The sequence below is a fragment of the Mytilus trossulus genome, chromosome 3 (genome assembly GCF_036588685.1).
Source record: "Mytilus trossulus isolate FHL-02 chromosome 3, PNRI_Mtr1.1.1.hap1, whole genome shotgun sequence".
Taxonomy (NCBI): domain Eukaryota; kingdom Metazoa; phylum Mollusca; class Bivalvia; order Mytilida; family Mytilidae; genus Mytilus; species Mytilus trossulus.
Window position 1 is genome coordinate 72,812,686 of NC_086375.1, and position 144,179 is coordinate 72,956,864.

At 31.4% G+C, this 144,179-nt stretch overlaps 9 protein-coding genes and 1 long non-coding RNA gene across 12 annotated transcripts; 4 read left to right on the forward strand and 6 right to left on the reverse strand.

Moving 5' to 3' along the window:
* Positions 1-6,004: 6,004 nt before the first annotated feature.
* LOC134712342 (EF-hand calcium-binding domain-containing protein 11-like) lies at positions 6,005-20,441 on the reverse strand. Its single transcript, XM_063573798.1, has 6 exons — positions 20,257-20,441; positions 17,491-17,586; positions 12,570-12,624; positions 10,910-11,011; positions 8,103-8,193; positions 6,005-6,404 (listed from the first exon to the last, which is right to left on the reverse strand). Exons 1-6 carry the CDS (start codon positions 20,347-20,349, stop codon positions 6,320-6,322), a joined length of 522 nt encoding a protein of 173 aa, XP_063429868.1. The 5' UTR covers positions 20,350-20,441; the 3' UTR covers positions 6,005-6,319.
* A 4-nt stretch (positions 20,442-20,445) lies between these two features.
* Positions 20,446-45,636, forward strand: LOC134712341 (F-box only protein 11-like). 2 transcript variants are annotated; one of them, XM_063573795.1, is made up of 19 exons: positions 20,446-20,672; positions 22,743-22,934; positions 24,344-24,491; positions 24,776-24,908; positions 32,266-32,346; positions 32,681-32,816; positions 33,530-33,636; positions 34,019-34,130; positions 34,604-34,710; positions 35,319-35,456; positions 35,962-36,179; positions 36,629-36,714; positions 37,219-37,313; positions 38,400-38,522; positions 39,048-39,133; positions 39,992-40,212; positions 40,778-40,996; positions 41,496-41,604; positions 42,049-45,636. In XM_063573795.1, the coding sequence occupies exons 1-19, from the start codon at positions 20,576-20,578 to the stop codon at positions 42,275-42,277; spliced, it is 2,637 nt and encodes an 878-aa protein (XP_063429865.1). In that variant the 5' UTR covers positions 20,446-20,575; the 3' UTR covers positions 42,278-45,636. The 2 variants fall into 2 exon arrangements, with proteins under 2 accessions (XP_063429865.1, XP_063429866.1); XM_063573796.1 differs by having other exon boundaries at positions 20,459-20,672; positions 22,746-22,934.
* On the reverse strand, positions 29,050-30,553 carry LOC134712343 (uncharacterized). Its single transcript, XR_010106276.1, has 3 exons — positions 30,482-30,553; positions 29,590-29,744; positions 29,050-29,243 (listed from the first exon to the last, which is right to left on the reverse strand). It is a non-coding gene; the product is annotated as an uncharacterized LOC134712343 (long non-coding RNA).
* A 7,051-nt stretch (positions 45,637-52,687) lies between the features above and the next one.
* LOC134712344 (endoribonuclease Dicer-like) lies at positions 52,688-79,441 on the reverse strand. Its single transcript, XM_063573799.1, has 17 exons — positions 79,330-79,441; positions 71,658-71,753; positions 70,606-70,768; positions 68,269-69,686; positions 67,720-67,821; positions 67,043-67,200; positions 66,085-66,226; positions 65,591-65,666; positions 64,281-64,423; positions 63,268-63,444; positions 62,323-62,536; positions 58,794-60,784; positions 58,310-58,521; positions 57,587-57,845; positions 56,918-57,074; positions 56,272-56,347; positions 52,688-55,991 (listed from the first exon to the last, which is right to left on the reverse strand). The coding sequence occupies exons 2-17, from the start codon at positions 71,751-71,753 to the stop codon at positions 55,826-55,828; spliced, it is 5,550 nt and encodes a 1,849-aa protein (XP_063429869.1). The 5' UTR covers positions 79,330-79,441; the 3' UTR covers positions 52,688-55,825.
* Positions 79,442-79,525: 84 nt separating this feature from the next.
* LOC134712345 (alpha-ketoglutarate-dependent dioxygenase alkB homolog 6-like) lies at positions 79,526-87,854 on the forward strand. The gene is made up of 6 exons (XM_063573800.1): positions 79,526-79,570; positions 82,734-82,863; positions 83,278-83,324; positions 83,644-83,748; positions 86,432-86,533; positions 86,872-87,854. Exons 1-6 carry the CDS (start codon positions 79,544-79,546, stop codon positions 87,136-87,138), a joined length of 678 nt encoding a protein of 225 aa, XP_063429870.1. The 5' UTR covers positions 79,526-79,543; the 3' UTR covers positions 87,139-87,854.
* Positions 87,855-93,647: 5,793 nt separating this feature from the next.
* LOC134712346 (angiopoietin-2-like) lies at positions 93,648-98,982 on the reverse strand. Its single transcript, XM_063573801.1, has 3 exons — positions 96,775-98,982; positions 95,561-95,749; positions 93,648-94,611 (listed from the first exon to the last, which is right to left on the reverse strand). The coding sequence occupies exons 1-3, from the start codon at positions 98,888-98,890 to the stop codon at positions 94,142-94,144; spliced, it is 2,775 nt and encodes a 924-aa protein (XP_063429871.1). The 5' UTR covers positions 98,891-98,982; the 3' UTR covers positions 93,648-94,141.
* LOC134711018 (putative mediator of RNA polymerase II transcription subunit 26) lies at positions 98,936-102,277 on the reverse strand (the record flags this gene model as incomplete). The annotated part of the gene is made up of 2 exons (XM_063571445.1): positions 102,107-102,277; positions 98,936-100,931 (listed from the first exon to the last, which is right to left on the reverse strand). Coding segments are annotated over exons 1-2 (2,049 nt in total), but the record flags the coding sequence as incomplete, so codon positions are not given.
* Positions 102,278-109,541: 7,264 nt separating this feature from the next.
* LOC134712347 (breast cancer metastasis-suppressor 1-like protein-A) lies at positions 109,542-118,036 on the forward strand. Its single transcript, XM_063573802.1, has 9 exons — positions 109,542-109,778; positions 110,811-110,901; positions 111,768-111,895; positions 112,867-112,946; positions 113,198-113,294; positions 113,856-113,948; positions 114,532-114,596; positions 115,437-115,488; positions 116,716-118,036. The coding sequence occupies exons 1-8, from the start codon at positions 109,652-109,654 to the stop codon at positions 115,479-115,481; spliced, it is 726 nt and encodes a 241-aa protein (XP_063429872.1). The 5' UTR covers positions 109,542-109,651; the 3' UTR covers positions 115,482-115,488; positions 116,716-118,036.
* A 5,652-nt stretch (positions 118,037-123,688) lies between these two features.
* Positions 123,689-127,700, reverse strand: LOC134712350 (cytochrome c oxidase assembly factor 6 homolog). Of its 2 annotated transcripts, none has more exons than XM_063573804.1 (3): positions 127,599-127,700; positions 125,265-125,465; positions 123,689-123,902 (listed from the first exon to the last, which is right to left on the reverse strand). In XM_063573804.1, exons 2-3 carry the CDS (start codon positions 125,439-125,441, stop codon positions 123,780-123,782), a joined length of 300 nt encoding a protein of 99 aa, XP_063429874.1. In that variant the 5' UTR covers positions 125,442-125,465; positions 127,599-127,700; the 3' UTR covers positions 123,689-123,779. The 2 variants fall into 2 exon arrangements, with proteins under 2 accessions (XP_063429874.1, XP_063429875.1); XM_063573805.1 differs by having other exon boundaries at positions 125,265-125,462; positions 127,599-127,663.
* A 140-nt stretch (positions 127,701-127,840) lies between these two features.
* LOC134712348 (N-alpha-acetyltransferase 30-like) lies at positions 127,841-136,765 on the forward strand. Its single transcript, XM_063573803.1, has 4 exons — positions 127,841-128,525; positions 129,839-129,962; positions 132,644-132,699; positions 133,674-136,765. The coding sequence occupies exons 1-4, from the start codon at positions 128,004-128,006 to the stop codon at positions 133,809-133,811; spliced, it is 840 nt and encodes a 279-aa protein (XP_063429873.1). The 5' UTR covers positions 127,841-128,003; the 3' UTR covers positions 133,812-136,765.
* The last annotated feature ends 7,414 nt before the right edge of the window (positions 136,766-144,179 follow it).

The window sequence follows — 144,179 nt, forward strand, 5'->3', positions numbered from 1 at the left end:
ATGGTTATTTTCTTATACGCAATGAAATGTTTTGTGAAACTTTTTCTATAGAACTGGACAGGATAAAACTTAACTCATGCCAATTATTTCTTTATTTGAAACAGATAAAGACTGCACAATTTTTTGAAAAGTGCAAATTTAACAAAGACTAATAGGGGAAAATCAATGGTGGTATTACACCTTAACGAGATAACGGTTTGTCAGGCTATCTCCTCCTACAGTGTTTGGAGGAACAGCTATTTTATATAATGTTCATGCGTTTGTCAGGCTATCTACTCCTACAGTGTTTGGAGGAACAGCTATTTTATATAATGTTCATGCACGTAATAAAAATGACAGGTAGTTGGATTTTATCATTATTTTGGTCATGTTGGTACTAGCTGCATAACGCGATCATGTTTTGTTCGGCTGCTTCCTCCTACAGTTACACATCTAACACAGTGTTAAATTTATAAATTGAATTTTCTATGGTCGGGCGGGGAATCATTTTTGTCGAGCCTTCGACTTTAGTCGAAAAAGCGAGACTAAGCGATCCTACATTCCGTCGTCGTCGGTGTCGTCAGCGGCGTCAACAAATATTCACTCTGTGATTAAAGTTTTTGAAATTTTAATAACTTTCTTAAACTATACTGGATTTCTACCAAACTTGGACAGAAGCTTGTTTATGATCATAATTAAGATAGTATCCAGCAGTAAATTTTGTAAAAATAAAATTCCGTTTTTTTCCGTATTTTACTTTTAATATGACTTAGTTTTTTCTGAGGGGAAACATTACATTCACTCTGTGGTTTTAGAATTTTAATAACTTTCTTAAACTATCCGTGGTTTGTACCAAACTTGGACAGATGCTTGTTTATGATCATAAGATAGTATCCAGAGGCAAAATTTATAAAATAATAAATCCATTTATTCCATATTTTACCTTTAAATGGACTTAGTTTTTCTGCAGGGAAACATTACATTCACTCTGTGGTAAAAGTTTTTAAAATTTGAATAACTTTCTTAAACTATCCTGGGTTTGTACCAAACGTGGACAAAAGCTTATTTATGATCATGATAGTATCCAGAAGTAAATTTTGTAATTAGATAACTCCATTTTTTCTGTATTTTATTTTTAAATGGACTTAGATTTTCTTTAAGTTAACATTACATACAGTTTGCAGTTAAACTTTTCAAAACATTCATTAGATTTTTTAACTATCCTAGATTTTTACCAAACTTAGACAGAAGCTTCTTACAAGCATAAGATGGTATCAAGAGGAAAATTTTTATTGATTTTTTTCCTCATTTTTGTTGAGTCTGCGATTTACAGCAAAAGTAGGCGAGACACTGGGTTCCGCGGAACCTTTACACATTTTTAACTTTTATCAAACTTTGTTGAATTGTTTAATTCTATTGACGTATTTCAATTTTTATAAATTTCAGATTTTACATTTTTCAGTTATGAATTTTTATACTGAAAATAGAGGGATACTTTGATGAATTGTTTATACAATGTATCTGTTGACTTTTAAAGCTACCTTTCAATTTTTATAAATTGATGAATTTTGTATACTTAAAAAGTTTGTTTCCAGTTTTTGGACAAACACTCCAAACACGTTGTGCATTTTTTTTTTGGGGGGGGGGGTATTTGACAGGGCTCGCAGTATTTCAAGTTGATCATATAATATGAAAAAAAGGAGATGTGGTGTGATTGCCAATGAGACAACTCTTCACAACAGACAAAAAGACACAGAAATTAACAGATAGGTCACCGTATTGCCGTCAACAATGAGCAAAGCCCTTACAGCACAGTGAGACTCTGAAAATTCAAATGAGAAAACGAACAGCCTAATTAATGTACAAAAAAAACCTCATTTAAAGCATAAAGACAATATAAAAGGGCAACGGGCGTATATTGTCTAGATACATGCAGTGCCGTTACAGTTTCAAATTGTAACATCACTGTTTGCCAAATCTAAAGCAGAAAAGGTGGGGGCATTGTCCATATCTAGTTTCTATATGAATTGTACTATTTTTTTAATAAAACTTCACCGCTATAACTTCGTGTGAGCTTTAACATGTATGTTTTGATAAACCGTTAAGGGGTCACGTTTAAAAATTGCTTCTGGTCATCAAACAACTTTTTTTTAAAGGAAATTAAAGAAATTCAATTTTCTACATTTTTGAAGTGATTGCGGGTTGAATTGACCGTGTTGGCGGAAGATTAATGTCTATTGTTTCAAAAAACATGTGGTTTAATTGCCTCTTGCAAAACTAATATTTTCTTAGTTTGAATATAACCTTAATGTGTTATATAATTAGGTAAATAGGATTTTTTTCTGAGACAAGTGCCTGTGATTCGACTGTGAAGCATTCAACTTATTACTAGGGAACTACCACACTTGTCACTTGGCTTCAAAGACTTCAAACGGCTAACCAAGGACCAAATTTCATTTTTCTTTTCAGTTTGGTGTATATAGTAATCACCATGTCCGTCTGTCTGTATGCACATTCGCCATCTTCGTGTCAAGTGCATAACTATGTACCACACAGCTAAGCCAAACTTGGTTCAGAGTTGCATCATGGATTCGAGGTGTTACATACCTAATTTAGATAACTATGACCTTGACTTTCACTCTTACATGTATGATTATAAAACCTTGTCCAATATATGTGCGGCTCTTATATTTTGTAACGTAAAACTTAGTTTAAACAAACTTGGTATGCAATTGTATCATGGCCTAAGATGTGTCGTATACCAAATTAAAGTAACTCTCTTTGACTGACCTATGGCCCGTGTCAAGGACTAGTTAGTATAGACAGTCCCTGTCCGTATGTTAATAAACCTTGTCTAATTTGTGTTCTGCACACATCCTTTGTACCATAGAACTTAGATAGACCAAGCTTTGTATGTAGATACATAATGGGATGGGGATGTGTCGCAGTCACTATGACCTTGAATTTGACCCCTGTGATAGTAAATCAGACCATATTCGCTGTGTGTGGTGTATACTTAACATTTTTAATATATTACTAAGAATGACAAAAACTTGCATACAGAAACATCATAGATCATCATACTGACATTGACCATGACCTTTTGAATTTTTAGTATACAAACCTCAGACGTTGTTGCTGGTCAGTTTAATTCTTTCCAAGTGACCTATCAGTATTGTGTGTCAATCACATATACAGTTAATGATTATATAAAATAAATTGCTGAATGTCAAAAATCGCCAAAAGTCATTGTCTCAATACTGAATGTCACAGCAGCAATTAAATGCATGCATGGGACGATGAGCGATATTAATATTCCTGCTGTGTGAACAGCTCTAGGTATGCCCTCTATAAAACTGAAGATGTGGATCTATCATACATCCCCAAGGGTTTTATAGTGCTTTGTTAACTTTTTTCATTATTGTCTTGCATTTTCCTTATGTGCTTTGTCTAAATAATGTCTATATACCAATTTGTTTTTTCAGTCTTGGCATAGTTGTTTGTTCTTATAGGGATTAAGATTATAACACATGGTGACTGCTTTACCCCAGATGTAGATGTATGGTATGCAATATACCTGGTAGTTCATGAAATTACTATGAATAATATATTTTTTCCAAACCACATGCAACTAACAGATGCTTAAGGTGGCTCGGGTGTCTTCCTCCATCTTGGATTTTGAAGAAGCAGATAACTTCGGTCTATAGATATTTAATGAAATGTGCAAATTTTGATAGTTGTATGTGATTTATGCAAAAGACTTTTGATATAAATAGAGAAAATTGTGTTTTATCATAAATACGACTGTAATTTCTGAAAAAAAAACACCATTGGTAGCCTTTGGTTGTTGTCTGCTCTATGGTCGGGTTGTTGTTGCTTTGACACATTCCCCATTTCTTTTCTCAATTTTACTTTGTTTGGGTTTGATTCGATTTTTTTAAAACTTTGCCAAATAAGGGGAGATAACTCAGATAAAGTAATTTTTATAATAGAAAGTGTTACACATTTACCTATTTTGATATGTAGCAACTGGAAAGACAACAAGTTCGGTGAGTGACGGTGACCCCATTTTTTTCTTTTTCTTTTTCTGATCTGAAAGCATGTTATAAGAGCAATCTTCTCACATTTAATTCAAAAGTTCTGATAGAACATTTTCTTTTTATCACACAAAAGGCAGGGGCGGATGCAGGAATTTTCGAAAGGGGGGGTGCTAACCCAGGGCAAAGGGGGGGTGCAAAACATATGTCCCGATACAAATGCATTGATCGGCTAAAATAAAGGGGGGGTGCGCACCCCCGGAACCCCCCCTCTGGATCCGCCACTGAAAGGAGTAGGTCGAGTAATGGCCAATTTTGGCCTCAAATTTCAGGTTCATTGGACGAAAGATTTTGGACACTTTTTAAAAATGTAAGTGTCTATTTAAATTGATTCAATTAGTTTATGTAAAACATTTAAACTGATTAAGTCATTAAAAACGCTTCGATTCAAGCTTAAATATGAAAAATGTATCGAATATGCCAAAAAACATCATTTTTCAGATGGTTTTTGTCAAAATTAAAAGTGGCCGCATCCGTGTTCATTCTCAACCTTTATAAATGTTATGTATTATCATCAAATATTTCATTATTATGAATAAATTCGTATGCGGCCACTTTCATTTTAAACGGAAACAGTCTTAAATTTAACTAAAATGCTCAAATTGTGAAGATTTCAGTATTTTAGCATGACTTAATGATGCTAGTTCCCGATATATGTGCATTATATTGTAGAAAACAGCCCATATTTATGTAGCAGAAGCATTCTACTTTCCAGTAGATAGCTAAAAGATTACATTTTCATACTTTTGTAAACTGCTATATTTTGGAGCCAAAAAGGGATCTTACTGAACCTACTCCTTTGATTTTCCATGCATTATGTATACAAAATCTGACAATTTTGCACAACCTGCAGCATAGTGACCCATACTTTATAATATTTTTGAAAAAAGCATGATAAAACTTCATTTTGACAAGTTATCAAAAAATTCTATCAATTTTAATAAAGACGACCGAGCCACCTGAAAGGTGACTGCAGGGTCTTCATTTCTATTAACAATGACTGCAAAATATCATAGAACGACTGAGCAATAACTTCTAGTTTTTTTTCATTAATATTTACAATTTCATTGCTCATGCTTCATTGATTCCCCGTTTTTTCTTTTCCATGCATCGTTTTTGCGATCATTATTTCACATGTTTCTGTATTCATAACCCCCATTTACCACCTTCTTATAATCATTTCATATATATCCAAGTTAGTTGACCTATTGTATATACATGTATATTATACGAGAAACAAACTAAACCATGCAAACTTAATATTGATTAATGAACTATAAAAATGAGATTAGTTTGAGATGAACCCTGCAAGAAAGGCATGTTTTCCTTACAACCATTTCATACACAAATTATAGTTAACCAATTGCTTATTGTGTAATAATAACACCAAAATCAAAAAAGATCACCTTCCATGAATAAACCATGAAAATGTGGCCAAGGTCGCAAGACAGACATGTACATATTACAATTATTCCATACACTTAATATAGATGACCTATTGGTTCTTGTATTAAAATAAATACCAAAATTAAGTGTCACATTGACCAATGAACCTTGAAAATGAGGTCAAGGACAATTGGATACCTACAATACAAGACATGTATCCCTTTCAATCATTCCAGGCACCAAATATAGATCAAGTAACTTTGACCTTGTCAAGGTCAGCTAAACCTGTCTGGTTAGACTTTGCAAAGAACCCATATACCAATTACATTTTATCCAATTACTCATGATGAGATATTTGCATGACAAACAAACTATTTTTTTTCAAGTAGTCGCTGAACCATGACGAGTGCATACACTGAAATAACACCTGTTTTACAAACCATGATTCATTTTTATCTTGATAGTCCTCAAGACTAGTATCACATTAACTCAACATTATCAACAATCCATGAAAAAAGAGGTCAAGGTCAGATAAACCAAACTAGACTGATATATAGTTTATTCTTATAAAAAATATCACAGACAACATGAGATAATAGTCAATGTTAACAATATATTATTTAACAATATGAATATCATCAATACTGTAGTATCTTTAAAAGATGTGAAATATGTGTTGAGAATGTGTGGAGCATCCTTCCCACATTGAGTCTATGTTTACTCCTGGTTGGAACACTGCACAAGCCTCACAAGGAAACATTGGACATTCCCATTTTACTGTGACTTAGTCTAAACATCACAAGCATGTTCATCAATGCTGTTAAAATGCTGAGTTTGTTTGCATTTTAAAATCTAAGTTAAATATGTTCTGCTAGGTTGTACTTCATCATGAACTCAAAGTCTTTATAACTGACACGGCCATCACCGTCTCTATCTAACTCCCTGTATAGAAGAAAACAAAACAGAACACTATAGAAAAAGCAAATAAAAACTGTTTAAGAAATTAATTGGTCGCATATTCTATTCAAAATACAAATTATATCTTTTGTATCCATGGATCGGATTGTATCACAATGTATCAAATTCTTCATTGACTTGTTTGTAACTAAGAAATAGGAACCATTTTGATTTCTGTGTTTTTTATGGTATGTCATTTCTCCAATGAAAATTGTAGCCTCAGATATTTTGTATTGAGATGTCAAAATTGTATGCAACAAATAGCAATAATGTGTATAACCCTGGAAGCATTCTCCATTATTTCAAACACTTGTAGAACAAAAGACAAGAAAATAATAGCTTAAATAGAATGTTTTGTTCATTTTTGAGATACTGGTATCTGTATTGTATTTGCTAAGCTTTAAATACAACATATTTTTCTCTTAACTCTTTGTATACATATATACATATAAGTGTCTTGACATTTGATTTTAGTTAATGGTATACTGTAAGTGACTGTTGTGGTAATAAAGTTCACATACCTGTATATGTTATAAGATGATATATATGTTCCGGACCATATGAGTATTTGGACCATACGCGTATGGTCATGACCGTATGCGTATACTCATATGGTCCAACCGTACGCGTATGGTCGGACCATATGAGTATAATACTCTTTTGGTTATTAACGGGCCGGACCATATGAGTATTTGGACCATATAGGTATATGTATTTTTTCAAATTACATTATAAACGTTTCAATAATACAAAAACTTTATCTAAAAAAACAGTGATGGTTTAAAACATGACAATTTTTTTTAATTTTATAATCCAAAAAACTACGTAAAAAAAGTATTGATGCCATAGTTAGTTTTCATCGCTAGTTACATTCGTGCATATAGGTTTGGATGACATTCACTTCCACACGGTATCATAGCTTTTTTGCATTTGCAAGAAATTTGTGCACGATCTTTTTCATTTACACATTTTGTTTGCGAGTGAAAAACAAGCCTTTTTCGCAGCTGCGTTCAGTGATACCAAGGTCTTTGGCAATTCTGATGTCTACGGTGTTTTTAGAAGCTCTAGATCTCAAATATCGTAAAATGACTGCAATACACCATCTTCACAACACAACTTAAATAAACTAATAGTATGCTACTTTCCAGTGACTTCTTATGTAACAGTTCATTAAGAATTTTTTGGAATTTAATTTTTTAGTCGACATATTGCCAATTACTCGTAATAACTAATCGGTAATGACCATCGGTATAAAATGTGTTTACTTTAAATTTGACAATTAAGTAAAATTAACTATGTGAAACTTCTTATTTTTATTTAGCTTATCTTTTTATTATAATATAATGATAGAATTACCTATATGATAGCGTATTTTGAATGAACGGTCATACCATATGAAGAGTTTAGAAGTATTAAAAGTAAACTGTAACAGAGTGTTAATTACCCCGACCATACGCGTATGGTCGGACCATATGAGTATATACCCATATGGTCATGACCATACGCGTATGGTCTAAATACTCGTATGGTCCGGAACATATACAGGGTCTATTAAGACCTTTTAAATAATTAGCAAAAAATTCTAGCAAAAAGTGTTTTCACAATATACAAAATCAAATGATGAAATTATGAAATTTGAATTTATAATAATATTTTTTTTAATTTTTAGAATGTAATGTTTACCTGAATGACATGTCAACAGCATGCATAGGTAGATGAGGTGCTACATGCCCTACTGCTTTCTTAAAGTCATCTACTGTCAAAAATCCTCTACCTAAACATAAATATACATATTCAATAATTTACTTCTTCTCCAATGCTCTTACTGTAGGCAACTTTATAATTTACTGCCTATGATGCAAGACAATTTAACTGGGTTATCTCCCATGAAAGAAACTCTGTAACCTAAGCAACACATTTTTATTTGTGATTCATTTAAAAAAGAAGTGTTTACCCCTTGTACATTTCAGTAGAAACTTTGATGTTTATGGACCTTAGGCCCGAGAACACAGTTATTTCGTAGTGCATTTCTTTTAGACAATAAATTCAAATTAAAAAAATCGCACCTGCTCTTTCTCAAAAAGATTTTTACAGTGTAGTGTACTACCAGTGAGACAAATAATATCAAAATTATAGAAACTTCTACCAGCTCTAACTCAAAATATTGACAATTCTGTGTTAAGGGTGTGTAAAATTCAGTTTGACAGCTTCAGACGTGCTAAAATTTGACCTTTTATAACTGGACCAATTTACTTCTTAACATAAAGATTCAGCACCCAAATTTTTTTTTACATGTTATTACATCCCCCTACTTGATATTTCATGCATTTAATATCAAGAAATAAATTGGGAAAGTGTATCAAATAAGACATGCAAGTTATACACTGTTTACACTAGGGACTATATTCGTAGACAACGAAAACCAAAGGACGATAACTGTGTCCTTGGACCTAATAGGACAGAAAGACTTGACCAATCTTTATAAAACTTTGCATAACCTAAGCTTAGGCAATTGTGAGATAGGTTGCCAAGTCTCATGGCCATACGACATATATTAGAGACACTAGGGTCATTTTAATATAGACATTTGAATGTTTATTTTTGACGTGTAAATCAAATATCTTCAACTGTCAAGATTTTGGCCTTAAAATTAAAAATTTTGCAAAAATTTGCTTTGTAAATGCTCTTAAATATCAAATATTAAGTATTAAAAGCATCTGAACACTCATTTTATTTATCAGATGTATTGTAATTATTCCAAAGTTAAATTTATATAAGCCTATGCCTGAAAATAGAGATTTTCCAATTTAGGGACGCCTTATATAAATATGCATTTTTCTCAGCCAATTTGAAGATTTTGAAGTTTTTTATGCCTAATTTATTCTTTCATATATATAAAATGTACTTTAAATGTATAGAAAAGTGTCAAAAAGCATACCACATGAGTATAAAATGGTCTTGGGCCATGTAGTACTGAGAATTATTTAGAGTCGATTTAGGCGGTAGCCCATATTGACATATAAAAATGCACACAGAAGCTATTAGAAATGAAAATGTGTAACTTTTTGCTCATTTCTATGCTAAGGCGTTATGATACAAGAAGTCTAATTGCAAAAGGACTCTTGCATTTAAATTTTTTAGAAACAATATGGTCTGATGGCCAGTTTTTTCACTTTTCAATGGAAAACTTGCATTTAGTTTTAGCCTTAATAGGCATAAAGTTGGACCACTTACTATCATACAGAGAAAAAAAATGGTAGCCTATGAAAGGAGTAAGGTGTACTGAGTATAATAAAGTGCTTTTTTTACAGATTTAGTGAAATATTTGTGATGGACTACAGATTAGATGTACAAAGCTCTTCACATTTTACATACATCTATTAGGCCGTTTAACCATGACCGTGAATACAAATATCTGCACTTTTTTTCTGTGATAATCTACTTTTCTCTATATCCAGAGTTCACAAATGGTTAATTAAATTTGATTTAATCATAGAAACACAAATATCAGGAACAAAAAAGCTGTCAGATAGAAAGTCAGCATGCCTCTTAGCCATAAAATGTAAACTGCTTTAAAATGCTTATTATAGCCGTAGAATGCCAAAATGGCACATTTTAACAGAATTGTTGTAAACCAAAGATGTAAATCCTTTACTTTGATTGAGTTTGACAAACTGAAACCAGCAAATCATTCAGGAAAGTTGCCAAAGTACAGAATCTAGATTTCAGGAATCCATCTCTTAGGCCCGAGAACACAGTTATTTCATAGTGCATTTCTTTTAGACAATAAATTCAAATTAAAAAAATCGCACCTGCTCTTTCTCAAAAAGATTTTTACAGTGTAGTGTACTACCAGTGAGACAAATAATATCAAAATTATAGAAACTTCTACCAGCTCTAACTCAAAATATTGACAATTCTGTGTTAAGGGGGTGTAAAATTCAGTTTGACAGCTTCAGACGTGCTAAAATTTGACCTTTTAGAACTGGACCAATTTACTTCTTAACATAAAGATTCAGCACCCAATTTTTTTTTACATGTTATTACATCCCCCTACTTGATATTTCATGCATTTAATATCAAGAAATAAATTGGGAAAGTGTATCAAATAAGACATGCAAGTTATACACTGTTTACACTAGGGACTATATTCGTAGACAACGAAAACCAAAGGACGATAACTGTGTCCTTGGACCAGAAGTAAAATATGTCTTCTTATCAAAATTTTATTGAAAATTCAATGAGATATCTTTTCAGTATTTTTTAAAGCTTGCATTAGTAAGAAAGTAGTGTTCTTTTACGCTATAAAAAGTATTGATACATGTATATGGCTAATTGCTTTAGCAATCATATCACATAGCATTCTAATTACAAGTTTGTTTTCATTGTCTGCATAACTCAGAATTCTAATTTTCTTAAAAAATTTAATTTGCATTCAGTAAAATGTAAGTTTACAATAAAATATATTTGATTCATTCTTATTATCTTACACTGTGAGTCAAATGCCATAAAAGTATGTCTAATATCTTGGTCTTCATCTGATTTCATCAACTTTTCTGACATGGCTTCCATAAATTTGGCCAATTTTATGCCTAAAAGGGAACAAAAACATCAAATTTAATTATTTTTTTCAGTTCAAAAAAGATCAAATTGATATTTTGTAGTCTTTTTTTATGTGCTACAAACAGGTGAAAAACATGATAATCAGATTGTTAGGACCACAATACCTCTTAAGTTTAGAAAACATCAGAGATTCATAGTCATAAAATTACTTTTTGACACACACATGATAAAAAATACACAATTGCTATACCAGAGTGAAATGTGTCTCACAGCCCATAGGTACTTGTCTCTGAATGTATCATTTTCAAAATATACATTAATATAACTTGTTATATTAAAGTTAAGTTACAAAAAAAAAAAATTCAGAGACAAGTGCCTGTGTTTCATCCCTTAAACTTATTGCCAAACAATATCACTTACTAAGCATGCAAGTTTCAAGACATGTAGTTGCTTACTTTTATCTCCCCTGATCTCAAGTGGATTGTTTTCTCATTACAATAATACCACATTATCTTATTGTCTCGCTTACTTAGACAAAGTTGTGGATGCCTGACTAAGGTGTGTTGTTACGTAGTCATTGCTGGTAAAAATGTTATTAAAAGGACACTTTGAGGGGAATCATTAATGGATTGGAAGGTCTATAATATTTGGTATACAGCTGTATTTAGCATTGGCACATTTCATTTTCATGGAGATTATTTGACACTGCCCCTTAAGCCATGTTCTATTGATTTTGAAAATTTGCAACATTTACATGATTAGGTCCATTTAAGATGAACCACTAATGGTGAGTCAATGATATATGGTATGTAAGAGTTTAAGCATTTGCAGCTCTCATATTGCACCTGAATTCAATTAAAACAAGAAAATTGTTTATAGGTTTACTAGTAACATGAAGATATAGAACATGCATTGAAGATGAATATCTTGAAAATATATGTTATTTATACACATAGTACATCTGACTTGAAGTTGAATACCAAGTTTGTTTAACACTGCACACTATATTTCCTATAGGTCTAAGTCTGGTTGAAAATCAGGAGGTTTTGTCAAATGTTAACCTCTAAAGTTTGTCTTTTTAGAGTATAAATGTCAATGTTTCATTTGCAAAGTTTACAAGATTGTTGACTTATGGTACGACATAGGAGTGATGACAGATGGAAGGAGTGAAAGACAGATTGATTACCTTAAAGCACCATTGACTACTTGGAGGGGCCTTAATTACAAACTTGGCCAACTTCTTGGAGGGGCCCTAATTACAAACTTAGCTGACTACTTGGAGGGGCCCTAATTACAAACTTAGCCGACTACTTGGAGGGGCCCTAATTACAAACTTAGCTGACTACTTGGAGGGGCCCTAATTACAAACTTAGCCGACTACTTGGAGGGGCCCTAATTACAAACTTAGCTGACTACTTGGAGGGGCTCTAAATACATATAGCCTGTGTTCAGTTCAGGAATTATCACAAAAGTTTAAATTGAAAATTTATTTAGTGTTAGTGGCTGTATTAGAAGGGGATGATTCTTTCAGGTAAAACTTGAACTCTATCAATCTTTACACTTGGTATGTGGTATCCAAACACTTACATCTTGAGCCATAGATATCTTCTCCAAACTTTAGAATAAGCTGATCTGTTTCTAACTGAAATTTAATGAAATTAAGTTTAAATGTATAACATTGTTTTCAACAACAAGTATTAAAAACACTTTACAAATCAATTTTTATGTATAGACAATCATCTTTCTAAGGTAAGAACAATAATAAGATCTGTTATAAATGTAAAGCTGATGACTAAACATCAAGTCATTCTAATTAGGCCATGGAAAAATAATTGATGGTTTCCCCTAACCTGACCGGGTCATTTGTTTACCGCTGGGTTATTTAATTTTTTTTGTAAAAAAAACATATTTTTATTATTATTTTTTTTGAGACAATTAATAGTGTTGGAAATATTTAAGATTCTAGTTCCGCTATAAAAACAACACATATAGATAAAAAATTATGCATGGTTGCAAAAAAAATAATTTCCCATGTTAGGGGAAACCAACAATTAATTTTCCATGGCCTTAGAGCTACCTGAGGATGTGATAGAGATGTCATTTGGATTCATAGAAAGACAAGATGAATGTAGCCTCATCTAGAGTGAGGTATAAATTGGTAATCTATACACAGGCAAAGTTTATGTGAAATTCATCCCATGAATCTCACATGAACTATACAAAACAGAATGATTTTAATTGTAACTTTGAAAATTTAGATGTGATTTCAATAACTTTAGTTAGAAATTCACCTGAATTTGAATTGAAAAAAATGCAAATGAATTTAACGTGAGGTTCACATGAATTTTAAATATTAGTCCGGCGGCTACAAGCATATTTCAGACGAATTGTGCACATCCTGTTACAAGCATGAAATTTGGCATATACCTTCCTCAACTATTACTCTTTTATTTCAGATAGGGAGGCATTTGAAAAAAAAATCCCACTTCCGGTAAAATCCAAAATGGCGGACGTCATACTTAAATCAGCCCAATATCGAAGGCTAACGTGTAAAAATGTGTTATTATCATGCTACTATCATAATATTTGGTACAGACCTTTGTTTTTTACTACTTTTGGATAAATTAAATATATTAGATGTCTTTAGAAACCCCACTTCCGGTTAAAATCCAATATGGCTGACATTGTACTTAAATAAGCTTATTTTTTAGGGAGGGTAATTGAAATGTGTTTGAACGTATTGCTACTATCATTACATTGTGTATGCACCTTTCTTTGGTGTTTCTGATGGATATAATGCATAAGACATATGTCTTAAAATCCCTTTCTTCCGGTAATATCCAAAATGGCGGACATAGAAATATAAATTTTTTATTCAAATTTTCATTTTTTTCAAAATGTAAAGAAATGATTTTATTTTGTGCTGGTCATTAAACTTTTGGCTTAAAGTTATCCTCAAAACCACCTATTCTAGCATGTTGTAAATATGTAGATATAAAGTTGACACTTCCAGTTAAAAATATGATGTAAATTTCAAAGATGAGTCCTCAATCTATTTCTTCGATTTAGAGTTTTGGATAGATTGATTAAAACAAAATAAAATCACTATAGTACTAAAAATTATTTAAAATTTTTACTATTTGGCCAAGAATACATGTTTATTCACAGTCACCATGACTTGCACACATCTCAGTGCACGGGATACCGATTTTCCACATTAAAAATGACCACGGAATCCTTTCTTACATCCACAATGTATAAGCTTTTGACAAAATGATGAGGCCTCAAAAAGAGTTTTTCAAAAGTTATCCTCTTTGTCCCCGCCTGGAGCGGGTAGCATAAGAGCCAATCCCAAGCTCGTCTCCCTAAACACCTGCCTAAGTATATTGCATTATTTACATGCTGGAAAAGATAAGACCAAATGCAATCAATGTCTCCCACATAGTCTTTTCCCCCCTTTCAACCATATCACAACAGGTAAAGACATGGATAACAATAAGTGTTTCAGATCACTCAGATCACTCATTGCCTAGTGCATTTGAAAGGCCATTGATAGATATTAATCCAAAGTCTTTTGCCCTCCCAAACACAACGTCTACCCCTATGTCACGGAATAGCGAAACAGTAGTGACAACATCATCATTAACAACTGTTCGAATCATGACTCGTTTAAGTGCGTGTTTCACTGCATCAGACACATGCACCATGATTTTAGTGTCTGCCTCTAAATGTGAACTTGGTGCTGAACTTGAAATACATTACGTGGTGGATAAGATAGAATATCCTGACCATTTGTTGCTATAACTACCATACGCATCCAAGACTTCATCCACTCGTATTTCAGTTTCAAGGTATTTTATTTAGGTAAGGACATAATACCCAATCAGCATACTCAGTAGGCCGCAATTCACAATCGGAGAGCTGATTTCCAACATTTACGAAGACTGTGGTATTGTTTCTCACATCTTAATAAATTCTGCAAAAACACATATTTTCTTGCCTTGTTAACCTAATCTGTTTCATTTTTTTTTTATCTTCCAACAAAACCACTTATTGTTTTCAATGACATTAAACATCAAATTCATATGGTGATGTTGGCTGGTCAATCATCATTCTAAATGATATAGTCACATCTTCAAACTCCATTAATGTCACCAACGCAGTTCCTTTTCCAGCGAACGTGTTATCTTGTAATGCCTAGTGCATTTGAAAGGTCATTGATTGATATATATCTTATACTTTTCCCCTTCCAAATGCAAACCAAAGTTTGTCTGCCCTATGTCACGGAATAGCGAAACAGCAATGACATCAGTATCGACTGTTGTCATGACTCAGTTAAGTCTATGTTTAACTGCATCAGACACATCTATCTTGATTCTAGTGTCAGTCTCTTCGTGTAAACATGGTGCTAAACTTGAAACATCATCAAGTGGTGGATAACACTAAACATCCTGAGCATTTGTTGCTTCAACTACCTTGTACTCAAAATTGTATTGAGCGAGCTCCTGTGAATGAAAACTTAAAAGTTCTTTCTTACTGTCGTCATCTTTCAGAAAACTTTCCCATCTTTGATGATGTTTTTAATCCTGGGTTCGTCTTTGTATTCTCTTTCCCCTAAATGTTGCCCTTGCTTCTTTTAGCAGCTTTCAAACTACCAGTATTTAGCTATACCGTGACAAAGGGGCAGACGAACTTTTGATTGTATTTGGGGAGGCAAAAATCTTTGGATTAATATCTATCAATGGCCTTTCAAATGCACTAGGCAATGAGTGATCACACACTTTTATTTCTGACCCATACCTTATGACGGGTTGTGATACTGTTCTCTCTTTGCTTGAAAAGGAAAAAAATAGACTGCGTGGGAGACATTAATGGAATTTGAAGATGTGACTTTAACATAAAGAATGATGATTAATCAACCTAAATCACCAGGGTCGTGCTGTAAGATCGCACAAACTTATCTGATCTAACATGATAAACGAACCAAGAAAGTCAATTTTTGCACAAAAGGGAAATCTCATTTTAAGTGAGGCTATTCCCACGACTTGTTTTAGTCTTTTCAAGCATGTAAAACGTGTAATATACTAATGCAGGTGTTTAGTGAGACGAGCTTTGAATTGACTCTTATGCTACCTAGTCTTGTCACTAATGGATTGGGAAGGGACAAAGAGGGTTCCTTTTAAAAAAAACTCTTTCTGAGACCTCATCATTTTTTCAGAAGCTTGTACATTATGGATGTAATAAAGGATGCCGCGGTTATTTTTAATGTGTAAAATCGGGTATCCCGTGCACTGCCTTGTGTGCATGTGGTGGTAACTTTGAATAAGCATGTATTCTTGGCCAAATAGAAGTAGTTTTAAATATTATTTAGTACTTTAGTGATTTTATTTTGTTTAAATCAATTTATCCAAAACTCTACATCGAAGAAATAGATTGAGGACTCATCTTTGAAATTTACGTCATATTTTTACCGGAAGTGTCAACTTTGTATCTTAGCATTTACAACACGCTAGAATAAGTTGTTTTGGGGATAACTTAAAGCCAAAAGTTTAATGACCCGCACAAAATAAAATCATTTTCTTTACATTTTGAAAAAAGTTAAAATTTGAATACAAAATTGATATATCTCTGTCCGCCATTTTGGATATTACCGGAAAAAAGGGTTGTTAAGACATATGTCTTATACATTGTATTCATCAGAAGCACCAAAGAAAGGTTCATACACAATGTAATTATAGTAGCAATACGTTAAAACACATTTCAACTACCCTCCCTAAAAAATAAGCTTATTTAAGTACAATGTCAGCCATATTGGATTTTAACCGGAAGTAGGGTTTCTGAAGACATCTAATCTGTTTAATTTATCCAAAAGTAGTAAAAAACAAAGGTCTGTACCAAATATTATGATAGTAGCATGATAATAGGACATTTTTACACAATAGCCATCGATATTTGGCTGATTTAAGTATGACGTCCGCCATTTTGGATTTTACCGGAAGTGAGACATTTTTTTCAAATGCCTCCCTATCTGAAATAAAAGAGTAATAGTTGAGGAAGGTCTATGCCAAATTTCATGCTTGTAACAGGATGTGCACAATTTTTCACAAAGCCGCCGGACTATATAAGCTTGTTTGAATTTCATGGGAGTAAATTTTCCAAATGAACATGCATCTAGCATTTAACTTCATGTATGCCTTTTAATCAGTATACACTTTGGATAGCCTTCTGATCATTAGTCTGATTAAGCTTAAAAAGGTTGAGCCAAATTTTATTTCACAGATTACATATTTTTTTTAAACATTTGTACACAAGGTACATATAACGAAGCAATTAATGACTGGTCTGTTAAACAAAAATTTAAGGAACCATAAAAAAAACCTTTAGAAATCAAGCACTTTATCCTTTCATTTCTATCCATCCAAAAGTAACTTTTAAATCTTTAATCACAAGGCCATAGAAGCAAGATAAAAGAAAATAGATTATATGTATGAGTAGGTTGACATTTAACCTTTGATGGTTTATATCCAAATATTTCAGCAACTGCCATTTTGACATCCTCTCGAGTAAGAAATCCCTTGTTTCCATCATCAGCTTCATGAAAAACCTACAAAGAACATCAACAATTCAATAACAATGCTCATTTAATTTAAAATGAAAAGAAAAAGTTGCTTTCCTCCAAAGGAAGCTGCAAAAAAATACTAAAAGAAACAATGTGACCAATAATTCTTGAAGGCTTTATCATATATTGTGGAACTTTAAAAGTATGTATTGCCAAACTTTTTAAAATAATCTGCCTAGTCTTTCCTATTTTATTTCAGAATATTTAATCATAAAAAAGTTCAGCCATTCTAATAGGGGGTGGGTAGTTCATGTATTTAGTCATAAAACTATGCCAATTCAAATACACATGTATCAAAAGAAGTGAAAGAGGGGGTCATGTCCTCTTGTTTAATCTGTTGGATAATACAGAATAGGGGTGTTGTCCAATTAAATAAGACAGTATATGTAATTCCCTTGTGAAAATTCGAAAGACTAGGCAGACAACTAAAAGAGTGATATATATTTTTCAACTTCCAATTTGGAAACAAACGAAATGATCAGTTAAATCCAGTATTCCTCAACTTTGTATTGAGAAAACATGAACTTATTTAATGAATACTTTCCTGCACATACATGACATGCCTGGTTGCACATTGTTTAGTTTGTTAAACATGTTAAAAAATTATTATCTCTGATTTTTTTAATTAGTATCAGATTTTAAAAGAAAGATACAAGATGTATTTTTACATGAATGTGTTACTATATATATATGTCTGTATATTTGTGCAGAAGAGAGAGAGAGTTAGCAACTGTCTTAGATAGAAATAGATGTTTTCTGTACAGGTTTATGAGTAGACAAAGTGTTGTAGCTTTACTTTTTGGTGGACAGTTGTCTCATTGGCAATCATACCGTATCTTATTTTTTACATTTAAATTAAAAAAAACTTATGCTTTGTAGTCACTAAAATCAAGTGTACCCTAGAATTGAGTTTTAACTATCCACAGTGGTTATCTATATCTTTGATGGAAAAAAGGGGGAGGACCAAAAATAATTGTCCTGGCCCCAAGTACCTATTAAAAGCAATTGTAGTCGTAGGGAACCATGAGACCTTCAAAATATGAATATAGAACAGAAAGTCACAAGACAAAAAGTCATGGACAAAAAGTCACAGGAAAAAAAGTCACAATTATTTTTTGTGAATATTTACTTTGAATAAGAAAACACTTATTTTTTCCGAAAACATTTTTGTATTTTTCTTGAACTATTGTATATAAACCAACTTTGTAAACAAAAGTGGCTTGGCACTTAAATGGCTTCATGAATTGATGCCAAGAAATGTATCCTTTGCAGGATTAAAATTAAATACATCTTTGTTTTTCCAGTATAATGACACATTTCCTAAACTTTAATATGAATATATGTGTAGGACTCTAAAGTGCGATGGTACATTATTTACTCTAAAGTGTGATGGTCACGCTAAAGTATGATGGATGATTGTTTGCTAAAGTAGGATGGTATAGCACCACGCTAAAGTGCGATGAAGCAATGGGGTTAGCTTCGAGGGGTTGCAAAATTTAATACATGGATATTAAAAAAACCAAGTCTTTTTGCAAAAATTAGTATGCTAAGGTATACCATAGCATGTGATAGGCTTTATCTTGTGGAGAGTTGTCTCATTGGCAACCATACCACATCTTCTTTTTTTATATTTATGATTTACTGGTAGGCTTATGTGATTGTTTCTAAATTTAGAAGACTGACCACATAATAATTGCTAAAAATGTAATTTAGATGTCACAAAATAATATATTTCCTGTAAATGAAATTTTAACAATTCGGAGGTATTGGATATTAATGTACATGTAGATTGCCTATCACACAGTTTAAAAAAAAATATAAATGTAAACACCTCCCAGTACAGTCCTCAGTTGAAAATACAAAATTAGATCATTATTGGAATAAGTAAAATGTATTAGTAGAAAGCTTTAATCAATGTGAGAGAAAGTCAGAGTTCATTGAGCTTTCTTTTTTTTTTTTCGTAGCGAGTACAAAAACATGGTATATTTTCAAAGTATGTACAAATTGATGTTTTAGTCGACAATTTATAATTTACACTTTAAACTTTATTTAACTGACTTTTTAAACTTTTCAATAAAAATAGACATTACTTTCAATGGGACGACCACAAAGTAAACTGCAAACTGTCAACATTCTCAATTTTATCTTCCGGCATGTTTATACACATATTGTACATATTTGGTTTGTGTAAACGACTGTTAACGTCATAATCAAACTACTTTTTTTACGTCTATACTATCACGGACCATCAGACTTGCACATATAGAGGCATTGCACTTAAGCGCAGACCATCGCACTTTAATAGAGGGGGGTCAGGACCTTTTTCAGGACGTCATGATCAATGATTTTAAGCTCGGGATTTCGGAATTGATCCTTTCAAATCCAGGATTTCTTTTTTCAAATTTCGACATGTCAGGATTTATTTTTTTTAATTTGGGACCTCAGGTTTTCATGTTTTCAAGCCCCAGATTTGGTGATCCGGACCCCTCCGACCCCCTAGCTCTTTATAAAGTTAAGATAGCTTGTAGACAATGGTTAGTTTTGTAGCATTTGTATTTTGCTCTGTGTTATGCCTGTATTTCAATTAATTATCTAGATTGCAACTTTTTAAGTCTTTTATTTATGTGGTGTTTGTTTTAGCAAATTTACACATACTGAAGACAAAAGTTGTTTATCTTGCTTCGTCACCGATCTTGGGAAATTATGATATCCATATTCCTTCAGATTAAAATCAAGACTACAGGACATTTTTGGGTAAATATTGTAGTAGTGCTGTCATGTTCAGTCGTGCCAAGCAAAAGTGCACCTGGGGTTGTTTACCCGGAAGTAGAACAATTATTGGCGAGGAATTGTCACGTGATGCGACAAAATTAACAGCCACTCAAATGGGAATAATTTTCAAGATGGCTACCTAATGTAACCCGGAGTGTTTATTCATGAAAAAATCAGGGAAAGGTGTGTTATTTCTGTAAATATGTCTAGTCAAAACACACGAACGACTAGATATAGTACTAGGAATACAAAAAATCGTTCCAACGTGAAACAGTCATCAACAAGAAGGAATAACGAAGGTGAGTTTGCGAGGGGTCATTGTCTGTTTTATAAAAATGTATTTTTAGTCGTTCTTTGCAGTCAGCAAGTCTGCATAATAAATTAACTTTATTTCAAATTATATTATTGTTCAAATAAAATGAGAGATCTTGTTCTGTGCTTGCATAAAAAAGCTACACGCATAAAGCTATCCACAACTATCAATTATATGTTTATTTGTCATGTTTATAGTTGTGATTATGTTGATTATCTATTTCGTAAAACTTTTATTCCTTATATAGATATAAAAGATGTGGTGTGAGTGCAAATGAGACGGCTCTCCATCCAAAAAACAATTTATAAAAGTAAACCATTATAGGTCAATGTACGGCCTTCAACACAGAGCCTTGGCTCACACCGAACAAAAAGCTTTAAAGGGCCCCAAAATTACTAGTGTAAAACCATTCAAACGGGATAATTATAGTTTGATGATTTTTTATGTTCATGTTTGATATTGCCAAATGGTACTTGTCAAATTTGGAACCCAATTATTAAATTTATGGACATTTGAAGCTGAAATCGTATCGTTTACATATACATGATATATGATTAAGGGTGATGTGATTTTAATGCAGGGCATGTACATCAATTTGACAGCAAGCCAAGAACCAAAATAGTAAAGAAGATGTCTGGAAATAGTATATTGCATATGGAATTCAAAAATTGATAGGCGTCCATACACCATTTCTTTTAGTAAATAAAGAGCATGATTTTACTTTATATGAATACAAAAGTTAGAACTCTACTATCAAGGGTTATAACTTGCAGGGACACATGGCACAGTAAGAAATGCTGTACCAACCTAGCAGGCTTCTTAAAATATGCTCAACTAGATGAATAGTCTGACAAAGATATTGTAGGGCAAGCCTATATTGAATCCTCAATACACTCACTGTGAGCCGAGTGTGAGTTAAACCTAAATGTTTGTCCCAATTTTTTTGCAAAATCTATTAAAACCATGTTATCTTATTGTTTTTCTCATTACAATCGTTGTGATCAATCCTTTCTCAGTACCAAGAGAACATCATAACAGTTCTATTATGCCTGTAGCAGAGTGTTTTGAAACTTCAACACATGTTCTGATTGTTCAGCTTTCTTGTAGTTAGTCTTAGACTTAATTATGGTGATGGTGAAAGATTTATAACTTTTACAGGTTACATATGTAACTGATTACGTTTTTAGTACTTTGTCAGTTTGAAGGAGCACTGTTTCAATCATATTGAGAAAGAAAATAAGTCAGGACATTTTTTAGATGGGGGGAAAAGGAGATGGCATAGCCCTAAAGCAAATATGTAAAAAGTTATGCATAAATGTACATTTAGCTTTGATTTGTATAACAATTGTCTCCGGCACTAATTCTGAGGTGCAGCTAAAAAGCCTTGGCCGTGTAGGTTCTGACACTTTCACATCAAAACAATACCTACATCCTGATGTGGCCATGCTTACATGAATATATGGCAATGAAAAAGCATTCATATGCTTATAGATTTTTCAGACTTTACTAAATTATGGAAGAGCTGTATCATAATCATGCTGTTGAATAGTCAGGAGTAACTGAGTTAATTTAATATCAAAACTTACCCTTTTTTTAAACTATTTTCTTGTTATTTCAACATTTATCAGATGTACATGATGTAGTTGTTATTTTTATAGAATTAATTTATTGAGACCTGTCAGTCGTATGGAATCTTGATAATCATTAAATCTACTTGTCTGTTATCCATTAGATAAAAATACCTCCCCAATCTATGCATCATTCAATTTTTAACCAAAATTGATAGTATTGACCGGGGCAGTAAAATTTATGTGATCATACATATATGTTTTTTTAACCATTTAACATTATATATGATATAGTATTAGTATAAAATGACATATTCATTAGATTACTTAATTACAGTCTGATAAAACCAGACCCCAATATCCACTTACAAACGCAAGTGGATAGAGGGGGTTGGTTAATCAGACTGACTTACTTATAGATGGAATTTCGTTTCTTTTGAAAAATATTTAGGGTATTTATCATTGTTTATGATTAATTTTTTTTCCAGAAGGAGGCAGAGACAGATCGAACAGTAATAGCAGTGGCGAGGAAAATGACATTAAACCTGGAAGAATCAGATATAACCTCAGAAAAAGAAGTTTGGACTCATCAGAAAATGGTGAAGCTGGAGACCAGAAAGACGCACAGATGTCTAAACGAAGAAAATCATCTTCTCGTTCTGTAGCTCCATATTTGAAAGGTAGTTATACAAAAGAATTTATATGCATTTATTCTGTGTATTATGAATATAAACTTGGAAGTTTAAAATGCACTTACAGAAGTTTTTTTTGTTAAAACATAAAATTTTGTAGTCACTATTTCCAGCTTCATATCACACCATACTGATCACCAACATTTGATAGGCTTTTACAGATTATTGAAATTTTAGGATTTAAATATTGAATTTTCAGGTACACATTTTCTGAAAGTTTCTTTGTGATTAGTGATAAGTTTTAGTTAATAACCCAGTAAACATTCCTCCATGTTCATTTTATATCTGAGAAGTTAATTTTGTTAAGATGAATATATAAGGTCTTATAAGAAAAGGAATATTAAGGATGTATTCTTCTGACTTTTCAGTCTCATTCAGTCTCGTTGAAATCTCATTCTTGAATTATTTCCAAAACATGCGATACAAGTGGAAAATATCAATGAATTTTAAAAATATTATAATCAAACATAAATCTGTGAAAAAATTGTGTATTTACAATGAACGGTTTTTGAGTAATCCAGTTTTCAAATTTTACGACCAAATAAGTCAGTACATTTAGCAAAATTTTTAAGAAAATGGGTGTGGGATACAAAAAATGATTTTACAAGAATCATGTACGTCCCATATCATTTTGGTCTTTTCAAAGTTCTTAGATATGTATTTTTTCAATCATTTATAACAAAAAAGTTGAAATAACATGAATTTTGTTCTTAAAACTGAGAAAAATCACAAAAATACAAATTTGACAGCATGGTAAATTTTACACCAAAAAACGTCAAAATATGATAAAACTTTCTTATATTAACACCTACCTATGATTTTTTTAAGTAAAATTTATTCAGATTGGTCCCCTTCATCTTTCTAGAAAGTATGAAAAAAAGTTTAATTGTGGAACTAATATTTTTTTCACAATAATAGCCCAAAAATAGGTGAAAATCGATGAAAAATGGGAAAATCATCAAAATTGGGCATTTTCAAAGGGCCGTAGCAAAAAAAGAAGTGCACCACCATATGATTTTTTCTTCACCAATTATTTCGTTACAGTCTTTTAAACCAAAAAACCAGGTTAAGAACAAAAGTTTAATTCTAGAAATTTTTGGCACCTCAGAGGTGTACATCCTTAAGCTGAGCAACTGTTTTTGTTTCTATGATATGTGTCTTAGTTTTATTCATTTTATAACGTTAAATTTGCGCAATTGCCAAAAAAGTCAAAAGATTTCATTACAAAATACAAATGTATGCCGGGTATTATTTTTGGCATATTAATTTGAGTTATATCTATATTTAAACAAATTACCAATCTTATGAATACTTTGTTAATTTATAGATGTTAGGCAAGTAAAAGATTAGATTTATCAAAAGATTAGCCTCTTATTTATTAATCTTTGTATGTTCAGGAAATGCAGTTGGAGCTCGATACATTCAAGAGGAATTACCCGATGAAGTTCTTTTGAAGATTTTGAGTTATCTGTTGGAGTTTGACCTTTGTCGAGTAGCTTGTGTTTGTAAGAGATTTAGAACTATTGCTAATGATACAGAATTATGGTAAGAAATTATGATGACATTCATTAAAACATTAACATTATAAAAGTCATAAGTCAAACTTGTCATTAATGAAATAGGGGTTTAAGTTGCTGAATTCCTCTGAAACTCGCTAACTATCACCAAGTCTCAATTTAAGTTTCATTCATGGTACATTTTCTTATACATTTTACATGTTATGTTGCATATATTATCAATCAATTTTTTTTGTTTGAATGCTCTGTACCCCATATCTGTTATCCTTTTATTCTCATTGAGGTATCTACATGCATCCCATCTTGTTGCAGGAAAAAATTGTATCAAGAGGTATTTGAGTATGACTTCCCACTGCTTCACCCAGAACCAAGGGTATTTAAGTTTCTACATCCACAAGTTTACTGTGACTATGATAATCCATGGAAAGAAAGCTTCAGACAGTTGGTAAGTCCACGATATGACAATGAGCTTGTGTAGAACTTTGCTCAGTGTTCCCGCCTGCCCTAAATAGAAGGGCGCCCCGCCCTTGGTGCCCTTACCCCCGCCCTTCTGCCCTCCAAAGCCAAAGAATGTCCCCTTCTGCCTTTTCAAAAGATACATTTTACAAATTTCATGCCTTCTGGCGTTTCCGGTGAAATTGTTACCTGATTGTGTAACACTAATTAACTGACAATAGGATTAAGTTAAATACCTAATGCCTTTGGCAGTTTTATCCCCTCTGCTAATGATTGTTCACTGCTAATTAGTGGATTTAAGATAATTGAACAAATACTAGATATTTAATACAGAATGAAAACAGGGGAAATCATAGAGAGGGGAGCCTAACTCGCTTCAGATCATAATCAGACAATGGCGGCTTTATTTCGGAAATATCTAGATTTTACATAACAAATAAGAATACAGTCCGAACATACCGATAAATTATCCTGCTAGTTCGATTGGCTTAAAGTTTTTTTGTGTTTTTATTTTGATAAGTGTATGAACCCTTGACCAGTTATTTGGGGTCTTCTTCTACACTCCCAAAATATGATAACAAACACGTCTTAGCACACGAATGTACTCAATCAAAGTGTTTTCTACGTGTATTATAAAAACTATAGAAAAGGGGGGGGGGGGAAATACTTTAAAAAATAAATTAAATTTGTTTTATTCGTTTAAATTAGTCTACTGATATACAAATTTCATTAATCGAGTAAAAGTATTAAAAATGAATTTATATTTCAGCAAGAAATTTACATAAAATGTTTTTTTTAAACCAGCTTAATTCTGTAACAAATCCAGTACGCATTTTTCACCGGCGGAAAAACTATCGACGGTGCTTTCACTTGCATAATTTAGATTTTGGATATCATGTATAACACTTGCGGTATCCTCGTGTAAGCATTGATTTGCTTAAACTGAGTTACAATTTTTAAAGATTTGTAAATAACAAAAATATCAATGACTTGCTTTAACTATTATAGATATCAAATTGATTATAATACTGCGTTGGAAAGCCTCAGTTGAACTTGAAAAGGATCCCCCGCATCCACAAATAAAACTTGAACTGGCCAAAGATCGAAATCAATGTGATTTGGTGTAAGTCATCCAAATATGTTGGATACTAAAAAGAGACTCCGTGAAGTGGTATTATAATATATAATTATATATAAGGCTCCTCTGCATGACAGTGTAATCAAATTATAGCCTCAGATAACAGGGCGGATCCACGATTTCAGATTAGGGGGGGGGGGGGGGGGGGGGCGCAATGTTTATATTCGCCGATCAGAGCGAGGCAAACATTTTTGAGGTTATTTGTTTTTTTAAATATTCTTCTAAAGGGGTGCAATGTAGGTATTTCGAACTATTGTGAGGTACAGTCAGCAAGAAATTAAAGTTTCAAGTAGAAACCATCTAAATCCAACCTGACAACAATCTACAATCACTCAGTAGTATCATGGACGGACAGATGTAAAACAATATAATTATGTTCCTGTTCCGCGAAAAAACTCTCAGTTATGATGACAAGGTCTCTTACAAACTTGACAACCCATACTTTGCAAATTTTAGGGGGGGCGCACGCCCGCCACGCCCCCGCCTAAATCCGCCCCTGGATAATAGCCAGCTATATCTGCAATATTATTAAATCGAAACTTCTATTTTATTCTTACATTATTCACCTCTTTCTGTTCTTTTCAAATCAATATTATGTTAATAAAATAAAATCTAAATATAAATAATGCGAGTATACAGAAGTTGGATATAATAGAAATCAGTGGCAGATCCAGAAATATATATATAGTTTTTATGCAAGTTGGCTTCTTTATCTGAAGTATTGTTCACTGAATCAGGATAGGCGGATCTAACCCAATTTATAGTGACAAATTTTGTTGATATATATTGTCTCCTTAATTCTATAATTTGCATATTTATAAATCTGGATAGCAGATCTTTGATGATTTTTTTTAACTATGACGATTTGAAGCTGTGACAAAAGAAACAGCTAGGTATGAACCGTAAGCTGTAGTCAGCAATGTATCCATAAATCGTATGTCCACAATATTTGGAATGCTGTTGTCAGAAGCTGGATAAAACTTGGTAGTTAGGGTGCTCGCACCCCTCTCATTAAGCTTCATTTAGGGTCAGTCAAGATTTTTGCAGGTTTCACACATAAATTCGTCTAGCTTTGGGACCCCTCCACAAACCACTTTTACAAATTCTAGATATGCATCGGGTTGTATTAACTGAAGCACATCTTATACTAAAAGTCATGGAGTTTTTTTTTTAGACCAGCCCATGTTCAGGGTTTATTGACCAGAGACCTTTTACATGCAGGGCAGGGTTTCCCCTGGGTCAATTATTTTTTTCGCCACCTCTTTAGCCAAAACAATATATTTTTCGCCACTTTATTATTTTTTTCGCCAAATATATTTTTCTAATAAAATTTTATTTCCCCCCCCCTTTTCTGCTAAACAAGAAGTGATTTTTAAAAACAAAACGAAGAATCTTATTACTTGGAATTGATCCCTCGTGTAAGGTGTAGTCATTACATTGAAGGGTTACTCTTATGACAACAACTTGAATATATTTTTTCATAATGACAGTTTTCTTTTCTAGACCATCGTAAATAAGTAAAACTATATGCTTGAAACACATGTGTTACTGAAACAACTTTGAAGTACCCACTCAATGATCTATATGAAAGTTAAATGATACAGTTTTAAATCAGCGACCTTTCTAGCTTTTGAACATTTTTCGTCATAACAACAATTTTCTTTTCAAAAGAAGGAGAGGAAGCGTAAACTTTGCTTCAAACATGTGCGTCGCAAAGCGGTAAATAAATCCCTTTTATGACATGCGAAAGAAGCCATTTAACCATATCATTTTGTCATATCATACAATCAACACCTTTATTAATTAGTCCTTTGATGTCGATAGCTATAAATGCAATCAGCTGATTATTGATTTTCTGTCAAAATCTTAACGAGTTCAAGGTGAATTCCGAGTATTGTCTGACCGGTAAACATGGTAAAGTCAGAGAAACCCGAAAAAAGTAAATAAACAAGATGGCTTAAAATAAATCGTCAAATATATTTCTTTCGCCAAATTCTTTCGCCAATGACGAATTTTAATCGCCACAATTATTATTTTTTTCGCAAATTGCGAAAATGGCGACCGCCAGCGGAAACCCTGATGCAGGGACACAATTTATGAGTCATTTTTCGGTAGATGCATTTGGTCTCTGGTTGAGAGTTGTCTTTTTCAATCATTAGCAATCTTACCACATATTTTCATTTTTATAAGGGTGACATTTCTGTGTGTCAACTGTTTGTTCTTCAATGTTAAGCTGTTACACCGTCACAAGTTACAGGAGAATTTGCATGTACAGTATGTGTAAGCCAACCACATTCTCATTCTGTATGACTTTGTTCTAAGTAAGTAGTTTGAAACTCTGTTTGCTTTTGGTCATATTGAGTTTTATTTGTTTGACACTTGCATTTTTATGGCCCACCTACGATAGTAGAGGGGCATTATGTTTTCTGGTATGTGCGTCCGTTCGTCTGTCCCGCTTCAGGTTAAAGTTTTTGGTCAAGGTAGTATTTGATGAAGTTGAAGTCCAATCAACTTCAAAATTAATACACATGTTTCCTATGATATGATCTTTCTAATTTTAATGCCAAATTAGAGTTTTTATCCCAATGTCATGGTCCACTGAACATAGAAAATGATAGAACGAGTGGGGCATTCGTGTACTGAGGACACATTCAAAATTAGATGTGATGGGATCCGGATTATACACCAACAAACAACACTACCTTTAAAGACACCATAATGATCAATGTGACAGGGATATCTACATACATACGGTATCATCCTATAGCAAAGAGTCTAGGACCATGTATCTTAAAAGTCAAACAAAAAAAACAACAAGAACTGTCAGAACTAGATACATAGACCAATATCTCAGGACCACATAATTGAATAAGATTACCAAAGATTTCAAATAATTTGGAAACAGGGTTAAATAAATATAGGTCTAATTGGAGCTTGGTAATATAGCTGTATATAGCTACTAAAAAAATTGAATAGAAAAAGAAAAGTAAGTGTCTAGTACTCTTTATTTACATTTTTATCTCTCATTCAAACAATGAATATTTTTGTTGTTGTGGTATTAGTGGAACATCTTTCTAAAACACACTTTTTTTTTTTATTTCACTCTTAAGAACAAATTCTGCTTCAAATTAATCAATATGTAGATCACAATTATAACCTTCATCTTCACCAGTTCTGCATTCTAACCTGAAATTATAATGTTATACATGAAGCAAAAAGCAAATCTATTTTAAAGAAAAAAATAACAATATGCAATTTAAAAGAACAATTTAAATGTGAACTATATATAAATGTCTAAAGACAATAACACTTCTCATTTTATTGCAGATATAAAAAAAAAAGTTTAAAACAAAACCCTTACATTTTTCTAAGCTTTATCAAATTATCATAAATACATAAATTTTACAAAATCGTTTCAATCTAAAAAATTAAATTGAAATAATCGATGATGTTCTTAAAAAGTGGCAGGGTGTCCTGTCGCCTTTGACCCAAAAAAATGAAGAACTATTTGAGTATAACTTTAATATCTTACCTTCTGTCTTTCATTTTGTACATGTAGTTTATGAAAAGTAATTTGTTACATCACAACAACATGTACAAGTTATCAAAGAACTACAGCAGTGTTTTCATAGTCTGTAGGACAAATTGGAAAACCAGCTAGGATGTTGTGTCTAGTATTTCCACTGACTGAAATTATACGAAGACAAAATATGAATATGGACATGACTATAAAGTACTGGATCAATCAAAGAATAAATAAATATCATAGTGTAGGGTAGCTAAAGGACACATACTTGAGTGAAATAACTTCACCAATCTGACATGGATATATATTGTTTTGCAACATGATGAATACAGATATAGGTGAAAATGTAACCTTTTCCTATATTGTTTGGGTTTCCTGTCAATATTAATGCTCTGCAATAAAAAAGTGGAATACCAATGTGTAAAAAGAGATTGAAAAAACAGCTTGTAACACCAAGAAGGATGAGAGACGAAGAAATTATTGTAACTTTAATGATGTAATCATATATTTCTGATAGTTTTCCAGACCTATCCACATATATTTTTCAAGCTTGAAAAGATGACCTTCATGTATTCCAGCAGCATATTTCACCTTCTGTATAGGTAGTGCCCCCCCCCCCCCCCCCCACTTTTTGAGAGTAATTGTTCTAAATTGTGTCCTCCCTAGTCCAATGAAATGAAACTGAACAAAACTGATAATTGTTTGAATTCAAATTATTATACATATAATATAAATGTGTGTGTATTAAAAATATATACAGATAAATAAGAAGAAAAGGATGGCACATATGATTGATTGTCATTGAGACAACTCTCTGTCAAAGTACATGTAACAATTAATTAATGTATTGAATTGAGCAATTAAAGTTTAAATTACAGATATATTGAAATATTCATACCATACAATGCCTACACGTTTTCAATGATACATCATGTGTGTTAAAGTACACAAACAACCAGTTATAGTCGCTCATTTGCATAACAATGAAGCGGCATAACATGTGCATCAAAATGCATAATTTGCATCCGATTTGCAATGTTGTTGCCATAAAAACATTCAAAAACATATTAAACTTTTATCGGACCTTTAATTTAAAGAAATTTCTTATCCAAAAACGGACAATTGTCAAAAATTCATAAAACCAAGACTTGGTTTTATCAGACATGTGTTTTCGCAACATTCTTGGCAATCCTGAACTTTTTCTCAATAACCATAATAATTTTGTTTATAAAAATATGATAACTTCAAAATTTTTAACTCACAGTACAATACACACTAATCCAATGCAAAATTGGTTTGCTCGATTTTCTTAATTCAACATTTCAAATTGACGACCTACCACTCTGAGTATGTCCAGTTTTTTCCAATATGGCGCCTATCCGGAAGTTAGGAAGGCCTGATGAAAATGACCATGTCAGCCATTTGTAATGTTTACGTATTATAGCATATGTACACATAAAAAAATATATTTTAAAATAAAATTTAAAACAATTTAATAGGCATACTAAGTTTTGACTAAATTATTAGATTGGTAAAATGTTTTGTTTTATAACCACGAGTATAAAATTAAAAGAAGAACCAAAGAAATTTGTATTTGAACATAACAAGATTGCACCACTTCCTGTTTTATTTCTTGTATTATAATCCTCCTTACATAGGAGCACTTAACAAATGCTTTTATTTTTTAACCATAATGGAGTTTATACCTACTGTAATATATGCAATGTATTATTGAATCATTATAATATAATCATCTCTTGTATCACCTGTTATATTTATAAAACTCCCTACTTAGGAGCACTTTGGTGTGCACTTCTTTATACTTTTTTGTAACAATTTAAAAGATTACAAGTTAGGTAACTTTCAATAACCATGATAACACAAATACTATACATGTATGTCTAAACAAGTAATTTTAATTGGATAATTTAATTACATAACAAATTCAATTTTGTTTAGCTCCATCTTTCAGAACTACTTGTTTATTTTTATAGACTTGTATAATTAAGTTATATAAATTATAAAATTTAAAAAAAAAAGATTTTTCTAAGGATTTTTTTCCTGATCAAAATGCACAGTTTGCATAAATTAACATCAATTAAAATGATATGCTTTGTGTCATGGTATGATAATTTGATAATAAAAAAATCTTACTGGAACCAACACTTGGAACACATTAATTTCTGTATAAGGTTAAAATACAAGTAATGTTCTGCAGCTGAGCCTAGCAATATATATACATGTATTCAAGGTTATCAATACACTGCCAAACAGTGCCCTTACAATTTGGGTTATTGCGCTAAAGTGCCCTTTCAGACAAGTAGCACCCTTCTGCCCTGAGATTCAAGCTGGAACACTGTTGCTATTTGTAAACCTTGTTTTAAATATGGGTATACAGGTTCACTCCTTTCTCCATTTATGTGTCTCTATAAAAGATTTCTGTCACATTTTTCTCAGCAACTACAAGGCACAGTTTGTTATTATATGGCGCAACGCTTTGTCTAGTAACTAATGTATTGTATTTTCACTTCTTTCAATGTTTTATTTGTTAGTCTCAAACATATCATAAATTTAGAAAAGTCATCTTAATTTTTTTCTCTTTATTTAAAGGTAGAGATTTGTGTTTGATGTAAATGATACATAAAATTGCAATATCAACTAACATGGGATTTTTTTCTTTAGTGTAAAGGTATACATGTGAGACCTGGGTTCAGAGATCTGTATCACAGAAAATACAGAAAGTTAAAAGGCAGAGATATGAAGGTAAGTGTCAAAAACTAGTTCGGATTGTATTATCTAAAACATTATTGTCAATGTGATAAGTATAGAAAGGAATAATTGAAGCTCATATCAGACTTCCAACAATCATTATTGTAAATGCACAGAAATATCATTTAATGTCTGTTGTTATTTAATATACTTTTTCAAGTTATCCTCCGGCCTATCCACATAGTTTTACATACTGCTCTGATGTTAAACACTGTAAATTGTTTTCAACTCCCAGTCATTACACATATGTAGCATTTGTTAAAAGTAAAACACTAATACTGAGCTTTAAAGGAAACTCATTCTATTATATATGATTTTTCAATTTTAGTGCTTTGAAACGATTGAGTTTGCATATGACTGGGTTGTAACAGAAGAGTTGGAAAACCAGATAATCTTTGTCCATTCAGGAATATATCATAGAGAATATCTCTTTATTGACACCAATGTGGCTATAATAGGTGCTGGTAAGTATACTTAACCTTGGTCATTATAGTCTTGTAAGGCAAAACTTAGGTGTGCTGTTTCCAGTGGTTGCATAAATAATTTGTTAAAAGTTGTGATAAGTTATAGCATAACTATTCAGAGATATTAAATAGAGAAAAGTTTTCAACTCATGATCTAACAACACATTATTTTACAAATGCCAGTGGGTTAAATATCAGTGTTTGGTCACGAGTTGACTGTTTTTGATATTTGAATTGTTTGAATATTTAATTTTTTTATTGTATTGACTATAGTCTTTTTAATGGTATTAAAGTAAGAAACTATATCTTTTCATACGCATTCAAAATTAGCTTTGATGCAACATCATTGACAACTTCTTGACAACAGCTATTGTAAGATGTCAGAGGAGTGAAATATGTAAAATTATCAGATTTTATTTTTCTGGGAAATTATGATAATTCATTACAACCAATGTAGTAAGTGGGTTTAATTGGAACCACCAACAGATTGTCAATCGTTCAATTATTCAACAGTTTATTTATTATTTACATTGTAAATAGTCTTTTTCTAGCATTTTCACAGTTTTTTTTAATTTTTAATTTATTTTAAAAAACAACAAATTCATTCAATGTTATTGAAATGTCCAGCTTAGCCAAATAACCAGATTGTTGTGACAAACTTAGTGATAACTTATTAATTTAAAGTATGTTACAATGTTCTGTTTTGTTTTTAGCTTCTGGTAATGTGATTGACCATGTGATCATTGAAAGAGAAAGTGAATCTACAGTAATGTTTGTAGAAGGTGCTAAAGATGCTTACTTAGGCTATGTAACATTAAGAGTAAGTATTTAATAGATTGTAAATTCTGAAATTTGAGTGTGTAATTATTATTATGATTTTTTAAGAATAAGAAAAATGCAAGATTAATCATTTTTACAATGATAAAACAACAATTTCAGAATTGACTGAGTGAGATCATTATTACACTATTACCCCAGACAATTTATAGAATATAAAGGAACACTTAAAGTACGTGATAAATATTAGTAGATGCATATTCATGGAAGTTTAATATACACGTTATCTACCATCAGTCACTATGTTTCAGTGGTAATCAGATAAAATTACATTTCAAAAGACGATGATCATGATTTGATGTTCAAAGCAGATGAAAAATAAGACAACTTATACAAAAACTAACATTATGTATTATTAATTTCAGTTTTCCCCTGATATTACATCGTCTGTACCACATCACAAACATTATGCTTTAGAAGTAACAGACCATTGTTCTCCAGTTATAGACAGCTGTAGGATTAAAAGTACTTCTGTTGGTAAGTTCTTATATAAGAAATAATTAAGATCATTTGTAACAATATTCTCTGATTATGTGAAAAACTGAAACCTTCTTCAGGAGGTTGTATTCTATTTGTCAGAAACCTCATTGTTGTGTGCTTGCCATGATGTAATGGGTTAAATCCCTCAGACAGATCAAAACAAATGCTTAAATTTAATGAGCTGCCTTTTTGCTAACTGGCACAAAACATGTAGAATGTTTTGTTTTCCACAAAGTCAGAACAGTGTTTGTGATTAGGATGGCAAGCTAGCATATGGAAGGTCAATGTTGTATAAATACATGCATGTAACATCTATCAGTTAATCTCAAGTTGGTAAAAAAAAGGTAAAGAAGAAAATTCTATAAGAAGTTTTGTGCAATAACTTCCTTTTAATCTTGAAACTGTTTCAGGAATAATTTTAAATGTTTTAAGGTTAATGAAGATTGCTTATTATATTTTCCTCATTTTAGTGGGTGCTGCTGTATGTGTATCTGGAACAGGTGCTGACCCCTTTATAAAACATTGCAAGATAAAAGACTGTGAAAATGTGGGACTTTATGTGACAGATTATGCACAGGCAAGTTATTATAGATGTTATAAATATAAAATGTTGTTTATAAGGCTATGAAATAATCATCAGATGGGAAGCTATTTTGATTCATGTAGGATATTTCAATGAGACAGCAACCTCAAGGGGTATTAGCATATTCTTATAGACACTTCATAACCTTGATTACTTGAAATCTGAATGAACTACTTTGAGCTAAAAACATATGTATTATGGGATTCTTTACTGTCCATTTTTTTCAGTTCCAACCTTGATGCTTAACATTTCTTCAAACATTTTTTAACCTCGAAAGCATCAGTAATTTTACCAACGAACATCTTTTATCTTAAAATTGGGAGATTAACAATAAAAAATGTTCAACATTGTCAGTTATGATCATTGTGAAATTGTAAAAGGCAGAAGTTATGTTAAAGAAGTGGATATGAAATCACAACAGTGCTTGATGAAAACATGATAATTTCTAGATTGAGACTTTAAATACAAACGAAAAAAAAAAAATTTCAAAGGAGGCTTTCATAAGAAATTAAACTTTACACATGTATTCATGGAAACATACAGCAAGTTAAACTTTTCATACAAGTGACATTTTCTGTCTAATGATGACTGGTCTGTTATAGGGTACATACGAGGACAATGAAATCAGTGGGAATGCCTTGGCCGGTATATGGGTAAAGAACCATGCTAACCCTATTATGAGACGCAATCACATCCATCATGGTAGAGATGTAGGAATATTTACCTTTGACAATGGCTTGGTGAGTAATCAGGTCACAAGTTTTTTTTTTAAAACATCACTTGAATTTCATTTAAAATCTGGATTCATTAAGAAATAACGCAACTTGACCTACATCCATATTTTATACACCGTTTGACTAGAATTTACATGTAAATGGAGATCATATCAAATTATTTTAGTAGAAGACATCTTGATTCTAGAATATTATTTTATGTAAATTTTAAAAAGATTAAAGCTAGACATCAAATTATTCAGCTGACTGATTTGATCCTTTGTAAAAGTAGGAGAAGACCACAGTGTGTTATTTTATAAAGAAAATTTAAAATCTTATTTACATACAATTGATTTTAATTTGCAATTTGTAATCTTAATTTCTCCTGTTTCGTAAATGTATACCTACTTATGATATATTTCTCAATTTTGGTTTTAAACTGTACTTTGATAACTCTTTTTCATTAGTTTGTTAATTTTATATATCAAGGTATTAAGTATTAGAGTATGATTATTTTCTGTTTAATTTTCAGGGATATTTTGAATCTAATGATATCCACAATAACAGAATAGCAGGATTTGAAGTAAAAGCTGGTGCTAATCCTACTGTTGTTAGGTGTGAGATACACCACGGTCAGACAGGGGGTGTTTATGTCCATGAAAATGGACGTGGGCAGTTTATAGAAAACAAAATCCACTCTAATAACTTTGCTGGTGTGTGGATAACATCAAACAGTGATCCCACTATCAGGTAGGTGCAGTAGCTAATTAAGTAATGAGAGGAATTTTATATTCTGTGATTTTTTTCCAACAATGAGCATTATAGTTAAACATATCATATACCTGGGTTGCAATTCGAACTTTTTGAAATAGGAAAAATCTGTAGCTCTATGGTATGCAAAAAGTCAAAAAATAACAAAAGGACCTATGAGCTATCCACAGCTGATAAATAATATGCTGCCATAACCGGTTGTGATATATATGATTTGCAATTAACTATAATTCAAATCTCACAAAATTTCGATTCAACTAATTGTTGTAAGCCTTGTGTATAAATGGCGCCTAAACAGATACCAAAATTTCAGGTACAGTTGTTCTAGCTTTATAATAATGTAGCCACGAAAAGATTACCAGGTTCAGAGTGTTGATTCCTTAGAAACAGTGTTATTATTTGAAATGAATTTTTTAATTGTTTTGTAGGAAAAATGATATTTATAATGGCCATCAAGGAGGAGTGTATATATTTGGAGAAGGAAGAGGGCTGATAGAACACAATAACATTTATGGTAAGGAATTGGGGAAACAATCTATATAATGAGGGGTAGAGATGGGGAATAAATATATATATATATGACAGATATAGAATAAGAGTGGACATTATGTTAGGTGGACTGTTGAGCACTCACAAACATGTTTTACCCCTCCACATTCTCCTTGTGTCTTTGTTAAGTCAGATAACTAATCAATATATGTCTGTAGGACTAGACTACTCTAAAAGGAGGATAATAAACCTAACCTCACAATGACTTCATTGTTGAGCTAACACACAAGCTAACCTAAGATTCTACCTTTACTGACACACTCCATGCCTTCCGCTGTAGTTTTCAGGTCAAGTTTGCTTTAGAAGTACTTAGAAAATGATAATCTCTTTTGAATGAATCATTTTATCAAATTGCAGTGTTAATTTTGCTACAAAGCTGGCAAGATATGCCTTATTGTGAATAGTTTTATTAGCTTCTTGCCTTAAGCTCTTCTTTTTATCTAAACAAACCTATTTGTTTTGCTTACAGGTAATGCATTAGCAGGGATCCAGATCAGAACAAACAGTCATCCTATCGTCAGACATAATAAAATTCATCATGGTCAACATGGCGGTATATATGTTGTAAGTATAATGATTCATAATGGTCAAGCACATTGAAATATTGAGCACACAGAAAGAAACTACGTCCTTACATTTGATTAGGAGGTCGATTGATGTTTGATAACATACCAGCTAAAATCCTGATTAAAGAACAAAATGTTTAAACATGTATGTTATATACTATAATAATGTAGGGTTTAGAAATTTGACTCCAAGAAATAGAATTGTGATACATTAAAAATCAATTACATTTTTCTCAGGATTGTTGGAGGAAATTTTCACCATACCATTGTTAAAACCCTTTCTACCTCTACACCATGTTCCCTTATAATGATTAGTTACATTTATCTTATCAATGTCTAGATCTCATAGATAAAGGCAACAGTAGTATACCGCTGTTCAAAACTCGTAAATCCATGGACAAAAAACAAAATCAGGGTATCAAACTAAAACCGAGGGAAACGCATTAAATATAAGAGGAGAACAACGACAACACCGAAACGTAACACACACAGAAACGGACCAAGCATCAGACAAAACACCACGAGAATAACAAATATAACATGAAAACCAAATACATGAATTTGGGATAGACAAGTACCGTGCCACGTCTTATCTCAATATCTCAAAAATAAGAGAAAACACAAACGACTCAACGTTAAAATGCAACACACACATAAACGAACAATAATATAACAATGGCCATCTTCCTGACTTGGTACAGGACACTTTTAAAGGGGAATAAAAGTGGTGGGTTGAACCTGGTTTTGTGGCATGCCAAACCTCGCACTTTAATGGCAAAGTTAAATATAACATTGAGATGACAACATACCAAGATCATACCAAGATGAGTGGTGATCCGACACCCATATTATATGTTAAAGATTTAAATGAAACTATAAACAAATGATTTATGATAAACAAAAGTCTTTAAAAGTGTCCAAACAAAATGATTTTATTTTCAGTTCTGATATACACTAGAATTTAAGCAGAGGACAAAGTATTAAGAAAAAGTTACAGATTAAAATAAGATCAGTTTAATGATTCAATTTCTATGTGACTACGGGTTGGTTTTGATAAAAAGTAATGATTTTATATTTTTAATAGCATGAAAAGGGACAAGGTCTAATTGAAGAGAATGAAGTATATGCCAATACTTTAGCAGGAGTATGGATTACGACGGGCAGTACTCCGGTACTACGCAGAAATAGGATACATAGTGGAAAACAGGTAATTAGGAATTAAATATAGCAGCTTATTCACTAAAAATTATATTTATTTTGTTATTGGGTAATCATTTTCCACTTTTAAGTCTTTTTAAGCAAATCATGGCTCTCAAATCAATAGAAAAGAAATATAGAATCTGATTTAATTTTGGAAAAGAAAATAAGGTGTTTTAAAATATTCTACCATGACTAAGATAAAAATCCAAAATTCTGAGCATCTGACAAAAATTTCTAAACTTGACATTAGTTCATTCTTAAAGTTCCATTTGAAAGAAATGGTAGGGCCAATTTAGACCCTTCACAGATCTACTCCTTTGTAAATGTTAAACCTTTACTTATTCAACTGGTAATAGAAATTCAAAAAATTGTTCCTCAAAGAAAAGCTTCCAATTATTTTTGAATCATTGATTAGCAATATAACTTATCCATTTCTTAGTTTTTAGAGAGGACACAGATTTATTTAAAGCAATTTATCTTAGATATTTAACTTTTAATTGCAAATTGCTGATTATATAACTTTTTTTTCCAGGTTGGGGTGTATTTTTATGACAATGGACATGGAGTGCTTGAGAACAATGATATCTTCAATCATTTATATTCAGGTGTTCAGATAAGGTAAGCTGACTGTGCTAGACCCTCCTCAAAAATCAAGGTAATTTTAACACCCCATAGTTGATTAAGGTAAAGTAATTTTCATAGGGCAATAAGGGCATTGCACTAGATAGTGTAGTCCTGCACCATTTTTGTCATTGGTGTATGAAATGAACTCTGAAGCTGATTACAACATTGTATAAAGAAGTGATTTTAATTCACCTTTTTCATTTGGCTCTAATTGATATTTTATTGGAGGAGGGTTGAGTTGGAATAAAACCAATTAAATCCTGTCACCTGTTTATAAATCAGGAATCTTGTCAATGGTTGTATTATTGTTACATATGATAAAGTTTTGTCCTTTAGGGAATTAGAAGGTGATTGTAGTTCTGTTTAATTTATTTACAAATTTTCTAAACTAAGGCTGATTGTGAATATGAACTTGAATTAATTTGTAGAATCTTGTCCATTATTGAAACCATTTGGTTGAACTCAATGTTTTGATTGCCAGAGATGAAGTGAAAGATTCCTATCCAAACTCAAAAGTTTAAAACAAAAACTGATAATGCCATGGCAACAAAAATTGACCAAAAACAGTACACAAAACACAATATAGGAAACTAAAGACTGAACAACACAAACCCCACCAAAGACATGGATGCTCCACATGCCACACCAATTTCTTATGAATTCCTTAACCTACATGTAAATAAATGGTAGGTAGAGTTTACTGAAGGAATCGACATTGACATGCACACTGAAATTTTAATTATACTTAAACACTTAAAACAACACACAGAAAACTTTTGATGAGCTTGTATTTATGTTTGTAATTCTTGAAAGATTTAACGCTGATCACGATAATGATTTATTTCTATTTAGAACAGGAAGTAACCCTATCATTAGGAAAAACAAGATCTGGGGAGGACAGAATGGTGGTATACTTGTCTACAATAGTGGACTAGGTCTGATAGAAAACAATGAAATCTTTGACAATGCAATGGCTGGAGTCTGGATCAAAACAGACAGCAATCCAATTTTACGTCAAAATAAGATATATGATGGCAGAGACGGTGGAATCTGTATTTTTAATGGAGGAAAAGGTATGTTCACATTATTTTGTAACGTTGATGAAATATATATAGCACAATGCAGTAACACCTGAAAAAGGGTTTATTTAACTTTAAAGCTATGGAAGATATTGTCTTTAAGAAAGAAAAATATGAACACTAAAAAGATGCATGGAAGTATTTTAGTAGACAACCATATTCAGCATATCAAAACTTTTAAAGTAATCTTATCTGTCAGTTGGGATCATATTGATTTGAATGTTAAATTGGTTATCAAGAAATCAGTTTTGATTGCCATTCAAGTATACATTCTGCCACTCGTTGTTGTATGACGATCCACAGGGCCCTACAGACCTCTGAAGGATATCAAGCTAATCGATAATAACTTTTACCTGACATGATTATATATTGACCTCATCATAGGTCATCATTTGGCATTCAGAGATTGGCAAGTAATCAAACCAAAGGCATAAAATGTTTATTATACCAGCAATTTTGTCATAGAAATATGACATTTACACACAATTTATGCATGATAGTTAAAAGTTAAATAAATTGAGGCCATTTAGTATTAAGTAAATCTTTTTTTTATTTATAGGGATTCTAGAAGAAAATGATATTTTTCGTAATGCACAAGCAGGAGTATTAATAAGTACAAATAGTCATCCATCATTACGAAGAAATCGAATATTTGATGGAAATGCTGCCGGTATAGAAATAACAAACAATGCTACAGCAACGTTAGAAGGAAATAAAATATTTAACAATAAATTTGGAGGACTCTGTCTAGCTAGTGGTGTCCATCCAAAACAAAAAGGTAACATAATTTGAAAAATAGATATTGGATTAATTCTATAGACATTAAAAAGAAGAATGGGTACTTCAATGAACTTAAGATCAAATTATGCCAAAGTAAGGAAGTTATAGTGACAGCATACAGCCTTCAACAATGACCAAAACCTATATTATGTAAAGCACACTATCATATAATAATGATGCAGCAAGTTGTGTCTGAAGATATGTGATGAAATAATCATATTGTTTATTGTAAGAAAGAATCTATTTGTGTCTAGAAACAGGTAGAAATATAAAGAACTTTTAGCAGTCTTAATTTTGATTCACAAAAACCAAAAAATAACACCAAGGAAAAAGTGTTGTTCATTGACAATAATCTGTTGAAAAGAAAAATTACAAACTTTAACTCTTTAGAAATTAACTGTTTGAAAAAAATAAAATAATAATATTACAAAGCAGGGATTGACTACATTGAATTGAATATGACATAATTATTGAAATATACATTGATCTATTTGTAGATAACATTATCACAGGCAATCACAACATGGTACACAGGGCTGTATCTACTGGACAGTGCTTATATAAAATATCCAGTTACACAAGTTTTCCAATGCATGACTTCTATAGGTAAATATTAGCTGTATAATTAATTTGCCACTTAATTTTCCAATGCACGACAAGTAAATTTGATTAGTACAGTACTGACATATGCCTGAGTGAAAAAGAACAGAGGAAGATAAGTTTAAATTAGTGTGAAAATAATACAAAGTAAAATAATGGATAAGAAGATATATTTGAAAAACTGAAATTTACAACCTTACAGTTTACTGGCATACATAACATACAGAAATTGAACAATCAATAAAAGTTATGTTTTTTGCAAGTGCACTAAATGTTTATTACATATATATATAAAAAGGCATTAGTTGGAATAAAATGATGTTCATTTTTTCCCCTGAGAAATACTGAACTGCTGTTATTTGAAATTTAGATTCTCCATTATTGTGCATAACATTTTTTGACATCATAACAGGTTATAACAGGTTATAAATCTGTTTACACTATTTTCAGATGTCGGACTTGCAATACAACAGAGAGGAACGCAATATGTGTGAACTGTATAAAAACTTGTCATGCCAGTCATGATGTAGAGTTTATTCGACATGATCGATTTTTTTGTGACTGTGGAGCAGGGACTCTTAACAATCAATGTCAGTTACAAGGTGAACCAACGCAAGATACAGACACATTATATGACTCTGCTGCACCTATGGAAACCCACACGTTACGAGTTAATTGATGTGTTTTCATTTCCTGTAATAACTCGCCTACATTTTGTTTTATTTAGCAACAAATATGGAAAGAGAACATCATCACTTGAAAAGATTTTATTTATGAAACATTATTTTTTTTTATTCAAAGTGACATGAGCAAGGATAAATGTTGCTCAGGCAGGATATCCACAAGATGCTAAATATAATATATCTGGTGCCAAATTTGGAAATGCAATATTTAGTTTTCATCGAAATGGGAAAAAACCATGTGCATGCTTTATATAATTGCAAAAAGATATTTTAACATTTTATCTTTTACACAGAAATGCAAAGTAATTTTATTTTCTATGGAAATTTATGGAAATATGGGCTAATGTCCTAAATATAAAGTGTACTGTGATGAAAGTAATGTCAATAAAAAAGTGATAAACTTCATTTGACAGTTTAAATGTATGTGTAATGCATTAGCACTGGTGTGCCTAACTGAAAGTAAAGGAGTCTGTATTACAGAGTTGTGGATAATGGCTATTTCCATAAAAAAAAAAACCACTGCTGAATTACCAAAAAAGTGCTTTTTGTGATGATTCTATTTTTGTGATTTTTGTATAACTATTCCACACTTTGTAGATTTTGATATAAAAAGTATATTCTTTTTGTGGTTCACAATAGTAGCTGATATACATAGTAGTTAAATTTCTCAGCAATTTCTTTTTAGGGGGAAAGTTTATTAACATTTTAAATAAAGATTTCTGCTATATTTGATAGGCTAACTCATAGTTTTTGGTTTTGGTTAATTGATGGGTATACCAGCCATTTATAACCAGGTTTAAACTTATGTCTTAATAGTAAACAATAATCAATAAAAAACAGGTGTTGTTTTAAATTTTAGCTTTTAAAGCATAATAAAGTATCCACGGTACTAGAAACTAGCATTTTAATGATTTAGAAACAGAAATGGCTATTTTATAGAAGTATATTTTACTTTGTATTTAAAACATTGACAACAGCATTGAAAAGAAATATTAATTTTACTTCTAAGTTTATAAATGTATATGTAAGATGCAAAAGGTATAAATGTCTGGGTGATGATGTTGTATTTAGGTCAGTATGGTTAAGCACCAAAGTTTTTATATGCACTGCTGTTATGATAGATCTGTACTATTACTGTGTTCATTGTTGGGTATACTGTAATGGAGTTTAATTGTTTGTTGTGTATATGTTCATTATTGCCATCATTAGTTTGTATGTTATTTTTCACATGTTTACTAAGATACTATATGATTTCCACATTTATGCATGTTCCCGTACATTTCCGATATCACAATGTATATGTTATTACGTCATAGTAAGAGTCAATTGTTCAATGATGTCATTACGCCTATTGACATCAGTTCAACTGATGTGACTCATTCCTGAAAAGGAAATCAAAACTGGTCTTTTGTTCATCAGCAATATTTGTTGCTAAATTCACTTTTGTTGTCTATAAATAGAAAAATTGATAAAAGAAGGTCGAGAACAGGTTTCTCTGATATTAGCTATATTTTCATTAAAATGAATTTTCCTAATCTAATGGTCCATGGCTAAAATTGAAAATAGGAAATTTCTGAATAATTAACACTGAATTTCTATGTACTGTTAGGCCATGCGGTGTTTTTTTTCTGAACATTTTCAAGTTTCTGATGTTAACATTTGCAAGTGTGTTCCCAATAAGGCATTTTTTAATAATTTGTTTTTCTGACAGGAAAAACTTGTGCAAAACTTTGCACATTTGTATATTTTATTTTTATGTGTTTCAACTGAAATACTGAATTCTAGGCAAAATATCTGTATTAATTTTATACAGTATAAACAGCTAGACACATTATAATATAAAATATAGTAAAATGATCTAAACTTTTGATTTGTTGTTTCCTCACTATTTTAAACTTTGAATTCAACTGTTGCATGAATAATGACAGTTAAAGACCAAATATTGTGAAATAGTATGACTTTGTGTGTAAGAAAGACCCTATATAGACATTTGTTGATCATTATTCTTATCACTGCCATTTTATAATAACATTGACATTTACAGTTCAAATTTTATTTTATGTGTCAGTTGAAAACATTATGTTACTATGGTTACAGAGAGATTGTTGGTTGTTTTATCTTGTTGAGTGTGTTACTTGTCCTATATTTTAAGTGTATATTACACGTTGTGTATAATCGTTCATAATTTTCTGTTTCTTTATTGTGGCTTTATGGTAAATTGGTGCTTTGAAACTTTTCAGGAATTAAAATTGTATTTTTACTAAACATTATAAATGTTTCAGGACTGTTTCAGAAAACCAATTGATTCGATTTTTTAATTAAAAAAACAAAATAGATAATATTCCTGCTTAAATTCTATATTATCCTGTATGGTAACATCTATGTGAACATTCTTGTTTTCTATTGCCATAAAGCATCTAATATTGAAGCAGAAAATGTCTTTATTGTTTTGTTATGTATTTTGTTTAGATTCTATTCTTAACTTTCCTGTGATTTTTGTGTTAAATCCTGGTGATGTCATTCTGAAAATACAAAAATTCAACTCAGGAATTTCTCATTTTTTTCTTCATTATTTTATAGACTTGTTTCAGATACAGCATATGAAATATCATAGGAAAGTTTTATTTTTGTTGTAAATTATTGGCTGATTTGTACAGAACTCATTATTTAATATAAGATAAATTAATTTGTACAATATAAATCCTAGATCTAAATAAATAAGAATAGTTCAAACCATTATAAACAACACTTTTCAAGGTTCTGGTAAACTTTGCATGAGAGATGATAACTTATTTTTCTAGCATGAATGTTTAATGTAAATATTATCTCTGTAGTAGCCAATGACATTGTGAAACAAAGATCTATATAAAAAAGAAGGTCCAATTATATTTCGAGTGTACTGATAATGTATCAAGCAACAGATACCAATGATTCTGTTGTAAGTGTCAAATTAAATGATTCCGTCCAAAAATAATCATTTAAATCTTTCTTGAATACATTCAGGAAAAGTCAGGTGAAATGCTACTTGATCAAGAGTTTACTAGTAAATAATGAAGAAAGCCAATACACATAAATCTCCTGAAACAACCATATCCAGTTTTATGTTACTGTAACCAAACAACTCCACAAGGCATTAACTATGTAGACTTTGGGATTCTGTGTTTACATTCTTGTTGTTTTTTCTTGATAAATGGGACTTATTTTGTATGTTTTGTTTATTTTTGGATTTGATAGAGTTCATATACATAATTAGAGTATTTATTAGAGTATGACTGTGTTTAAGAGAGTGATATATCATAATAAAAACACCAATATATGATCAGATCATCAGAAAAAAATAAATATGTTCAAAATACTCAGACTTTGTCAATTTTTGCCTAACCTGTTTGTCTCTAAATGTTGTTAAATTTGTGTCCTTCACAAATAAACATGCATATAATTTTATATACAGAAGCTTTTTGTTGAGCCTGCAACTTTTGTCACAGAAAGCTCAACAAAAGGATAGTGTTCTGGAGGTCATGGCATTAGCTAACAGCTTAAAGCTTTATATTTTTGAAGGTGGAAGACCTGGATGCTTCATTCTTTGTATATAGATGCCTTATCTTATGAAGTTTCTGTCTGTCATATTTCCATTGTCCATGACCTAATTTTCATGGTTCAGTGACTTCTTGAAAAAACATTTTTTTGTCGTGTTGATTTCTCTTATTATGAGTAATTGGATAACTATATTTAGTTTGTGCGTACCTTGCAAGGTCCTCATGCTCGTCAGACAGTTTTCATCTGACCACAAAATTAAATACCCATGAAATCTGGGAGATAAAAACATGAAATGTTAACCCCACACAAAATTTAATGTTTCTATAGTATATGTAATAGGTCACTAAATTTGGTGTCTGGTATGATTGTTAGATGTATATGACTGACATGTATCATCTGACCTTGACCTCATTTGTATGATTCATTGGTCATTGTTGAGATGTCATGGTTATGTTTGTTCCATATGTACCAAAGTAATAGGTTAACTATATTTAATGCATAGATTGATTGTGAGGTGTATGTGTCTGTTTGGGATGGTTCATTTGATTTTGATATCATTTTGCCTGGTTCTTTGGTAGTCCAAATAATTATGACGTCTTGAAAGGCTATTATAATTTTTTTCTTTGACGCCTTACTTCGACTGTAAGGCGTCAAAGAAAAAAATTATAATAGCCTTTCAAGACGTCATAATTATTTGGACTAGTTCTTTGGTTAACTTTAAGTTTTCCTGGTTAATGATGTTTCTTGTTAACTATAGCAATAGGTGAACATTTGGTGTATGGAATAATTGTAAGGTGTACATACTTTTCTGGTTTGGTTTATCAGACCTTGACCTCATTTTCGTGGATCATTTAAGGTTTATGTGATACTTGTAGTAAAAATTATATTTAGGAACAGCAACAAACTAGTTTTACAGATGAGAAAAGCTCAATTGGATCATATGTCGGATGAGCTTGATAAAACAAGCAAAAATCAAAGGAAATCATGAAATTCAAAGTGAGTCCAATAAAATTATGACAAAAAGACGAACAATAATCCACAAAAAATCTTTTAAAGCTTAAGACTGCACAATAAAACCCTGCCAAAATCTTTGGGGTTATCTAAGGTGCTCTACACAGGTAAGAAGATTCTTCTACAAAATGTAAAACAACTACTGATAACAAAAAACATGTTCTCCTAGACTTATGTTTGTATGAAATGTCGAGAATAATTTCACCAACAACCTAATGCAGAATTGTGAAACATAGCACTTATGCAGTTTATACCATGAGGTATGGAATATGGATATATGCAAAATGTTAGAATTCTGGGAAAAAACAAATTTTTTGATAACAGTAATTCATTGAAATCTATCAAACTAAGAATGAAAGAAAGTTTAAGTTTATTATCTAGGCCAACTTATGCAATGGTATAAGGAATTGCTTGCAACCTCTGACAAGTAGTCTTGGGTATAAATAATATAAAAATATTGTCCTGTAACTCATCTTACTGCATTTTAGATAGGATCTTGAAAATCTGGTGTCTTATCAACAGAATAGTTGTTTGTGCAGAAAGAGTCATAATTTTGATATCTGCCTCAAGGCCAGAATATTGACAAATATGGATTTGTGTTATCAAAATGAGACCTCTAGGATCATGATCAACCCATAAACTGTCACTTGAACTACTCTTGGATAATGATAATGGATATTGAAAATTGACATCTATCCCCATGAGCTTTGTTACTCTTTCTCTCTCAATATTTTTTTATCTATTCAAGATAAATTCTCAAACACAGGGACCTACAATTATATAAATTGAGGGAAGTATGAAGACCTCCAATAAACAAGATTGTACATGCTGAAATGTGTTGCCTGCTTTACTGAACATGATTGATTTTTGAAGGATTATTCTTTTCTATAAATATTACATAACCTTATCGTTATCAATGATATCAAGGTCATATGAACCCTACCAGACAAACATGTACACTATACAATCATTCTATACACCCAATATAGCTGACTTTACCTTACATTAGCAAGATACGGCCCAAACCAGGATAACTAAACATTGACCAATGAACAATGAGGTCAAGGTAAAATGATACATGCCCGACATATATATATATATATATATACACGAGTCTAAATTGAAAACTACGTTCAAACCTATGATTGCGTTGGATAAAAACCGCAATTTTTATACGTGTGCATGTCAAACAAATTTAGTTGTAGAAGGGTCTAAAATCAGCACAAACAACATTTTCCAAAAGACCAAAAAAGTGAAAAAGTATATTTAAACAAAACGCATTTGACTAACAGGTCGAACAACTGATGTTCTTTAACCCTGCTGACTGCCATTGGCGATTGCCAAATAAAATGGATCACAAGATGTAACAAAATGGATCTTAATATAAATTTAATACTAAACAGAACAAGAGTGCACACGCTAAAATGTCTCGCCTTCTTTACTAATCATAGATATTATGTTGATAGACCAAATATAAAGCTTTATTACAACTGTCACATAAACTCAACATTAACCAAGAAAACAAAACATTGATCAATGAACCATAAAAATGAGGTCAAGGTCAGATGAACCATGCCAGGCTGACATGTACAGCTAACAACTCTTCAATACAACAAATATAGTTGACTTATTGCTTATAAATTCAGAAAAACAGACCAAAACACAAGAACTTAACACTGAGCAATAAGCCGTGAAAATGAGGTCAACATCAAATAAAACCTGCGTAACAGACATATAGATCATAAAATATTTCCATACACCAAATATAGTTGACCTAATGCATAAAGTATTAGAAAAATAGACCAAAATTCAAAAACTTAACTATAACCACTGAACCATGAAAATGAGGTCAAGGTCAGATGACACCTGTCAGCTAGATATGTACACCTTACAATCATTCCATACACCAAATATAGAAGACCTATTGCATATAGTATAAGAAAAACAGACCAAAACACAAAAACTTAACTATAACCACTGAACCATGAAAATGAGGTCAAGGTCAGATGACACCTGTCTGCTAAACATGTACACCTTACAATCAGTCCATACACTAAATAGAGTAGACCTATTGCATATAGTATAAGAAAAACAGACCAAAACACAAAAACTTAACTATAACCACTGAACCATGAAAATGAGGTCAAGGTCAGATGACACCTGCCAAATGGACATGTACACCTTACAGTCCTTCCATTCACCGAATATACTAGACCTATTGCTTATAGTATCTGAGGTATGGACTTGACCACCAAAACTTAACCTTGTTCACTGATCCATGAATTGAGGTCAAGGTCAAGTGAAAACTGTCTGACGGGCATGAGGACCTTGCAAGGTATCATACCAAATATAGTTATCCAATTACTTTAATATAATAAGAGAGAATTTAACATTACAAAAAAATCTTAACTTTTTTTCTCAAGTAGTCACTGAACCATGAAAATGAGGTCAAGGACATTGGACATGCGACTGACCGAAAGTTCGTAACATGAGGCATCTATATACAAAGTATGAAGCATCCAGGTCTTCTACCTTCTAAAATACAAAGCTTTAACTAACGCCGCTGCTGCTGTAGCCGCCGGATCACTATCCCTATGTTGAGCTTCTGCAACAAAAGTTGCAGGCTCGACAAAAAAGTTTTGTTAACCTGTGGCCACGATGTTATGCCACAAACATACGGTGTCAATATTTCTTTAGTACACCAGATCCGAATTTCGACAATAAATGTCTCTTCAGTGATGTTAGGGATCAAAACAGTATTCGGAAGGCCATATAAAAAGTACCCTCATTTTTAGATTAACTCTTGAATTTTAAGAGTCAATATAGGATGAACGGATCATATAAACCTGAGGGAAAATATGATACATGCCCAAACAAAAAATATAAACGAGTCTAAATTGAAAACTACGTTCAAACCTATGATTGCGTTGGATAAAAACCACAATTTTTATACGTGTGCATGTCAAACAAATTTCGTTGTAGAAGGGTCTAAAAACAGCACAAACAACATTTTCCAAAAGACCAAAAAAGTGAAAAAGTAGATTTGGGCCCTTTATAGCTGGTTGTTCGGTGTGAGCCAAGGCTCCGTGTTGAAGGCCGTACTTTAACCTATAATGGTTTAATTTTTGAATTGTTGTTTGGATGGAGAGTTGTCTCATTGGCACTCACACCACATCTTCCTATATCTATTAAACAAAACGCATTTGACTAACAGGTCGAACAACTGATGTTCTTTAACCCTGCTGACTGCCATTGGCGATTGCCAAATAAAATTGATCACAAGATGTAACAAAATGGATCTAAATATGAATTTAATACTAATCAGAAAAAAGTTTTGTATATATGTATATATACAAATTCCATAAACCTCACATAGTTGAATCTATTGCTGATAGTATCTGAGAAATAGAACTTATATAGCTTAATACAGAAAGTGTTTTCCAATACAGCTGCTGCCTTTATGCCTGAGAAACTGCTGTTGATAGTACCAGTAATCCCTATGTCTCACATTTTGCAGTCCAGATGGGGGTAAGATTGCAATTGGTCACATGGTTAAGTGAACAAAAAGCTGAACGATTCTTCCTCTTGATGGGAAAAATTTAATGTAGGTTTAGTAAACACAAACAAATAAAACTGACCAGCAAATACAGTTTATTTTGACTAAATATCACATTCAATAATCTGGAATGAAAATAAACAGATCATTGTTACAAATAATCATATAATTGCCACTGATAATGTTGTATTAGATGCCAATCTGCATAAGAATCGATGACAAACAAAAAACCCACTTAAGTTTACATTGATATAAGTTCAAAATATATAATGGTACATAATATACCATTAGTTTGTACATAATATACCATTAGTTGCCCTTTCCTGCTTTTGTATTTCAAGATATTATTTGGTTGAAATGTACTAGAAATTACCAAATAAGGGGGAGTTAACTCCGTAACTTGCAGACATTCTAACCAAAAGTTATTTGGAGAATTATTTAATTACCAGACAAAAAGAAACAAAAGATCTACCATTTCTAACTCAGGACGAGGATAACTTAGAAATAGAATGGTTAGGTCGGCAGGTTTTTCAAGTCATGTTTTTAAATTCTTCTAAATTGTGTGATTCTTACAAAGACTGGCACTTAACTGATAACTGACAAAGTTTCCTTTTTGTCATAATGACTGTAAAAATATAATGGTATCTACACTCTGAACAGCAAAAATTTAACTGTGTAATCTGAGTCACAGACTGCAATAATGACCAGACATAATGTTTATTATACATTTACATGCATATTACTATATTAGCCTTTAAAAAATATTATCTCACTCCAATTACACACAATAACATACAATATTCAAAACTAAAATTCATTATATATTTTTGTTCTTCAGATTAATTTGAAATTAATTTGATTTGTAGCTACCATTAGATGTCTTTTTAGTTGTTTGTATAATATTCATTTATTAACTAGCAAATAGTGCCTCCAAAAGTTTTTTCATTTTCATGAGAAAATTTTAAAGAATTCAGCAAAAAATCTTACTGTTGAAGTTGATTTAAGTCAGTCATGAACAATTGAATATGCTTACTTTAGTATTAAGAATTTTAGTGAAATTGTTCACAGGACCATTACAAAACAAGTGATATTAACATTTTTAGTTTTTGAAAATTTAATCATAATTTATCAAATCTGTATTCTTGCCAGATTTATATTCATGATTAGGACAATTAATAAAACCCTATCTGAATGTCTATCTTCATCTAAGAAATTTACAAGATGAATATAGTTTTTGATTTATTTCTAAACGATGCATGCTTCAAATGGAACATGTGAGTCATTTAATATTATATGGTAATGATACTTATCCAGGTGTAATGATAAGTCGTTATACTAAGGCTATTTTTTTCTTTTTTTTTCTGTAGACTTAGCTTTAATTTTTTATAACCATGCATTGGCAAGCTTGAAAACTCGTAATTGTTTGTCAGTAACTAAATGTACAATGATGTCCCATACAGAACCTTCTGACCTTGTTTGTTTACATTAAAATTTCAATGGCGTCAAAATCACGTGATGTCAGTTCGTTATATCCAATCAAATTGCTCTACTGTCAATTAGGGGATTTTTCAGTCTACAGCAATTACGTTATTTCTTTCTGGGATATTGCTTCAAAATAGTTTGCAATAGTTCTGGGTTTTATTCAACAGGAAAACTCTTTTTTTGCCATCCCTTTTGACATCAAGGGAATTTTGTATGAATATTTACATACAGTCATGATGGTCAGAATATCGATCTTTTTATAATGAATAAAAAGAAAATTCTATGAAAAATAAATGTAAATGGTTTCTTATTAACCAACTCTATATGCCTGTTCAAAATTATGGCATGGGCATCGTTTTTTCATATAGTTTTCCTTTCATTTTGGTTGAGCTTTTTTCGCGGGAAAATCGAGAAAGAGGTAAGGAGCATGTCATTTTTAAATTCCTAAAAATACGTTTTGCTTGACCTATATTGCCTGCCACAAGATTGATGACGCTGAATGGAATGTACACAAAGCAATGGAGGCCAGAAATGGGATTTTGTGAAGTTCTAAAATGTTTTTAAATATACGGAAGTTGGGATTGAAACGGGCATTAGAAAATTGGCATTTTTTGGCAATAACTGAGAACAACAATGAAAACTTACCTTTAGAAATGTTTTTTTTATTCAAAAGTGCAGAAAAAACGTATTTTGCACTGTTTTTCTACGCCAGAAGTACCGTAGTGACATCAATGCGGAGTTTCCCCGTGTGTTAAGTTCAAACACAAATACCTAACGAACTGACAAGATGAACGATCTTAGACTACGGTAGGATACAAAGAATCACCACTTTTTATGTTCATGATAAATTAAAACAAAGAATCAGCAATTCTTATGGTTATACATTTCATTTTGTTATACCTTAAAACAAAGAATCAGCACTTTATATGGTTTCAATACCATAAATCAAAGAATTAGCACTTTTTATGGTCATATTTTAAAATGAAGATTCAGCACTTTTGATGGTCATATTACGTTAAAACAAAGGTATAAGCACTCTTATAAAATACAGATGAAAAGATGTATGAAACCTTATGGTTAAGTAACAGTGAGAACATAAAACATTTATACTGTAGTTTCTTCTTTCTTTTCATTACATTTTAAGTAGCACCAATACAATAAACAATTAGAATATTTAATTATACATTTTGTTCTAGTAAGTATGTACTCTCAGATACTATAAAAATAAACTTTCTTCAATTTTATTTGTTATCTATAATTTATTTCATTGTCCATTCCTTTTAACTTCATATAACCACAATTTACTTTAAAGAAATCATCAAATCTGATAGAGTTTAAATAAGCTAGCATTTCTCAAAATTAGGTTATCCAATCCTCAAAATTATGTCACAAAAAAAACGTATTTCCATTAAAATTTTAAATTTTCAGTACAAAATACCGAAAATAGATTCCTCTGTAATACATACATGCTGTCCAAGATAACATGAAACAAAAGCTTATGTATTTACATCAATTTAAGATCAATCATACCGGTACTAAAAAAATATATGGATTTCAAAACAGTACAATTTTTTTTTAAATTGTTCGAAAAAAACTTTTTTGGCATAATCAATGGTTATACTAGAAAAATAGTAGACATAATGAATCCATACCTGCCAACTTTTCAAAATGCCCATGGGGGTTTTGCGTGCAAGATGGCTGTCATAGTCCTAAAAAAAACTTCAAAAGGACCTTCAAATACATTTATTTTTTGGCCTCCTCATACTTTTATAAGCCTCATGTCATTGTGAAATTATTGTTTTGTTTAAAATTGTAGACAAAATTGCTCTTTCAAAATTTCAATTTGGGAGCCTCCATGGTGGAAATCCCTCTACCTCAATTTATTGTTAAGACTGGGAAACATTTTGTCAAGTCTTTGATATTTGGGCTTATTGGTGAGAAAGAATTATTTAAAGGAAAGTCTATTGGCATATATTTCAATTATCTTCTTAAAACAGAACAAGAATACCGACTGCATTTAGACCAAAGACAATTGAAACTCTAGCGTTCAAATCTACATTTGGCTACTGTAAATTCAGAAATTATTGCGAGGTTTTTATTAATGTGAATAATGTGTCTGGGTGAGTATTGCAATAATAAGACATCGCATTTTGATAACAGAAACATACATCTTTATGCAATTTTTTTTGTAATCACAATAGTAATCACTCGTAATGTTGTCTATTTGTGAAAAATCACAATAATAAATGCACGCAATAATTTCTAAATTTACAGTAATAAAACTGCATGAAATTATTTCACTTACAAATCTTCAGTTAAAATCTGAGTCGAAATAATATAAAGTTGTTTCACAAGTTGTTCACATGACAAATAAAGAGGTAGAATAGTTTAAAGTTTTTACTTAAAGTTCTATACCAGGTGATATTCTGTGAGGAACCAATTAATAGAGAGAAAATAATATATCAAAGACTCTACTGGTCTGGTTGCACTTTTTGCTTTTTAAACAATAAAATATAATGAATTTAAATATAAAGGAAATATAAAACATAAGCAATTACAAAATCATGAAATAACTACATAATGGAAGGTTAACAATTTCTATAGGTCTGCAAAATTTCTGTGAAGTTCAAAGATATGAAAAAAAAATTTGGTACGTATTTGTTAAAATTTTGATCTTATCTATGGAAAAATGAAAAAAAAATCCTGCAACAATTCAATAATAACAGGTGCATTACTTTTATATGTGTGATGATTCTGTCATCCAACAGTATAACATGCTCACATGAAGCTAGATATTATACAGGAAGCTCTGATTCATAGAACCTGAGATAACTGTGACAAAAATTTCATCAATGTCAATTAACAATTAAAACATGTATTAAGTATTTAGTAATAAAACAGGAAGTTGACAAGCTATGAATGTAAAAATGCATCACACAGTATAGAATACTCTCAGAAAGCTTGATACCAAATTTCTGCAATCTGTGACTTATAATTTAATTTTCAAAACTAAGAGTCATATGGTTTGCTACTGACCCCTATAAGTCCATAGAAGGTTAGCAAAATCCATGTGGATGAGGTCAAAGGCTCTAGGAAGTCACCATGTGATGTTGTTAACAAATTATTGTCACCAATTATCTGAGGTGTGATAATTTCAGATAATACAAATACGATTGATTTATTTATACTGTGAAAATAAATTTGGTGACCCTCTATTAATTTTTTTCAATAAATTTCAAATTTTAGTGGCAAATCTTTTTTTTGTATGTGTTTGATGTCAAAATCTTCCACCACAGAAGTAATTGTAAGAATTCAAATCGTTTAAATTTGATCAACTTATATCTTTTTGTAATGTGTTAGAAAACTAGAAAATCTATAACTAAGGAACATACTTATAGAAAACCAACAGAAATTATCTCTTTTCATGATGTTTTACTTGAATATTGCACTAATCTATATTTCATCATAAATAGGCCACAACAAACTGATATATCTAGAAAAGTATTAAAGTCATGATGATATATTTTACATAATAAAAAAGTACATATCAAAATTGACTTATCTCAAAATTTCTGAAAAAAAATTTGATGGTTGATATTAACTGTATCATATCCTCATATTAAGGGACTTGGTTAACATTTTCACAAAAAAAAACCACCAGAATAACAGCAAAAAGTGAAAATTACTGAAATATGAACAAAGAGAAGACTCCTTAAATCAAAGACATTAGGAAATATATTGACTGTTAAGATCTACACAACTTTAAAGTTTTAACACAACCTAAACATGATTAAGTTATAACTCTGTTTTATCTTCACTCATGAACTAAGTATTAGCTTTACCTTTGATATTTTGATTCAGGACTTAAATTTCTATCCAATGTATTAGAAAATGTGAAAAATTTAAAAATGAATCTATAGTAAGTTATGGCACATTTTTTGTTTTTTTTCAATGACATCTATTGCACCAGTCCCTGAGCTTGCATAGTTTTTATTCCTCGTAAGGCTTTTTTGGCAGCAGCACTTTTAGCAATCCTATAATTTCTTCCAACACCAGTAAATACCCCTTTACTAACAACATTCACTGATACACGGATTTTTCCCTCCAACGTTCTTTCTGGTTTCCTGAAAAATGAAGCAAATTTCAATTACTATTTAAGTATTAATTTATCATATGTTCTTAGTATCTACATAATGTGCCAAAAATTGATAGTACAATCTATCTATCTATTGATGTGTAATACATTGTGTTAGTTTGACACTGAAGGTTAGATATTCACCTCTGGCACTAAATTTTCTCATGTTAAACTTTTAATACTGATATTCTGTCTGATTAATGTTTTTATCATAGATGTTGGATATAAGTAATCAGAAGAATAACCAATTGTTTTAAATATAAACTTACTCAAATTTAGCTGTCTCTGGCTCCATCTCTAGAAGTTCTCGGACAGGTGACTTAGGAATACTCTTCAGATATTTTTCTGTTGATTAAACAATCAAAAACTAAAGTGAATTGTATACTTCAACTGGTATTTCAAATCATAATTGCGAAGATAACTACATATGCAAACAGGTAAACCCACAAAAGAATATTGAGTCCTATAAATGTGAAATAAATTTGTAATTTTTTGTTGTTTCTATATTCAAATGTACAGAAATAGTTGTGATTTGTTGTGAAATATACTTGTAAACATTATTATTTGTTTATCATTGAGTAAAGACAATTAAAAAAAATCAACACTGTGTTTTATTTCTTAAACTTTCTGTTTTTCTTATTTCCCCGTTTTGAATTGTTTCACATTTTGTAATCCTGGAGCATTTTACATCATTAATGACTGAATGTAAAATGGTAGATTCGTAAGGTGACCCTAAAGTCTCCCTCTAATGTCATACTTTCCCTGTTTTGCTGTCAAAATGATATCACATATCCTTGTCATTTTAAAGAATGGAGATAATTTTAATATGATGTTGTTTGTTTTTGCATCATCCCCTTAGTATCTTGTGACTTTTTCCACATACTGTTAACTTATCATTACCATGTAAATTCTTACCTATTTGTGGTTTCATAATTCTATAGTAAACCCTCCAAACTGTGTCTAAAGACATTCCACTATCCAGGTATATAGCACCCGCTAATGATTCAAATATATCCCCTAAGGCTTTGGGAACTTCTAGTTCTACTTTCACTTCATCATCTCCTTCTTCCTGCTTTTTAAGGAGATAAGGAATATCCGTCAATAAAACAGGAGTTCAAATATACAAATAAAAACATCTTATGATTAACATAGTTTCTTAAGCAATACACCTTATCGCTATTTGTCTGCAATTACTGTATATCACACAGGTTCCCGTAAAATAATACAAAATATCTGATGCCACAATGGAAAAGTGATTGTTGGATGCGTCAAAAGTTTAAGTGGCTGGGTCAGCCAGGATTAGCGATTAGGTGTATAGACAAATTTCTTTACAAAATGTCAAGCCCTAAAATGCCAAGAGTCTATTTCTAGTGTATCATGTTTGTTTTTGAGATCCAAAGAAATTAATTATTTAAAAGGTGTACATACAATACACCATATTGGACCTTATTCATAGGCCAGATTCAATTCAATTCATGTGCCAAAGTTACCCTTTCTCAATTCATTTAAGTGCTTTTTTCAAAAATTCCACTTGCTGTTCTATAAAATCTGACTAGAAAATCTTTATGGTAAATCCAATCTTACCTCCTCATCTTCTAGATCAATCTCGTCCTCTCTCTCCTTCTGCCTAGTAACAAACTTCTCTATAACATTGAAGAGTGGAGGAGATATTGCCTTGAAGAACTTATGGAAGTCCCATTTAACAGCAAGTGCAGCAAATATATTATTATTGACTAGAGCTGACCGTAAGTCAGTAAGTACACCGGGTGAATATTTACACGAGTCTTCATATAGATGTCGTGTTATCACATAATCTAATATTGCATCACCTAAAAATTCTAACCTGAAAAAGAAGAATATCTTAGGATATGGTTACAATTTTAAAAGCAGTCATTGAAAGAGGATAAAGAATGATATACAGAAAACATAAAAACCTATTCATAAACCATAGAATTAAAAATACTGTAAACCTACTTATATACCTAATTTGCAATTGGCCCTTTCAAGGCGACATCATTGCCATTTTTTAGGGCAATTTTCTTATTTACTTCAGGTATTTTTATATTGGAAAACAAAATTTTTACATATTCCAATCATTTTTCTACTGCTACCGAAACACTTGTCTACAAAAAGCATAAGTAGAAGCTTTGCAGAAATATTAAGCAATATAATTATGATACAAAAATTTGTTTGGATATAGCCAAAATTTGTACAACATTACAGGGGTGGCAAATAAAAGTTCATTTCTTATAATGATATCATAAATAGTTTTCCATATAAAATCTGATTATTTATAAACAAACCAACCTTTGATAACAGTCTGTTACTGTGTTATAATGATATGAAGCATGAGTAAAGGCCTGTAGTAGATATGCTCGGTCTTTGAAATGGTAGTGGATTTTTTCCTCCAGTTTGTCAAAACCAATCAATAGATGTTGAAGCTGATTGACAGAATCTGGTTCCCCATCAAACAGTGGAGAGTTTGGACATGATAATACATGTGTGTCTACACAACCAGTCTGAAATGTAAAAGATGCTTACATACATGTACAATGTACTGCGTGTGTTCTGTCACTTATTTCACAATTGTTTACAGGATTCACATTGTTTAAAATAACATCAATGAATGAAACAACAGATTCTGATATGTAATTGAGTATTTCTCTAATTGAATATAAATGTATTATTGGTTCAAACAAAGTGAACAAATCATAAATAGGGTGATTTCCAAGTCTATCCATCTAACATTGATTGTGACTGTAAGTTGTAACAGTATACTACAAATAAATACCTGCTGTAAAGATTTTTTCTGAGGTAGAACTCGGAGACCCAACCATGACATGAACCTTAATGCCACTTTCTTTCCACAACTAGTGAGGTAACAACCTATCAATGACTCAACACAATCAGCTATACTCTTGTCAGGCAAGCTATGAAGAGTCTGTAAGCAGTAGGGAATCAAACAATCAGATGAATCAGATCTATCTTCCTCTTCAACATTGGCTTGAATTTCCTTCAATTCTTTATTAAATTCATTTTCCTCTTTTGAGCAGGGGACATATTTGTCCCATCCATTTGTTAAATGATGTGGATGACTTTCAATTTTAATGTCACAAAAATTCACAGCAGAACTGCTGCCAGGTATTTTATCTACTTTTGTTGCCAATAAGACTTTTGGCACAGGTCCTTTCCTTTTTTCCTCATTAATTAGATACCCAGGTGGCAACCAATTTTCATAGGGTTCAAATTTTGTTGAGATCATACATTCAGCTAAACCTTTCTTTTTACCAAGTCTGTACAAGTTGCAATTACTAACTTGTTTGCTACGTAAATAACTTAACTTTCCTTCATGAACTCCAGGATATGTACAGAAAAGATATACAGTGATAGCATACTTAAGGAATGAATCACCAATGGTCTCCAATCTTTCAAGGCTAAAAAAGTCATTAGCATTAGACATGGTCAGGGCCTGTAAAATCATACATGGTGAAGGACCTATAAAATCTCCAGTCACCACATCAGTGTCAAATGACATCAGCTTATCAAGCTCTTCTTCAGTTACTTCAACATCTTCAACCTTTTTCCTCACTGGCTTTCCTCCAAAGTGTTCCACCTGATTGAACACATCCTGTTCTACAACCCGTTCTGGAGAACTGTTTCCATTTTGTTCAGTAGAATCATTATGCGATTGATTCATTTGTATTTCCATTTCTTTGTTCATATTGTTTTCATTCTCAGATTTAGACAGCACCAACTTGTCAAATTCACAACAAACTTCAGCAGTTTGTACAGGGTTTGATGATAATTGAGATACAGTATCTGACGACTGATTATCTGGAATCTCTGGAATGTCAGTATCATTTGGCCAGCCATTTGTGGATACAACAGTATCAGTATTTTCATTGGTTTCTAACGATTTATCAACATCTTGGAATGTTTCTGCACGCTTTGAGTTTTTTTCATCAACTATATTAATAACATTTGTATGATTAAAATCATCTTTCACCTGACTGTTAATATCACAACCATTACTACTGAAAGACTTTTCTACACCTTTTCCTGTTTGATCAGCTTCATCATCATCCGACTGCTCAGATGAGGGATTCATGTCCAGAGGGATATCATCAGTTTCTTCATCTTTGAGAAAAGAGAAACTCAATGCATCATAGATAAATCCCTCAGGAATTAAGGCTTGTCCTATATTAGCACCTTCTGTAATTATAATTCTAAGTTCCTCAGCCACTAATAAGCAGTTCATTCTGTAAAGAATTGTTGGTAAACAAACAGCCTTTCTCCAAAAAGAGGCTGGGAATACATGGATTTCACACAATTCTGGAATAAGAATTTGCTTCTGTTGTAAATTTTCACGTCTTGCTTTCTTTGTCTCTGCACTACTTGTTGGCAAAGCCACACCTTTTTGATTCAAATATCGTGGAGTTAACAAATTGAGCCGAGCAGATGTATGATCAACATCCAATAAAGGTTGCTCATAATTTGTAATTGATAAACCATACTTGGTTATATAATATTCAGCAAAAGTTTTATAGAGTTCTGGGGAGGGAAATGGAGATGCTGGGTTGAGATCCATTCTGATTTCGGCTACATAAAAATGTTGAGGCTGATCAATATTCCTGTATCCTGGCATTACAACACCATCTTCATAATCTGTTTTGGTAAATTCAAAGAGTTCTCTTTCTGTATCATATATATTTCTTCTCTCGTGGAGCTTATACTTTTCTACTTTTTCAATAAACTCCCAATCAACAGCAATTTCTTCAGTACCTGAAAAAAAGTTTAAAAAAAAATGTTTTCAACACATTTATAATATTTTATCGTCAGTAATTACAACATTTTGAAAATTTTCATTATAACACAATTCACAAACCTAAAGCTATAAATATATAGAAATTACTACAAAACATATAACACTGACTGATTATTTATCACATGATACATAAGTGGAATTTTCTGAAAATATATTAGCTGTATCTCTTCTTAAGGGGGCTCCTGGGTATAAATGATTTTTTTTTTCTAATATAGGATTTCGCTATATTTTTTCATAAATGAACTTTAACATATACTTAAAAGAAAAATGAAATAAAAAAATGGGGTCACCGTTCATTTAAGCTAAAATCTGCCTCTGGAAGAAGCATCCATTGCTGTTAATGTCCTTTTTTTTATTGTTGAACTAATAGGAGAAAAAGAGGAAATATCGAAATAAAAAAATAACCTAATATAAGAAATCGCTTAAATTTTACAATTATTTAGTTTATGTACAGCTTATTTGAAAACAATAATAAAAAATATAGGTCACCGATGAGTTAAAAAGATATTTCAAATTTAAGGCCAAAAAATGGCATTTTGGCACCAAAGGCAGATAATTTGGAGCTTTTTCAATTTTTAAAGTCATCTGGGGCCAAACCAAATCATTTTTTTGGGGTTGTTTTTTGTACCATATCATAAAGTAACAACTAATAGTGTAATAAATAAAATTTGTAATGAAAAAATAAAGGTTTAATTTTTTGCTAAAATTTTTGTACCCACGAGCCACCTTAAGAAGTAAAGCAAACTTGTGTTTTTCAGGTTAAATCTAATGATAGTTCCATTTTTATGACAAAATTCATGTGATTAAAAAAAAATAGTTCTTTTTATATATTCTTTATTGTGAATCATCATTCCTGTCGCCTCTCGCAGCAAACCTATTATATTGTTATATATATATATTGTTTTTCTGCTTCTGACAGAAATCTCATTATGTAGAGAATATCATGACTTTTTCAATATAAGATCTCTATCAACCAGTGACACCAATATAATCTCAAGAGCTCTGCTCAAGTTATATTGGTTGAAGGTTGATATGCTGTGTGATATTGAAAAAATGATATCATATAAACTTTAATAAATACATCATGTAGATGACTTTTATGTGGTACGACGTCATACAGATTAGGTGTTTGATAAAGCTGTTGCAACAGTGACTGACGTTGATGATGTGACATCATGCAGATTAAAGTAGTGCAACTGTGCAACAGACTTTGCAACCGTGACTGATAACAATATAACTGATACAGAACAATTGTCATGGACGGAATTACACAAACAATTTTTCTGTATTTACTAATAGGTATGTAATAAATTGTATTACATCATTCCTACCTCTAGTAGAAATCTCAATAAATGATAATATGTCTCCTCTTTAAGGGGAAGTCTTATTACAGTTTATTAATATTGAAAAAAATAGTTAACTCAACTTAGTAGAGTTACTTCCCCTTATTTGTCACCATTCAAAATTATTCCTAATATTCACAAAACATACTTACCTTTTCCTAAAGGAATAATTAAGTAGCCAAGCTCAGCTTGGTTGGGAGAGAAAATCATAGGATCTTTCTCTAGTCGTAAGACATTGCTGAACACAAATCGGTGGAATTTTGATAATCTTTCTAGCTCCTCTTGACTATAACACACATCAGATTTAAGTAGTTCTATACTTGTAGTTACTTCCCCTGATCTTGTATATACTGGAAATTCTGGGACCTATGAAATGTAAAACAAAATCAGATAAAATTCAAATGAGGCAACCAAATATGATTAAACCATATACAATATCAAAAGTAAAAAAAGAAATAAGGGAAAACAACTAACATTACAAAGGAGACTTTAAATTGCTCAACATTTAATTGACATACTACTCAAAGGAACACCAAAACAAAACCCAAACGTGACTGTAAAGATGCAAGAAGTTTTGAAAACATTCTGTAGTGGTCCTAAATCTTGACCTCGTTCAGAGTATGCATAAATGATTAATCAAACAAGTCCTGATAGCTTATGAAAGAATTAAGAAACACAACCAAAGATCAGAAAACAATAATAAAATCAGTGAGCTGTTATGTGATGTTGAACAAGTAAAGACACAATACATTCATTTATTATTTGGAAAAAATGTTTATGTACTGTGAGCTATTGAAATATGATATTCTATTAAATTTGAAAATGTTTCCTCTTATGATGTGAATGCATGCTTTCTAACTGTAGCAATTACTTGATAATAACTCAAGAATACTATGCATTCAAAATATGGCTACTTTTTACACAAACCTGACTGAAATGAAACTTAACTTTCATAACAGTAAAACATTTTATTGCTCATTTTGGTTTCATTTTGATCAAGTAACCCTAAGAATGCTTTTTTTTTTATAAAGTATCATGTTTCAACCTCTTGGATATAACATGGAATAAGAAGTTTGATTGTTTCCAGTTCTACAAACCTGTGGTATTGTAACAGAGGTTAACAGACCAAATGACCTTGAGGTCTCCTCTGGGTCATTGAGTTTTCTTCCTCTGGTATTCTGATCATCAGAGATTGGTTTTGTCAGCTTCATTTTTAGTAGGTACAAATTATTCTTTTGTTTCTCAGGATATCCTCTTAACAGTATATTGGCAGTCTGTAAAGTAAAAGTATTACCATGATTACAAAAATAATAAAAATAGCATTTTTTTTATATATTTGTTGGCCTAAATAAGTGTTACAAACATACTTTAGATTGTTTTCCCTACGTTAGTTATGGCAAAATGTTTTGTCCATCCCTAACTCTATCACCTTTCAATACTGTACTAAATATTATGATACATTTATGAATACTTCTGATACTTTAGTATTGAGAAAACATGATTTGTGTATTAGTTGTAATAGACTTTGAAGTAGCTTTTTAGTATCTATGTGTATGCTGAGATCATTACTTTCCATATTTTGTTGTTGAGTGCTCACAAAAATTTCAATCCCACAATATTCTTTATGTGTCTGTCCAAAGTCTGAACCCTCTCCCCCTCATACTCTTTTCAAGCCTAATCCCATCATATTCTCTATGTGCCTGTCCAAAGTCTAATGCCTGTAATTTAGTGGTTGCCATTGGTTCATGTCTGTCATATTTGTTTTTCATTAATTTTTTGTTGTTCATTAAACCGTTGATTTTTTCCATTTGAATTGCTTCACTTTTTTAAATATCAAGACCTTTTTAAGTTGTCTATAAAGTATGAGTTTTGCTCATTGCTAAATGCTGTAGTTTACCTATAACTGCTTACACCCATATCATTTGGACTCTGATGGATGGTTTTATCATTGGCAATAATACCACATTTCCTTTTTTAAAATACATTGTATAAAAAAGAAGATGTGGTATGAATGCCAATGAGACAACTCTCCACAAGAGACCAAATTACACAAAAATTAACAACCTCAGGTCCCAAGATAGCAGAAAATGTTTTGATGAAATAATTGAACCTTTTTGAGGTAATACTGTTTCCTCTTTGTAGTTCCTGGTCTAGCTTCTCCCATCAAGTCTTCGTCATCCCATTCATTGTTATCATCCTCCTCTAGAGAAAATAATTCCTTCCCAACAGGAGCAAGCTGATCATCTAATTCACCTGAAATCATATTGTGTACAATAGACATAACTATTTAAGCCCTTAACAGGCTAGTATCTAAACTTGGAATTATTATTTATTATGGAATTTTCATAATTTCTTGTGCTTGAAATTTCTTATAAATTTCATGTTTATTCTGTACTTTAATGGTCTGTGCTATGCACAACATTTTCTTTCAAAAAGAAGATAGTACATTTTCAATAGAAAGCACTGTGCCGCGCACAACACTATCTATACAAATACATTATATGGAAAGTGTTATGAACCGCTCAAAATGTTATTATACCAAATAAAGATAGAATTTATTATAAGTTTCAAGCAGAGAAAATTTTGCAAATTCCATAACTAAAAATAATTCCAAGTTTAAATAATAGCCTGTAATTAGTATTAATTGATTTCCTCTAAAAAGGAGTATGTTCGATAAGGTCCTAAAATGGCCCCCTTTTTTAGCGTAAATTTCAAACACGGATTTATCGACCAACATCACGAGAAATTATAGCTAATACATTGACTAGCTAGGATATAAACCATTTTGTTGAACATTTTACGTTTCTGCGTTTCATTATGACGTCACAAGGTGTTCTCATGTTGATTTTTAACGAAAAAACGAATGAAAATGGGAAAATTACCATAGATTATTGGACAGGAAACATAGAGCGCATACGTCGACAACAAAGATCTTTTAAAGTAATGTTTGTGAAGACGTTTCACATGTCTTATTTGAATTTTAAGCTTGTCGACGCCTGCGCTCTATGTTTCCTGGTCCTTTATTTGGTTGAAATCTAGCTGATTTTGTCAAATTTCACCGAAATCCCTTAAATTGACCTTTTATGGATGAAAAAATCAACGTGTTAGAAATTAAACTTTGACAAAAACTGTTCTGTTTAACTTTCTAACATGTCTTTAAGGCAACTTAAAGCATGTATTGTCATGCAACTATAAACTTTATAATTGGGGCCAAATATGGCCCTTACCGAACTTACTCCTTTCTGATATTTTGAAATCAGATTATGGTAACAGATGCCAAGTGATCACATAAGTTGATACGGTCCATTGGGCAAAATAAGTTAAGTTTTAGGAAACATAATTGATTGTACTGAAATGTTCATGACTTATGAATATCTTCAACTGTAAGATTTTTTGAAATAAGAACCATTGGTTAGTTACCTTCTTCATGGAGGTTTTGACACATCTTCAATGCAACTGCTCTCTTGGCCAAACTTTTAGTCGGCATTAAATCGCTCTAAAATCAAATAATATAAAACTGAATGTCAAATCAAAAGTAAACCTCTAAATATATTTTTCATTGCGTCCCATTGATCAAATGTCTTCATCGCAAATGAATCTATAATCTCTGATCTACAATATCTACATGAATAAGTCTTACTAAAACAAATGACAATTCCAACCAAATAAAACCATTTCTGAATGTTTCCCCAAAAAGAAAAAGATCCATAATACTTAGTTTAAAATATTTCTTTATTGATGAACATCACCATAACTACATGTTCAAATCAAGCAATCAGAAGAATATCATGAATTTATCAACATTTAAATTTTGTACTCATCATATTCTTGGACATTTCTGATAGTGCCCACATACCATACATGTATGTCTATGTTTTGCTTTAATACTGCTTCGGTTTCTAATTACTACTCACTGTTATTTGTATTTTAATAGGTGAATTGATTGGTAATCTAAGTTTAGCTTGGTACATTGAGGCTCCATTGACCTTGACACTGGTTAGATGACACTTGGGTGTCAGATGTGTAAAGGCATCACTTGGCAGTTTGGCACAATATCTGTAATTACATATAATATCAGTTAAATCAGAAAGTATATGTTATATTATCGGTCGTCCCACTGTCTATATCACTCTGTTCAGCTCTTAATATTATTCCGTATCATGTATTTGTGACGTCAAATACGTTGACCCGGCCTTAATAACTTTGACCCGGACATATCAGCGACGTCATAATGTTTGAACCGACGTTAATAACTTTGACCCGAACTTATCAAGTCATCTTTTGTGTGCTGGTGAAACAAAGAAAACACTTCTGAAACACGCAAATTTAGCCCGATAAATCGATTATCAGATTATCTGCATATTGATAATGTAAAATATCAACTGCTTGACAAAATATGAAGGCTTTTTGATCTCGTTCGCTACGCTCACTCGACAAAAAGCTTCATATTATGTCTCGCAGCTGATATTTTACGATATCAACATGCAGATAACCTGATAATCGGTACTTATTCAGATACAACTGTTAGTCGAAGCATGATACTCCTTTATCAATCAATTTCTTTTCAATATTAAATAAGATTGGTTCTGGGTTTTTTTAAGTAAGATACGGAAGTTCCATTCAGGGTGTTTTGTGCTTAACAGAAAAACTAGTTAGGTGGCTGAATTCTTTATTGAGCCTCCCTACATTGTACCACAACACATTTAGTTTGTTTTTCTTTCTCAATACAAGTATTTGAAGGTTTTATGGAGTAAAAAGGCTGTTTTCATCAGTTGTTGTACTTGATATGCAAATTCTATTCAATTTTCAATTACTATAAATTTATGTGATATTCAGTAAATAATTAATTCTAAATCATCTCAATACCATTACCTATTGATTAATGCTATAGCATTACATAAGTTGACTTGGATGGTTGGCATGTCAGAGTTGGGATAATAAGGGGGAAGTAACTCTATACAATCTAAGTCATCTTCTATTACTTCAAGGTCATTTTCACTTTCTTTATTCTGTCTCCATCCAATCAAAACCTTTTAAAATACACAAAATTTATTTCTCCTACATGTAAAAAACACACAAAAAATCAACTGACAAATCCAGTTTACACTAAGATTTAACTATGATCATTTTATTTATATTTCACTTTTTAGAAAGCATTTACAATCATTTTAAGTACACATGTATCCAGGAATCTAGATAGCTTTAAAGAACATTGCTGAAGATCTTTGACATCAACAGTGCATTTCAATGACTATTTATCTGTTTTGGTCATATATCGCCTGACATATCAATAAAATTACACAGCCTTGGAAATTAAGTTTTGGGGCTTGAGTATTCCCGATGAAGGTAAATCCAGATAATTGCTTCATACATAAACAATTAATATAGAGTTATTTTCATTTTTGAATCTTATAATATTTCTTTATTTTTTTTGAAACTTGGACTTACTGCATTTATTTTATTATGTTGCTGCATTAAAACTAGGTATATAACTAGCTTTTTAACCTATAGAAAGCCTGCCTTTCTTTTAAAGTGAAAAATGAGCTTACTTTTTCAACACCTTTAAACATCTGGAGGTCTTCTTTGAATGTTTCTGTCTTACTATCGTCAATTAGTATAAGATACTCTGCATCTTTAGCTCTTGCTAAACCCTGTAAAATACAAAAAAACATACTTTCATTCATGTGCAGAGCATTTATAGTCATGAGTCAGAGTAAAGTAAACATTTTTAATATCATAACATTGTATTTTTTATATAAAAGCATGAAGTTTTTTTAAATTTTAAGTCATAGTGGTAAATGGTTGTTTATAAATTAACAGAGTACTATAAATCATACTTGTTTACTTTCCCTTCCTTTTTAGAATTACAATGTCTGTCTATGAAACAGTGAAGCCGTAATAACACTAAATTAATGAAAACACTGAAACTATATTTATACTCTATTTTAGATCTACATGTACTGTTTTGTAACATTAAAGCTATCAACACTCTACTTTAGATCTACATGTACTGTAATGTAACATTAAAGCTATATTGACACTTTACCTTAGATCTTCATGTACTGTAATGTAACATTAAAGCTATATCAACACTTTACCTTAGATCTGCTGTATGACCTGTAATCTTTAGGTTGATCAAATTTCATAATCATATTACATCTTGGAACATCAATTCCATCTTCTAAAAAGCTTGTTGCTATCAACAAATTAAGCTCTTGGAGTCTGAATTTCCTTAAAATATCCTCTTGTTTTTTGTTGATATCCTTTTTTAGAGTTTTCTTTTTCTGGCCTGTAATTTGGTGGCATTTGACAAAACATAAACTGTCATCCCATGAACAAACTTCCTCCAGCATCTTGTTCAGTGCTATTGCTACAAATCTATGATCCACAAAGACAATACCACACAGATATTTCTCAGCATCAACAGAAAATGGATCTGACGCCTTTTTGGTGCTATCATCTGATCCTTCTTTTTTAATTGCTACATGAATAACATTGGATCTTCTATTATCCTCTTCATTCTCAGCATCAGATTCATCGAATTCCGAATCATCAGACATGTCCGATTCATTATCTCCCATCATTCCATCCATATCCTCGCTACTTATTATCATAAAGTCGTAGTCTGGTTTATAATTCTTCAAATGGTTCACAAGTTCTCGTACTTTTGGAGATGCATATAAAAGCAAAGCATCAACATTATAATCTGGAGTAAAGTTATTTTCAAATACTGTGTTAAGCATTCTTAACTGTGTTGAACTAAATCTTAAAAACTTTTTAGCTAATACTTCCGTTTCTTGTTTTTCCATTTTTTCAAGTTGAGTAAGAAACATCTGTGCTATACTAGCAGCACACCAAGGACCAAGTTTATACAAAATATTAAGACATTCACATACAACAGTTTTTGAGATTTGACATGGATCATTGCTTACTTTTTTTTCATTTTCTTCATCTTCTTTAATTTTGAAATCTTCCAGAAATTCCAGAGCATCGAGTAGTATATTTTCAAGTTGATCTACTAAACCAGTTGTATCTTCATACTTGTCACAGTTGATAATTTGTTCTTTTGGCCACATTCCATATCTCTGGGACATAATCAGAGTTGAGGTTTCTGCAACAGCATCTAGTTTAGTTTCTAGTGTTGATATTGTTGATTCTAGTTCCGCTGGGTTCTGACAGCGTGTGGCTGTCACTGATGAGGTTAGTCCTAGAATTCTTGGTTTACATTCCAATGAGGTGTCATTTATCTTTTGTAAAATTTGAGCATATACAGGATCTTTATTAACAACATGACAATCTTCAAAAATTACTACATTCACTTTTGAAGGATGTAAAATGTTCTCTTCCAAAACATAATTCAAAACATGTGATGATAGAAATAGGATATGATTTGATGTTATGAGATCTTGCCATTTTTCTGTTGTCATGGTTTCTATGCTATCTTTATTCAAATGCTGACTGACCTGAAGGTCTGTATGGTGCTGTATTATCTGAACCTGCTGATCAACAAATGTTTCTGCAATGAAATAAATGTTTTATCAACAACTCTACAAGTTAAAAGCTATACAACTTCATGAATGAGGTCATTTAACTAGCTTACTACACAAATGGTTCATTTTTCTGACTGACAAGGTACAAAATAGTAAATGATAGGTTTGTCATTCAATAAGAATTTCATACCTATCAATGTATTTGTCTTTTCAGTTTGCTACATACATTTCATTTGAGCTTTTAAAAAAGAATTAAAATTGAGCCAAAATAAAAATAATTCTTGAAAGTATTATTTGACCTCAAGAGAGTTAATATCATGAATGGTCCTATGAAGTCCAGTCACTCCTGGAGCTAATTTGATATGAAATGCATCATAGAGGAGGTAGCTCAACCAGATGTCTGATACCAAATATATAGAGGTTCAAAATTTAAGTGTTAACAAAAAATTATACAAAGACAGGTATTATTTCTAGTTGGTTTTTTTTTTAAAAGAGAGCTAATTTTCTGACAAAATTTATGTATCTATCACATTATGAATAAAATTATCCCTTATTCTATCCTTCATATGCAGTCCATTTTCATTTTAGATTAGAAGTTTGGGCATAACATTATGTTTTTTTTGCAAAATACATGCATGGTTTAACTCATTGTTGAAGGCCGTACATTAACCTATAGCTGTTAATTTTTGTGTCATTTTGTCTCTTGTGGAGATTTGTCTCATTGGAAATCATACCACCCCCGTTATTTTTATATATGCCAGTACTGTTAAAACCATGTTTTAAGAAGAAATTATCACCAAGAACTATTTTTACAGTGTCTAAAATATGTTTATACATTCTATCAAACAGATATGTGCAAATTGTCTTTAAAGTACATGTAAGTTCAGAACTTCAAACATAGAAAGAGAATGCAGTGTAGAATATTAATGTACAATTATTGTTTACCATTATCAGTAAGATACACGCTTCTCTTGCCCCCTTCTTTCAATGGTTTCCTGAGCTGATAGGATGATTCACGAAGTACCATGACAGCCAGAAACATTTTCCCAGAACTTGCTCCCAGACACACAATGGTATTTCTGTGTAATGCTGCATCAAGTAGCTCCACCTGTAAATAGTGCATGGGTAAGGTACATGTGTTATTGAAGGGATAATTTTAACGAGGATCTGGGAGACAGAATAAAATACTAGATGTGAAGGTATGTTATTTCACTGCCTATCAATGATGGATGGACTATGTAATTCTGTAAGAAGTACATGTTTCTGCTGATGTAATTGAATATTTTTTTAAACACGATTTATTAACAAGAGTACACATCTTTTCAAAAGCTCCACCTGCTTTACAATTACATTTATGATTTCAATACATCAAATATAGTTGCCCTTATTGCTTTAAGTATCTGAAGAAAAACAAGATCAAAACACAAAAACATTATTGATTAATGAACCGTGGAAATGAAGTCAAGGTCAAATAACATGCCAGACTGACATGTAAACCTTACAATCATTCCATTACAAAGAGCATTGCACAAGATCATGTTTTATTGAGCTGTCCTTGATAATGCTGTACAAACCCTACTTGGAAGCACAGCAGATGATATTTTTGGAATATTTTTATTGAATTCAGAATTTTGGTGCATGTATGAACTGACTTCTATTACTGATTACATCGTGTTCACCTTTCCTATATATATGTATAAACCTTCATGTTATTCTATGCCACTGTTTGTGACTCAAAACTTTTTGGCAAAGACTGCTGTCTATATGTCTATTGTTGAAGACCATTTGTTTACAGGTACCTTTGGTTAAAGTTTTTGTGTGTTTTTGAAACAAAGGAATATATGGGATGAAGTTTTGGAGATGATGATATAAAACTTCCTCTTTACTGCTTAAAATGAAAGGGGAGTAATCACAAAGCAACAATAAAACCATCACAGGTTTACATGCATGTTCCATGGTAGGTAACTTGTAAATTATGATGTCTTTCTAATACATACTTGATAGGTAGGTGGTGTAAAGGTATGTGTTGGTATATCTTCATTTCTAAGATGTCTGGGCAGTCTTTTTGAGGTGTCTGGTCCTATCCTAACCATCTAGAAAAGAGATATATGTATACATGTATAAATAGTTGTTTTACACCAATAATGTCTGGGCAGTCTTTTTGAGTTGTCTGGTCCTATCCTAACCATCTACAAAAAGATATATATATATTATTATAGTTGTTTTACATCCATTACCAATTAGATAGATATAAGTTATGCATTTACTGTGTTCTAGTCTTTTTGAGTTGTCTGGTCCTATCCTAACCATCTACAAAAGAGATATAATATGTACATGTATATAAATAAAATAGAGAATGGAAATGGGGAATGTATCAAAGAGACAACAACCTGACCATAGAAAAAACAACAGCAGAAGGTCACCAACAGGTCTTCAATGTAACGAGAATTCCAGCACCCAGAGGCGTTCTTCAGCTGGCCCCTAAACAAATATATACTAGGACAGTGATAATGCAGGGGCGGATCCAGCTATTTAAAAAAAGAGGGGTTCCTAACCCAGGACAAAGGGGGGTTCCAATTACATATCCCCATTCAAATGCATTGATTCTCCAAATAGAAGGGGGGGTTTCAACCCCCGGAACCCCCCCCCCCCCCCCCTTCTGGATCCGCGCCTGTAATGAACGCCATACTAATTTCCAAATTATACACAAGAAACTAAAATTTAAATAATACAATAGAATAGTTGTTTTACACCATCTGGGCAGTCTTTTTGAGGTGTCTGGTACTATCCTAACCATCTACAATAGAGATATAAATAGTTGTTTAAACCAATAATCAATTAGCTAGATAAAAGTTATGCAGTTACTGTGTTCTAGTCTTTTTGAGATGTCTGGTCATATCCTAACCATCTACAAAAGAGATATATGTATATAAATAGTTGTTTTCACCAATAATCAATTAGCTAAATATAACTTATGCTGTTATATATAATGATATGCAGTTGTATACATGTATATGGATTCAATTGTTTCATAAAATACCACTATTATGTACAGTAGAGAATGAAGGAAAGAAACTAAACGTAAAAAAAATGTTACAATTGTTAAATTGTTAAAATGTTAAATTTTCTATCTGTTCATGAGCGTAAAGTATTGTAAGATATCTGTTACCTAGAACTGAAGTTCTGCTTAAAAACCTTTAAAACCTGTCAGCTTTATGGATGTTCATTTGTATTAAGGAGGCTCGCGGGTATAAGATTTTCAGAAAAAAATCAAACATTCATTTTTATTTACAAATTTTATTAATTACCTTAAGTAGTTGTAACTTTATCTTTTTTTTTTTTTTTTTTTTTTTTAAGACTTGAAATACATTTATTGAAAATCACCTGATTACATTTTCCTTGTATAACTCAGGGAAGAATACACAAGGGGCCCTGTGTTTACAATGATCCAACGTCCAGGGATAAACGGTGGACTCTATCATAAAAAAAAAATCTATTTAATATTTTTTTCCATACATAAGTTATACATTCATATTAATTACACAGATTGAGTTTGCGTATAAAATGTTCACAATATTCTACAGTAAATAAAATACATTAATAAAAGTCCCCCAAAACACACTACAATCTACACAATAATTTACCTTTACTTATATAATTGGCATTTAATTTTTTGTACTTTTAACACCTGGATTACATTGTTATGTGTCGGTCAGTGGTTTTATAGGTCACATGCTCGACCTTGTAAATGCGTGTATTGTATATTTCTATCGTTGGATGTATTATGTTCTAAAAAGGAAAAGAAAGTAAGTACAAATTATTTCGTCACTTACTAATGTATAAGATTTATTATAAGTTTTATTTCAGCTGCAAAATTTTCTTTTTTGGATGATAATGATTTGTCCATAGATTCAATTAAACTTCCCAGTTCCCGTTTTGCATATGCTATCAATTGGCTGGAAGTAAAACTTTTAGACTGATATTTGATTATATTCCTATATTTCCAAATAATCCATTTAACTGTATTCATAATCGTATTAGTTATGACATTGTACTTTTTTTTGTAATCGTACATTCCTAGCATGATAAGTTCTTCGCTCAATGGAATATATACTGTGTTATTTAGTACATTATATGTTTTAAGCGCATCAAAAATGTGTTCCCAAACAACCATTATAATGTTACAGTTGTGAAAAAGGTGTGTGAGAGTTTCGTTTTCTGTTTTACAAAAATGGCATTTGCCATTATTTGATTTGCCCATTCTAAATAGTTTTTGCTCCGTATAGATAATGTTATGAACAATTTTCCAGCTAATTTGATTTGCTTTCCTAGAGGACATACTTTTATTTAAATTTATCCAGATCTTTTTCCACGGTAATTCCGAATTATACTGAATATTCCATTTTATTTGACAGTTTGGAACTATATCTAAATTTAACGAATATTGGATTAATTTCAAAGATATCTCACTTGGGATTACTACTTTATTCTGTTTATCGTAAAATTCAAATGTATTTTTAATATAATAACCATTTTTGGGGGGTTCTGGATCAACGTGGACGTTTTTTAGTCTGTCCTTGAACAATTTAGGAATAGCTAATTTCAGCCTTGCCCATTCCGAGATCCAGTTTCTCTTATCTTTAAGAGTATTGTATATAAAGTTGTCGCTTTTGATGTTTTTCGTTTCTTCATCCCAAATATCTTTTATTGTATGAATTCCACTTTTTCCGAAGTTAGGGAAAAAAATAGGTTTTTTATTGTATTGAATTTTTATGTTTCCAAAAAGTTGTTGGTTTAGGATATCGTTTTTATTTATTGGACTTTGTATACTTAAAAATTTTGACCACGTTTTAATTAACTCAAGATAGTATTTTGGAAAATTTTCCATTTGCAATCCTCGTAAGTCCGAACACTTTGCTAAAAAATTATTACAATTATATTTGATATCAAACTTCTGTAGCCACCATTTGGCTATTGTGTTCCAGTTATCGGTTTTTGATCTTAAAATCTTTTGCATACTTTTGATTTGTTTGGATTTAATGAACGAGTCTATATTGATCATACCAATCCCCCCTTCTTCTAACGGTAAGCAACACACGTCCCTTTTAATTAAATTTACTTTCCCCTCCCATATAAAATTCCACATGACATTGTTTATTTCTTTTTTATATTTTTCAGGTATACCTCGCATTTCGATTTCGAACCCTATTTTAGAAATGATCAATGATTTTAATATTAAGACTCTGCCCTTCAATGTTAGGTCACGAGATTTCCAAACCTCAAGACACGCCTTAATCTTCTTTATTTTTTCTAACCATATAGCTTCTATATCAACACTATATCCATGCATGACTCCCAATGCTTTAATTGGTTCGCTAGACCACCTAATTTTTTTATATTTTGGTGTTTTATTTTTCCAACGACCCAAATATACCCCTACAGTCTTTTCATAATTTATCTTAGCACCCGATGCTTTCTCGTATATTTCTAAAACCTTGAATGTTTCCTCTATTGATTCCTCTGTTCTATTAAAAAATTGTGTATCGTCTGCAAACATGTTAATCTTAACCTCTTTCTTTTCATTTTCTATGTCAGGGTGGGGTAAATTTATTCCTTGAATTTTCGGATTAGCCCTAATTGTGGCTGCCATCGGCTCTGCTTGTAAAATGTAAAGCATCGGCGATATTGGACAGCCCTGACGGATTGATCTAGAAATTGGGACGTATCTTGATTGAAAACCGTTAGTCATTAAACAAGTTTTAGCATTTTTTAGTAACATTTTAACCCATTCCCGAAAATTTTCCCCAAATTGAAATTTTTCTAAACATGCATCTAACCATTCCCATTCTGCATAGTCAAAAGCTTTTGTTTGATCAAGAAAAAGGATTGATCCTTCCTCGTCTTCCATATCTATAAAATCGAAAATATCTTGCAGCATTCTATTAGAATCAAAAATATTTCTGCCCTTAACAAACCCTTTTTGATCTGTTTCTATAATTGATGGTAGAACTATTTTCAAACGTTCAGCCAGAATTTTTGAGCAAATTTTATAGTCTACATTTAATAATGTTATAGGTCGCCAGTTTTTAATATCCTCCCTCTCCCCACTTTTATATAATAGGCTTATCATTCCAAGTCTCTGCGATTCGGAAAGTGTTTTATCAAAAAAGGTTTCTTTTAATATTTGCGTAAGCTCATCCTGTATCAAAAACCAATATTCCTGATAAAATTCTGCAGTTATGCCATCTTCCCCTGGTGATTTATCCCTTTTCATTAATTTAATTGCTTTGAAAATTTCATCTTTTGTAATTTCACTATCACATAACCGTTTTTCTGCTTCAGATAGAGTTTTACTTACATTATATAGTAATTTTTCCCCAGCCTCTCTATTACAACCCTCCGAGGTAAAAAGTTTCTCATAATATTTTAATTGCTCGCCTAAGATTTCATTAATATTATTTTTGTATGTGCCATTTTCGGCTTTTATTTTTGACCATAGTTTTTCTTTTCCTCGTTTTTGTTCTAATCTGAAAAAATAATTTGTGGATTTTTCACCTTTTTCTTATGGTACAATAATGTTCCAAAAAAAATCAATACATGTTGGCCCCAAGTGACTGTTAAAATTTAGATATCATTGAAAAAGCTCCAAATTATCTCCCTTTGGTGCAAAAATGCCAATTTTTGGGCTAAAAAATAAAATATCTTTTTTAACTCATTGGTGACCTATATTTTTTATTGTTGTTTTCGAAAAGGCTGTACATAAAATTTAAACAATTTCTGTAATTTAGTTCTTTTTTAATTTCGATATTACCAATATTTCTCCTATTAGTTCAACAGAAAAAAAGGACATCCACAAAAAAGTAATCTTTTTTCGAAGGCAGATTGTGAGCGTAAATGCACGGTGACCCCATTTTTTTATTTCATTTTTCCATTAGGTATAAGATAAAGTTAATTTATAGAAAAATATAGAGAAATCCTATATTAAATAAAAAAAAATGATTTAGACCTGCGAGCCCCCTTAAGTCAAATTAATTGTTGTTCATCTTCAATTTTCACAATATTAGATTGGTCAGTACGTTTATTAAGTATCTTCTTTGAAATATAAATACTCTAATGGAAAAAGCCAGGAAGGCATATTATAAGATAAAGAAAACTATAGGTCTCAACAACCCATGTAGACTTCTTGAAAAATTGTTTTATTGTTTAGTTACTCCCATTCTTACATATTGTAGTGAAATTTGGGGGGGTGGATTCACATTTTAAAGACTCTGATCCATTTGAAAAACTTCATGTTAAATTTATCAAAGACATATTAGGGGTTCACTGTAAGGCATCTAATGATGGATGTCGAGCCGAACTTAATAGAATTCCCTTGAAAAATAAAATATTATATTCAATATTTAACTACCTGAACCATATAGTTTCTTCGGAAAATTCTTTGGCATATGATATATTCACTAAATCTGTAGATTAATGACCAATGTTTGCAAGTTCAAAATGCAAATATATTTGAATCCAAAAAGTTAAGACTTTTTCAAGAGTGTCTACATAATGGACAGAAGACCACCCTATGTTGAGTTATTAAAAAACAGAAGTGACAGAGCTGCAATATGTAAGATCCGTATAAGCGCTCATATACTGATGATTGAAAGAGGGAGACATCTAAATATTCCAAGAAATGAGAGATACTGCTCTGTATGTAATTCTGGTCAAATTGAAAATGAAAAACATTTTCTTTTACATTGTGAAAAATACTCAACTAAAAGGGACATATTTTACCATAAAGTTTCAAATATAATCGTTGATCCTACAAAATTTCAAAAACATGAAAATAATATAATCTTTTTATTAAATAATAATTCATACACAATCCTAAAATTAACTTCCTCTTTCATCTCAGTTTGAACCTGCGTAAAGCAGAACAAACTCTATAAAATTGTCCATTTGTCTAATTCATAATCATTGTTCATTATATTACATATTAATATTGTCATTATTTTGAATACTTATTATGTTCGGAGTGGCTATTTGTCCGGCTAGCCGGACGAATAGTGCCAGGGCTATTTGTCCGGCCATTACAATGCGCATGTCATATAATGTGCTTTCGGAAGTGTGTGTAATATTATCCCCAGTAGCACTGAGAGGGCGCGTGTAATTCGATCACTGATTTTCAATTTTAAGATCATGGCTGAAAACGGTGATACCTATAGTTGTGATAAATCTTGCAGTTTTCGGATTTCGCAATGAAAAACGATATAGTACGAACTTCAGAAAATGATATAATCTTATGAAAAGGAACTAAAGAAACTTCAAAAGGGAGTAGGGGTGGGGGGAGGTTACACACTTGAAGCGGGGATGTTGGATATAGGATTATAAAAAGTGCGGTAATGAAATACACAGGACAACAAAGATGGGATTAGGAGAAAAAAAGAAAAGAGTAATTTGGGAAAAGGAGCACACCGTGTCACCCCGATCCCTCACGTAAATAAAATAAAATCCAACCTTGAATTTCTGAACAAGTTTTTAACAGTGTTGTTCACTTTTTTTTCTTTTTTCTTTGGGAGGGAGGGGGAGTGGCATTATAGAAGAATCTCCCATCTCTCACTCAAAATATGGATAACTTTATGTCAAGGGGTCTTATTTTACAGCTTCAGACATAATAATTTTGTACCTTTTTTAGCTACACAAAATCCTTTACGTCAACTTGAAATGCACTACTGAGTCAAACAATACTTAAGTTTGTTTAACTAGTAATTTATTCTCTCCTTATTAAAAAAAAATATGGAATATATATGATTTTTTATAATTGTTCGTTTTCCACATTGGACTATATTCTGATATTAAGAAAACAATAATTTCAATTACTAGTAACAAGATTAGGCACTTACAATAAAGATTACAAACATGTGCTACCCCCTGGTGCTGCTGAAGATAATATTACACGCAAACACAAATAGTGACATGCGCATTGTACTGGCCGGACAAATAGTCCTGGCACTATTCGTCCGGCTAGCCGGACAAATAGCAACTGCCTATTATGTTTGACCATGTAATTGATATTTTTTTTTTTTTAACCATTTATAATATTGTTCATGATATTGATATATTTCTAACTGCACATTTCATTGTTCGAAATATGCCTATTGATATTCTATGCAGAATTGTTTAATTACTGCATCATTACTCTGTGTATACCAGTTGTATGGGCCATTGCCAATTATTGTAATTGTGTTTGTGCCAATAAAATATTTGTATTTGTATAAAGATGTCTTCCCCTTTCAATAATTAAAAGAATGTCTGACCCATTGTGTACATTTATGAAAGAAACTTTCCCACAGCCCATGCTTGTCTGGCAAAACAGCCGTTGGACGTCAGAGTAATATTGGAATAATTTTTCACATAATAGTAAATAATGTTCCATTGTTTCTATTATCAGTAATTGACCACATTCACACTTGGGATCTATATTTAAATTGATTTTGTTGGGGTAATTTCTTAGGTAGTATCCTGATCTTAAATTTCTAATAATGTTTGTTGTTATATCGGGATAATCATAAAACGAATATTTGGATAAAAAAGGGGGGCATATTTTTTTTCTTAAATTATTAATTGCATGCATTGTTTAAATTTTGCCCAAAAAAATGAAAATACATATATTCTTATAAAGACCTTTATATATTGATGGGAATGCGCCTACGTCCGCATCACAATCAGAAATTGTAGATGCTGTTTTTTAAATGTTTTCACATTTGTTTCTTCATTTGCCGGAAAATCGTCAAAATAAAAGACTGATTTTTATTGGACAGATTTCTGAAATAAGCCAATGAAAATCCTTGACTTATCATATTTACAAAAATTCTAACAGCCAAAACCCAATGAGGAGATGGATACAAAGAATCTTGTGACAGAAGTATTAAAATTCTCTATTTTTTTTTATAATTTGACACCCGGCCAGCTACTTTCTGTTTCTAAAAATCAACCCATCTTTTGTTTAAGGTTTCGATCTTTATTTCTAAAAAAAAAAGTACTGATTTCAATTTTCATGATTTTTGAGGGAATTTATTTTACCATATAAAATTGTCTTAATTTTGCCTTTGGCATTAGGACTAAATTTGTATTTGGCATTGACATTTGATAAAAAAGTAAAATTCTATTTAAAAAAAATAATTTAGCTATAACATTTAAATTAAAATGAGATAATGGTAAAACAACAAATAATTAACTTTAATGGACCACTTTTAAGTTTGTCGCATTTCATGCAGTTCTCAACAAAATTATCAATTACTGTAAATTCAGAAATTATTGTGTGCATTTATTATTGAGATTTTGTCATTATAGACTTAAACGCGATTTTATTTTTTTACGATTTTGAGGAAAATTCTGTTTAATTCATATATTAAATATTTCAAAATGCGAGTTTAATTTATTGCGTTTACAACTCTGTCACATTTTTTGCAATAACAAAAACCTCCCGTTAATTTCTGAATTTACAATACTAGAATTTAATTTGCTGAATAAAAACAAAAGTCCAATACAGCATTATATTTTTTCAAATGCTCTCTTAGCATGCTCAATATGGGAAGGAAGGGATGATGCCCTTAAAACACATAAATGATGTTCACTAAAACCAAACTTGCGATGTTTTTTATGCGGAAATGCAACAACCTCATTTGTTTAATATAGTTGATTATTTTTTGTTTTAACTTTATCACATTTTTGTTGCAGAAAGCTCAACATAGGGATAGAATACAATACAAATACAAAGTTTTTTATTGTCAATTATGACGTCCCAATAGTTTGAGCAGTACTATTAAGTTCAATTTCATACAAGTGATTACATATTGATTACATTGATTATTTAACAATTAAACAAAGTCAAGTCTTTTACACCCAAATAATTTCTGCAGATAAGATATATATATATATATGTATAGTTTTACAATACAATATAATATAGATGGACAAACTACCGGTGACTAAACTGTATCTAGAATTGATTTTCTCTCTTTGAATAAAGTACACAATAATAAACTTACATGTTTAATTATAACATTATCCTCAGATGACATTAACCGTATTAATTTTGATTCATTTGGAAGGCGTTTTAAAGTTTTTGTTAACCTTATTTAAAGTAATTTATATATTCAGATCTTTTATTTTCTAAAACGGGACACTGAAGAAGAAAATGAATTTCATCTTCAACTTCAGTGTTTCATAATTTACATATTCTATCCTCCACTTGAAGCCCTACATATCTGCCTCTTTCAATTTCTAATTTATGTGCACTGACTCTGAACTTAGTGAGCAGTCGCCTTTCATCCTCATTTAAAATTAATAAGTATTTTTCCATATAAATATTTTCTTTAAATAATCTGTAAGTTTTTAGTTTATTTCCATGCTGTTTATTTTGTCTATCATTGTAAAATTCAGATTTCCAAATACAAGAATATTTCTGTTTTAATTTCCGGTAAATTAGTGATTTTAAATCCATCTTTGAATTTTAAACAAGTTTAAGATCTATATGAAGATATTTCATAAGAATAGGAATACAACTATACCAACTATTTTTGTTTAAACTATTTAGTGATAGTGATTCAGTGGCGGTGGCAACTACATCAGCAGCGTTAGCTAACTTCTTAAAAGCTTGATATTTTAGTAGGTGGAAGATCTGGATGCTTTATACTTTGAATACAGATGCCTCATGTTAAAAAGTTTCAATGGGTCACTTGTCAATTGTCCTTGACCTTATTTTTATGGTTCAGTGATTACTTGAAAAAAAATATATTTCTCTCTTATTATGAGTGACAGGATAACTCTATTTTTTATGTGCGTAGCTTGCAAAATCCTCATGTCAGTCAGACAGTTTTCATTTGACCTCAACCTCAATTCATGGATCAGTGAACAAGGTAAAGTTTTGGTGGTCAAGTCCATATCTCAGATACTATAAGTAATAGGTCTCGTATATTAGGTGTATGGGAGGATTGTAAGGAGTACAAGTCCAGCTGGCAGGTGTCATCTGACCTTGACCTCATTTCCATCGTTCAGTGGTCAAAGTTAAGTTTTTGAGTTTTGGTCTTGATTTTCAAATACTATATGCAATAGGTCAACTATAGTTGGTGTATGGAAATATTTTATGACAAAAGTGTCAGTCTCACAGGTTTTATTTGAAATTGACCTATTTAGGACTATCATCATGATATCAATGATTAGTAAAGAAGGTGAGTCATTTCAGCGTGTGCATGCACTTTTGTTTGAAAACATATTCTTGATAAACGATAAAAACCTTAACAATCCCCTCTTTTTTCAACAAATGTTTAAGTTCTTCATCAGTCATGTCACTATCATAATTTAATGAAAATCACTTTTAATACACACACAATAAATAGAAACAGCACATATAATTTTGTTCTGTTGTGTAAACACATGTATGTATATATTCATTGAGGAAACATAAAGTCCAATATCCGAAACTTCAATAAAAATTAATTAATTAATTAACTATAATGCAATTTTTTATTCTTGACGCTAAAATTTATTTCTTGTTGCATTATTAGTCTTCTTGATCATGATGTCATATAAGGCTTCTTGTTGCTTCTTCCTATTGTAAGAACTAATTTAAGGCATCACAGTAAAAAATAAAATAACCTTTCAAGAGGTCATAATTATTTGGACTACCTCATAATATCATTATAACATGATCTCTCTGGGTCCATTTGCCCTTTAAAGAAAGTAAAATTCATTAAAAGTTGGCACACATTTAATATCTAAAATCAGCAATTAATAATCATGACTGCATGAGCTTCACAGTGGCAGTGGCAGATCCAGAACTTTTACAAATGGGAGCCCAATGACTGACAAAAAAGGGGGGTCGATCCTATGGATCAGCCTATGAGTGTCCTTTAATTTTTCATTCTTTTTATTAATAGATGTCATTTGGATAAATGAGTTCATGTGTTATTTCAGGTCCATTAATTTAGCCTAAATAATTACCAAAGTACCAAATATATACTTTAACAGTAATTATTCATGATGTATAAATGGTTCATTATTCATATTTATTCTATATTCTACAGGCACCACCAACAATATATTACATTCCAGACTTTATTTCCTCTGAAGAAGAACAAAGGTTAATGAGCAGTGTATATGCAGCTCCAAAACCAAAATGGACACAGTTATCAAATAGAAGATTACAAAACTGGGGTAAATCCAGGAAAACTTCTTTTAAACTCTCACTTCTTTTTTGTTGACCAAACAAGCATATAATAGATGTACACGTCTTAAGTTGAAAAGGAAGATTTCACTAAATATAATATCTATCAAGTTTTTAATACTGTTAACTCTGCCTGGTCCAATTGGCCAATATTAACTATTGACATTACTTTGCATCATTTCTAAGACATAATACTTAAAATTTAACACAATCTTTTATTTAATTGAATATTTGTTTGCTATATAACATGATAGAACATGTGTCAGTGTGAACATCTACACATCATGTATTGTAGACCATTTTTTAACTTATACCTATTATCAGTCCCTCTGCTAAACCATGATTTGAAAGTTTTGTGTTAATGCAGGGAATTAAGTGCTTACAGAATGTATATTTCATTCCAGGAGGGTTACCACATCCCAAAGGTATGGTAGCTGAGGATATACCACAGGTAAGCTCTAATTTATATGTACCATTATTATTATTCTTATATTGATAAAACCCTTAGACAATTTTCATGGTTCTTCCCTAGAGAATATACATGTACTGTAGTTATCAAAGCTTTCAATTCCTCAGTTATCTGAGGATAATGTTACACAGTTGTATGCACAATATTAAACCAGAGTTTAGTAAGCAAGTATTGAATACCCAACTAGTTGTATTTGAAAGACCAATAATCGTAGTTTCTTATTTTCCATATCAAAAGAGTTAAATTAAGTTTGACATTGGTTTTGATGATTTAATTATAAAATTTGTATTTTTTTTTTAAGTGGTTGAAGACTTATATAGACAAGATTGGTAGACTTGGAATATTTGGAGACTGTTTACCTAACCATGTACTAGTTAATGAATATGAAGCAGGACAGGGAATTATGGTCAGTAAATTTGATATTTGTCAATATATTAATATGAAATGTTATACTTCATATATTTTTCTACAATCATCTATAGTCCAGTCAATCTAGCATAAATTTGACCCTTACATGAAAGTAATTGCAACAGAAGATTTTTTAGTTTTAATCTTTAGCATTATACCCCAAATATACTCAGAAAATAGTCCCATAAAATCCTACTTGGAGAAGACTATTTAAAAAAATCACCATTTAAAAATCCTATGGAGATTTGCATTGAAAAGGGAGATAACTCTTGCAAAAAAGGCAGAAATATCAATAAAAATTGATACAAAATTATACCTTTACCACTTCTATTCATCAGAATGTATTGATTCTTGATTTATAAGCTGTCTTTAGAGTAAAACAAACAACTCTGAAGGTGTTTTCATATCTTTTATCAAGCTATAATCTAGATTTCGTAATTCATTAGTTGACCATTTATTGATTTTTTCAACATGTCAAGGTAAAGAATCTCAAATTTAATAAAAAGAATCAAGTATGTATTCTTCTTTTTGTGGTTTAAAGTTTCTTTAGACAAGTAAAATGCTGAAAAAATATAATATACTAATATAAACAATACCAAATTTTCACATTATTTTTCCAAAATGGTTACCAAGCTTCAAATTTGCCATTTCTTTAATGAAAAATGCACGAAAAAATTAAACTACCCATAACACTTCGGTTTTGTACACTTCATGAACAGATGATTATATAATTTTGTCAAATACCACCTTATAACCCCATCAAAGTATCATACTTTACATAAATTTCAAGAAAATCAAAAAAAGACTCATTATTGCAGAGTTATCTCCCTTCCCAATGTTTAATTTCCATAGGAGATAAGAAATGCTGATTCTGAGTTTTCCTTATGTTAGAATTTATGGGACTTTTTTTTGTGTATTATAAAGGCATAATGCTATAGGTTAGAACTAAAACATTTTCTGTTGCAATTAGTTTGAGGTTAAATCTTAGTTTGACTGGACTACTATCTTTGAAGTTGTGGAACATTGTTTTTATTAGTAATACAAATATAAATCTTTGCTATTTTATAAAGCTTGATTCAAAAGTAAATAGAAACACTAGTCAATTAATTGTTTTGAAGCATGTGATTTATATAGAAGAGGAATAGGCTGGAGACTAGTGCATATCCTTGTGGTACTCTAGACTCTAGTGTTTCCTGGATGGAATATGATACTTTCCCTTCTTTATGAGAGTTCTTGATCCAGTTGTTGGTTTTCCTTGTTATCCCATATCGTTGAAGCTTTTGAATTAATAGTAAACTATGGCTAACATTGTCAGATGCATTTGGAAAGTTAATGATTAGGCAGTCCTTTCTCAAGTGTTTTTTTTTATGACCAATAAATATATTTTAATCCGAGTTGCTCATTACAGTTTTTTTCTTAAAAACATTTTGTAAATCATATGGATTGTTGTTTCTATCTGCATTGCACATTATAAGACTAGTAACTACAGTCATAGGACAAAAGTGAGTTCCCAGTCAAAAAAAGTCCTATCATTTCAACTAAAATCAATATTTTTCAAAAAATTATTACGAAGTAACTGTATAAGCAATTTTTATAAAATAGATACCAAAAGATGTAAAAATGTCTAAAGTTTTATTGTTTATTTAGTCATAATTTTCTTGAGTTTCATTTTCACCATCTGATGATTTAAACACAAATGCAAATTTTTACGATTTTAATTTTGTTAGAATAATAGCAAACTTTTCAAGAAATATTTTTATTGTGTTCATCTCATCAGAAAATTAAAATAAGCCTGAATAATATTATAACCGAATAAACAATAAAACTTCAGACATTTCTACATCTTTCGGTATCTATTTGATGAAAATCCCTCATACAGTTACTTCCTAATAATTTTTGGAAAAATATCGATTTTAGTTGAAATGATAGGATTTTTTTTAACTGGGAACTCACTTTTGTCCAATGACTCATGTACATGATTCATTTATTTTCTTGGGTATCAATTTTCATGGATTGACGAAAAATTGTATTTTCGTGGATATTTGATTTCATTGTTTTGCTTAAAGTCTAAAGCATATATAAAAATTTTAAAAAATGAGAACACTTATGAACCACATCAACAAAGGAAAAACACTGAACATCAGGTTTCTGATGTAGGACCGGTGCAAAAAATGCAATGGGTTTAAACTTGTTTATAGTGTAAAATTACAACATAGAAAGACACACTATAAAATAACAATTGAAATGCCTTATAAACTTCTCAAAAGACATAATAACACAAACAAAAGAACATATACTAAACAAATAAATTTGATCTATGACACTTGATATGTAGATAGGCACATAAAAGAATGTGAGCAGGTTAAACATTTTCACAAACACTCAACTCTCCCCTAACATTTATGTTCCATGGTTAGGAAATTCTTTTATCAAAACTATGGATAACTAATACTTCAAAATTGTGTTTTATATACCAAAGGGACCCACAATCATACTGCTCGGTGTGAAATGACTAGATCGATTTTTCTCCTCAGATACTCCCTATGGTTTGAAAGTTTTTAATGTCTTAAATTATGCAATTTAGCAAACATTTGGATAGCCAGATCAATTACATAAAATATTCTTCCATGTAAATAATAGCTTAGATCCATGTTGACTGACCACTTATTCTTTTTTTACAGCCTCATGAAGATGGACCTTTATTTTATCCTGTAGTTTCCACAATCAGTTTAGGATCCCACACGTTTTTGGATTTCTACAGACCAATATCTGAGGATAATCAAGTATGATAATGTATATTTGTACAACTGTCAAATAAAGAATGGCAAAAATAGGCAAAAATTCAATATAAGGATTCTCACATGTAGATGACTTTTTCGGATATGTACATATATATATGTTGAGTGTAATCCATTACTTACACGTTTTTTTAAATTGCTCTTTTTTTACAGATTTAATTGGTCTTTGGTTGAAATTTCAAATATTTTACTTTCTTATAACGGTACATGTATATTGTATTATTAAAGTATTGAATTCTTATTTGAAAAATTTGTACCAAGTAGAACATCAAAATTATCCTGCGAACATTGCTTAGTATATTACTCTATATTATTTTTTTCAGGATTTCACATCATTTGAAGAAAGGTACTTAACATCAGTCTTACTACAGCCAAGAAGTTTAATATTAGTATGTGATGATATGTATAAAACCTATTTACATGGAATAAAAGAAAGGACTACTGACAATGTGACAAACAAAGTGGTTAATTTGAGTCAATGTGAAGGAATAAGTATTGGAGAAACACTGTCTCGGAAAACAAGAATCTCACTTACAATTAGACATGTACCCAAAACAATCAAAAATAAACTTATATTTGGAAAAAGATGATATACAACAAATTTCTTATTGTAAAATTGTTATATTTTATTTGTTATACAAGTGGCAATATCTAATCTTTTTTAAGATAATTAAAAATAAAACATTATTCTTCAGTGAATTTAATATCCCATGTTAAAAATGTGTTATTTACTTCGTATATGTAACTGTGCATGTCTGTTGCATACATAATCCTCTTACTCTTCATTTTATGGTAGTTTTAGAGTCCTTTGTTAAAACTAAAACTATTATTAGATGCAAAACACATCACAAGTGTAAGCCTTGTTTTTGATAGAAATAATATGTTAAACTGAGTGAAAAGGCCTGTTTTGTGTTGTAACTGTTGTGCTTATACCACTCACAGATTTAATTAATCAATATGGATTTCTGTCCTAAAGGAAGCACTTTTTTTTTGTTAAACAAAACACATGTTTGTATAAAAGTTTATTTAATTATAAATAACATGTACATTTACAACCATTTTATGTTATGTAATAAATTTCTAAGTATTGTATAAAGTACAGTGTATTGGCAGGTTTTCTTGTAAATTGTAATTCTTTAGATAATTGATAAGTGATAAGCAGACAGTAAGTACATTCATCTAAGTATATACAGTTATAATATTATTTTACTTAATACATAAAACAAACCGGTATAGACAAAATTATTAATTTGAACAAATTGGCAGGATATGTTTGAATAGTTAGCTAATAAAAATAATGTTACTTTGTGATTTCAGAATTTTTTTTTTTAAACATTTAGCTAAACAAAATCTTATGTACATTGTACCAGTATGATTTCTGAAATACTGGTCTGTTGTCCTCCTTAAGGTGGTACCAAACACCTTAACTAAAATTAATTTGCCTCGTTTAATCTATAAAATTTTAACATCTAGTATATAAAATTTCAAAAAATTTGAACCAACCGTTTTATCAGAAAAATTACACTGGTTATATAGCAGATTGAAAAACACTTATTTTGATCATGGAGAAGCTAAATATTCCCTTTACAACACAACGTAATTAAAACGTTTAGCTGATTTTACAGAGTTGTCTCCCTGTAGTGTAAGGTACCACCTTAAAAGTCTTCTTTAAATCGACAAAGTTTTCATAATGTTCAATGACAAAAAAATGATTTAAAAATGGTATACTAGTATCTCACTACCCTAGATTAGCAAGATATCAGATTTAAAAGCAGTTGAGTATTTTGTTTACAGATCCAATACAAACAAATAAGACATTACTAACACCCAGAAACAAATCCATTTTTTAAAAGTCAAAACATGATTTTACAATAAAGCCAAATGGATAAGGCTCTGAGTTACAAGCAGTTTGGTTCAATTACAGTTCAACTCAAACAGACCAAAAGAAATCAGGCATTAGTTAGAGGTAATTAAATATGAAAAAACATCTTGCCAGGGCTACTTACAAATTAAAGCAAAATGAATTGCTAATACGATATATAAAACAAGGAATGTCAGAAGCACCTGCCTGTTTTTGGAAACATTATAAAAAAAAATAGTGGAATACAACTTTTTTTTCTATTTCAACATATGTTCAAGATATGTAAAGGGGTGATTGTTTGTGCTCATGTAAAATGGTTAACATTTTAACCCCACAATTTTTGTTTGTCTGAACCATTAGTTGACATTTGTTTTTGTCTTTGTATGTGTATTTTCAGAGGTGTGGAGTGCTATAGTAGGGCTAAGTGTGTTTCTGCAACATTGTCTCATATTTTTATGATTCCTGTTATCTTGTTTATGTATAAATATTATAATCAGCAAAATTGTCTTGAAATGCCAGTACTTCTATAAGTTCATGAACAGGAACAAATATTATTTGTGCAGTAATACTAATAAAAGTATAAAATGAAATAGAAACATATTGAAAGACATATATTGAAATACAGTTACAGTACCGCCCATACTTCATAGGATTAAAACAGAATAGAAAACAGTAAAAATATGGATAAAGGTGAGTAGATTTATATGTCACAAAATTTATTCTGAAAGATTATTTCAAAATTTAAAATGACTACAATATATGTAAGAATAATTTAAAAAATTATACAAAAAAGAACTTCATAAATTGTATCAAGTAAAAAAATCTATCAATGGCTTTAAGTAACATTTGTTAAGGAGCGACAGTAACTGTTATAAACCACAAACTTAAATAACAATATTCAATATGGTACCAATTCAAACTGGAATATACATGTTCATTTATATTTAAGTCAATTTTTGCCACAAAAATAAATAAAAATACTGATTTAATTTTTTGAAATTGGTGAACCCAATTTATTTTTAAAAAGAACTTTTATATAAAAAAAAAACATTAGGAATTGAAAAAAATGTTCAAGTTAAACTTTGGTAAATCTAGATATTAAAGATTTCGAAAAAACCTGATTCAAATGTAGAATGTTGATTTATTTAACCTGTTAAAAAATTTGCACTTATATGAATTTAGATATAGCAATCTGTATATAAAATCTAACATCATAACAGAATTTGTTAAAGTATTTTATGTATAGATATAATATCTGGAAATTTTTCATTTTATTTATGTTGTTTCTTTTAAGTGGAAGTATTTCTGAAACTCAATATTTACAAAGAGTTCACTGGTGATTTGGAAATAAAACTGTATATATATATTAAATAAACAAAAAATCTGAACAATAATGTGTAAAATAAATTTCTGACATTGCACCATCTCCATCAATATAATTGATATGAAAGACATCTATATTAAGTGCATTATAAATAAGACGTTTTCCAAAAAAATGGAAAAACATTACAACAAATTACTTAACAGAAACAAAACTAGATGATGTAGACGAAATAGATTGTGATAATTTCATTTTTCATTATAAAAACAGAAAGAAGCTAGCAAATCACAAATCTGGTGGTATTGCTTTGGGTTTTAAAAAATACTTAGACAAGTATATTAAATATATTCAGTCAGACTGCCAATTTGTACTTTGGTTTAGTATAGACAAAAAAGTTTTAGATTTACCAAAAGATGCTATTTTTGGAATTATATATATCCCACCGATAAATACTTCATATACATCAGAAGATGCATTTACTGAAATTGAATTTGAATTACAAAATTTTTGTAGTAAAACAAACTATATTACTATGCTTGGTGATTTTAATAGTCGCACGGGAAATTTGTCTGATTTTTATAATATTGATAAAGATAGTTCTTTTGAAAATAATTTCACAGATTATAATGAATTAAGTGATGTTGATGTTTTAGATGAACTTGGTATACCAAGACTGAGAAATAGTATAGATACTGTAGTAAATGGGTATGGAAGAAAATTTATTGATTTTTGTAAAAATAACAGAATGTTTATTCTTAACGGTAGACTGGAAGAAAACAAAACAGGTAGTCCAACTAGTAGAAATTCTAGCGTTATTGACTATGCGTTGAGTTCTACTCATTTTTTATACAACATTTGTAAACTTGAAGTGTTAATTTTTTGTAAACTATTTTCAGATGTACACTCTCCTTTGTCTCTTCAATTGTATACAAATAATGACATACAAGACAAATTGTTAACAGAAACACTTTGTTGTGGTGACGAAAGAGTAAATAAATGGAAAAATGAAAAATGTAATGAGTATAAGAACAATATAGATAGAAATAAGGTTGATGATATATGTAATAGATTGTCTGCATATGTAAATGATGTAAATAATGTTACTAAACATGATATGAATAACATTGTTACTGATATTTGTGATACTTTAACCGAATCTGCCAAGGCAACATTCGGAACTTCGACATTTAATAAAACTATGTTTAAGTGCTCAAAGAACCAGTTTAGTAAAGACTGGTACAATAAAGATTGTAAAAAAGCGCAACGAGAATTTAGAAAATCTCAGAGGTTATACAAACATTATGGGTCGAACATTTTTAAAGAACGACTTAGACAAAGTGAATTGCATTATAAAAAAGTTATGGATGTTAATATCAAGAATCATAATACTGAAATGAGTAAAAAGATGAAGGGATTGAAAACAAAAAATCCCAAAGAATTTTGGAAATTGTTCAATAGAGGTAGAAAAAGAGAGAAAAGCAATATTTCACTGCAAAACTTATTTGATTTTTTCAAGGACTTAAACAAAAATAAGTTCGAAAATGAGTTTTTGATAGAAAACGATGTAAATTCTGATACAATAAATGAAAATTTGAATTGTCCAATAACCCGGGAGGAAATTTTGAAAGCTGTAAAAAAAGCTAAAAATAATAAATCACCGGGTGAAGACCAAGTAATTAATGAATATATTGCTTCTTCTCTTGATTGTATGGTTGATATTTATGTATATTTATTTAATATTGTATTTGATACGGGAATCTTGCCTGAGGCTTGGCTTATTGGAAATGTAATACCTATTTTCAAAAACAAGGGGAGTAAATTAGACGCCAAAAATTATAGACCGATTACACTTTTGTCTTGTCTTGGGAAAGTTTTCACTTCAATTCTTAACGACAGACTTGGGGATTTTATTGAAAATTATAACATCTTAAACGAAAACCAAGCAGGTTTCCGGCAAGGTTATTCCACAACAGATCATGTTTTTTCATTACATGCTTTATTTGAATTATTGCGGGTGAAAAAGAAGAAATTATTTTGTGTATTTGTCGACTTCAAAAAACGCTTTTGATTTTATCCATCGAAACTCATTATTTTTTAAACTGATATTAAACCATGTGAACGGAAAATTTCTAAGAATTATTAAAAATATGTATGATGATGTCAAATCTAAAATTGTTCATAATTCAGAAGTTTCTGATATTTTTGCTTGTGAAACAGGAGTTAGACAAGGGGAAAACCTTTCTCCTTTGCTTTTCTCCCTGTATCTAAATGATTTACAAGAATTTTTAGAAAACTCTAATATTGAAGGAATACAGTCTGTAACAAAAGATATTGAAAATGAACTTTTTGTATATTTTAAATTTTTTCTGTTATTGTATGCTGATGATACAATACTACTTTCTGAATCTAGCCATGATTTACAATGTATGTTGGACAAATTTTCAGAGTATTGCAAACAATGGAAATTGAAAATTAATATAAATAAAACGAAAATTATGATATTCTCAAAAGGTAGAATACCTAGAAACTTATTATTTAATATAGATGGAAATGAAATTGAGATAGTCAGTAGTTATAAATATCTTGGTATTGTATTTTCTAGAAGTGGCTCATTTCTTTCCACCAGAAAATATCTTCGTGACCAGGCGATTAAAGCAATGTATGCTGTGATAAAAAAATCCAGATTAAATAACTTGTCGATCGAGTGCCAACTCGATATGTTTGATAAGGCTATTGTTCCTATACTAACTTATGGGTGTGAGATATGGGGATTCGAAAATTTAGATATTCTTGAGAGAGTTCATTTGCGTTTTTGCAAACATATATTGAGGTTAAAAAAATCGACCCCCAATTTTATGGTCTATGGGGAATTGGGAAGATGTCCCATTTCTGTTACCGTCAAGTCACGTATGATTAATTTCTGGTGTCGTTTACAAGAAGGAAAAGAGAGCAAAATATCATGTTTATTATATAAGCTGTTATATGTAAATTTTAATAACTATGGTTATGATAGTAAATGGATATTATATATAAAGAAAATTTTTGATGACTGTGGAATGTCAAATATATGGCAAAGTCGCAACTTATTTGAGAAACGTTGGGTTGTATTGAGTGTTCAACAAAGATTAAGAGATCAGTTCATTCAAGAATGGTCAACAGAAATGAACACTTCGCCCAAGGGGCTGTGTTATAGATTGTACAAAAATGTTTTTAAATTTGAACACTATTTATCAGTTCTACCATTTAATTTATTAATAACCTTATGTAAATTTAGATGTGGGAATAACCGTTTGCCCATTGAGACGGGAAGGTGGCGCAACATACCAAGATCTGAAAGATTGTGTCACCTATGTGGCTCAGCTGACATTGGTGATGAATACCATTATATCATGTCTTGTAATTATTTCAAAGATGAAAGATGCAAATACTTACCTCATTATTGTTTTAAAAATATAAATGTCAAATTCAAACAAGTATGTTCAACCCAAAATATTGTTGAACTTGAGAAACTTTGTAGATTTATTAAATCTATTTCTGTGAAAGTCTATCCTCCTGGTTAATACAACTATATGTTTATTTATCATTTGTGTAAATATTTATCATATTAATTTTGTATTTCACACATGCTATATCTTATATATGTTATATATATTATTGTAATATCTTCTCTGTAACTATGTATTTGGTTTATGAGAATAAAGATCATTCATTCATTCATTCTTAAATTTATCTAACTGCATGTGTTTGTAATGAAGTGTATACATTTTTTGACATTTAAAAAAAAATATTTGTCATGAAGATTTGAATAATTGAATAAATTTTTATGTTGAAAATATCTTTTCACAGAAATTGAATATGCTTAATTAAATAATAAATATCTGAATAATAAGCTGAAGAACATGATGCTTTTTAATATTAGATATTTTATGCTATAGATAATTTCAAGTCAACACATAATTCAAACATTTTTATGGATCTATACATGATTGTATTGTTAGAACCCCCCAAAAAGGAGGGGTTGTTTTAATGACTGGAACTCTCCTTTTTCATGAGATCTTTTCAATTGAATTCAAATTAAAGAAAATTAGGTGGGATCAGCCCTTTTCCAATTTATTTTTCAGCTGTTCTCTGCTAAATTTGCTTTAAAAAAAATTATGGATCGAGAACATCTGATGTGTGAGTGACCCATTTTATCTTAGAAAATTCTTTACAGTTTAAGCTCAAACAATTTGTAGGTATTGCTTTTCTTTTAAGTTTTTGTTTGACTGGAAGAGGAAGTGGGTGGTAGACTAGCCATCTAACTTTCTTGTGATGCATGCCATTGCCAAACATACATATGCCTTTTTGATTTAAGCCCTTGGGTAGCTTGCTTTTAGTGCATCATTAGATTATTTGATAAGATACACTTCAATTATTTATCCTTTGCCGTAGATGGTCTAATTTTCATTTCCACTGAACGTAAAGAATAATTCGGTCCTGTCCAGGGCTTCCATGTTATACCATCAAACATTTTGGGTGGGATTTGTCCATTTCTATAATAGAGTCCATTCAAATTTGACATATAGCATTTGTAATACCACCATGCTCCACTAAATCGGGTGGCACAACTTCCCCCGAATTCTTTCACAACTTTATCATTATCCACATCCTTGGTAGAGAATTTATGACCATTATGTTTGGCCATTCCATCCCCAGCATCTCCATTGTATCCACTTATTGTTAGTTTATATCCTTCTTTCTCATCATCAACCCTGAATACATCATATTCAGCAAACTTCTTTGTTTTCTCCCAATTTGTTAGTTCTATCCTTAGTTTGTAATGGTCCTGGTTTGTGAGGTAGTGAATGTAGTCATTGCCTAACCAGTGCTCACCATATAATCCTTAAAAAAATGTAAACTGTTTTTATGATACAATCACAAGAAATTACTAGACTAATACTATACACTGCAGTTATGACACATTTCTGAATAGCCTAGATTTAAAAGAACAAGAAATGTATCATCTTAGGGGATAATTTCTTTTTCATTTCATATAATGTGTGCCAAGTTTTTTTTATTATGTTCCTCTTTGAAAGGATTTCTTTCTATATTTTGTGTCAGAATATACAAGTTGTTCTAAGTTTCTTAGTCTAACATAAGATGTCTCTGATTTCAATCAGTTTGTTATAAACTTTGATTTTCTCAAAACCATGTATCTGTTTGCAATTTTTTTCAAGAACAATTAGAGTAACTATATCTAAGAATTTCAGTTGTAAAAGTCTCCCTTTAAAACATTTATATAATGTACTCCCTAGACAAAAATCCTTTTTACAATTGGTCAAAGAAAAGATAATATAATGACCTAATACTGTAACACAAAAAGTAAAAACATGTATATTCTGTGGCCTTTATTAGATGAAATTTTCGGTCTATCAAAGTTTTCATTGGTTTTATTTGGGTGTTGAGCAGAGAAAATATTGTGTGGCACACAAGACTTATTTGTTTAATATCCCTTATTGATATGTCATTCTTTTTCCTTTATTTGTCCTAACAAATCTTTATTTGTCCCAACAAATATAGAACAATACCAAACTAACTCTAACCTTAACTCTTAAACCTACAAACCATAACATAACAATAACAATACATGGACCCTGGGAACATGTTCATGATGAACCCTACTAGGACCTGTAATAACTTAAGGTTAATAATAGAATGATAATAAGAACATGTATTGTTCCAGTAAAGGACATTAGAGGGCAACACTACTGACATAACAGTATGCATTAATACAAAGGTCATACACAATGCACCACTTTTCATTAAAGACAAAGCTTGGAATAATTCTCACCTCCAAAACCATTTTTGTATTCTGCCCACTCCCTAAAGAATTTAGTAGTACCATCCGACCGTTTCTGTATCAATGTCCACCCTCCGTCTTTCATGTCACAATATACCTGTATACTTTTACCAAAACCATATGGTTTTATTTTGTAAATTGAATTTCGTTTGTATCCTTGCATATAATAGTCATAACAATCTGTAATATAAACAATAACAAGACTCAGCATCTTGATGTTAAGTTAAATAAAAGATAAAGTGATTTCACCGTAGTCATATGAACAAAATCTTTGTAGTGGCAACTTATGTAACAATTGCATCTTTATATGATGGGAGTCAGTTTAAATATCTGGACTTATTATACCTACTTTAGTTTATAACTTAAACATACACATTTTTTTTAAACCTGAAAGATATGCCATGATACATTTTTTGAAGTTGCCTGTCAAAGATATTTGCAAATGGATAGGCAATTCAGTAAATCGATCTTTTTCTGAATAAGTTATTTATATGTTTATAAGTATGAGTATTTCTATCAGCATGACCCAGAGTTTTATAACATAAACGGTGCTTTTTTACTGCACCAGACAAGGATATAAATTAGAGAATTGAACTATCAAAATTGTATTCAAACTCATGCTTATAGGGTGCGATGTAATAATATAATGTATAAAAAGTATGACAAATCGGATTCTCCTACGCGAATTTCACTTTACCTGTCCGTAAAAGAACAACTACAACTCTTTCTCTTAGTGGCCTGTTGCAAAGCAAAATGCATGTTACTTTTTTTTTGCAGTGGCAGTCCGGATTTCCCAAGCTTAATCCCTATAAACCACACACTTTGCAGACCCGATCTATTTGTTTTGTTTGTAACGTGTTCACGTTTTTAAATGTGCATGACATGTTGCATTGGATATGAAGTAAGCGCTAATCTGTCAATCATTAATTGCCTTTTACATCTCCTGGGCAGATATTAAATGTGTCATCATCTACAACTTCATTTCAGTGTCAGGTATTTGGCCAAAATTTAATATATGTTTGGTCTCCAATGCTTTTCAACTTCGTATTTTATTTGGCCTTTTTACTTATTTTTATTCGAGCGTCACTGATGAGTCTGTAGACGAAACGCGTGGATGGAGCAAATACAAAATTTCAATCCTGATCTATGATTAGTTTATGTTCAAAACCATATATTAAAAAAGAACCTAATGACTACAAACATACCTTTAGGTTCTGTTTGATCCTTTTTCGGGTATCGTAGTTTAACTTCTTTCAATGTATCTTCTTTGTGATTCTTGTGTTGTTTTGTTGTCTCTTTCACTTCTTTCTTATTTTGTTTTGCTGGATCCAGAGCTTTATCATCTTGTTTCTTCTCTTGATTCGTAATTTTTGAGTCCTTTTTAGGTGATAGCTTTTGAGATTTTATGTTGTCAGCTTTTTTGTGTTGTGTACTTGGTTGTTTGTCGGAGGACTTTTTTTTGGGAGGTTCATCTGTCTTTGAATTTTTAACTTGGGGTTTATCTTTTGCCACTTTCTTCTGTGCCGTTTTGTTATCCGGTATCTTATCGTGGTTTAGTATAGTGTTTTCTTGCTGTGAAGTTTTTACTGGTTTTTCAATTGGTACCGGTTCTTCGAGAGCCATTTTCTTGTCCTTCTGTTCTGGAGACTCGTTGTTCTGTCCTTTATTTGTTTGTTCTTTTATTGATTTGGAGTTCTTTTCCTTCTGATCATTTAGAGGTAAACCTTCTTGCGTATTGGCCTTTTGATTTTTATTTTCCTGCTGTTGGTTAATGGTTGGGTTATCTTTAGGTACAGGTTTTTGAAATTCTGTATCTTCTTTTGTAGTAGGTTTACTATTTGTCAGTAAAGTTTCTTGTGCTTGGCCTATGTCCGGCTTTACGGTATTTTCATGAGGTTTAATATCTGATTGCACATTAGGATTCCTGTCTACCGTGTTTTCGTTCCCTGTGTTGCTGTCTTGAACCTTGTTAGAAATTATACTTTCTAATTGAACACCCTGTTGTGATGCTTTGATTTCTGATGATTTTTCATTGCCTGTTGTATCTGTATTTTTTATTTTATTCGTAGTTTCTTCTGCGGTTGGTTTGGGAAGTTTTAGCTCTAAGTTTTCTTCAATTACCTTTCTATCTACGTCAACTGTCTGAGGTTTGCTCTCGATACTTTGTTTTGAGATCTCAACTATTTCGTTTTCGCTTCCTTGTACAAAGGCGTGTGATTTAGTGTCGTCATCTTTTATGTTCTCATCTGCCTTTTCCTCGTTTCTATCTTTTGGGTCTTCAGCTACAGGCAGCGCATTTACTTTATTGAATATCTGCTCCTTCAATTCATCCAGTTCTTTTTTTGTTGTTTTCCTTCTGTCATATCCATACTCCATTTGTGGTCTTGTTGTATCTCTTATTTGTCTTTCCTCACACACAGACCAGTACAGAGGAACAAATGGTACACACGTTGCCAGTCTAATAGATTTGTATATACAGACCATTCGGTGTTTTCCACACCAATTATATGTAATGTCGGCAAGCCTTTTTGTTTTATTTATGTAGGCTTTCAGTTTTTCGTCTGTCTCGTCTTCATTGCCAAATTTTGCTGTTTCCTGGGTATTAGTCTTGCTCTTTCTATCGTCTGCCATATCTAACTTTGTGTCTGATACTATTGCATCAATTTTTTCTAGCAATTCATTCGATACCTCTGAAATATGATTATTTTCTTTTTTATCAGATAATTTTGACATTGCCAATTTCTCCTTTAGACTTTGTGCTTCTATCCTATGTTGCATATTTTGATCTGATAATTCTTGTACTCGTGACATTATTTGTGTCATCAGTGTCGTCTGATTCATGACCATCTGGAAGAGCATCCGGTTCTGATCTTCCAAATAATCGTATCTCGTTTTCATGTGTTGAATTGCTTTTGACTGATTCTTGAGTAATTCTGCTAGTTGTGTTATTTTGCTTTGTTGTTGTGTTATTATTTCATAACTTTTCGATGTCTGATCTGTTATTTCTTTTGCTTGCTTAGAATCGTTTTTTGGCACGTGATCCAACTGTAGATATTTTAGCTTCTGTCTATTCATTTTATCATTTTCTATTTTCAAGTCAAAATGGCTATGGTTTAGCCTTAGTAATTCATTCTCTAGTTTAAGAATACTATTTTCTAACCGAGTTATAGATGTGGAATGATTTTGCTTGTCCAATTTTTCCATCAATAGTTGGTTTTGAAGTTTTATTACAAGAATTTCTAAATTTTGGATCTGAGATGAATATTCAAGTGTTTTAGATTTAAAGAATTCTTTCATATGATTAAAGTTTGCGTCTTGCATGTTATTTACATTTTCTTCTTTTGTTTGTTCTTTGTCATTGGTTTTGTCGTCAGACTTGACTTCGTTTCCACTGTTCAAGACATATCCTTCGTCGTTTGTATTTTCATTGCTGGGAACCAGATCTGATAGTTTACTGTCTTTCTTTGTAGAATCTGTGTGTTCTTGTGGCAAGTCATGAGGGCTGTCTTTCTGAACAAGCTTCTTACTAGATACTGTGGATTCGTGTTTGTTCATGATGATATCCTTATCACGAAATTCATCAGGCATGTTGTTCTTGTTGTCAGTTTCAAAGCCATGACAATCGCTGCATTTTTCAGTTGTACTTTCATTAATTGTATTGATTGACGGCAAATATCGCGAAAGAAATATATCAGTTGCGCTAGATTTGTCTGTTCTACACACTCCAAAGTTTAATAGATTGTTGTCTTTTTCTGCATCGGAGTAACCAGATTCCGAATCAAAGTCTTTTACATTTTGAAGATGTTCGCTGTTCGAAATATTATCTGTTGGCCTGATTTTATTTGTTTCAGGTGATGCATCATTGTATTGTTCAGTAGTTGATGCTTTATCTGTTTCTTTTTCCATGTGTTTTTCATTCCCTTTTTCTATTTCGTGCATGTCTGTTTTCAAATGCTCTGTAGTTTGGCTTGTTTTATCAGCTTGCATCTCTTGACGTATTTCTTTTTCCTGTGTAAAACCACTTAACTGGGCCTCATCCTGTAGAGCATGTGTTCGAACATCTGCATTTTCACTGTTTTGTTGTGTTTGGATAGGCATAGTTTGTTCACTATTTAAGCTACCTGTGTTTGCTGCACTATCTTGTTCGCTTGCATCATCTGCTTGAAAAAGATCTGCAATAATTGAGTCAATAAATTCAGATTGAAATTCATATTGCTCTATTGCCTGTGGTTGTGCTCTGTTTTGTTCCATCGTATTCGATTCGTCGTTTCTCTCCGTTATCTGGGTTTTGTGATTTTGTTCCATCATTTGTGGTTGGTCTTCATCCTGTTCGGTTGTCTTTTTATGTGTTCTATTTTGATCAGTTGTTTGTGTTTGATAATCGTTTCGTTCTTTTATATTTTGTTGATCTTCCTCTTGTGGTGCTGCTTTCTGTTGTTGATCTCCCCCATTTTCGGTTACGTGTAGTTGATCATCACTTTGGATTGTAGTATGTTCTACGGTTTGTTCTGTTGTCTGTTGTTGTTCTTCGCTATGATCTGTTGTCTGTTGATTTTCTACGCTATGTTCTGTTGTCTGTTGTACTTTATCGTCATGTTCGCTTTGTTCCGTTGACTTATGTTGTTCTTCATTGTGTTCTTTCTGTGTGTTTGTCCCGTGTTGCTCTGAAGTCTGTGGTTGTTCATCAGTTTGTTCCATTGTATGTTGATGTTCTTCGTTATGTTCTGTTGTCTGTAATTGTGGCTCTTCATATTCTTTGTTTTGTTTTGTTGTCTTTGGTTTGTCGCTGTTTTGATCTATTGTGTTTTGTTCATTTTCTTCCATAACGTGAAATTGTTCTCCGTTGCTTTCTGTTGCCATTTCCTGATTTCCGTTTTGTTCTTTTGATTCTCCCACAGTACCCATTTCTGCAGCATTTTTGGAATCTTCATCTTCGCTTGTTTCACCATGAGAATTTGACGGGAGATGGGAACTATGTGTGACTTCATCTGGTAAACTATTTGTTTCGTCCATTACTTGATTATCTTCGTCTTTGTTATAAGTATTTTCAGTTGAAGCAGTTACATCGTGCTCTGTTTCTTCCTCAAGAATGTCGGTTTCATCAACTTCCACTTCGTTTACAGCTTCACTATTATCACCTTCGTTCCCTTTTGACTTCTTTTTTAAAATATTTTCAAACTGTTCCAATAAGATACAGTCTACTTGTCTTTGAGTCGGATCATTTCTACTTTTTAATAATATATCTTCAATTTCGTACTGCACTGATTCTTGAGACCCAGTTAATGGTCCGTCAAACAGTCCTTCTGCTGCACATTTCAAATACCACTGGCGAGCATCACATAATGAAATGTCCAAATCACCTCTGAAAATAAAGACATAAACCTTGCTTAGACCTCCGTCAGCATGGAACATTAAAAAAAAAGTCTAATCAGCTGCTCGAAAAAAGGTAAACTAGATATTTCGATTTTTTTAAAGAGTTTATCATTGAAATATTATAAATCGTAGAGCTGAAAAGATCAAAGTAAAGGGAACGCGGCTTGTATTAAATAAGCAACACGTCGGGGCTCAGATTGGAATAGGAACTATAACCCTTCTAGAGTACCTGAGACTAGTCTGATTTTGGGTGGGTTGGTGTTGCTCAGTCTTTAGTGATCTTTGTTGTGTTTTGTGTAATGTTATTTTTTTTTTTTTTTATCGTTTTTCGTTTTTTTGCCATGGCGCTGTCAGTCTGTTTTTGACTTGTGAGTTTGAAAGTCCCTTTGGTTTATTTTGCCTTTATGAAGCTAGCCTACATATATGATTAATGCATATATTTTTTTTATTTAAAGTCCAACTCGCGTCTTGCTGATGTCCCTTTCAAAACCATTAGCCCACTCCTGGTTAATTGTACGAGTGAGGTGAGGGGGGATTTCGATATTTTAAAACTAGTATAAACCCGACACATAATAATGTACCTGTACAATATTAGGGATTTAGTTTTAAATTGGTGAAGTATCTATTTGTCATATTATAATTAAAAGCGAAAAAAAAATACATTAAAAAAAATAAATGCACTTGAATCCTCGTTTATCAAATTGCTCTAAACGGAACTAATACACAAAAAATAAAACATCTTGAATAATCAAATGTGTCAATAACAGTAAATATTTTTAACAAGGCTTAAAGTTCAGTTCGTACATTTATTTCAATGTTATACAAATAAATCTGTTTTACACAGGAAGGTCAGAGCGAATATTTCAACCCCAAAATGACAACTTAAAACTATCCCACGGAGTAGTTTCAATCCAAATGACAGCATCGGAAGTCGTGAAAGATTGACGTTTTTTCAATATAAAATTAAAATCAAATGCTATTTAAAAGGATTATCATGGTGTGGTTTGTATCCGATATTTTTATAAGGCCAAAAATATTCCAGTCAATACCTTTATCACCTAAAAGCTAGTTTAAAAGTGAAATTGAAAGTATTCAACAAAAAGAAAGATATGGGGTCAATGATAATGTAGTATCGATAAAACGTAAAAACTGTAGGATACTTACCCCTGAACAAGACTGTAAAGTGCGAATACAAGAAAAAACAAATTCTTTTCCATGTTGTTCCTAACTATACTATGAAATAAAAGTCACTGGGACAAGAAAAAGGAATTTGATTGCAACGTGGCTTCCGCGTTTTGTATACGTTTAAATTGTCATATCATTTGTTTACTCGTGTTGAAGGTATAAATGGTGTTTCTTAAATTCCAATCAATCAATAGAGTTGAATGCAACAGCTGGTGAAGTATCTTTGATTATTTTTATGAATCGTAGGTGCGCAGTTAATCAATATGAAACGTACGTATCTGATTATATTTGGTATGGGACATAATAATCATGTAGACTTTAAAATCTATGACGATTTATTAGTATCTCTTCAAAAACAAAAATATGCAAGCGGGATTTTTGTTGTTGTTGCGAGATGCATCAAAAGTTTGTTTCACCGTTGTTGTTTTTTTAATTATAGATATTACACATATACACAACAGCTATGGTATCTATACAACAGAAAAAAAGGATTTGCATGATCCTTTTTATATTATATTCGTAGGATTGTATTTAGAGAAAAGGCCAAATATGATGTCCACTTTTCAATATATATCGACATTTTCCTTTTTATTTGTACTTCTATTTGCTAGCAGGATACTTAATTTGCTATATACTTTTTTCTTCTATTTTTCTCGGTATCCTGTGGATGATTTGGCATATTCTCATAAACCTTACAAAGCTCATAAAAATATGTGAGATAGGTTATGTAGATACCTAAATCCCAAACATGAAAAAGAAGGCACGCGAAATAGTTTGAAGATTATAAACCACAAGATGACCATTTAGAATTTCATAACCGTTTAGCTGTTGCTGTTGTTGTTGTTGTTGATGTTGGTGGTGGTGGTGATGGTGGTGGTAGTGGTAGGCGGTTTACTTATGTAGTATATAACTGCGCCTTAAATTCATAAAACATAAATATTATAGACATGTGACTATCCTGAAAAAGATACTTTTCCGTCGTTGATGGTGTAGTTGACCTCGACAAAATGTGAAGATTTTGAGTCCATGCACATGGTGTTTTTTTTCTTTCTAAATTAGTATCCCTGGTATACACCAATGATATTTAATTCATGGTTGAATATCATGCAGTATACATGAAACTCAACACATATATATCAAATATATACAGCTACGGTGATCTATTCCAAAAGACCTCACCAAAAAATGATATTCCGTAGATTTGTTATGTATGTTTGTTTTTCTTTTTCAGTTATAAAATCCACACGTTTCAGGTTCTATTAAAATGAGTCTCCTCCGTGGTCCATTTTAAACTTATCTGTATCAAAGATTGACATTCTTTATATGTATTCTACAAAATAGGGGTAAAAGGTACAAAATGGTCATTTAAACTTGTATTATACATCGAAAATGACTAAAAAAGAAAAATACAAACAGACAAATAATATAGTACACAAGACATGGGACAACTATGTTAACAGTCCGAGTAGATTAATCATTTTATAGACGAGTCTATGAAGACACATCGGACCGTCAATATGGATCATCTATAACTAATTAAGTCAACTCTGACCGTCTGCAATGCCAACTTTGACTAAATTAAGGTGAATTTTGATGAAACTGATTTAACTTGATGAAAGACAGTGTCTGAAAAGATGTCACCAATTTTGAGTATATAATTACATTAGATGTATGTTTCATTATAATACTTTATTTTGATTGGCTGAATGCACATCACGTGTTATTCCGTAGGCAATTGCATCACTCAATACAACTTTTCGTTCATGATAACACGTGGTCCCACAATAAAGTGCACAGGTGAATAAAATACAAAAATTATAAAATTCGTATTTTCATGATCATAGCTAAAAAATGTAATTATAAGTATTGAATGCTTCTTTTTGTAACTTTATAGGGTTGTAAAAGCGTTGACCGTGCGCACATTTTTAGACTAGTATGAAGCTCTTCCGCGCTTCATACAAAATGTACTTCGGTCAACGCTTTTACACCCCAATAAATTTACAAAAAGAAGCATTCAATTCTTAAATAAATGACACTAGAGACAACTCAGACTGTAGATGAAGAGATGTATACTATAGACAATTTGACGACTGTTGTTTAAAACTGAGACTACTATAACGTGTTATAGTAGTCTCAGTTTAAAAGTTGTATGAATAAATAAAACCGATTTGTAATGTTTTTGTTGATTTTGTTTGTTTGTTAGTTATATCCTGGATAATGTACTGTGTCCAAATCTTTCAAAATAACACTACTATGCTATATTGTGATATGTAATGTCAAAATATAGAATCACCAGGATCAAGAAGAAATAAGATTTTTAACTGAAGGATCAACAAACGCTATGCCTATTGTACGGGGCGCCGAATGGGACTCTTGTGGTTTTGTACAAAATTCTATTCTGTCAAAACAAAATCATGTTTGTCTTACAAAACTATGTGCTACAGACTTGTTTTGTGAGAACTTCAATTTTGTGATGGCAAAATTCATTTGTGTAGACGAAATTAATTTTTGTCATGACAAAAATGATTTTGTTTTCATTTTTGTAGACAAAATTCATATTTGTCATGACAAAAGTCAATTTTGTCTAAAAGGTTTGCATACAAAATTGAATTTTGTTACCTGATATGGAAATTAAATCACAAAAGTCAATTGTGTGAGGTAAGATTCAATTTTGTGAGACAAAATTGACTTTTGTGAGACAAAATTAACTTTTGTGAGACAAAATAACCTTTTGTGAGACAAAATTGACTTTTGTGAGACAAAATTGACTTTTGTGAGACAAAATTCAATTTTGTGAGACAAAATTCAATTTTGTCAATTTTGTTGAGACAAAAGTCAATTTTGTTAATTTTGTTGAGACAAAAGTCAATTTTGTCAATTTTGTTGAGACATAAATCAATTTTGTCAATTTTGTTGAGACAAAAGTCTATTTTGTCAATTTTGTTGAGACAAAAGTCAATTTTGTCAATTTTGTTGAGACAAAAGTCAATTTTGTGACGACAAAATTCAATTTTGTAACAACAAAATTGAATTTTATGAGACAAAATTGACTTTCGTGAGACAAAATTCAATTTTGTGAGACAAAAATCAATTTTGTTAATTTTGTTGAGACAAAAGTCAATTTCGTCAATTTTGTTGAGACATAAATCAATTTTGTCAATTTTGTTGAGACAAAAGTCTATTTTGTCAATTTTGTTGAGACAAAAGTCAATTTTGTGACGACAAAATTGACTTTTGTGAGACAAAATTGACTTTTGTGAGACAAAAATCAATTTTGTTGAGACAAAATTCAATTTTGTCAATTTTGTCCCACGTTGGTCAATTTTGTCTCATGTTGGTCAATTTTGTCTCACAAAAGTCAATTTTGTCAATTTTGTTAATCACAAAAGTCAATTTTGTTGAGACAAAAGTCAATTTTGTCAATTTTGTCTCACTAAAGTCAATTTTGTTGAGACAAAAGTCAATTTTGTCAATTTTGTTGAGACAAAAGTCAATTTTGTCAATTTTGTCTCACAAAAGTCAATTTTGTCAATTTGTCTCACAAAAGTGAATTTTGTCTCACAAAAGTCAATTTTGTCTCACAAAAGTCAATTTTGTGTAACAAAAGTCGATTTTGTATGCAAATTAGTTCACAAAAACCAAACTTAACTAATTTGAATACAAAATTGACTTTTGTCGCCCAATTTTCAAATTAGGTAACAAAAGTCAATTCTGTGTAACAAAAATGAATTTTGTCATTACAAAAGTTACTTTTGTCCGCTGATAGATAATTTTGTATGACAAAATTTTAAATTTGTAGTATGATACAAATTTTGTTATACTGAACTCATCATTTTGTTGAACAAAAGTCACTTTTGTCCGTACAAAATTGAATTTTGAGTACAAAACCATAAGAGTCCCATTCGGCGCCCCGTATTTTGGGGTTTAGTTTAGAGTTGGTCTGTTTTGATTTCAAAAATAAATAACGAATCAAACAAAATAAAAGAAACAAATCCAACTTAGACTTTTTTGTTTGCTTTAATATAAGTTTTATAATGACGTGGATAGAACTTTTATCAGGACTGCGGGATCGGGTGTTTTTAAGCTCGGGCTTTCGAGGGTTAGCGCTACTGATGATAAAAACAGGTTTAATCCACCATTTTCTACATTTGAAAATGCCTGTACCAAGTCAGGAATATGACAGTTCTTGTCTATTCGTTTTTGATGCGTTTTGTTATTTGATTTTGCCATGTGAATTATGGACTTTCCGAATGGATTTTCCTTTAAGTACAGTATGTTTGTGATTTTACTTTTTTCGGGATTGACCCTTTCCGAGCGGGATCCGGGATTTTTATGGCCCATCTACGATAGTAGAGGGGCGTTATGTTTTCTGGTCTTTGCCTCCGTCCGTGCGTCCGTTCGCCCAACTTCAGATTAAAGCTTTTGGTCAAGGTAGTTTTTGATGAAGCTGAAGTCCATTCAACTTGAAACTTAGTACACTTGTCGCTTGTGATATGATCTTTCTTATTTTCAGTAAGCCAAATTTGACTCTTGGCCCCAATTTTACGGTCCACTGAACATAGAAAATGAAAGTGGGAGTTTCAGGTTAAAGTTTTTGGTCAAGGTAGTTTTTGTTGAAGCTGAAGTCCAACGCAGGGGCGGATCCAGGATTTCAGATTAGGGGGGCCAAGATTTTTATTTGCCGAGCGAAGCGAGGCGAAATTTTTTTGAGGTAAAATTATTGAAATATTCTTCCAAAGGGCTGCAATGTAATGTAGGTATTACGAACTATTGTGAGGTAAGATTAGGGAGAAATTAAAGTTTCAAGCAGAAACCGCCTAAATCCAACCCGAAAACAATCTACACTCACTAGTGAATGACTGACGGAAGGACGGACAGAGTTGAAACATTACGTTCCTATTCTGCGAAGAACCTTCGAGTTATGATGGCAAGGTCTCCTACAAATTAGAAAATAATCTACAACACCCCTAACTTTCGCATTAAGAGCCTTCATATTGCATACATGAGTTTATAAAGCTACAGCTATAAAGCTGCAGCCCCAAAAAACAGAAGCTGAAGATCATGTGAACATTTTATTTTTATTCTGTGATCCTATGCAAACCAATCTACAATCAAGACACCAAAATGATCTATATAGCAATATTAGGTAATAAATATCCCAACTCTGAAAGACATGGTGCTGGTAGTTGTGACAAAAAGAAATAGAGAAACATCACAAAAATAAATAACCCTTTGCGTATCGTCAATGTGTCTAAGCCAATTGAATACGGTTTAAATAATGTGAAATGAAACCGGTTCACCAAAGTAGTACTTTAACGATCTTTAACAATCCATAACACCAGCCCTGACAAACTTGGTTAAGATGATGTTTATGTGAAGTGTTGACAGATAGACGGGCGGACCGACAGAAGCAAAGTGAGACGAGACAGATCACAACAGTTTAACTGACCAATACTTGTATTAGATTTTGCAAACGAAAATTTCTACTTTTCGCCGTGAAATTTAATTGTCCTTTCATAATATCGGTTTTTACATTTTCTGAGGTAGTGTCAAACTTTATGTATACTGGGTTCGCCACAAACCACTAAAATCAGACTATGATGAGATGCATTTACGAAGTTATATTTATTTTCTGGTGATCCCATGCATGTTATACGGTACATAATTCGGCAAAATTTTCAGGTTGCAGGTAAGAATATAAAGACACAGAGATACAAGTTATAAACTAGCCTTTCGCTTGCAACAGTATTTCTATCTTTCATTAAGGCTCTCACCTGGACTGTTTTTTGACCGTGCCATGATGAAATTGTGAAAGTGAGTATAAGGGTTAGGGATGTTTTTGGAACTTCGATCACCAAAGAAATTGGTTATAAATAAAACGCAAATACAATGTAATGTTCAGTACTTTATAAACTGCTAAAAACTGTTTTATTTTTCATCAAACGCAGTTCTGCGTTTGCCACCTTCCTTTGAAATATATAACATTCTATAGAACTTAAATAAATCTTAAATCAATTGATAAGTTATCATGCTGATTCTGTTAATCTGACTGTTTTATATACTTTGAATGTTAAATGAGATGGAATGGTCTCTTCTGATACTCAGATTAGTTGTGAAGACAACCCATGCTTTTCAAATTTTAGGGGGGCGCACGCCCGCCACGCCCCCACCCAAATCCGCTCCTGCAATCAACTTGAAACTTAACTACACCTGTTACTTATGATTTTTAATTTCAAAGCCAAATTACAACATAGATAATGAAAGTGGGATTTTCAGGTTAAAGTTTTTGGTCAAGGTAGTTTTTGATGAAGCTGAAGTCCAATCAACTTGAAACTTAGTACACTTGTTGCTTATGATAAGATCTTTCTAATTTCAAAGCCAAATTAGAGTTTTGACCTCAATTTCACGGTCCACTAAACATAGAAAATAAAAGTAGGAGTTTCAGGTTAAAGTTTTTGGTCAAGGTAGTTTTTGATGAAGTTGAAGACCAAACAACTTGAAACCTAGTACACATGTTCCCTTTATGGTACGATCTTTCTGATTTTAGTGCCAAATTATATTTTTTACCCAATTTCACGGTCCATTGAACATGGGAAATGATAGTGCGGGTGGGGGATCCGTGTTCTTAGGACACATTCTTGTTTTTATCGAATTTAGGGATGTCGGGGTTTTAATTTATTTAAATTGGAGACCTCGGTATTTCGTGTTTTAAGCCCGGGATTTCGGGATCAGGATCCCTCCTAACCCCCATGTAATAAATTGGATGATATAATATGGTGGTTTTTTTTCAAATTTAGCAACACCATGTTAAACATGGCCAGAACATATATAATTGTATTATATGTATGATATAACACAGTCTGATTAAAACCAGAATGATTTTGAATATAAAATCTAAAACTTTATAATCGTATATATATTAAGTTCAAATTATCTTAAATACATTGTCTCAGTGAGTTGATTATGAATTATAAGACTAAGAATATTTTATTTCCAATGAAGGGGCCCTATAAAGAGCTTTCATGACATTACAAGCAAGTACGTACGATTAGACATAAATTAGAGACATATATATATATATAATATAAGAAAACAACATTGTTTAATACTATTAAAAATGTATAGAGGTTTTTATTGGATCGGAACTAGTATTGACGGTCCGAGTTGTCTCGCATCGCCTATAGCAGCTTCAAAAATTTAAAACGCCTGTATTTTTTTGTGCATCCTGTTAACACTGCAACAGTCGGTAATAAAAAAATGACTGGATGCTAAGCACAGTGATGCTAAGCGAGCAGCAAGCAATGCGAAACATGAAGAGGTTGGTGCGTCACTGCTTTTGATTTTGTATTTAGGCGCGTTATGAACTTGTATGGTTAAAACCAAAGAACATCCGAAAGTAGGTATTTTCCAAAACGCATGCGTAATTGAAATGTTTTCTCTTGAAAATACAACTTCCGTTTACCGCATTTTACATTATTTTAAAGTAAAGAATCTCTTATTCTGTTATATCTCATATTTAAAAGAATGCCGACAATTGAAAGTGAGAAAAATGAAACAGAAGAAGAGGAGATGGACCACGAACCAGCTGAAAGCGATAAAAGCTCAGACGAAGAATCAGAATCTGGCTCTGTTGACGACGACGAAATATCTGGTAAATAATTTCAAATTTCGAGAGAAAAGTGTGGTAGTCTTTCTTTAACTTTGAATGCTACTCATTATCAATATTCCTTATTTATCAGTATATGATCATTTGCTGGATTGTCACGTCCCCTTTCTTTCACAAAAAAATGTCTAGAAATCGACTATTTTCTTTCATTTAGACATTTGACAATGTTTGACATTTATAAATTATGGCTTATATACCATATTGTCACTGAAGTTATGTAGAGTTATAGTCATGTCTTATCACACCTATTTTGTACCTAAGTCTTTGACGATATGAACGACTTAATGTGTATGCCAATACTTTCTATATGCGCCACCTTGAAGATAGTGGTTATTTTCATTTCATGCCATGTGTACATGTAGAAAACTTTTAGACATGACACTTCACCCAGTCAATACATCTACATTGTTGAAATGCAAAGAGTCTAAGACCCATCAAGCAAGTACAGATTAATACATCATACACATGTTACTGTATGCAATGCCGTATCACTTATATACAAGTACTTCCAACATGTCCAACTTGTATAATGGAGAGAGGACTCAAGTAAAGGTAACTACATGTACACACAGAAAAAAATGGTAGCGAATTAGTGTCAGGGATGTCAATAAATCAATATTGATCAGTACATTTATGAACATTTTGATAATATAAAAATGTTTCTTTGAAAATGTTTACTTTGACAACTTTTATTTAAAAAAGAGTAAAACTTAGCTATTCACGTGTGATATTTATAGATAATAGACTAGACAAAGGAGCAAACTCATGTGAACTTCTAAATATCTGTTTATCAGAACAGCATCCATTCTATATGAAAACAATTGAGTGCCACTTTTGGCAAAGTTTTTTTGTTTGTTTTTAAAGTAGAGGAATGTCGATTGTTAATATTTAAGACACCCCCCCTAATTTAAGTAGGGAAGATTGTGTTTATGACGAGGCCTGATGAAAGCATTAAGTTGCAAAAATAAATAAATTTGGATATTATGTACAAATGTATTTTCTTTATTTGTTTTGCAGACCTAGATGAAGAAGAATATGACCACAGAAGAACTCATTGTTTAGATGAAATGGCAGATCTGGAAAGGCAGTTTTCTGATATAAAAGAGCAGTATGTTAGAACTTGTTACTATAAAAATAAATAAATGGGGACACTACTTTTAGCATGGTTGCTATGTCGAGGCCATCTGTATGTACAGGTAGAGGAAGTCAGAGAAAACCACTGACCTTCTTTAGGAAAACTATCTTAATGCACTTGCTACATGCAGTTCCTACTCATAGCCTCAGACTCAGTGTTGACAGGCTAGTGATACAGTAGTTGAACTACTTACACTCTACGTGACTCTAGTAGCTCAGTGACAGTAGAACTTGTATGTGTGTGCTTAATTGCAATCCTTTTTGAAATGACGAACTTTGTTAAATTAATATTTACATTAAATTCAGTAAGAATTTTTGGCGGGTATTATTGCTAACTCTTGTATGTCATACATTTAAAATTCATAAAAGACTTAGTGGGGTTTGCACTGAAATATAGTGTAGTACTTTTATACGACTGCAAACATTTTTTGGAAAAAAGAGGGTGGAGGGGCGAAAGCAATAAAAAATTATATATAAATTGTAATCCTATAACCAATAACTGTTCAGAGTTGGACCTCTGTGGTCGTATCCAGCTGCCCTCAGCGAAGCAACTTATTATATATTTACTATTAAATTATCTATGATCCTTATGTCCAAATGTATGCATCCAGTCAAAGGTGTTAAATAAACAACTGATTCCTTCATGACAGTAAAGAAAGTTCCATCAGAATTATTTTTAAATCATAGAAATCAAATTCTGATTGAATGTAGTATTAAACAATACTAGATTTGTAGTAGCAAAACATTATTTTTTGGACAAATTGAAGTTTTAAATATAAGTCTTCTGCTAATTAGAAATATAACATTAAAATAATAGACAATGTATTTTTGTACCATTAGACTATACAAGGAAAGAATGAGTCAGATAGAACAGAAACTGATTGAGATGAAGGCAGGAAAAGCAGTAGAGTATTTAAATCCTTTGGCAGAATTACAAGAAAACATGAGGATAAACATAGAAGTAGCAGGTTAGTCTTGTCTGTTGTCTCCCCTTGTTTATGATGTTACAAATTATACATATATTAGTACATGTACTAAAAAAATAACACTTTAAAAAAATCAATCCAATCGGATCGATATAATTTTATTGTAGTACAATAAGAAAATTTCTTTTCTTGCATGTACAGTGAAACTTGCTGTTTTTAGTTTAAAACTATCAATGGAGAATTTGAATAATCAGCCATACAATATTTGCAGGTATTTTCTGACTAGATACACAACTTCTGAGTTTGATTTTTGTTGTCAGTTTTGTATTCCATTTGACAATGAAAAACAAATGTTTGATGGTGGTTCCTATGGCTAAAATAGAAATAATTAAATCTGTCCTCCCTTTTCTTTTCTATGTATATATTTAAAGTACTCTGAAGTTGTTGAAGACACTGAATTCAGTGATCAGGAAATTTTATTGACTATGTAATAACAATACTGTACATACAAGCAAGCAAACATATTTATTCAGCCATCACTCACTTCAAAAATAAAAAAATAAAATTATTAATTAAATAGTACTTTATCAAAATTGAAGAGAATCTATTAATGATCATATGATTTTGTTCAATGTAAAATTTAGCAAAAGAAGTTTCCAATGTTTCCAAACTTTATGCAGCATAATCTCAATATTATTTTCAGTCCAATACAGGTTGAGAATATCATATTAAATGATTGTAACAATAATTTCTCTCTTAGATATAAAAAATCTCATGGTTTATGAAGTTAAAATCGTGATTCTGTTATAGTGCTGATAGATATAAGAAGATGTGGTATGAGTGCCAATGAGACAACTCTCCATCCAAGTCACAATTTGTAGATGTAAACCACTAAAAATGACTACTGTAATACCATTCATATAGGAAAACCACAGGTCTTATCTAGGTAAAATATGAGAAATAAGAAACACTTAAGAAGCTCATCAACAATGTGATGTATTGATTTATTTCAGGCATTTTGAGAGAGTACATGAAACAAAATATTCAAAGAAAAGTTGAAAGTGAAGAAATTGGTGCAAAACAAAATATGGAGGTATATTTTATTTATATACATATTTTTACTGTGTCATATATACTATTTTATGTATTGCTCTCTGCTATCTGTTATTTATGCTTTCGCAAATAAAAAAATAAAAAATAAATTGGGAACAGTTTTATGATTAAACTTGACACTTAGGACTACTTTTAAACATGCTTACATGCTATTTCTCTTGTTACAAAACATTCATATTTGTATATACCAAAATAGATAATGAGGATTATCAGGATTTGTTATATTTTTAGAGTGAAAAGGCCCTGTTGTATGACTCAATAAAAGCTGATTTAGAGGATAAGATCAGAAGACTGGAGGAAGATAGACATAATATAGACATATCTTCAGGTAATCTCTCATGGAAAAGGATGCACAAGTGTTTGAGAAATAAAGTCAGATGGTAGAAAAGTACAATCTGTAAAAAAAAAAAAAAATATTAGAACCTATTAAAAAGTACCCTCACCATCAGACAATGTGCTTAACTGTTTTATAGTAAAAATATACAAAGAATAAAGTATTGAAAAAATATGGCTTGAATTATCAACAGACTTTTATATAGATGTCTGTTTTAAAGAAACCATAGCTCTTAATAATATCTGATGTTTATACTTTAAGGGCAAAAATGAGAACTACATGGTAACACAAGTAATTCCTTTTAATGATTTATAGATTTACATAAGATAACTTTACTCCAAATCTGTTTAATCAAAGTCAAAATTGTGTTTTAAGTCTACTGCTTAAAAAGTTTAAAACTAGATGCATATAAAACAAAAATTGATATGTATATTATTGTAATTACAAATACTGATTATTTTGTATCAGTTTTGATATTGATGCACTAATGAAAGATAACATTTAAGATATGGTACTTTAGTAATGTTTGAATATTGTTTATTATTATTTTTACAGATTTATGGCATGAATCTCATATTTCAAAGAAAAACAAAAAGAAAAATGATTCTTTTTCTACAGATCGAAGGAAAAAGCCAGTTACAATCACAGGTTTGCAACTTTCTCATACAAACATTCTTTATTCTAGTGTCAAAATTTCAATTTGAGTGTGAATATTATTCTTTGATTCAATGTACATATACTGATTAATCTGTTGAATATTTTGGACTTAAATTTCCAGAGTTGATGTTTGAAATTTATGCATTCATTTTTGGTCACACTTAGTGACTTTCGTTGTTGTCCATTTTCTTTGTAAACTTTTGAATAAAATCTTTTATTTTGAAATAATTGGGCCAAATATTGTCAAACTCCTTTAGGAATTAATGTAGGTAATACAGTTTGGAAGTTGTATGATAGTATCCAAAGATTTTCAAAGACTGGTTACCTATGATTATTATATCTCAAAATCACAAAATTTACAATAAAATGCAAAACAAGAAATTAACATTTAGCCAGTCTAATAAAATGCAATATTCACATATTTTAAAGAAACTTGATAAAGGAAATTAAGGATATATTATGTCACTCTTTTTCCATACATTTAACATGTTTAAGCAGTTGTGCAATACATGATTAAATCTGCCTGTCTAAAAGATTTAAAAGGATTTTACTGATTTTTATTTTTATTTTTTAGGACCATATATTGTGTATCTTTTGAGAGATGTAGATATTATTGAAGATTGGACAGAAATTAAAAAGGTAAGCATTTTCAAAATTTATTGAATTTGATCTTCAGCTAATTTGTGTCATCATTTACCTTGTAAGTACACTGTAGAATTGGTATCAGAAGATAAGGTATTGGATATACATGTTACCAATCATATAGCTTGCAGATAATATGGTCTTACCATAAGTAAAAAGTATATTAATTATTGTGCATAACATCCATATTTCCAATGTAGTTAACATTCCTGCATTCAATATTTATTACATATAGGTTTTATTTTATTAGTTTCAATTTTTTCTCCCTTATGTATATTTGATTCTACAATAAATCAGAAAATTTCTAATGGATAAAATTGAGAAAGGAAATGGGGAATGTGTCAAAGCGACAACAACCTGACCATAGAGCAGACAACAGCCGAAGTCCACCAATGGGTCTTCAATGTAGCGAGAATTCACGCACCCATAGGTGTCCTTCAGCTGCCCCCTAAAAAACATATTTTGCATTTAATAAATAATTGTTAAATCCACAAATTATATGGAATAGCTTTAGGTCTTTGTGTAAAGTAGTGCTCTATATATACATTCTCCAACTCTCATAGTGGTTGTTGCTATAGTGCATTCACTAAAGTCAATCCATCCATTGGTTTGTCAAAAAATTTCACTGTTACAATTTCCAAGAACAGCTGATCAGAACTTATTTATTCAACAGTTTGACAGTGATGAGTTATAAAATGTGAAACACTTCTTCCTGTTTACTGATTCTTTAAAAAATTTTATTCGTTAAACATATTTTTTATTCAAATATTCAGTATGTTGAAAGAATATTTATTGTTATACAAATTAATCCATTTCACAATCATTGTCACATTTCAGGCATTAAAACATAGTCAGAAGAGGAAATTAGAGTGTGAATTCTGAATTCATTGTAAGTATGTTTAACCAATTTAAAAAAAGTACATAAATGAAAAAGAGTTTATGGTACATTGTATACATATACATTTTAAAAGTGAGAAGATACATTTAGAAATTCAAGTGATGGCCCTCTTGTTTCACTTTACAATGTTTTATTTTCTCTATTTATTACCTGAACCAATTGAGCCATGTGCATCCCATCACTAGCTAAGGGTAAAGGTTGCATGAATACAGATTAAATGAGGTTGAACTATGGACTAGCAAGACAATATCAGCCATGTGTTTTCAGCTTTAGTATTTTGACAAAATTTAATCAAATTTTGATAACTGCTAGTAATGAAGTATTATTTCAATATCCTGCTTTTCATGTATATTGTTTCAAACAAACAAAAAAAATATTTTTCAACCAGATTATTGTGACAAAAATGTCGGTTATCGATTTTGGGATGTAAGGTGGGCGGCTGTTCAGGCGGGCAGGCAGAAGCCAAATTGTGTCTGTGCATTTACTCATCAACCATTCAACTCAAGTTTTTAAAATTTTAATATGTTGTTAATGAAAACGAAACGGAGGTCAAGTTCAATAATGATGATTTTGACTTTTACCATTACGGAGTAATGGTTCTTGAAAGATTGAAAAATGGTGTTTCCAGTTGTGTCCATGCATTTACTCATGAACTGTTCAACCAAAGCTTTTAAAATTTTGATATGTTGTTCCTGATGACAAAATGGAGGTCAAGTTCAATACTTTTACCGTTAAGGAGTTACAAAATGTATGGTTCTTAAATGATTGAAAAATGGTGTTTCCAGTTGTGTCCTTGTATTTACTCATGAACCGTTCAACCTAAGCTTTTTCAAATTTAAACATGTTACTGATGACAAAATTGAGGTCAAGTTTAAAATTGGTGATTTTCACTTTTTTCTGTTCAGGAGTTATGGTTCTTGAAAGATTGAAACATTTTGTTTCCAGTCATGCTGTTGCATTTACTCATAAACCATTCAACTAAACCTTTTCAAATTTTAATATGGTGTTACTGATGACAAAATGGAGATCAAATTTAATATTGACGATTTTCACTTTCACTTGCATGACTTATCAGCAGTTATGGTTCTTGGGATATTGAAAAATGCCAGGACACAAGTAAATGGTAATAAATCATTTTGTAGTTGCTCTGACAGCCGCTTGTTTTATAAATGTAGCAAATGGCCCTTTTGCCAATGATATATTAATTGAATATTGCAGAGGTAAAGAAGGAATTCCAAGCAGTCTGTGATAGTTCACCCCAGAACTTAGGGAACCAGAAATGACAGAACAGAGGCATTTATCTGGTACCTGGTTTATTGGTGAATCTTTTGGGCACCAGTGCTGTGTTGTACAACAGACAGAAAGTTGCATATCAAAGATTCAAAGTTGTACTGAAATGTTAAATGAAATGATAGTACATTGTAATTCTTTGACCATCAAAATGGCATTTTTTTATGTTTGAATGATGGATGGTGTACCAAGTATGAAAGAGTGACTACGTTCCATTTCATTATTTCATTTAATTTAGGTATTCATTTTGTTTGAAAAATTAACGTCAGAAACCCTGAGTAAAGCAAAGAAAAGAGTTGTTTTTTAGGTAAAGGATTATTTGTAATTGTAACTGGTTATCAGAAGTACAAATGATAGGTTTTTATAAACTGTGCCAAATTATTGTTTTTATCAATTATTATGAAAGAGTTTATGTAACCAAGCTTAATTCAAGCTACATATTGTGTATGGGATGCTAAATTCCAATGGATTGTGAATTTATGAGGATATAAAAAATGTTTTGAGGAAAAGACCTTTCCTCTAGAATTAAGAAATAGAAGATATAATTGAATAGTTATAGGAGATAAAAAATACAAAGGAGGGTTAATCATTTAGTTTTCTAGCCTTATATCACTACAGGACAATTTATAAAATTGAATCATTGGAGTTACACCCCAAATTATATTACAAAGCACATTTCATAAGACATTTATTTCCATAATGTGTTATGTGATGTCTGTTACATTTTTTACATTTTTGTACATGGTTGTAGTAGAAATAAATATCTTTGATCTGTGAGGGTCAAGTGATTTACAAGACACACATTCTGAATATATCTTAAAATAAGATTTTGACACAGATTTTTTGGTTTCAATAATGAAATGGAAATTGTGATGGATGCATATTTTTGTATCTTCAAGTTTACTAGTAATCAAATTTTAAAACATTTTATAACTTTTTAAAAGAATTTTGTAATATATTGTGAATGTTTGAGAAAAACTTTTAAAATAATCATGCTTATTATTAATCACTACATCAATTAATTTTCAATTCAGTAAGCAGCAGAGTTAGATTTGGGCCTATTTTATGAGCTGGTGCATAACCATTTTTGGTTGAACATAGATCATTAAAAAAAAACAATCTGAAATCATGTCTTAGTTGTATTTTGTTTGTATGTCTCATTTATTTTATGTTTGGTTCATGCTGTTAAGTTTTAGTGTATATCAAAGAATGATATTGTGATCATTGTCAAATAAAATATTAAAAAACACTTACAATTATTAACATATACTTGATGAACTTTATAGATATAAGATGGGGTATGACCATTTGAGTGCTAATGAGACCACTCTCTATCTAAGTTCCAATTTATAAAAAGTTAACCATTATAGGTCTTCAACATGGAGTCTTGGCTCACACAGATCACCAAGCTATAAAGGGCCCCAAAAATTACTAGTGTTAAACCATTCAAACAGGAAAACAACAGTCCTATCTGTATTAAAAACGAGAAACACTTATAAACCACATCAACAAATGACAACTACTGAACATCACATTTTTGACATAGGACAGGAGCAAACAATTGCAGCAGGTTTAAACGTTTTTTTTAATAAGTACCAACCTTCACCCTTATCTGTAACGATATTGTAACATCACAAAGTAGAAAGACCCACTATAAAATATCAATTGAAATGGCTTAACTCAATCAAGACATTAACGCAAGTGAACATACACTGAATGAATAAATTTGATCTAAGGTACAATTTAAAAACAAAATCTATGAAATGAGGGATGAATAATTAAAGTAACAGTATTATACCACAGTGAAATGTTTAAACAGTTGAACACATTTTTTCTGCCTGAGTTAATAAGACTTTTCACAATTTCTTTAGGGGTTGGTTGGGGTGGTGGTCAATTCCCTAACACCATAGTGTATTGCACAAAAGAAAGAAAGAAAAAAGGGGTCAACTTTTTTTTTGTGGGGGTCAATTTGCAACAGCATAAGCAAAAAATATATAAATTCAAATCATATAACCAATTCCAAGTTCTTTGACAATAGTTAATCTGTGTCAAATAATTAATTACAATTCAGACCTGCATCAAGAGTGAGTATTGTGTCAATTTTGCCCCAACTGTTCAGGGTTGAACCTCTGGTAGTATCCAGCTGCGTTTAGGGAAGCAATTTATTTAACTTAAGTTTACCTCAACTACCGGTAAATGTTTTGAATCTTAAATACAATGTTTATTACAACAAAACAGATCAAGATAAAATTTTGGTAGCATCACTTTTACCATTGTAGAGTTATACTCCTTATCAAAGGGTAAGTTGCTGAAATTTTTGTTTCCATTCTCAATCTTTAGTTTGCCTCAACCAAATGTTATGAAACTTATACACAATTGTTATTTCCACAACACTCAGATCTTGTTGTAATTTTGGCGGTGTCATTTTTAACATTCTAGAATTATGCCCCTTTACAAATGGAAAAATTGCTGAATTTTTCGTTTCCAATTTTTAACTTTAGTTTGCCTCAAAAAAATGTTATGAAACTTGTACACAACACTAATTATAACAAACCTCAGATTAAATACAAATTTGGGTATTGTAAGTTATGTCCCTTTTTAATGTTTTGCAAGCATTGGCATCATCTTTTGTGTCCCATGGACACATTCCCCATTTATTCATTTAAAAATTTTGTCTGATGAACCAAGCCTCCCAACCAACATAACTGCTATGGTCAAATTAGAACACAGGGGTCAATAATCAGTAAACTATTACAGGGAAAATATGAATTTCTGTTGTTTTACCCAAAATTATACATCTGCCCTAAAATGAAGATCTGCCCTAAAATGAAGATTTAACAACACCTCCAGAATGCAACTCTGGGCATACTGCCCACATCACAGAAAATCTTCATACTTGGAAGAACTTGTGTAGTTGACCATATACATATACCACAATTTTTTTCTTCCATATTTACTGCAGTTATAGGTCTTGACAAGTTTTGTCATTACTTGTAACACCATTTGAACACACCTCGTAGACCAGTTTACAGAAAGCTCTCATATTTAGGAGGACTGTGTTGCATCATGTGGAGTTGACCTGTCAAATGCATGCAAAAGGAGTAATTGCCTTTAAATGACAAATTTACATCATTTTTTATGCCCCTGTAGGCATTTAGTTTTACACCTATCTGTTTGTACATAAGTCCCAAAGTGTGTTTCCTTTCTCTAACTTTTAATAGTGTGCTTTAACCAAATGTTATGAAACATGTACGGAATGTTAATTACCACAGAACACATATCAAGTTTGCTTTTTGTGACATCACTTTAATCATTCTAGAGTTATGCCCTTCACAAATGAAATAAAAATTGCTGATTTTTTTGTTCTGTTCTCTTAAGCTTACTTTAGTTTGCCTCAACCAAATGTTGTAAAACTTATTCAGAATTTCTGTTACCACAAATTTCATATCAGGTACAAAGGAGAAGGTTCAGTAAGACACCATTTTGGCCCCGAAATATAGCAGTTTTAGAAAATTGTGAAAATGTAATCTTTATGCTATACTTTGGTAAGTAAAAGGCTTCTGCTACATAGATATGAGCTGTTTTTGACAATACAATGCACACATTTCGCGTTCTAGCTTCATTAAATCATGCTAAATTACTGAAATCCTGAGGCCGCATTCATGTTCATTCATAATATTGAAATGTAAGTTGTATTTGATGATAATACAAAAACATATTTAAAGGTTGAGGATGAACACGGATGTGGCCACTTTCATTTTTGACATAAACCATCCGAAAAGTGACGTTTTTTGGCATATTTGATAGATTTTTATACGACCGCAAAATTTGAAAAAATTTTCGTCGTATATTGCTATCACGTTGGCGTCGTCATCTGCGTCGTCAGAATACTTTTAGTTTTCGCACTTTAACTTTAGTAAAAGTGAATAGAAATCTATGAAATTTTAACACAAGGTTTATGACCACAAAAGGAAGGTTGGTATTGATTTTTAGAGTTTTGGTCCCAACATTTTAGGAATTAGGGGCCAAAAAGGGCCCAAATAAGCATTTTCTTGGTTTTCGCACTATAACTTTAGTTTATATTAATAGAAATCTATGAAATTTTGACACAAGGTTTATGACCACAAAAGAAAGGTTGGGATTGATTTTGAGAGTTTTGGTTTCAAAAGTTTAGGAATTAAGGGCCAAAAAAGGGCCCAAATAAGCATTATTCTTGGTTTTCGCACAATTACTTTAGTTTTAGGAAATAGAAATCAATGAAATTTAAACACAATGTTTATGACCACAAAAGGAAGGTTGGTATTGATTTTGGGAGTTAAGGTCCCAACAGTTTAGGAATTAGGGGCCAAAAAGGGACCCAAATAAGCATTTTTCTTGGTTTTCGCACCATAACATTAGTATAAGTAAATAGAAATCTATGAAATTTAAACAAGGTTTATGACCATAAAAGGAAGGTTGGTATTGATTTTGGGAGTTTTGGTCCCAACAGTTTAGGAATAAGGGGCCCAAAGGGTCCAAAATTTAACTTTGTTTGATTTCATCAAAATTGAATAATCTGGGTTCTTTGATATGCCGAATCTAACTGTGTATGTAGATTCTTAACTTTTGGTCCCGTTTTCTTATTGGTCTACATTAAGGTCCAAAGGGTCCAAAATTAAACTTAGTTTGATTTTGACAAAAAATGAATTGGTTGGGTTCTTTGATATGCTGAATCTAAAAATGTACTTAGATTCTTGATTATTGGCCCAGTTTTCAAGTTGGTCCAAATCGGGGTCCAAAATTAAACTTTGTTTGATTTCATCAAAAATTGAATAAATGGGGTTCTTTGATATGCCAAATCTAACTGTGCATGTAGATTCTTCATTTTTGGTCCTGTTTTCAAATTGGTCTACATTAAAGTCCAAAGGGTCCAAAATTTAACTTAGTTTGATTTTAACAAAAATTGAAATCTTGGGGTTCTTTGATATGCTGAATCTAAATATGAACTTAGATTTTTGATTATGGGCCCAGTTTTCAAGTTGGTCCAAATCAGGATCTAAAATTATTATATTAAGTATTGTGCAATAGCAAGTCTTTTCAATTGCAAAGTATTTCACAATGGCAAGAAATATCTAATTGCACAATATTGGGAAATAGCAAAAAAAAAATTTAATAAGAGTTATCTTTCTTTGTCCAGAATCAACTTAAATCTTTGTTATATACAATATACAATGTATGTTCACTTTTTACTACCAACTGAAAAATTAAAAATAACCTTAACCATTCAGTGATAACAAGCAGTTTTTTTTACATCTTAATATTTTATGATGTATTTAAATGAGTAGTTATTGTTGCAAACTCCATTAGAAATTTTAATTGAGATTAGTTTTGGAATAAGGGAAAGGGGGATGTGATTAAAAAAATTGGGTTCAATTTTTCTCATTTGAAATTTCATAAATAAAAAGAAAATTTCTTCAAACATTTTTTGAGAGGATTAATATTCAACAGCATAGTGAATTGCTCTAAGAGAAAACAAAATTTTTAATTTCATTAGAACACATTCATTCTGTGTCAGAAACCTATGCGGTGTCAACTATTTAATCACAATCCAAATTTAGAGCTGAATCCAGCTTGAATGTTGTGTCCATACTTGCCCCAACCGTTCAGGGTTCAACCTCTGCGGTCGTATAAAGCTATGCCCTGCGGAGCATCTGGTTCATATTTAACCTTGAATCAGAGCATTTTTAATGACTGAATCAGTTAAAATCTTTCATAAAAACTAATCGAATCAATTGAAATAGACACTTAAGTGTTTAAAAAGTGTCCAAAAACTTTCGGTAGATGAACTTGAAATTTGAGGCCAAAATCTAACCTTACTGGATCTACTCCTTTTGACAGCATCATTTTTACCGTTTTTCAGTTATGTCCCTTTATAACTTTCTATGATAGACATGCAGGTGCATCATCTGTGTCCGATGGACACATTCCCCATTTATTTAAATACTTGAATCATTAGGTCAACTATATTTGGTGCATGGAATGATTGTAAGGTGATTATGTCTGTTGCATTTCTGACCTTGACCTCATTTTCATGGTTCATTTGTCAATGTAATTTTTCCTGGTTAAAGTCTTTTTCTTTGACACAATGTGCAATAGATCAACTATATTTAAAGCATTTTTGGTGTATGGATTGACTAAGGTGTTAATGTGTATTTCCAGTTTGGTTTATCATACCTTGACCTTATTTTCTTGGATCATATATGGGTTAAGTTTATGTGATAATTGAAGTAAAGCTTTATATTTAGGAATATCAACATAAAAGCAATGGGCAGTAAAGAAGGTTAGACATTTCAGCATTTGATTTCTTTTTGTGGATTATATTTCTGGCAGGTCTTGTATGACTGTGGCCATATTTTCATGATTTTTTCGCTGAGTTTATCAGATATTATGAGCAATATGTTATCTTGTGTATGGCATCATATGGTGTACATGTCGGTTTAGCAGGGTCAAATGACTTTCACCTTATTTTCTTGGTTTAATGTTCAATATTAATTTCTCTTGGATAATATAAGGACTAGAATGTATAGAAGATATCTGGATGTATTCATAGATGTATATGATGGATGACCTTTATGTACTTTACATCAAACAACGCTAAGCTTAAATATCAACAATAAAATTGAGAATGGAAATGGGGAATGTATCAAAGAGACAACAACCCGACCATAGAAAAAAACAACAGCAGGTATGTAATAACTAACTTTATTTATTCATTACTAGCAAAATATGTTTAACAATTTGTCTATCAAAGCTCTGTTTTCCTTCAGACCTCAAACCAGGGTCCTATCATAGGTTTGCTTGGAGTGAAAGTCCCTTGTTTAGATCCTCTAGGTCAACTTCTTCTTTCAGAAATAACATATGCCAGTATATGAACGATTTAATTGATATTTTAGGTATATGTATAATACATGAAATATTTACAATATCACATAAAATTACATCTGTCAACAAAATCATGATGATTCTGGTTTATATCCTGAAATTTTGAACTCTTTTTCTTCTGGTAAAGGGTTTTCTCCAGATTCAACTTTTGCTCTAAATTTTAAATATTCTCTCCGTCTATCGAAATGTTTTACCTAAAAAATATAACAAAATATTTCAAATCACTGATGAAGAAGCATATTTTAATAACCTCCATGCAATGTAGATATAAAATATGTATCTCTTATTGCGAAAATATGTTTTTTTGTTGTTGTTGTTGTTTTTTTTTTATTTGTATAAAAATAAATGTATTCTGTAAATGTCATCTGGTATCATTTCTGTATAGGAATTGACACCAATAAAATTATTTGATTTGATTTGATTTGAAAGTCTCTCATGGGTAAAATATGATTGACAAAGACTGTTGAGAGGTTGTTGAACAAGTATAATTTATAAACTGATTTGGTCAGAGTATTATAATTACAATTTTTTGTTGAACATGATTTAGAGCCCTGTGTTAGACCTACTTCCTTATATTGAATTTTAACAATGATAGCAGAGAATGATTATAATGGTAAAATTGAAAATGGAAATGGTGAATGTGTCAAAGAGACAACAGTATGACTAAAGAGAAAAAAAAGTCCATGCATTATAATTTTAAAATCAATGAGACCCTTAAATCTATTTTAAATAGAAAATATATATGATTGAACAACTTGTATGTGTGCATGAGGTCAACACAGAGATATCTAGACCTGAAAGTAGAATATCTCCTGAGGACAAAGTCCAAGGTCAATATACTTCTTTTTATTAATACATCTTTGAATTGACCTACCACTTTACTTTCGAAATTAATTTATTTTTGTAACTTTTGCAAGTAGAAGAATAATGTGAAATTAATTGTCACTAAAACTTAAAACTTTGATCTCTCCTTTATGAATAAAGTCATGAAAATTTGAAAATCTTGAGTAATGCAAAATCAAGTATCCACGAAAAATAAGTTGGTTTACAGTATTTCTTAAGACCAGCAATTATAATTAAATCATGATTACATGCATAACAGGTTTCACAGCATTCATAGAAAAAAAGACAATCTATTTTTATGGCCCGCAACGAAGTTGAGGTTGCCATATAGTTTTAACCTTGTCCATTATTCTTTCATTCTGTCATTCCGCAACAAACCATTATACAGACTTTTTTTCTAAAAGCCTTCAGATATTGGGAGAATATTTGGTATGTAAGTTAACCAAGATGAGTTACAGATCAAGTTTAAGGTAAGTTCCACTCAGATAATTTTTGCCGAAATAACAGGCTTTGGACTTTGATAAATTGTTGAAAATCACAGTTATACGATATATATTGATATGTGAGACTACCATCAAGGTTGTGTCCATTAGTGTTGTTGAAATTGCAGTTTTTCAATTTTTTGAGACGGGCCATTTGTGTCGTTTCCACACATCTAGTTTAACTATCTTTTAAAAAAATGAATTAAATATAATGTAATAATAATAGTTTACCCATGTTCTCGAACAAAATGATTCATATGGCTTTCTGAGTTCTGCACACTTTTCTGATGCTTTTTCTTTTCCTAGTTTCTCTTCATGTCTAGATAAACAGTTCCAATAGTTATCTCTTGCTCCCCAACATTTTTCTCTGTCAGCTTTTCCAGAAATAGGACCTACAGATTCTGACATTGTTCACATTTACATTTGTAGCTACTGAAAAATAAAAATCTTATTATATATTATATATTTGCAAAATAAATATTGAAGAAACTTCAACTACTGATCAGTATGAATAGATGTCATTGTGGGTATACAATTTATACCAAAGAGACAGCAATCAAATGACAAAATGATCTTTGGCAAGTACAGCTAGACACTAAAAATAAATCAACATTTTTATTATTTCAAAGCCATTATTCCTCAATGATTTTGGTCATGTTGGCATTTTTGTAGATAGGGGTCCATGCATCAACTGCAAAAGGTTGTGTTAAAATTAACAGTGGCATTGTTTTGGAACACTGAGTATGATTAATTTTTGGATGATTAAACTAGAGGCTCTAAAGAGCCTGTGTCCGCTCATATTGGTTTAAGTGAATATTCAACAAAGTACACAGATGGATTCATGACAAAATTGTGTTTTGGTGATAGTGAAGTGTTTGTAGATCTTACTACACTGAACATTCTTGCTGCTTACAATTATCTCTATCTATAATGATTGGCCCAGTAGTTTCAGTGGAAAATATTAGTAAAAAATTTACAAATTTTATGAAAATTGTTAAAAATTTACTATAAAGGGCAATAACTCATTTGGAATTTGACCATTGACCATTTTGGTCATGTTGACTTATTTTTAAGTCTTACTTTGATGAACATTATTGCTGTTACAGTTTATCTCTATTTATAAAAATATTCAAGATAACAACAAAAAACAGCAAAATTTCCTTAAAATTACCAATTCAGGGCCAGCTACTTAACAACTGGTTTTCGGATTCATCTGAAAATTCCAAGGCAGATAGATTTTGACCTGATTAACAAATTCACCTCCTTTGTCAGATTTGCTCTAATTTCTTTGGTTTTTGAGTTATAAGCCAACAACTGCATTTTACCCCTATATTCTATTTTTAGCCATGGCAGCCATCTTGGTTGGTTGGCCGAGTCACTAAACACATTTTTCAAACTAGATACCCCAATGATGATTGTGGCCAAGTTTGGTTAAATTTAGCCTGGTAGTTTCAGAGGAGAAGATTTTTCTAAGAGATTACTAAGACTTACGAAAAATGGTTAAAAATTTACTATAGAAGGCAATAACTCCTAAAGAGGTCAACTGACCATTTTGGTCATGTTGACTTATTTGTAAATCTTACTTTGCTAACATTATTGCTGTTTACAGTTTATCTCTATCTAAAATACTATTCAAGATAAAAACCAAAAACAGCAAAATTTCCTTCAAATTACCAATTCAGGGGCAGCAACCTAACAACGGATTGTCTGATTCATCTGAAAATTTCAGGGCAGATGGATCTTGACCTGATAAACAATTTTATAACATGTCAGATTTATGTAAACGCTTTGGTTTTTGAGTTAAAGCCAAAAACTGCATATTACCCCTTTGTTCTATTTATAGCCATGGTGGCCGTCTTGGATGGTTGCCCGGGTCACCAAACACATTTTTTAATAAGATACCCCAATGATGATTGTGGCCAAGTTTGGTCAAATTTGGCCCAGTAGTTTCAGAGAAGATTTTTGTAAAAGTTCTTTGATTGGGTCTGAACAGACCTGATTCTTGTCCCATTGGCAATCACACCACATCTTCTTTTTTTATATTAACTCCATTCATCTGCCATTTATAGTTTAAACTGACATCACAAAAATAAATGTCTGCCCCTTAACAAAATAAACCCTGTTCATTTATTATATGACATATCCAAGTGTCGCAAATTCCTAAATAGCATTAACCTCAATAGAACGTAGAACGCCAAACAAAAATATGTCTGATGAAATGAATAAGTATTTGCCACTGCCCGTCAATAAAGGTTGATTTACCAAGTGACCATTGACAATGATTTAAACGAAACCGACATGTTATGGAGTCAATCACGTTCAATAGGAATTTTTTCATACTGTTTTACATAATTAAACCACATTTAGAGTACTAAATACTAATAGACCATTAAACATATATATTCTTTTATTTCTTATTTCAATATTTGACATGTTTTTAATAATTTAAGGAATTTGATTGTTTTCCATAAAACTTTTGATTTGAATTTGAAACAGCATTATCTTGCAATGTTAAACTGTTCTCTTGATTGTATCAAAATAATGTAACTTTCAAAGACAAGGTACCTTTACTCAATGTCAAAATCTTAGTGGATTTATGAAACAACGGAAATGACCAACAACATCCCAAATGAACTAATAACGCGTAGAAATAGTGCCTTTTCCTGGTTTAAATCTCTGATAGATGTTGATACTTTTCTGATGATTGTTTATTAATTCATTGAAATTTGTTATATTTTCAGAGGTTATGAGACATTATTTCATTTATTGAGCAAAACTGAAAGAAATGTTTTGGGAAAAGTTGGCGTATCAACTTCACCGGAAGTATATAGTCCACAGCAACATGGAAGCACCTGTTCTGACAAAATAGCAAACAGGTGTCTTCTTAGCTGAAAACTGAGATGTAGCAAGACGAAATAACCCTGTTTTATAGACTTGTCAAAATGCATTGGTTCACACTATCTCTCTAAAATGTCTGAAGAAATATGCTCAGTGTTAACTGATTCAGGAAGCAGCTTTCCAATCAAACCTCAGATAGATAATTTACTGAAACATGATAAAATTTCTGTTGAAAGTGACTCATTAAACGATTCTTACTGCGTTAATCATGAGAGTAAAGATCCAAAGGTACCAAATGGTAAAATAAGACATAAACATGAAAACGGGCTTGTAAGACATGCAAAATCCGTTGCAGATTCACCTCACCACTGTCCATGTTCTGGAGTTCATGATGTCGATGAGGTAGATGTCAGTAGCCATACTTTTCAGGACAATGAGTCTTCCATGTGCAAATCATTCAATCAGTTGGAACTTAAAAAAAGTGAACAGGAGGAACCAGAGAATGACATGATAGATGGAATACATTATATTGTTTATGAATCAGAACTTCAGATGCCAGATATAATGAGACTCATAACTAAAGACTTGTCTGAACCGTATTCTATTTATACCTATAGATATTTTATACATAACTGGCCAAAGCTTTGTTTTCTGGTGAGTTGATGAAAATAGATGCCAAATATAAGATTGAGAAAGGAAATGGTGAATATGTCACCCGACCATGGAGCAGATAACAGCCGAAGGCAACCAATGGGTCTTCAATGTAGTGAGAATTCCCGCACCCGTAGGTGTCCTTCAACTGGCCCCTAAAAATATGCTTAATAGTACAGTGATAATGGACGTCATACTAAACTCCGAATTATACACAAGAAACTAAAATTTAAAATCATACAAGACTAACAAGGGCCAGAGGCTCCTGACTTGGGACAGGTGCAAAATTGCGGCGGGTTAAACATGTTTATGAGATCTCAACCCTCCCCCTATACCTCTAGCCAATGTAGAAAAGTAAAAGAATAACAATACACACATTAAAATTCAGTTCAAGAGAAGTCAGAGTCCGATGTCAAAAGATGTAACAAAAGAAAATAAATAAAATGACAATAATACATAAATAACAACAGACTACTAGCAGTTAACTGACATGCCAGCTCCAGACCTCAATTAAACTGATTGAAAGATTATGTCTTCATCATATATAGCCAGTATGCTAAATACCCCAAAATAGAGGCACATACATTGTACAACACTAGTTTGAAATCATATGCTATAAAACTATTAATATATTGATTGATTGTTGGATGCTTAACATCAAGTAAATGTTGACGGATAATAGTGTGATAGTTCTGATAAATGACCTGAATCACATGCAAATAAACTTGGTACGCATGCAACAGATACCACAACAGTGACAACACTAACTCATTCAATGAAATGCTGCAAACACTAGTACATGTACTTCATTTTTGTAAATCAAACAACTCTTGATAAAGGAAATTAAGAACTTACATCATCTTATACATACATTGTACTCATACAACATGTTTGTGTATTACTGATCAGCATCTAAACATCCAACTTAATCTAATAAGATGGAAATTGGGAAGATGTTAAAGAGACACCAATTGAACCATAGAACATGTACAGACAACAGCAGAAGGTCACCAATAAGTCTCCAATGCAGCGAGAAACTCCAGCACCAGGAGGCGTCCTTCAGCTGGTCCCATAACAAATATCTATACTAGTTCAGTGATAATGGACATCATACTAAACTCTGAATTATACACAAGAAACTAAATTTAAAAATCATACAAGACTAACAAAGGCCAGAGGCTTGGGACAGGCACAAACAACCATATTAATAGTCATACATGTACATGTATGTAGATCAATATTTGTTTATTATAGTTCAATACAAGATGAACCAGACATGTTTCTATCTTAATTATACTATTGTTATAATTTTTCAGGCAGTGGATGAAGGGAAATGTGTAGGTGCTATAGTTTGTAAATTAGATATGCATAAAAAGATGGTACGAAGAGGATATATTGCCATGTTAGCTGTAGATTCAGACTATAGGAGAAGAAAAATAGGTAATTCTGTAGTATAAACAAATAGATAAAGCCATTAATTTTAAAGGTAGTCTTTAGAATCTACAAAAATGTCTGCTATATTCAAATTATATTATATCTATAAAAATATAGTGACATTTATGTAAAATGCATTTACATGTACATGTATGCATTTAAAAGTACAAATGTAGTAAAGCTTTATACTGTTGCTGCATATAAAACAGGTAACGTCATCCTAAAAATTCTTGTCTTAAATTATGATGGCATTATCAGTTTGGTTGGAGAAGTATACTACATGTATTATAAATGACTTTTCATACAAGTATTGTATTGGGATACTTTTTTTTTTTAAACTTGTAAAGATTTAATAATTTAAATCAGTGTTTTTTGGAAAATGACGCAGTCATTGTTCCATAACTGCCGACCTGAACTTCATTACATTGCTCTGCCTACCGCGCTTGGTTTCGTATTTCCTATTTTCCAAACAAACTGGAATCTGCTTGTGTTATCATTATGCATCATTGTGTAGTATTAAACCAGCCAGGACCCAGTTTACACTGGTTTTTGCTTGTATTCCACTACACTTGAACAAAGTGTTGTAGTTTGACGGGAACCAGTTTTAGAATTTGTAAACTACAAAACGTAATCGGTTATTGTTCATTCCGTTTTGGTGTTTCATACCGACTTATACGGTTTGAATAAGCTTAAGACCATTCAAACATTAATGTGATAGGTATATTAAAGATTGTTTTACAAAAGGATTGAACTGTTTTACTTTCAAAGTCGTACTATAGGGATATCTGTCATATACGGATTTCCACTCTCACCGGTTAATTTCTTCTTTTACACACGTGCTTTGGAAACTTCCTGTTTAATCGCAAGTTTTAAAATTGTTTTTGAGTGAATTAAACTTATGTTAACAATCATGAAGCGTTCCAGAATCATTTTAAAGCAGTTTCTTCTTCTCTTTGATGTTGGAAAATAGGTTTTCTCAAGAAAATACCGCAAACGATCGCAGAGGAATTGAAACGTACAAGTCAAGTCGGCACCTGGTTAAATTGGCATCTAGTCAAATCGGCACCTATTCGACGTCAATTCGGCATCCAATAATATTTGATATAATATTTTCTATTCAATTAATTAATTACTGTTACCAAGTACATAGTGAATATGTTGTTGTGTATTTTGGTAAACCACGAAACGAAAGTGAATATGTAGTGTATAAAGGTAAACAACGAAGCCCTTACCAAAGCTGTTGTTTTAACAATTAGACAATTTGTGTAATTGTAAAAACAAGTCAATTATTAAAATAAAATGGAAAACTATGAGTCCCTTTCAATAAATCAAACTTTCATGCCAAATAATTAGCAAATTTAAGGTGTTTGTTTTTCAGTAAAGTTTAAACAGCATTAAACCAACAATCCTGTCATGCCTGTAAAATGCTCAACTGGTTAAAATAATGCAGAAAAATACACAATATCTCATGTATTAGTCCAAATAATTATGACGCCTGGCAAGGCTATTTTATTATTTTTCTGGGAAGCCTTCCTACGACATTCAGGTGCCAATTTAACTAGGTGCCAGTTTGACTAGAATTCTTTGACAAATGTTTGAAACTATCTGAGTTTCATTAGACCTTTGCTAGCAGTAACAAAAAGATTATTTACTTAATATTTTTTGGAGAAGGGGGTTCAGACTGTGTGGCATCAGGTCTGTTTGTGCCCAATACATTTTCGCACCCTACACGTTCGCACATTCACACTCTACTCATTCACGCCCAATTTTAATTCAAATTCAAGTTGAATAATTGGAAAATTATGGTTGTTGTTTTAAATTGCTTTGGTGTAAATACTGAATGTATTTATAGCTTGGTATGAGTAAAACATTGAAGATTTTAAAGGAAAAAACACAAAAGATAATTGTTTTTAACAGCTTGGTCCCATTGATCTGAAACAACGAAACAATAAAACATAGAAACCAAAATATAGCAATCTTATAACCAGACTATGTACCAGTGAGAAATATACAAGCCTTTCTACGGTATTTATTTGTACAATTCAGCTAGTCTTGATCTATTCATTTGTCTTAAAAAACCAGCCAGTTGTCACCTTCACTTCACACACACACACATATACGAATATCAATTATATGCTTACGATACATGTTGCATTGTTAAACTAATTACGGTATGTGAAAATCAAGACTTGCATAAAAACTATCCCAATATTAGAGACAGTGGCGTCATTTTTCTTCAGAGCTTTCAGCTCTTTGATTATGTCTAGACTTCTGATTTTCAAAGAAATCACATTGCTATCACTATTTTAAGAGTTGTGATACTTCATTATTCATAAACTTACTGTAAATACTGACATATTTGGTACCAGATGATCTGCTGGCAATCTTTGTTATGTTCATGAATCTTGATGCACATACCTGGTTCTATTCTAATACATGCATTGTATATACTATATAAAATGTTAATGACTCAGTCTGTGGAGGTTTTTGAAAAGAAAAACGTGTTAGTCTTAGAAGATTGTATTGTGACAATTATAGTATCATCATCAAGAAATTTAAGTACAAAACCTTTCAAATAATTTTATTTTTAAATCAAAATATAATTATTTAATCATGAACCAACATGACCAAGTTTTAAGTATTGTATTACAAAGTATATAATTGTTTATTTGATTTAATATTTGTAGGTTCTCATTTAGTTCGTAAAGCAATCAAAGCCATGATAGCTGATGACTGTGATGAAGTAAGTATGTGGACTACTGCATTCTAATGTTTACCTCAAATCTATTTTATCATCATCATCATCATCAAAGTGTGTATGCTTACATTGTTATGACTTATGTTGTGCCCTTTAGGTGACATAGAAATACCTGGCATACTATTGTGGGTCAGTCTGTATGAAAAAATCACTTTTACATATATGAAAGCTTCTGAAATTTAAATTAAAGGTTTATATTATCAAAGTTTCTCAAAAGTTCTAGAATCAGAGACAATCAACTAATTTTAAAGGAGTTATGACCCTTTGAAATTAATGTAAATAGAAAATTGCATTGTAAGTGCTCTCAAGCCTTCATTTATAAATGTGATTTTTTTTTATATTTGTATCAGTTATGTCTTCAAGAAGTTAAAAATCAATATATATCTACTTTAACAGTTGTTTCTTTTTTAAAATAAAACATTCATGGACAACTGCATTGTGAAGCACTCTAAAGCTAATCTGCATACATTTCTTGTATGATTTTATGACATTTAAATCTAAGGTTATTATCAGTAATGTCTTGGGCGAGTACAAAAAACAGTGACTATCAGTTATTTCAAAACTTATTTGTATTTAAGCCTTATTTTAGAGAAAACACTGTACCTGAAGCATTTCTGCCTTAAGATATACCTACATTTTATGTGTTCAATGTTGTTTAGCTGTGACAAACTGCAGATCAAGTTTGCAATATGTTCTAACAAATTGGAATTATGGCCCCAGGTCACACATCATATATATTCTTGCTTTGCCACTCACAAATTTTTTAATGATAAATTGATAAAGGATTATTTTGGTATTCTTCTTTTGTTATCTGCTACCTCATATACTTTCACCTTTAATTCATCTTAGAATGATTCCTAAATATCTCTCAAATGAACTTTAGCCTGCAATAATCCCCATATCTTTCATATGAAAAAAATATGAATATTTTTTTAATGTTTGATATTTTATATTTTCAGGTTGTTTTGGAGACAGAGATTACTAATAAAGCTGCCCTAAATTTATATGAAAATTTAGGTTTTGTACGAGACAAACGTCTTTTCCGTTATTATTTGAATGGTGTTGACGCATTACGTTTGAAGTTATGGTTACGGTGAATTTTACTATCCTTTTTAGAGTGTTGTTGTTGAGTATATGAAGAATTAAATTATTTTTGTTTGTACATATAGATAATTTTAAAGATGTGATAAGGACAAAGTGTTGTCATCTGCAGATGATGAAAAAATATGAATATTGGTTTGAGAAAGGAACTTTGTTCTGATAAGAAAGGAATTTTAAACATCGAAGATGGCAATTAATAAGCAGAAAATACTGTGTATTTTGAATGGAATAAATATGCCTTCATGTATTTAAATGCATGAGGAATTAGAAAGAACGACACTTTTCTACACAAGATAAATATATATAATTGGGGAATTTAAGCTGAAATGTAGGCAATAAATTTGATCTCTCAGAAACAATATCACATCATTTTAACTTTTAAAGAAGAAAATCAGACATCAATTTTCAACTTGTACAGAAAACTGCTCAACAACTCACATACATACTATGTTATACTTAAGAAAGGATATAATCCTTGGGTTTGCTTTAAAGAAAACATACTGTATTAGTAAGCATGCATTCATATTTTTAAAGTGTCATATTATATGTTCTTAAAACAAACATCCTTCCAGTATTTAAGTTGTTGATATTCTTTGTATTAATTTTTATCCTTTTTAACTATTTATCTATGTATAAACAATAAATTCATTGAAAGTAATGTGAAAAAAACAGGTCTGATAATGATCTAATATGAAATAAAGGGTACCCATCAATGTCGAAACCATATACTCAATAAGATAATGTTCTTATATACAGTCATAACAGTTAACACTAACAAATGTTTCAAGCTTTAATAAAATACAAAAAATGCTAGCTGTTTCTCAATACTGTTAAAAATATCATGGTAAAACTAGGGAACACAAAATTCCAATCATATCAACTTACCAAGGTAAAATATATGATTAACTTCTGAATCACAAGAAAATGTATTATGTTTCAGTAACAACAATTATAACATGAAACCCTCTGAAAGAGGTCATGCACTTAAGTAGTTAAGAGCTTTAAAAGAACCTTATTCATGATAACCATTAACTTTGTCTTTACATTGCTCTAAAGTCTAACAGTAATAAGCCCATTGTGATTTTGAATGGTAGAAAGAATTGAAAGTACTTTGTTACACACACTACTTTAGAGATGATTCCCCATTTGACAATCAAGATATTTCCATAAGGAATCTATATTACACATTTTGAATGGCTTCTTGAACAGTTATTTCAGGTTCTTCTAAGACAATTGTACATAATCATTTTATGGTACCTTCAAATTGTTTTAGAATTCGGTGTCAACATTTAGAGTTTCAACACCATTGTGTACTCTGCAAAATCAACTGCTTGCTGATGATTTATATAGCGGTGAACTCTTTATTTGGATTTGGCTTTAAAAATCCGGCTCAATATGGTGGCTTTCACTAAATAGTCAAGTAGTGATGAAAATAAGTTGAAACACAATTTGAGAGCCTGAATCAGCTTTTCATCCCATTTAACGGATTTCAATCAAACTAGTTCATATAGATTTTTGTCATGAATTTGGACGTTGATATCAGCAGATAGTTAAATGTAAAGCTACCTAATAAACTAAAGTCACTGTTCTTCCTTCTTTTATAAATGCAGTTGTGTATGCTTTAAATTCTTTTAATGCAAGTTCTAGCTTTTTCTAAACTTTGGTCACGATCCTACATTTGGCTTGCACATTTTCAGACATTTAAGGTTTCGAAATTTTGTATGTTTTCAGGGTAAAAGTATATATGCATTCTAACATTGTGCAAAATACTGATATAGATCTATTTTTTGCTATTTTTATGAAATAAAGGTAGATATTCTAAGTAGCTTTATGCCCAAAGAGATTGATTGAGAATAAAATATTTCAATATCTGGGATAGTGCATTTTCCCCCCTTGCAAATATGTTGATAGCATAACAGTTCAGGACTTGACTCTATTGACGCCAAACAAATCTGCTCATAGATCAAAAGGTGAAAATTGTCTATGTCTGATTTATAAATGAAATAAAAATATCAATGACCCGCTGATGGATATGAGGAATGATAATTGAAGAAGATCTGTCTTGTTAAATTGTTGAATTAGAATTATTAAAAATACTTTTTGTATATTAAATGGTCATGTTATTTGTAAGTTTTTAGAGAACCTGTTTTATAATTTAATTTTCTATCTACTCGTTCTTTACAAAAATGAGAAGGATAATGTATGTGTCACTTGAGTGTGCAAAATGTCATAGAAATAAAATGTGTAATGAAATCCAGTGAGATTAACATTGTATAAAATAATTATGACCAGGTTTTAACAAATAAAAAAGAAAAATTGTATTCTACACTAATTTTGTTACCTGCTGTTAACATTTGAAACACCCTATGTAATGTTATAGAGTTGAATAATGCATCTTGCATACCTTTGTTACATCATTCAGGCATTATGTGAAAATGACTTTATTAAGTATTAACTTTTCCTGAAACATATGGGGTCATTTATTGGAAGTGTTTAGTCTACCAGATTTAATATACATGCTTCACAGTTTGCATCTGACAGATATAACAGTGCAGCATATTTTGTTATGAATTCATGTTTTGTATATATATTTCTTGGAAAGTTTAATCTAGGCAAAACAACTTTGCGTATCATTAATGAATATAATTCAGTCAAACCCCTCTATGTACAATATACATTTAAGCTAGATTCCTGATACAAACATATTCAGAAATCACTCAGAACAACTGCTTTGATTTTGTTGGGAAATGTCTCATTTTGAAATATCTGATATACAGTGATATAATGGTACACACTAGAAATTCAAAAATTAAAATTTAATTGAAATTTCTCAGGATACAGATCATACAGTGGTAGTGTTTAATTTAGGTTCCAATAAAAATCCTTAGGTAATAACCATTGTGATGAAATCCCTGTTAATAAAATTGTAAATAAAGAGAGATATGATATATGAAGTTTCTTACTTTTTAGTTCAACTGACACTACAGGTCAATTGAGCTATGGACATACCTTTTAGCAAAATCTCCTGAACCTAATGGGCCAAAATAATAACTAGCATTACTATCACTACATATTACACGGTGTAGAATGACAGCGGATTATCAGGTTTTGTATTAGTGTGAAGACTATTTTGAAGCCATTGTTTCCCAATTCATGGTCCGGTGACCTTTGAATTAATTAACAATTTTTTAATGTTTATTTTACTGCCTAGGTTCGTATGATGGGGAATTTCTTACAATAGACAACAATATTTTCAATAAAGTTGCATTACTGTCTCGTACATCTCATTTTGTCTGGTCTGGCAAATTTGAATGGATTAGCAAAGTTGCTGTGCATCAGTAACCGTTTGTCTTTTTTTCTGAATTTTATGATATCTGTGTCAACAGTGTGTTACATTTTTTTTGTGTGTGTAAGTCATAAACTATAGATAAAGAGAAAAACAGCAAATATGATTAACAAAATTCTGAAATACATGTCAGCAACGACAAAACTGTAACTCTACTTTATATAAAAGTTTCTCCTGAGTAACAATTTCACCAATGTTTGGTTTTTGTGACAAAAAATAGAGTTACCTAGAAACTGAAAACAGAATATAAGTGATCAACAACAACAAAATTTTGGTCATGAGTTAAAGTTAATAGTAGTGAAGAACAGCCATTGTTGAAAATGCACAAATAATGTAGGTACAACGTTACGCCACAAAATACTTCAGAGGCTTTATAAAAATAAGATATGGTATGATTGCTATAAATGAGATAACTCCGACAGAGACTGAAATAACTTAGAAGTTAGCAACTACAGGTCACGACAGCTGTCAATGTGCAATACTGCAAAACATAGGGTGGCAAGGTGTCCCGCTAACATGTTTAACCCCACCACATTATTTATGTATGTGCCTGTCCCAAGTCAGGAGCCTGTAATTCAGTGGTTGTCGTTTGCTTATGTGTAACATGTTTGTTTTACATAAATAAGGCCGTTAGTTTTCTCGTTTGAATTGTTTTACATTGTCTTATCAGGGCCTTTTATAGCTGACTATACGGTATAGGCTTTGCTCATTGTTGAAGGCCGTACAGTTACCTATAGTTGTTTATGTTTGTGTCATTTTGGTCTTCTGTGGATAGTTGTCTCATTGGCAATAATACCACATCTTCTTTTTTATATTGAACATTGTTGCCTAACCTTGTCTCCTATGAATTGATTGTAAAGGTGTACATATCCAAATGGCATGTATCATCTGACTGTGACCTCATTTTCATTTTCAAGTTAAGTTTTTGTGATTTGGTCTGTCTATCTAATACTTTAAGCAATAGGTCAACTATATTTGATATGAAAATATATTACGATGTACATGTTAATCTGGCATGTTTAATTTGACCAAACTTTATTTACAGGTTATTGCTCCATGTTAAGGTTTTGTTTAATGGTCTATTTTTCTAATACTATAAACAATAGGTTAACTATGTATGGAATCATGGTAACCTCTATATGTCTGTCTGGCAATTATCATTTGACTAAATCAACATTTTCATGGTTCATTGGTTAGGGAGCTACCCCATTTGATTTTTATGGGGGGGCTAGGATGAAAAATTTTGTCCTGTCTTTTTTTTTTTACTGTAATCTCTGTCCTGCCTTTTCATTTTTCACTCTGCTCGGTTCTGCCTTTTTTTTTTAAGTATATCCTGACTTTTTTTTTGCAAGTGTCTCATCCTGCCTTTTTTTTTTTACGCAAAACTCCTGACCTGCCTATTTTTTTCAAATTTCATCCTAGCCCCCCCCCCCCCCCCCCCCCCCCCCCCCCCCACAAAAATCAAATGGTAGCTCCCTTAATCTTCCATTTTTGTCTCACCTTGACGGAGTCAAAAAGCGAGAAATAGGTATGCTGTTTCTGGCGACGACAGTGTCAACAATGTATAAGTTTGTGATTAGGTCTAATTTACGGTGAACCACAATTAAGTGGTAGGTCAATCATATCAAGTTGGTATGAAGTTGTATAAGCATGGGCACATCTGATTTCCATGGAGATTATTTGGCCCTGTCCCCTCAGTCATGGTCTATCGACTTCAAAACTTTTTCTTATTTTACATGTATTAGTTTATGATAAGGTCAGTTTATGAAGAACAACAACTGGTATTGCAATGATATATGGTATGCAGTTGTGTAAGCATCGGCATATCTCATTTCCATGGAGCTTATTTAGCTCAGCTGCCTGAGTCATGGTCTATTGACTTTGAAACTTTTGCGTATTTTACATGTAGACTGAAATTCAAAACAGTGTGGCTGTCCCCGGGCCATTGATTGACATTAAAATCATCCATTGACTGGGACAATTTACGTGAACGTTTGTCTGTGACGACAACTGTTATGCCCGCGTCACACTGTCCCGATTTTTAAACCGATGTTAACACGATTATGGAAATTTTCAAAATCGGGACTGATCGTATCCAGATCTGGCTATTCGTAGTGCCATCTTTAACCATCGTAGAATCATCGGCCACTTTTTCTAGTCTTCGGGGACAACTTCGGGAAGGGTTCTAAATTTTTTAACATGTTAAAAAATCCCCGATGGTGCGTCCGATGTGGAGGGTTCGTATTGAGTTCGTATCACCATCCTCACCATCGTAATGTCACCGGGAATGCATCTTTGGACATCGTATTGCATTCGTGTTTCCATCGTTTCCATCGGGCAGTTTTTACATAACGATGTCTAGACGAAGGAATCACGAGGCTACCCGAAGGTCTTATGATGGCAACACGACTTCGTGAAGACCTCGTAATCCCGTCGTGTTGCCATCGAATAAAAGTACGAAGGCGACAAGATGGAACTACGACGGCAATAGATCCAGCTAAATAAATTCTTCATTAATACCAGGACTAAAATGTGTAAATACACCAGATGCGCTTTTCGTCTACAAAAGACTCAACAGTGACGCTCGAATCAAAAAAAGTAAAAAAGGCCAAATAAAGTACGAAGTTGAAGAGCTTTGAGGACAAATATTCTTAAAAGTGTTGCCAAATACAGCTGAGGTAATCTATGCCTCAGGTAGAAAAATGTAAGTTAATTTTCGCGCTAAAATACATTTAAAGTGTCATGCGCGATATGCACTGATCAGTCTAATACGACAGTTAAAAAGATGTTTACAAAACATGGAGCTTATATCTTATGATTCTATGAGAACAAGAAAGGCGACAGCGTTGTTTCTATTCTATTCTATTTCTATTCAAGAAGAGCAGCTATAACAGGCTCAGGATTTACTTTTACAAGTAAAATAAAAAAAATTGTCAATTTTTCATATCAAGTAACATAATGAAAATCATAAATGCGCCTCGTACACCAACACTGCAGGTACACGTATATAGGGAAACCAATTCTTTCTTCATAGTTCTGATTTTTTATGTATCGTCTGAGTTGTTGTCACACGAATTGTTACTCCATAACCATTTTGTTTCTATGTGTCATATTTTTCCACATTTGTAGCTTTTCCCACACCCTTCCTTTTGTCTATATTAGTATGATATTCTCCTTGAAAGAGCTCTTTTAAAAAAAAACGGATCAACGAACCCATTGCCTTACATTTAAGATAGATCAGTAAACATTGTCATAACTATGGGTGATTATTCAGACTAGTGGACACATTTTAATATTGTCTTTAGAACCAGCAGGTAAAAAAATGAGCAAACAATTTTCTGTATATTATATAAAAAAGAAGATGTGGTATTATTGCCAATGAGACTACTATCCACAAAAGACCAAAATGACACAAACATTAACAACTATAGGTAACCGTATACGGCCTTCAACAATGAGCAAAGCCCGTACCGCATAGTCCGCTATAAAAGGCCCCGATAAGACAAGGTAAAACAATTCAAACGAGAAAACTAACGGCCTTATTTATGTTAAAAAAAATGAACGAAAAACAAATATGTAACACATAAACAAATGACAACCACTGAATTACATGCCCCTAACTTGGGACAGGCACATATAAATAATGTGGCAGGGTTAAACATGTTAGCGGGATCAAAACCCTCTCCCTAACCTGGGACAGTTGTATAACAGTACAACATAAGAACGAACTATAAAAATCAGTTGAAAAGGATTAAGGATGTACTTAGGTGAGGTTTTGGAATTTGGTTCAAATGTTCGGACTCCTTGGAGTTTTTCCATTCAACACAATGTAAAATATTTTGCCCCATAACACCCATTTATTTTTTCATATAAGATTAAATTCTTCATGAAAGATCATTTTCCAAAATTTTAGAAGATTTTTAATTTTCTTTCTTCTGTTTTGAGACCAATAATACCAATGCAAATGTAAGGTAAAAGTCAGAGTCAGTCTTTTCCCGCCATATTTTAAATCTCAAATATCGCGAAAAGGAGGTCCACTGATGACCTATCAATATTTTTAGCTTTTTTGTATCCTTATTTGATGCTCTACCAGATAAAAGTATCAAATTTAACTTCTTAATTTATAAATTTTCACCTAACCTCACCTAAGTACATCCTTAACTCATCAGATAGACAAAAAATACAAGTGGACGTGACCGGGTACTTCTACATCCCGACACAAAAAGACACAATGGACAGATCTGAGAATACTCGCAGCTGTCTGACAGCTAGTTCAAAGCCACTAACATCTAATAAAAAAATCATGCAGTTTAGACTATTGTGCCTTTTTAAGAAGAAAAAAAACAAGTTCATCTGCATGACATTGACCTTTGACTTTGAACGTAAAAAATGTCAGATCATTACAAGGAGAAACTATATACCAAATGTGGTTAAAATCTTTTGAAGCATATTGGTTTCGAAGTGTCCACAGTGGAAAAGCATCGTAAGCTGTTCACGACGTCTTTTAGACATCGTATGGCCATCGTGCCATCATCGTTATCCATCATATAGCCTTCGTAATCCATCGTGTATCATTCGTGATCCATCGTGTAGGCTTCGGCTGAAATATAAAGCTTAAATACCCGTCTTCGGTTAACCTTCGTATGTCCATCTTTTGCTATCGTGTATAATTTCGGCACCATCGTATAGACTTCGTTATTCATCGTACTGGCTTCGGTCTCTTTTTGGTATTTTAACGAGATCGGGACCAACTTCGTACGAACTTACAATTTTCGCATTCGGGTGTCCATCGTATCTAAAAATCGGGACAGTGTGACACGGGCATTAAGGGCATACGATACAGTTTTGATCTTGTATTTACAAGTTCATGAAAATTTGCATATAGGCTATTTTTTACCTGATTAAATCAAATATGTAATAAAAAATCTACCTTCATGTGCTACTTTTTGCGTAAAATGAGGTAGAAATTTTGTACATTTGCTCGAAATTCAGATTTGTGGCCGTAATTTCTTTTTCGAAAGAAAGACATAACTTTTTTGTTATAAAAGATAAAAACAAATGGTTTATTGTTAAGTAATCGGTAATTTCTGTATTTTATAAATATCTTTAAAAAATATGCATTTTTTTATTCAGAAATGACTCATATTTATCAAATGTTCATGAATTGAGGAAAAACGTAATTTTTTACTGCATGTTTATCACAATTAAAAAAAAAAATCCTTTATTTACAGTTTTATAAAATTTGGGTCACATAATCTCCCTGCAAAATGAAACCAAATGCCGTTTTGAAAAATAGGGGTCCATGAACTCGTTTTCAAATTAAATCAGTTTGAATGATAAAAATCAGTCGAAAAATGCACCTTTTCCCGATATGTCACAGTTTGACGTCGCGAAAATAACAAATTACGTTAGCAACGTCATTACCTTCCCTGTAACTGTATCGTATGGCCTTAATTTCTTAACCACTTTAATAATAAAATAATTCGAAAAATTAATCAGGAATAACCTTTATGTTTTGATTTATATAATACGAATAAATCAAACATCGTGTTAATTTTGATTAATTTTTAGAATTACTTTATTAAGGTGTTGAGAACCTTTTTTGACCCCATAGTTTAAGTGTCTTTAAAAAGTGCATAGTGAGCAGTGGTCGTTTCATACAAACGTTCTCACCTAAATTGTCCCAGTCAATGGATGAATTTAATGTGTCAATCAATGGCCACAGCCACACTGTTTTGAATTTCCTTCTATTAGTTTTTTATTAGGTCAGTTTATGGGGAGCCAAAAGTGGTAGGTCAATGCTATTTGGTATGTAGTTGTGTAAGCATTGGCATATCTCATTTCCATGGAGATAATTTGACTCTGCCTCCTTAGTCATGGTCTATTAAAAAATCTGAGTTACCATGTATTAGTTTGTGATTATGTCAATTCAAGGGGAACCATTAGTGGTAGGCCAAGGTTAATTGGTATACAGTTGTACAAACATTAGTCCATCTCATTTCCATGGAGAATATTTGGTCTCACCCCTTCGAATGACTTTTGAAACTTATCTTTAGTTTACATGTATTAGTTTGTGATAAGATCAGTTTAAGATGAACTGCTAATGTTAAGTCAATGATATTTGGTATGCAAATTTATTGGCATTTGCAAGTTACGTTTCCATGGAGATTATATTACCCCACCCCCTCTTATTGACTTTGAAACTTTTCTATAGTTTACTAGTTAATGTTTGCATTTAGATTTGGGAACGACATATAATAAGTCAATGGTCATGATGATATTTGGTATGCAGTTGTATAAGAATTGGCAAACCTCATTTACATGGAGATTGTTAAGCCATGTAACTTGTCTTGGTTCATTGACTTTCAATATTTTCTTAACTTGTGTAATATGTTAAAGTATTGCTATTTTGATTTCAAAATTTGCATTATCAAAATTACAAAAAGGCGAGACATATCTCTTATCCTGTTGTATCCAGTTTATCCTGGTTAAGTTTGTTTCTTATATACTGTATGCAAAAGCATAACTATAAAATTTATATTTAAAACATACACGGATTGTAAGGTACACATGTCCACTAACGAAGTGGAGAGAAATAGAAAGAAAAGTAAACAAGTTCAGAATTCATTCAATTTAAAGCATTTCCATTCATTTGATGAGGGTGCCGCTTAAGAAATGATTTTCTGATATATAATTCTTTAAAGTATTAGGCCGATAAGTACAAAATTAATATAAGAATTTGTGTAATACTCCAAAACTTGCCACTTAGTACCGGAAAATTTTGAGGTCAATCAATCGTCCTCTGTCGCCCGATTCTCAAGATATTGAACTGTTTTTCATTATTTTTTCAGACACGTTTTTAGATAATATTAGTGTGGCATCATATTTACTGAAATTTGTTGTAAAAAACATGTTTTTAAAAGAATATGGACAAAAACATTGTTTGTTTATTGTACGGCGAATTGCAAAATAACAACTTTTGTCTGTACGGCGTCTTGCAATTTATTATAATGTTAAG

Excerpts from the sequence above, each read along its gene's own strand:
- LOC134712348 (XM_063573803.1), top strand. The coding sequence starts at position 128,004 with ATGTCTGAAGAAATATGCTCAGTGTTAACTGATTCAGGAAGCAGCTTT. Across the intron at positions 128,526-129,838 it reads GGCCAAAGCTTTGTTTTCTG|GCAGTGGATGAAGGGAAATG; the intron begins GTGAGTTGATGA and ends ATAATTTTTCAG. Across the intron at positions 129,963-132,643 it reads CTATAGGAGAAGAAAAATAG|GTTCTCATTTAGTTCGTAAA; the intron begins GTAATTCTGTAG and ends TAATATTTGTAG.
- LOC134712342 (XM_063573798.1), bottom strand. The coding sequence starts at position 20,349 with ATGTCCTGTAGTCTTGATTTTAATCTGAAGGAATATGGATATCATAAT. Across the intron at positions 17,587-20,256 it reads ATAAACAACTTTTGTCTTCA|GTTTTTCATGAAGCTGATGA; the intron begins GTATGTGTAAAT and ends TGTTCTTTGTAG. Across the intron at positions 8,194-10,909 it reads TATGGCATTTGACTCACAGT|GTAGAGGATTTTTGACAGTA; the intron begins GTAAGATAATAA and ends ATTTATGTTTAG.
- LOC134712346 (XM_063573801.1), bottom strand. The coding sequence starts at position 98,890 with ATGCAAGACGCAAACTTTAATCATATGAAAGAATTCTTTAAATCTAAA. Across the intron at positions 95,750-96,774 it reads GGATCAAACAGAACCTAAAG|ATTGTTATGACTATTATATG; the intron begins GTATGTTTGTAG and ends TTTATATTACAG. Across the intron at positions 94,612-95,560 it reads ATACAAAAATGGTTTTGGAG|GATTATATGGTGAGCACTGG; the intron begins GTGAGAATTATT and ends CATTTTTTTAAG.
- LOC134712350 (XM_063573804.1), bottom strand. The coding sequence starts at position 125,441 with ATGTCAGAATCTGTAGGTCCTATTTCTGGAAAAGCTGACAGAGAAAAA. Across the intron at positions 123,903-125,264 it reads CATTTTGTTCGAGAACATGG|GTAAAACATTTCGATAGACG; the intron begins GTAAACTATTAT and ends TATATTTTTTAG.
- LOC134712341 (XM_063573795.1), top strand. The coding sequence starts at position 20,576 with ATGTCTAGTCAAAACACACGAACGACTAGATATAGTACTAGGAATACA. Across the intron at positions 35,457-35,961 it reads TTACCTTTGACAATGGCTTG|GGATATTTTGAATCTAATGA; the intron begins GTGAGTAATCAG and ends TTTAATTTTCAG. Across the intron at positions 36,715-37,218 it reads AGAACACAATAACATTTATG|GTAATGCATTAGCAGGGATC; the intron begins GTAAGGAATTGG and ends TTTTGCTTACAG.
- LOC134712344 (XM_063573799.1), bottom strand. The coding sequence starts at position 71,753 with ATGGTTAGGATAGGACCAGACACCTCAAAAAGACTGCCCAGACATCTT. Across the intron at positions 69,687-70,605 it reads CGTGTATCTTACTGATAATG|AAACATTTGTTGATCAGCAG; the intron begins GTAAACAATAAT and ends ATTTCATTGCAG. Across the intron at positions 66,227-67,042 it reads GCTATAGCATTAATCAATAG|ATATTGTGCCAAACTGCCAA; the intron begins GTAATGGTATTG and ends ATGTAATTACAG.
- LOC134712347 (XM_063573802.1), top strand. The coding sequence starts at position 109,652 with ATGCCGACAATTGAAAGTGAGAAAAATGAAACAGAAGAAGAGGAGATG. Across the intron at positions 109,779-110,810 it reads TGACGACGACGAAATATCTG|ACCTAGATGAAGAAGAATAT; the intron begins GTAAATAATTTC and ends TTTGTTTTGCAG. Across the intron at positions 111,896-112,866 it reads GATAAACATAGAAGTAGCAG|GCATTTTGAGAGAGTACATG; the intron begins GTTAGTCTTGTC and ends GATTTATTTCAG.
- LOC134712345 (XM_063573800.1), top strand. The coding sequence starts at position 79,544 with ATGGATACAAAGAATCTTGTGACAGAA. Across the intron at positions 83,325-83,643 it reads TAGCTGAGGATATACCACAG|TGGTTGAAGACTTATATAGA; the intron begins GTAAGCTCTAAT and ends TTTTTTTTTAAG. Across the intron at positions 83,749-86,431 it reads AAGCAGGACAGGGAATTATG|CCTCATGAAGATGGACCTTT; the intron begins GTCAGTAAATTT and ends CTTTTTTTACAG.